At 45.8% G+C, this 144,179-nt stretch overlaps 5 protein-coding genes and 1 long non-coding RNA gene across 13 annotated transcripts in view; 4 read left to right on the top strand and 2 right to left on the bottom strand.

Annotated features, from left to right (window-relative positions):
- The window catches only part of trio (trio Rho guanine nucleotide exchange factor), a 299,147-nt gene extending 282,006 nt beyond the window's left edge, over positions 1-17,141 (top strand). For 2 of the 4 annotated variants that reach the window (XM_075677244.1, XM_075677243.1), the window contains exons 53-63: positions 1,215-1,593; positions 3,610-3,741; positions 3,826-3,978; positions 4,793-4,874; positions 6,938-6,989; positions 7,972-8,120; positions 9,192-9,333; positions 11,490-11,659; positions 16,337-16,556; positions 16,645-16,725; positions 16,795-17,141. In XM_075677244.1, coding sequence (XP_075533359.1) covers positions 1,215-1,593; positions 3,610-3,741; positions 3,826-3,978; positions 4,793-4,874; positions 6,938-6,989; positions 7,972-8,120; positions 9,192-9,333; positions 11,490-11,659; positions 16,337-16,556; positions 16,645-16,725; positions 16,795-16,824 — 1,590 coding nt within the window. In that variant the 3' untranslated portion in view covers positions 16,825-17,141. Of the gene's footprint in view, positions 1-1,214; positions 1,594-3,609; positions 3,742-3,825; positions 3,979-4,792; positions 4,875-6,937; positions 6,990-7,971; positions 8,125-9,191; positions 9,334-11,489; positions 11,660-16,336; positions 16,557-16,644; positions 16,726-16,794 lie in introns of those variants that run through there. The other 2 variants (XM_075677245.1, XM_075677246.1) reach the window with 2 other exon arrangements.
- A 3,372-nt stretch (positions 17,142-20,513) lies between these two features.
- On the top strand, positions 20,514-28,756 carry LOC142566098 (uncharacterized). Its single transcript, XM_075676868.1, has 3 exons — positions 20,514-20,890; positions 21,325-21,987; positions 27,264-28,756. Exons 1-2 carry the CDS (start codon positions 20,801-20,803, stop codon positions 21,982-21,984), a joined length of 750 nt encoding a protein of 249 aa, XP_075532983.1. The 5' UTR covers positions 20,514-20,800; the 3' UTR covers positions 21,985-21,987; positions 27,264-28,756.
- Positions 28,757-65,501: 36,745 nt separating this feature from the next.
- Positions 65,502-85,917, bottom strand: LOC142566281 (uncharacterized). Its single transcript, XR_012825008.1, has 3 exons — positions 85,820-85,917; positions 66,881-66,958; positions 65,502-66,103 (listed from the first exon to the last, which is right to left on the bottom strand). It is a non-coding gene; the product is annotated as an uncharacterized LOC142566281 (long non-coding RNA).
- Positions 71,159-74,762, top strand: LOC142566268 (uncharacterized). 2 transcript variants are annotated; one of them, XM_075677150.1, is made up of 2 exons: positions 71,159-71,380; positions 73,789-74,762. In XM_075677150.1, the coding sequence occupies exon 2, from the start codon at positions 73,861-73,863 to the stop codon at positions 74,074-74,076; it is 216 nt and encodes a 71-aa protein (XP_075533265.1). In that variant the 5' UTR covers positions 71,159-71,380; positions 73,789-73,860; the 3' UTR covers positions 74,077-74,762. The 2 variants fall into 2 exon arrangements, with proteins under 2 accessions (XP_075533265.1, XP_075533264.1); XM_075677149.1 differs by having other exon boundaries at positions 73,761-74,761.
- On the top strand, positions 79,667-143,229 carry LOC142566280 (uncharacterized). Of its 4 annotated transcripts, XM_075677166.1 has the most exons (3): positions 79,667-82,076; positions 86,849-87,041; positions 138,962-143,228. In XM_075677166.1, exons 2-3 carry the CDS (start codon positions 87,020-87,022, stop codon positions 139,384-139,386), a joined length of 447 nt encoding a protein of 148 aa, XP_075533281.1. In that variant the 5' UTR covers positions 79,667-82,076; positions 86,849-87,019; the 3' UTR covers positions 139,387-143,228. The 4 variants fall into 4 exon arrangements, with proteins under 4 accessions (XP_075533281.1, XP_075533283.1, XP_075533282.1 ...); XM_075677168.1 differs by lacking the exon at positions 86,849-87,041 and having other exon boundaries at positions 79,669-82,076; XM_075677167.1 differs by lacking the exons at positions 79,667-82,076; positions 86,849-87,041 and adding an exon at positions 85,839-86,206 and having other exon boundaries at positions 138,962-143,229.
- Positions 108,165-111,846, bottom strand: LOC142566358 (uncharacterized). The gene is made up of 2 exons (XM_075677301.1): positions 111,604-111,846; positions 108,165-108,945 (listed from the first exon to the last, which is right to left on the bottom strand). The coding sequence occupies exon 2, from the start codon at positions 108,943-108,945 to the stop codon at positions 108,523-108,525; it is 423 nt and encodes a 140-aa protein (XP_075533416.1). The 5' UTR covers positions 111,604-111,846; the 3' UTR covers positions 108,165-108,522.
- Positions 143,230-144,179: the final 950 nt, after the last annotated feature.

The raw sequence follows: 144,179 nt of genomic DNA, 5'->3' as shown, positions 1-144,179 counted from the left end.
AGGAGCGTTGAGCTACATAGAAGTGAAGAAGGAGAAGTGAAGCGAAGACATTGTGCACGAGCCATGTTTTGAGCAAAGAACATTTCAGCAAACATCAACGAAACGTTTCCTTCGCTTATAACCGATTCCCACATTTACGTGATATCCGCCGTTATTTTTTTAATTCGGAGGATTTGTCGCAAGGCACATGTAGTAAAAATATGAACAAAAGGGGCATGAAATACGTGGATGCGCAGCCCTGTGTGATGCAGGTGCCGCAGAAAAGAGTTTGTGCATTTGTGGTCCGTTATCGAACGGGTATAGTCCTCCAGAACATTAGACTTCAGTTTGGCCTCCCAGAGCATCTTGTGCCTTATATATCCTGACTACCGGGGCACTACCACAGAAGGCGATGGATGTACGGATGGTCTCGACTATTTTGGTTCCACGTCCTGTGTAAAATCGTGTTCCAGGACGAGGGAAGCGCCTCGTTCTTTGTTCATCTATGTGCCGAACGCAAATATTTCAGTACGCCGTTTGAATGCTGCACAAGGTTGTGCCCGGCGATTTCGGTCTCGTTTGGCAGACTTAGCGTGTTTGATCTCAGTACAGTCAGACGGACAAGACCGCGTGTCGTGGTATGCCTCTGCGCCCGCGTGACTGAAGTATTTGTGGCTATCGATACTCGCGGGGAGGTCAACCATCATGTACACTCGGTCGGCTGCATTTTGCTGCCGCGAAGAGTCGAGTCTGACATATGTAGCGTTTGTTGATGGCTTCGGCGTCAGACTGTTCTCCCGAATGGAAACACTAGTTCCTCAACGGCCAGCACGTGGCAGCATCGATGGCAGCGAGAGCGTATAGACTTTCGAAGTCGCTTCATATTCTATCTGCGCTTTCTGCTGTACGTCTCACGAGTTAAGTTCTTCATTCGAGTTTCAAAAAAGTAAAAGTCCGCGGCCTGACTGGCAAACAGTCAACGAAGAAATAGTGAGACCAAAATTCTTTAAAACGAAAAAAATAATGCCAAAAAGTGATAATAATATGGAAAAAGGAGGACCAAACATTGTGTGTGTGTTGCATAATGTATACATAGAAGCTAAGGTGCGCAATTCGGTGTACAAGTACCGACAGCGAACCATCACTGATACTCTTCCTACTCTGCTCCAGAGCGAGCTGGTTCGTTGAAACGGTCTCTTTTTTTTTTTTTTTTGCCGCTGTTTGTCTTGCCACAGCCGACGCCGGCGAGCGTGGTAGCGGCAGCACCAGGCAGCCGCGCCGTTCTGTGCTGCCAGCTCGACGTTCCTTCCCTCCCGTCGGCGGCCGGGGCGGTGTCGTGGCGGCTGCCGGACGGCAGCTGCGTCAGGGCCCGCGCCCCGGGAGACGGGGCGCCCGTGCTCTTCCGCATGGGAGCCTCCGTGGACGAGGGCGAGTCCGCGGCGTCGGGCCGCGAGCAGTCGCTGGCCGAGCGCTGCGTAGCGCGGCTGCACACCGACGGCTCGAGCAGCCTGGAAGTTGCCGAGTGCGAGCCCCTGGACGCCGGCCTGTACGTCTGCGACCGTGTCGTGGAGGGCGCCACCCGGCTTGCCGCCTCCGCGCGGCTCGTCGTCGCGGGTGCGTAGTGCGTGTTGTGTACCTGCCCCGAGCGAAACGCGTGTATATTTTGGCCAGTAGAAAACGGAACAGGAAAATTCGTATCAAACGCGAGAAATCAGAAGAGCGCGTGCCTTGTGTACCCCAAGCTATAAAACGCATCCTTGTGGAACATTTCAACTCATCTCTACGATGTATGAATCTTGACTGGGAAAAATGAAAAAAAAAAACGGAATTGGGATCTACTACAGAAACCTTCTAGAACTGCATTCTTGTTTGAATCAATTGTCATGAAAATTTTTCTGTTCCATCTGGAAAAAAAAAAAAGAACGAAGATAAGGCTGTGCGACGGTTCGGATACACACAACTCTATGTAACGTCGCCACTTGCTTGAAAGTCCCGGATTAATGTCCGACTATTTCTAAATGTATCTATCCAATTGTAGGGTTTTCGCACGGGGATAGCAGCACCTTCATATTGTTGACCCTTGTGCAAGTTTCCCGAGGTTTCGCTGCGTCTTACCACAGAAATCTCGAAGCTTCTCGCACCTCTGCGACGGAACATTCCACAAAGTGAACTCAAGCGCATAAAAAAAATAATAAAAAACCGCCATATATGGCAGCATTCGTTTCACTGGAACGGTACCTAATACATTATGGCGACACCTTTTATGAGACTAGAGGAATTGTCATATTGTATTAGGCAGCTTTTCTAATAAAATAATTCTGTCTGCTGCCATCTATTTCAGAGTGTTTTCCATGCACCCGGGTTAATTTCATGGTGTGGTATGTTCGTTTTAGTAAATAATCAGGTTGCTGTTACTTTTTAAAACACTCCTCCACCTCCTGAGGCTAGCACTAGTTTTTAGACACCAGCCCACAATGTTGCGGCGCAGTGCATACTGCCATTATGCTTGTTTTCCCAGAAAACCTTCTTGAAGCAATGTGGGATAAAACTAATCTAGAACACCAATGTATTTCATGGCACATCTTCTGCCGCGAATGACGAGGCTACCGAAACTCATGCTAGTTCGCAGGACTCCTACTAGGTAGACATACGTTGAGAACACGTACCTTAATGTAAGGAATTAAATTTTATTCGTGAAATTTGTCAAATAAGTATTTTATTGGCAATGACCGCCCAAATTTTGATGTCCGGCACTGCTGTGAACATCTATCAGCAAGATTATTACTTTATTTCGAGCAAAACGCCTGTCATAAAATGTTTTCTAGTTTCCTTGGAGTTAAATATTTGTTTGTTTGTATGTTTGTTTGTTTTTCATGGTCTTTTCTGGCGCAGCCGATAGTGTGGTACCTCCGGGTAGCGTAGTTTCCTTGCTTGCTCCTCAAATAACAGCACCAGACCCCTACAGGTGGTACTGACCATGAAGTTTACAGGAAAACGAGCTTCTTCGTTGCGTTTTGCAAACATTCTGTCACGCGCGGTCGTCGACTTGCTTATACCGTGCGCGAAGGAAGCCATGGCGCTGACATCAGGATCGTGAAGGCCTTGACTGCAAAAGAAGGTAGAAGAAAAATAACCCACGCGTGTAATCTTCTCTCTTTCCCTTTCTTTTCTTAAATTCTTTTTTAAATGTCGACTCGTCCAGAAGTATACTAAGCAACGATTTCTTGCCATGGTAAGACAAAAAAAGAAAAGCAGTTGCCGGCAGGCAGGTCTCGCACTCGTAAAATTCTTATCCGCTGCGCATGTGGGTGAGTCAGCCGAGGCCCCGTCAGACGGTAAGTCTCCGCGGATTCCTTGGGTGTCTCTGATTTGCTCAATTATTTGTTAAGCCGTGTTACGCCACCGCTACAAATGGCACCTTCGCTGATTTGCTAGCTGTTCTCGCCTTTGACAGAGGAAGAATAGGGAGATGGAACAACACATGCCTGCCTCTTCCTTGTTATCCAAGTTGGCTTTTAATTATGAAGGAAAAGAGAGAGACAGTTGGTCTTCGCTCTACATATTGCACCCGCAAATCGTCACGTGGTCAAAAAAACTCTCCCTTCAGCAAGGCGAACGACTTTCTTCCAGGCAAGCCGAACGAACCAGGGCGACCGGAGTTGTTAAACGCCCAGGGGACCAAGCTGCAATTAAAATGGGAACCAGCTCAAGCAACAGACGACTGCCCAATGACTGGATACGTGGTTGAAAAAACTATCAAAGGTATGACGTCTCTCCGCTCTGGACGGGGCCCTCTCTCTTTTGTGTTGGTCGCTGTGAAATGAACTTAGCTGCTCTTTCACTCAGGTTTGAATTCTTGGGAGCCCGCCGGACCAGCGACCACCTTCTGTACGCAGGTGATCGACTGCGATCCAGGCTGTTACACGTTCCGCGTCGTCAGCCATTCGGAGCTTGGAACGAGCAACCCGGGCCCACTTTCTGACGCAATTACGGTCACAGGTGCATGCGCTTGTTTTCACCATACAAAAAGCGTATTGAAAAAAAGAAAGCAAGTGTTTACGGCGCACTAAATACTTGGGCGGTTCCTTATTAGAACATCAACCCCTTGAAACACCGTATATGTTGCCGTTATGCCTGTCTGAAGATGTCGCGGGAACGCTCAGCGCGAAACGAGTACATTGTTCTCCCCTCGACTGCCGATACACTCAGCTCCTAAACACTGTAGACCTTGTCGTTTTTATCGGCGCTGGCGCAACACGCACGCTTTTGCGGCATCGCCGTTGTGCCGCGGAGTCAACTCGTAACGCAACGATTTAGGTCAATCTGCCTTTTGTCCCGAACGCCACGTAGTAGATTATCCCCTTACTTGTACGTGATCGCGCACGACTTTGCCATCTCCGTGGATGCGCAAAGCTCCGGAAGCATCCACGGTGCGGATCTGTGCCGAACTTGCCGAATGAAGCAGCTATTTCCGAGGAAGTAGAGTCCCCTTGTCGAAACGTTGGCTCCGTGCTGAGGCTTCTCTTGTTCGGTCATTGTTGATCAATTCCTCTGTATCTTCCTTGACCCCATTTGTCCTGTTTGCATGCTTAAACGTGGCAGAAGGAAAGACATCAAGATACATGGGCATAAACGCTATCGCACTTAAAACGTTGAAAAATAAAATTTATGGATTTTAGCCAAATACGCACGATCGGTAGCGCTGTGCAAGCAACCATTTGCCTATACTCCTTGTATGAACGGTACGCTTGGTGCCCGTTCGCGTGTGCAGTAAACAGTTCGATAAAATTGACGCTCGTGTATATCGACGCAGGTGACACAGCGAAATCCCAGTCAGGTGTGGTCGAATGGAAAAAGAACTTTTCCGGATACGTCGAAGTGAGGGAGTGTGGAAGGCAAGTTTTTATTTTAGTTCTGAGTACTATGTGGTAATGTTTTGTCAGATCTCTTCAGCGGAAGCCTTTTCTTTATTTGCTAGGCGAAGGAGGTCGGGAGTTTTCTGGGGCAACCAACTTAAAATAATGATCTAAAAGGGATCACAGACTGTTCGCGCACGCGTCAGTTACGCCTGTATTTTTGGTCGATTATCCTTAATTAAAGGCGTAAATTACGGATTACAGTTCGTGAAGTAGTCGATGCCGGCGTGTATAGTTACTTCTGTCGCTGCGGAAGATAATCAGTGCGCAACATCCTTCTGCAGTTCTTTTTTTACAAACTGACTAAAGCACTAAGACAGCACACGACACTGACGCTGAATGCTTGCTCACTTTTAGTCTCTCTATTATGTTTCCGCACTGTTCTTTCTTTATAGTGAACAAGGTATCAGTCCGCCAAGCTCGTAGCGTCTCCACAATACGCTCATTAGAGTCGCCTCAATTAATGTTTAGGAGGTTGAGCCAGTGAACGCTAGAAACAGTTTGTTGTACCCGGTCGAATGTACAGTCGAAGCTCGTTCAGCAGGTGACGCGCGTGGTGCAGTGTAAGATTCCCGAAGTTGAAATGAGCGGATTTCAGGATCAATTGGCATCACCTCGCCTTGCCCTTTCTTTGCATCAATCATCCACCTTGATATGATAAGCATTGTATACATCCACCGCGGTGGATGTATAGATCCACCGCGGATATATACAATGGATTAGTGACTATGGCGTTGCACTGCTAAGCACGAGGTCGCGGTTTGGCAATGCGGCCGCGTTTCGATGGGGGCCAAAATGCAAGAAACGCTTGTGTACCGTGCGTTCACTGTATAAATTTTTACGCCCTTAAGGGTATTTTCTTGTCGCACTGTGACACCCTTACCTTTAGGGCCTTACAAAAATTTTTAGAGGACGACAGCGGAGCTCTGACGAGACGTGCGATGACAAAAGACGTAGTTGAAAACTATGTAATCATTCTGGCTGCCTTGGGCGCATATAAATATCCGACAGGAGAGTTTCCTATCTCTCCCTGTGAGTGAGTGAGTGAGTAAAGACTTTATTTGAAAACAAGGTATTGACGGATGACCTTGTTGTTAAGCAGCCACGAGCCCCTGGGCCCGGGCGGCTTCTTCAGCTCTCTCGATGACCTTGGCCTGCAGGTCAGGGTCGGAGCTGAGCAACACGGTCTCCCACTGCTCAGTACTACTTATTTCGTGATTTGTGTGATTTCCGGCTGGGCACGACCACATAATATGGAATAGATCCGCTTTTTGCTTACAATGCTTACATGTATTAGGGTATTGGTCCGGGTAGTAGTAGTGATTGGCTTCGGGGTTGGGGTAGGTGTTCGTCTGAAGTCGTCTCCAAGCTACTTCTTGTCGCTTGTTAAGCGATTTGTGTGCTGGCGGGTACACTGCCCTGGCTAACCTGTAGTGCTGAGTTATTTCCTGGTAACTGACCATGCGATGCCCCCCTGACCCTAGCGTGAGCCGTCCGGGTGCTCGGTTGGCGAGTCCTCGAGCGGCGGTGTGGGCGGCATCGTTGCCGGGTAGGGAGGAGTGTGCTGGTGCCCAAATGATCTGGATTGGTCGTGTGTGTGTATTCTCTTGTCGGATATTTCTGTGCGCCCAAGGCTGTCAGAATGATTACACAGTTTTCAACTGCGTCTTTTGTCATCGCACGTCTCGTCAGAGCTCCGCTGTTGTCCTCTATAATTTTTTTAAGGCCCTAACCGTAAGGGTGTTACAGTGCGACAAGAAAAGACCCTTAAGGGTGTAAATATTTTTTGGAGTGTTGGGTGCAAGAAACCCAGGTGGTCAAAATTAATCCGGAGTCCGCCACTACGGCGTGCCTCATACTGAGATCGTGCATGGTTTTGGCACGTAAGATACCAGAATTTTTGTTTTCTTTAATAAGCACTGTTTCTCGGCCTTGTATGCTGTCAGTCTATATGTCAGTCGGCACGTTATTTCTCGCGTTTGCTGACGGACCCCCATTATTCGTTGAGTTATTAGCTTACAGTTTGTTACGTGCTCTTTCAGGGGACGATTTTCCGTCGTGAAGAAGTGCATCAACAACGTAACAGGTGAAAGGGTAAGCACTTTCCTCTTTTTATTACTTTTAGAAAAGCATCTTTTAGCACGTTGTTTCGCAAGCTGGCAGCTTAGGAGACAGTTTGTATAGTGTGCATGGGTGTCAGTTTGTAACTTGTCTGGTGTGAAAACCCTCCCTTTTCTCTCGTGTTGTCCATATTAGTCTCACATTCCGATTCAGCTGGTGATCCTGCAGCAGCCGATATGCATGGAGAAAAGGAGCTCGAAAACTAGAGAACTTTGGACAAACTCCACTCTTATATATTCTGTTGAAACGGCATATCGACGCGCCGCTTGTTTAAAAGTTCTCTTACATAGATTGTCGCGTGCGAGTTGTGTCTGAATTTTTTGTTTTGTTTAGATTGTGCACAGTCCACTTATGACCTTACACTTTCTGTCCGGTAATGTCTGCGGACTTTCTGCAAACCACCCGCTCGGAAGTCTGTGGACTACGAATAGACCAAACGAAGCAGAATTGCTATATATTATATAGAAAGTATTTAAACTTCACATAGGCAAAATGATAAGCCTGTAATAAGTCGATGTTTTTTTTAAATGTATAATAGTAACGTGGGGGGGGGGGGTGACGGCACAATACTCTTCGTCTTCCAATCCATTGTAACTATCGTCCCCATCACTAAAGAGCTTTTGGCCTCGCGCCTTTGCTGCAGGCGCGCGGCCTCCGCATTCCTGCGACGCGTCGCTTTTCCCCCTGCTAACGTGCGAAAACCTGAGCGATGCTGAGCCTATACTTCTCGAAGTAAAACATCCGCACAGACCTGTTAGGCGTCGCTGGAATGCGTTAACATTGTGTAACTGCTGCGGAACACGGTGATGTTTATGTTGCCCGCAGCTTATCTTCAAGTTGGCAGTTGCTCATAAACCTATAGAAAACCCATCAGTGGAGAAACAAAAGCTGCAAGAGCGCTAATTCGTTGTCTTGTTTGCGTGACCTGCACTTGGTTGCCTTCCTCTGTCCGCAGGTAGCAGCCAAGGTTATCGGTTTCCAGCAGCAGTCACGTGCCACAGTGGAGCACGAGTGCCGTATGTTGGCTAGCCTCCAGCACGACGGCATTGTTGAGCTGCTCGAATGCTACCGCACGCCGAGCAGCCACATCCTAGTGTTCCCATTGTGCGTAAGCTTTGGCGCTTGTATTTTTGGCAGTGCACGAGAGCTTTCTCTCGCAAGTAACGCAAAAGGTCTGTACTCCCTGCTGACATTCGCATTGCACGAGCGTAGAGTTATTCTGAAGCTTCGCAGTTCAAAATTAGGATTCATTCCGCAAGTGCATCATTAAAAAAAGAAAAAGAAAAACGTTTGGGAGTGCTATAAAAAACATACCATTCGTCGTAGAAGTCTTCTTCTTCTTCTTATTATTATTATTAGACGCAAGCAAACCGACCTTGATTCATTCACTTAGTGGCACGTACCTTTGGATATTGTGATAAAGGGGTACTCATTATCAGAAATATATATATATGCATATGCACAAAGCTGATAAAGTTGGATGGTTGTGGTTAAAAGGATAGAGTTGGCGTTACCGCGGTAACTGTCCGCCTATGATGCGGAAAGAATGTCGATCGTCTCCTTGGCGCGTTTCGTGCGGCTTTGTTCTACAACAGTGAAAACGAGAATAGCGGGACTTAAAAAAACCCTGTAGTTTTTTTATGCACTTCAAAGAGAGAACGAGAGAAGGCTATTTATTAGAAGGCATATATTTTTGCGATGCTACTCCGTGAAAAAGAAGAAATGGAGATTAAAAATTAATATGAAATACATGGCCTGCACTGATCATAATATTTACAGGTGAGGCAATGGGGAATACAGGTTTTTCTATATCATAAAGTGAACTTTCCTTATAGCTTTCAGAGAAGTATTCTCTGAATACCTTTGTAAGTATTCGAACAATAAATCCAAGACCCGCCGGTATTGAAGGGGCAAGCATAGGACCTGAGATGCTAGGCAACGTTAGCGGGGCGTGACAAATCATGCCATGCAGGTTCAAAAACATGTGTGGATAATCGTTTCAGCGTTCACGGGAGATGGCTGTAAGCAAAGTTCTAGTGCACAAACTTTCAGTACGACGTGCCGGTTTTACTTGACTTTGCTGACGTGCGAAGACATGCGTGTCTACTGATTTGTTTTTCTTTGTCGCCGAGATCGCGAATTACAAGCGTTAAGGTTTGTATTGGTCTTTTGCAGCATCGAAGGGCTCCGGCTCTTCGATCACGTCTGCGTGCAGTGGAGCTTCTACAGCGAGCACACGGCGTCGCATTACTTGGCTCAGTTGCTCAGCGCTCTTGATTACATTCACCTCTGTGGCATTGCGCACCTTGATGTAAAGGTTAGTGAAAACAAAGTGCATATTTGCTCCATTCTCTCTGTGCATTAACTTTTAGCTAATTATCGGGGGCAATAAATAATCGCGGAATTTTAGTTTTCGAGGAGTATGTGATGAGCAGCGTACCACTGGTCATACGTGTCTGTTCTGAATCCTTACGCATTTCGCCTTTAATTGCTCCGAGCTGAGCTCATTCCACGCGACGTTTCATTTCATGGAAGCAACAGAAAAAGGCCACAAAACATCCGAGTAGTTGTCAATGGACTAAGTGAAGGAAGTGTCAAAATTCTACAACACAAGTCATTGAAGCTTTTCCTTATCGACGTAAGCTACACTTTGGTCTATATATACACGCTCCTCCGTTGGAAATTAACATTGTGTACCTTATATTGCCAGTAACCTGCCGGAACCGTGGAACTTCACCACCCTGTCACATTCAACTCTGCCTTAGCAAGCCACGCCACTTGTCCGAAATGTATTGCACAAAGCGCGCAGGGTGGAAAGGATTCCTAATTGTGCAAAATGCTGTGGCATTCTTCTGCTGAGGACGAGGTCGCAGCTTCAATTTCTGTTTGCGACAGTCGCATTCTAACGGGTGCGGAACGCAAAAGCGCTCGTGGGCTGTCCTTAATTGGTGCACATCAAAGAAATCCAGACGGTCGAAATTAACCCGGAGGCTTTCTGTTTCACGCATTTTCGCACCTCCTCTCCCGACCTAAACAAAAGGAACGCTGGCGTATAAGAGAGCTATGAAAGATTTTTTTTTTACAAAAAAAAAAAGAAAAAAGTGGAGAACGTGTTTTACCCAGTCTTCATGCAGCGGCGCAGGTATGCTCCGGAGGGCCTACCTGTGAACTCCTATACGAAGATTTGACCACATCCGGAAGCAATAAAGCCACGTAGGTGGCGCTGACGCTCCTGCGATGCTATACTGTACTATCCTATATGGGATACGACCGAGAGACTGGGGTGTTCTCCATCACACACGAGGAGATTTTCGCCACCGGGTCCCCAGTGTCGCCCTTTTCCCGTTCCCTAAACCCATCTTTCTTTCCCCAGTTAGAGCCGTCATATGCAAAATAAAATGCTTTATTCATTCGTTTATTTACAGAAAGGTGTAGACGGTGGTACACAGGAGGTATTCAGAGACCTGGCTTGGGAAGAATTGGGGATAATAGTTAATGGAGAATACCTTAGTAACTTGCGATTCGCTGATGATATTGCATTGCTCAGTAACTCAGGGGACCAACTGCAATGCATGCTCACTGACCTGGAGAGGCAAAGCAGAAGGGTGGGTCTAAAAATTAATCTTTAGAAAACTAAAGTAATGTTTAACAGTCTCGGAAGAGAACAGCACTTTATGATAGGTAGCGAGGCACTGGAAGTGGTAAGGGGATACATCTACTTAGGGCAGGTAGTGACCGCGGATCCGGATCATGAGACTGAAATAATCAGAAGAATAAGAATGGGCTGGGGTGCGTTTGGCAGGCATTCTCAGATCATGAACAGCAGGTTGCCATTATCCCTCAAGAGAAAAGTGTATAATAGCTGTGTCTTACCAGTACTCACCTACGGGGCAGAAACCTGGAGGCTTACGAAAAGGGTTCTACTCAAATTGAGGACGACGCAACGAGCTATGGAAAGAAGAATGATAGGTGTAACGTTAAGGGATAAGAAAAGAGCAGATTGGGTGAGGGAACAAACGCGAGTTAATGACATCTTAGTTGAAATCAAGAAAAAGAAATGGGCATGGGCAGGACATGTAAGAAGGAGGGAAGATAAGCGATGGTCATTAAGGGTTACGGACTGGATTCCAAGGGAAGGGAAACGTAGCAGGGGGCGGCAGAAAGTTAGGTGGGCGGATGAGATTAAGAAGTTTGCAGGGACAACATGGCCACAATTAGTACATGACCGGGGTGTTTGGAGAAGTATGGGAGAGGCCTTTGCCCTGCAGTGGGCGTGACCAAGCTGATGATGATGCTGATGATGTAGACGGCGAGCTAAACTAGCTCCGGAGCTTGCTGCGCTGCAAAATTCACACAGGATTTAAGTGCAGGAGAGGGGGAACAAATTCGGCCTTGTATACATATAGCGTCAGCTGGAGATGCCTGTAAGTTTATGCGAGTCCCGTTTACCGGTCTGTTTTCTCTCCTTTACAGCCAGAGAATATGCTCGTGGAAGAATGCAGCGACAGGTTGAAGCTGATTGACTTCGGTAACGCTCGTAGAGTGTTCGGAGCCGAGTGCAAAATGTCCGTAATCGGCACGGCAGAGTTCACGGCGCCCGAGGTGCTCAAAAACTACCCTCTCAGCACCCGCGCCGACCTCTGGTGAGATTCTTACTCATTGGAATTGGGAATGAACGTGTTCTTAGCGTCCTTCCAGGTTTCGTGCTCTCTGAAATTCGCCAGTCTGCATATTTATTCGTGGTAGCTGTCACCGTAGAAATTCACACGCGGACAAAAAAAGAAAGAAGAACGACTAGAACGTATATGAGAGCGCTGCAAAAACACGAAATTATACTTTAATTGTACCAAAGTTTGGAATTTTTTCAGGCTTGTTTCTTTTTGCTTTCTTTTTTCAGTTTTCGTTGCGTACACTAAACATTTTCACACCCTTAAAGGTGCTGGTTTGCTGGTTTGTTCCATTGCATACCACAGCGAGCTCGTACTTCACCTGCGATTAAAAAAAGCTGTTGTTGAAAACTGGTTATTAGTCCTGACCACCTGGTGCGCTCACCTAGATGTCTCACACGAAGGTTTGACAGTGACAGCTTTAAGGTTTAGTTCAGGTATTTTTCGTGTCATCCTTCGCAGCTATCATTATGCTTACTTGCCTCAAAGTCGCATACTTTGGCCGGTCATCATACGGGTGTTTTGTTTTAATGTTAACAGAATTTTTCTTATATCGCCAGTGGTACATAGCACAAACCTACTTAATAATCTGGCTTGTCCGAATAGGAGCAGAATACCGAGACTAAAAATAATGATGCGAAATTGTATAATTAACAAAAATGCCCCAATCAATTTTTAAGATTAATTACTTTAGGGCACATATTGCAATACGCAAATTGAGGCCAGTGATTTCACAAGGCACGTTCAAATGGGACGAATTTTGTAACTAACACTAGTTTTGAGATAAGCGATGTCAAAACTGCGGTAGAAATAATGCACTGTTGTTCCACTTAGGTTTTTAATAAAACTGCTTTTTATATACTGTAGAACAAAAGTTATTGGAACACCACTGCAATTCGTGGCAAACTTTGGGAACGTATACCTCGAAAGTGGTGTCATCCTCAGAATTCACTCCAAATGGACATGTTATCCGAAGTCATCAGCTACAATTCATAAATTGCAATATGTGTCGTAATGTAATTAGTTTAAAGGTTAATTAGGACATCTTCGCTAATTAGCCAAGTATTCATTTTCAGTTTTCGCTGAAATAATATCAGCCAGAACAATCTAGCTCAAGGAGGAGAATTGTGCTACAAGCCACTGGTGATTTTTAAAAATCCTGCTGGTGCAAATTAAAGAAGAAAAAAAAACGTATGTATGCGTGTATGTATCTGGGAAAAAAATAGCTAATAAGTGAATTCGAAAATTTAGCCAATTAATCTGTACTTAGTTATATAGGCCTCATTGTTGTATAACCTATCGTTCTTCACATGGGTTCATTTCGCTCTCTAGAATAGGACAAGTTTTGCAGGGTAGGGGGCACCGAGCCCCTTCGTAACGTTTTCGGTGCACCGCCCCTTCCGATGCCCCTCCCTTTTCCGGACTTCTCGCCTGTGGATGCCTTCAGGACACGGAAGTCGATCGACCCTTTTCGCGACGATCCCGTGGGCGCCGCCATGTTTCATTACGTGGTCACGCGTCCACTGCTTGCCTCCGTTGCCTCCGTATTTACACTGGATGTACATGACGCCGGTGCGGCTCAGAAAAGTTTTGTTTCAGCGTGCATCGTAGATGGTGACTGGGTGGACGACACGATGCTTGGGTCCCAGCTTCAGAGGACATGTGTGCGTTTTCGGAGCTCATTACGTCTTGTGCAAACGGCACGCGCAGCGTATACGGTGCTTGTACTAGAAGCGGGGCTAGAGATGTATTCGAAACTGTCCAAACCTAATTACGCTTATGAATTAAATCAGGATCGATGTGTTTTGCTCTTCGTTCATAATTTGGCAAACACTTTGAAGCAGGGGCTTGTCATGTTTCTGACGCGGTGAAGTTTCTTCGTGCGGTCACTATCTGATTGATTGTTTATTTTCTGCCTGATCGCTCGCGGGTAGGCTCAGTCGCGATAGATTTGTTCTTGCTGCGCACAAGAACTTGGAACGTAGGTGTGCCTAAGTAACGCTTTTGTACAAATACTAGCTTGCATGCACTAGATCGCGCGAAACTTATTCTCGAACGGAAACAAGCTGTGGGTCGCGGGGTCGAATCACGGCCCCGGCGGCCGCATTTCTATGCGGGTGAAATGCGACAATTCCCGTGTACCGTGCATTGGTTGCACCTTAAAGAAGCCCAGGTGGTCAAAATTAATCCGGAGTCACTCACTACGGCGTGCCTCATAATCAAATTGTGGTTGTGACACGTAAAGCCACACAAAGTAATTTTAATTTTTAACAAATATTAATTGGTGCAAGATCAAACATTGGTGTCAGTTTAGTTCAAGCGCAAACGATTGTGAATGCCGACAAATCATCCGGCCGTGCTTTATGAATTTTTCGTGTTGCAAAGCAGAAATTATTTTGACTGATCTTATGGCACCGTGTTTTCGAGTATTGTACTACGTTATACAATTATACAAACCAGCACATAGCTTACTGCTTTCTTAGAGGATTTACTGCATTATATAACCCGTCCTCCATCAACCCCCGCCCTCCCCATTCTGATGATATACCTGCTGTCCCAACTAAATATCAACAAGAATTAAAAAAAAAAAATAACGGAGGGCCTTACGCGCACGGGACACATGTTGATGAACGTTGTTCATGCTATGCACGAGTATTTTTTTAAATTGTGAACAGTTAATTATCTGATTAGAATAATTAGCTAAATATGAATTCATTTAACCGATACGTTGTCAATGCAATGTTGCGGAGGATATTGAGAATAGGGCGACAACAGTGTTTGCAACAACCTATAGGTCTTGCGACGAGTGTCTCATTTCAGGAATCGCCAGCCGTTTGTGCGCAGGTGCGAGTGCAAGAGGGGAGAGAGAAAATCTGGGGGCTTTTGCTCATTGAATGCCTGACTTTGCCCAGGTACTACGAAGGAGACGTTTCTTTGCTCGTTTTGTACGCGCTTGTCCCCAGGCGTGCCGGCATTGCGGTTTGAGGTCGTGTGTGTCTGTGTTTGTTGGTCATGCAGAAGTACACGGGTGTATTCGCATTTCGCCCACATTGAAATGCGGCCGCCGTGGTCAGGATTCGATCCCGCGATCTCGTGCCCAGTAGCCCAACACCATAGCCACTAAGCAATCATGGCGGCTGCGTTAGAACAAAAGACAGCAGAAGACAGGTTGCTTTAGGTAATTTCTCGGCATCCTCTTCAACTTTTGCATTGACAACTTATCGATTAAGTAGCTTAATAAGTGTTAGCTAATTAGCCTAATTACATAATTATTTGTACACAATGAAAAATACTCATGACTAGCACGAACCGACGTCCGTAGAGCGCCGTTCGCAAAAAGCCTTCCTGTTTTTTTTTATTTTTTTATTTTTTTATTTTTTTATTTTTTTGCCTAGGACAGTCTGTATACATGTGTATATACCGCGTGTTTCCGCGAATACTTTAGGTACTATTCAAAAATAGCCGTTTTCAAATAAAAGGACGTTCCCTTTGGAGGCTTCCTTCGCGCTGCGGCTGTTGCACCGCGCTGGCTGCTCGCTGCCATGGGTGGCGTAAGCAGAGCGTCGCCTCAAGGGCCGCGGCTTTGCGCTGGCTGTAGCCTCCAAGTTTACCTTTCGCGCGCTCTGATGGCCGAAACTCGACTGGCCGCAGTTCTGCGGGTAATCGCATTTTTCCAGATCCAAAAGTTCATATGGCTTGTACGGAAAGCCCGCTTCAATTTACCAAAAAACTGTAATGAGCCGGCTGAAACTCAAAGTTTAAAAGTTACTTAATGGATGTCTGTTGATCAGCGACGAGCTACCCTGTACCACACCCCGTGGTCGCCACCACTGGAGGCATGCCTCCGAAGGAGCCGCCCTTTTGTTTCAAAGCGGCTATTCTTAAATATTGTTTAAGATGCCGTAGAAACACCCTGCATACATACACGTAATTTTTGAAAAATATAAAAGCGCTTGCTGAAACACCCGGCATATTAAAGCACCAACATAAATTAGCAGGGAGCTGCTTGCTGAAGCTTCATTTATTTGGTACTACGTTATATTTGGGAATGGCGGGTCTAATCAAACACAGCGATTTCTCTGTTCGTTCTCGTGCGTGTTCGTTTGTGCCGCTTCAAAATAGCAGCTCAAAAGGAATTGCTGCAGAGCCTTCGATCATAAGCATTGTATTACCGGCTCCGTGCTTGTGAAGGGTGCCCAGAAGTGATGCACTCGAGTGCATCAGTTACTTCAGTACTTTTCATTCCTTTTCTGTTTGCTCTCGCGGTCGCTCGTGCGTTTGTTCCCTTGCTGACTTTCTTTATTTCTAGCTCATCTTTGCTTGCTTGCTTGCTTCACGAAAACTCGTGCTGAGCAGCGTGATTTGTTGGCTGAACGAAAATCGTTGCTTCGTCATCACCAGCAGGCGGCTAGATACTGACGTACTGCTGAGCGCAGTCGGAGTGTCAGAACTCTGCAGATCTGCTTGAAAAGCATTGTGCTTGAATTCGTAGGGCTTACTGATTTGGTGCAATTGACAGAAAATGCATCCTAAAGGGATTCCAAGTGCATTATGTATTCTCCGGAAAGTGTATATATATATATGTGTGTGTGTTTTGGCTGAACTTAGCCGAGTTATTATTCTGGTAACCATTAACCGCTGCGCCTTTTACAGGAGCGCAGGCGTCCTACTATACGTGTTTTTGGTTGGCCTCTCGCCTTTCCTGGGTGTCACTGAGAATGAAACATGTGCGAACATTGAAGCTGCAGCGTATGCCATCCCTACTTCAGCTTCCGTCTCTGAACATTCACTTGATCTTATATCCAAGCTGCTGGCTGCGAACCCACAGAAGCGTCTCTCTGCCAGTAAAGCTCTTGCACATTGCTGGATAAAGGCAAGTGACCCAGAGCACAGTTTCTTTCACATATCTTCCTGAACTTCATGGACATTTGCATTCCTTCCTTTACTGTTATATTGTGTAGGAGGCACCAAGAACTCAGAACTTAAGCTCTTCTGCTCTGAGAGACTTTGTGAAGCGAAGAGATGAACTGGTAGGCTATAAAGTGAGTACGAAAGGCCTATATATGAAGACAAATGCATGAATACGCAATTTTTTTTTTGTTTTTTGATAGGGGCTGACAACTGGACTGGCACCATCGTGACAAAAGTTGGATTCAAGGACAGTCATCGACTAGTGTATATATGGGCACCTGCCGCAGAAGATTTTTAATTTTTAAGATGGCCAAGTGGAGAGACACAGTCAAAAAGACTGGGAGATGGCCAATTCCATTTATATTGTGTAAAATAAAGACTGTACTTGAAGAATGTAAAGAAACTTTCAACGCAACATACTATGGCTTGAGTTGCAATTCCATGACCTTGTGCCCGATAACATGGCTAGTTGGTGCAGTTTATTGCAACCTATCAGCTTTCATGTCTCAAACTGTGCATGTGTAATAAATCATTTTCATCTTTCTTATTTATGGGATTGAGCCACACTCCCCAACGTTTGGAAACTGGTCTCCACAACGTTAAATATTCATAACTGTTGTCGAAATTACATGTCTCGAACTCCCATGCCTCTTAACGTAGTTTTAAAAAGTTGCATATATATATATATCATAGTAAGCCAACAAAAAATGACACCAATGAGGAAATTACGTGTACTTACGAATTGAATTAAAGAAATAATAAATTAATGGAAATGAAAGTGGATGAAAAAACAACTTGCCTTAGGTGGGGAACGATCCCACGTCTTCGCATTACGCATGCGATGCTCTATCAATTGATCTACAGCGGCGCCGTTTTCCCATACACTTTCTTGGGTATTTATGTTTTACTACTAGAACCAACCCTGGGAGTGTTAGTCAGCGCCACCACTCACAAACCTTGGTGGCGTATGTGCAACAGCGGTCAAGTAGCATGTGTGGGTTTATTGACCAGTTGACTTCACCTAAAAAGATCACGTGCTCGTGGCGCCTGCGGCAGAAAGGAGCACACTTACGAAAAAAGCAAAAGAAAAAAAAGCATATTTACTTGCTAACATTTCGGCAGTGGCATCGGCTTTCGTCAGAGTAAATCGAGATACAGAAATCGTGAGCCATTCCACTCTTTGAAGGTGGATGACCAGCGAAGCTGTTTACTATATATATATATATATATATATATATATATATATATATATATATATATATATATATATATATATATATATATATATATATATGTATGTATGTATGTATGTATGTATGTATGTATGTATGTATGTATGTATGTATGTATGTATATCCTCTGCAGTACGAGAAGGATGAGCCATTGCATTCCTTGTTTGCTTAGGGGTTATGAACCATTGTTGGTGATGATAGTTTTTGTTGACGCAGAGCAAAAATGCACTGAAGTTTAGCCATAAACAACTTCGGTGTAAAAGTGCAGCCGCTTTTATGGGCACCCACACGCGGGCCATATGAAGAATACAAGGTGGTGCAAATGCGAGGAAAGATAATAATAGTGTGAAAGATGTACGCGTAAATCTAAGTGTGCCTGGACCGCACACATGAAAAAAAACTGAAGTCACAGGGCAAACTACCACATTCGCCACACATTTAGCGATGCTTGCAAATGAAGTAATAGCAACGAGATAGCAAATGCTCCATGACCAGAATTTGTTAGAGTAAGTGCAATAACACGCTGCTGTAAAACAAACAATGCCATAAGCAAGACACAATCATCATATCAATCATCATCATAGACAAGGACATGTGATACTTTCCCTGCGCTCTCGTTAATACCAGTCCGTACAATGCTGAATTAATCAATTAGGAAAGATCCCCGTACTTCTCGATCATGGTGTGATTTGAAACCTGATTGTATGATTGTTGCTTTAATATTGTCAAATGTTTGACCCGGCAGTGTCGAACGGGTTTAGACAACGGAAGATGTCAAGCTGCTAGGTGTCACTTGTGGTTGTTAAACAGGATGCGAAAGGATGCTACGTTCATGATGATGATGATGATGATGATGATAGGATGTTACAGTCTGACCGATGCACTACTGCATATGACACACTGAACACTCAAGTAAGTAGCCTAGATAACGTTAGTCCTGTCACAAGTAAAATCGTTATTGATTTAGACAGAAAAATTGTATGCCATGCTTATGGCAGTCTTTGATGCGTCATACGCGCACAAACTTTACAACGCGGTTATGGTAACCGGCAGGAGCAGAGGCTTTATATAGTCTTAGACGAGGTTACCATCTCGCGTACGTTCCGGGAGCGACGATAGACCACTCTTGGCGATTCTGCGAAACTGTTCTTAAGGCGGTCGCTTGGTGTCAATATGATACTCTAAGAAATTCTTCTTATGCATCATCAGTGCTTAAAGTCAAGGGTGGTCCGAGGAGGCCCGGCCAGATTATTATTAATAATATTATTATTATTATTATTATTATTATTATTATTATTATTATTATTATTATTATTATTATTATTATTATTATTATTATTATTATTATTATTATTATTATTATTATTGTCATCTCCTTTGAAAATTGGCGGGGACAAAACATCACCTAGCCTGCTTGAGTTACTGAGGTATTCTGTCAAGGATTTTGCTTCTAGCATTATTGTATACATCTCTAATTTTCTCTTCCTACCTTGTACCGCTGTCTATGCCTGTTATGCATCTGGTCGTATCAGTCTCTTCCCAGCTTCTTTCCTACCAATACTCTAAGCGTCTCTTGCTTATCTCGACGGCTGACCGGTTGATACTTCCGTCTACTTTAAATCCAAGCGCTTCTGGAAGTTGCACGTTACGTAGTGGTCTCGCTGGGTGGATCCCTTCGCATTACATTAGGATGTGCTGAGGGGTCTCCGGAATTTTGCTGCAGCATACACGTGCCTCATTTAACTGCGAATATTTGCTCCGGTATATTTTCGTCCTTAGGCAAACAACTCGAGCCTCATATAGCAAGGCACTTCCCTTCGTGTTAACATACAAAATTTCCCTTCTAATTAATTCTCATTCTTGTAAATCTCCATGGTCCTTTCCGTTCTTTGCATCCAATTCGCTGTCCCTGTTTCTCTCACTTTCTTCTGATTACTCGTGGTTGTCTATCTACACTTTCAATTACCCTGTACTTGGTTGCCAACTTTCTTGACTTCTTCCTCTATTCTGTGTCTTCGCTTTTTAGGTACAGATACTACTGCACTTTAGGCGCCCATTTATTTTGATCCATGTTCCTGAGTCTTTCTTCAAAACTAATTTTGCTCTGCGCTTCTCTGTCTTCAAACAAGGCACAACCCATTTCCCCTTGCACTACCTCATTTGTGATTTTGCCATGGGCTCCTAAAGCCAACCGGCCCACCGATATTTGGTTAACTTCCAACCCCGACAGTATATCCGATTTTAGGGACAGAATGGCGCTTGCGAACGTCAGCGCTGACACCATGACTCCTTTCCAGATTCCACGCACCACCTCACATATATTGTGGCGCCAAAGTACCCTGTGTTTCATTTTTTAATTATTTGAGTGCTGCACAATCAATGAGACATATATAACATACATAGTTTGTCCACTGTGTCACTTGTGGCATCGCTCAGTGGTTTGAACGGTCTTGAAATTGGCGCCATCTGCGCTTGGCTAGTTGAGCCAGTAGCTTGGCCTTTGACATGGCTTGACTGAATACTGTTGGCTTTTCCCAATCTACATATCATAAGATAATTTTTGAAAGTTAACAAATAATAAACGAATATATATAATATACATTACTTAGAAAATAAAGTTATCTTTGTAAATGTTTTTAACATTACAGATAAATTCACAAGTTAAACAAAGGACGGAAACTTCCGCTGTTTTTCTCTGCTTCCGTACGCGTTTAAACTAAAGTCATTCAACTGCGGCCAGTTTTTCCCATGTTCGTACCATTTTAATGCAATTCTTTTACTCGATTAATGCATGAACAAGTATGGACAGTGCTTGACTATTTGTGACTTCGATCTGGATGGGCCACGGCAAGAACTAATTGTCCTACGTCGACTTGAGTAGCTGTCGATTACGACGTTCGGAGCGTCCTGTGCTGGGCGCGAGCTCGTAGCGCTAACGTAGTCCTTTGGTTGGTTCATTTCGCTACTTGCTTCTATGGATGAAAGTAGGCGAGATCGAACTCTCTGGTGCGGCGGTCTCGAACCCAAGGTAACAGAAGAGCTTCTGCGTGAGCTGTTTGTTCAGGTATGTACACTGGGCAAGGTTCTGACTGGTGTTGTAGAGTTCGCGGGGCGCTTCTTTAGTTGCTGGGTGTACGCCGAACAAACCTTGTCGCGCCTGCGGTGCTTGTGCTGAGTCAGCCATGGCGGATAATACCTTTCTCGCGCCTTACGGCGCTCGACCTTCAATGTAACATCGCTGATTCTTCCGGAGGAGCAGTAGAAGCCGTAGTAGAGACCGTGCCTGCTCTCCTGGAGAGGTATCTTCGTTCGTGCCAGGCTTTTCGTATGCTGATCTCTGTGACCTTTTGAAAGCATTTCTAATGATCCGCTTTGAGTTAAATAAATGTCCTTCTGCGAAAACGTGCAAAAACGAGTAGGCGTGAGCCACGGCGTTACACTGATGTGCGTTAATATATAATTGCACATGCTCATTGTACTTCTTTTTGTGCTTGTTAGGCAGGGCCCGTGGAAGACGTAAAAATTCCAAAGGATAACAATGGACGGACCAAGAACTTCGCTTTCGTCACATTTGTTCATCCGGAATCAGTCGGATACACCCTAGCGCTCATGGATGGCATTTCGCTCTACGGCCGGCGGATTAGATTGGAGCGGAGGCCACATGCAGCTGTCGATGACACATACGTGAACATGATGAAAACTTACTACGACTACATGGATTCCGTCAGAGCGAGTGCAAACACGTTTAACCATCCTGTCGGCATGGGGAGCTCATCTTGCACACTTCAGCCCCAAAGACCACCGAGAGTTCTGATGCCTATGGACGGGCCAATGTCATTTGCTTCTGATCGTTCATTCGGGCCTGAATGTGTCCCATTTCACCGCGAGTACAGCCGATGCGCTCAAGCCTACCCGCCTGCCAACGAGTCCAAACAATACGATCGCTACTATGGTCAAGATCGCTACGATCGGCAAGATCGCCAAGGTCGGCCACCTGGCCTCTACACAAGATTTAGAGAATTTCGCAGTGACAAAAATGACACAGACATGCACAGCAAGTACCGCGGACAAAATGGATACGACAGAAGATATGAGGAGCCGAGACACAGAAGGCTTGAAGATCGAGGTGACTATCTCACGAAGAGACGCCGTTACTGACAGGTGAGTAATGGTTACCCATGGTTTTTGGGCAGACGTAAAGGTCAGATTGGTAAGGGCATCATCCGTACATTGCACTGTGTCTTTTCAAAATTTTCTAAGGTAGAGTACTGCCGAGGGTGCTGTCAAAATAATAAATGCAAGATGCTGCCGTGCTCTACTGTTAGTACTAGTACAAAAACTATTGTACAAAATATGGAGGTTTGCTTTTCAGTGACCACTCACCAGTGGCAGTAGCCTCAGTCAGTCCCCGCACAACTGCTAATCACTGAACACTTAACTCAAGTGAGCAATTGCCGTTTGCAACTAATTGGTTTGAACTTTCATTGGTTCGTACTCGGTTGCCACCTGAATGGACAATGTGCCTGTAATGAGTCGCTACTGAAAGAGCATGCCTCCGCAACCTTGGATTTGCTCATAGAGTAAATGCATTGCAAAGTAAATGCATCATCACACTTTGTTACGATTGTCGACTACCTTAGCCACTTGAGACACATTGTATGAGAAGCAAAGAAATACAGCACTGCGTCTTGTACAGTCAATATTGAATTGTTTACTGCGTGGCATGAACCTTCTGTTACATACACTGGCATTAAGCTGAATCCCATTGCGGGATTGGCCCATTGTTGATTGGCTGGTTGTTATTCTCAATCTCTATATGAACTGTTCCTGGTTAGCTACTTTGATTCATATAGATAGTGTCCTTTGTTTTTGGGTAAAACCCAATAATTCCAGATTTTTGCACCCTGAACATGTTAAATGAAAATCGTATTAAACCTGATTTCTCCCTGAAGCTTCACCGTTTCTTAATAGGTAGGAATAAATGACCTCATTACAAAACCAGTGAACACTGCTCAACGTGTGTGAGCAAGTGGTCAAGATATATTGTATTAATATTATTTGTCTATGATTATCATATGCCTCCTTTTCATTGAACACTCAAGCAAAAACTAGCATATGTAATATGTTCAGAGCATGCTGGTTTTGCTGAACGAAAGCTTATTGCCCGTTTTGTATCCGCATTTAGTATGTGGATGCAACTGGTGCATTGCAGTGTAAGTAAGGCCTGCCAGTGAGAGCTTGTATAAATAATTAGGTAACATAACTTGCAAACAGCTCCCTTTGTCATTAGTGTTCAAATGAAATGTTTGTGTCCAAAAGGGGGCCATTGCCTGTGTTAATTGTTTGTGAAAGTTTGCAAAAAAACCCCTGAATCTTGGGCTGTCAGACAAAAAGTCCTGATTTCTTCTAAATTTTCCTCTTTAAAAATAACATACAATTTTGCCCCTCGAATACCAAAACGAAGGACCCTACATATAAACTGATAACACATGATCTTTAATCGTATTCCTGAAACGTAACAGTTCTTGAATGTGCTATTTGCTTGAACCCTTTACATTTCACAAACGTGGGTTTCTTTTGTTTAGATTTGCAAGTGTTCCTTTAGCAGCTTGACTTTTTATAAACTATATTTCAAGTTTACGGCCAAAGGCCTGTTGTAGCGTTTGGTTCATGGTAAGGTGTGATATGCTGTTGATATGTATTGCATATAATTTTTATTTGTTGGAGAGTGTTAGTTTCCCTAGTTATTTAGGAAGGCATTTTGTGCATGTATACAAAGAAAAATGTTAAAATACACTGATAACGCAGTGAAAAAAATAGGTAAGCAATGCAACAAAAATCGGTCAGCATGTTATGCTGATCAGTAGCTACTTAGGTCAGATTGAGGAGAATTGGAGAATGCTTGTTTTTGCAATTGGTAGAAACTCATTCAGTCATTGGTCAGCACGTGAGAAAGAAATAAAACTTTATTGTTGCTTTGCGGTGGTTGATGAGCAGGAGGCCTCAGGCCAGGTCTCCCCTCTTAGCCTACAGTGGATCTGATGTATGCTGCCAAATGCTCTTGGTCCTGAGGGGTGGTGGCCACAGTCAGCCACCCAGGGTTGGGGGATAGGGATAGGGACGTGAGCTCTGGGAGTGGAGGATATGGAGAATGACAGATGACTATATTTAGAATGCACGATTTACAAAACATTCAATAAATAGGTGTGCCATGTCTGTTCTGGATATGCTGGCTCGTTAGCACTCAAATTTCATGCAAAGGTAACATTTCACAGCGGATGCATTTAAATACCACATTACGGTGCATCACGTGCCTGTTTCATTTAGAATAAATGCCAAGCATTAAAGTGTCTAGTTTGCAGGAATGGAATGGTGATGCTGTCTGTTATTATTTGACCAATGCCATAGTCTATGAGCAAACCAAGGTGTGTGAATTGTTTTGCCATTATGATGACAGTCTGTTTGATTCCTGCAAATTCCACACTTCTCATTTGTCATCGCCCTAATGACACAAACTTGTTTATTCTGTATGAAACGGGCAAATAATGCTCTCAAACGGGGTATTAAAATATAATCACCATGAAATGCCACCACTCAGCAAAATTTAAGTGTGAACTATTAAGACGGGAGGTTAGTCAGAAGTGTTACGTACACTTGGTGCTCCTATTTTGTCAGTGTTCACTATAAATGAGAAGCACTACTGAGCTGAGCCCACAGTACAGTTTCAAAGAATGCAATCATAAGTGATATCATAGCTCAACTTGTAATACGGGGTTTACTGCACTATAAACACACGGTCAACAGAAGTAGAAGTGGACAGGGCGCGATTACACAAGATGAACTTCCACCAACTAGCCCAACTTGCCGCTCATTGCTCAAGTATTTGCAGGTTTCGGGTGATGTGCTGGGCTCCATTGCTTTCATGTGTAGAATTATTCAATATGAACAGATTGGTGCAGTTATGTGGCTTAAGAAGTACTAGCACAAAATTTTTTTTTTACTTTTCTTGCTGTACTAGCTAATCCATAATCGCAGTATGAGGCTTCTGTGGCTTGTGACCACTGTAACAGGTTGACTGACATGTGCATCAGCAGTTTATGATACCACATAAGTACTACTTCCAATTTTTGTGGCTTGTAGAGTAACCCTTATAAGTACACCCTACGCCAAGAAGCCATGCTCCATTTGGCGCACATTTCGAATTTGCTGCATTAAAAGAAGGGAAAATCCATTTTTTTTACTTGTTTGAGGAATTGAGACATCATACCGTGATTAAAGAGACACTAAAGAGAAAACAATTATAGCTGGATTAGTAAATAGACCTTCTACAACACCAAAAGTACCACTCTTACTGTGAGAGGAGACTTGGTAAGCCAGAAGAGATGCAAAAAGAAAAGACAGGTGGCGATGCTGCCTTCAAGTTCACGCACCAGCTCACTGTGATGATATGGATTTTGACAGTGTCTGCTTGGGCCTAGTTAATTTCTTATTGGTAAAGATGGACTACATTGTATTCGAAGGGAGCCAAAAACAGAGCTTAGCAAGTTTTGAGAACTTTTACTGAACCACAAATGCCCCAATGTGAGAAAATACTTTGAAATTCATGAAGTCACTGTCATACTGGTGCTGTGGTTTCAGTGTAAAAAAAAAAAAAGGAACATTAAGCTTAGTTTTCTTTTCTAAGCGTTTACTTAGAACTGTAAAATTAATGAAAATAGTCTTTTTAAAGAATACCTAATGGTATAGACGGACTTAACGTTTCTCTTTAGTGACCCTTTAGGAATTGGGTGGCATCTAGTGAAGCAAGAAAAGGGGAATATACAAAATTTTTTTGTGTCGGTACTCCTCTAAAGGGAATATGTTGAGTGTAATTACAGATCCTTCCAGATCAACACAAATTCTTCTAAGTTGGTATTTCCTAATGTCCTGTGTGGCAATGAGCTTTAGGCCAAACCAGTTCTGTGGAAGCTTGTAAGGTGGAGGAACTTCTATGAATGGAAAGCATTGTCACCCACCTGAAAGTGGCACGAAGCTACAAAGGAAGCCCTACAGGTTTCTCAGAAAGAAAGCTTTGAAGCCGGCACCACCGTCTTTCCAGGGCAGTCGCTGTAAAATCTGAGCTAACCAGGATGCTAGCCTATTGTAGGGCAAAGCAGAGTTAATCGATAACTCGAAACGTTGCCGCACTGAATATTGGAAATCAGTTCTGCAGAAGTCTGCAATTTGAAGGAAGCTTTATGAATGAACTTTATGTAATGATTGGCCATGTGCAGTATTTTACACAAGGGTTTACACACAGCTGTACCAAATTTCTGCTTGCACAGCCAAGTATGCATTCATCGTGTGTGTCAAACACATACGAAAAAAGAGTAAGTTGTGAACAATGTAAGCATTAAACTAAGAAATATGCACCACCATGTTACATGCAAATACAATAAAAGGGCACTATAGGCTTGATGGCATTTTATGTGAATACCGGTCTCTCCTTACCACTGCATAGTGCCACCATTGGGCCACAAACCTTTAATTTTGCATGGTGTGCTGCTTTTTTATTTGTTTGCGTGTTCTGTTTCTTAGTCTAAGGCTACGTTCACACTTGGGAAACCGCAAGCGGACGGAAAAGGCAAAGCGGCCGGATAATCCTGTTCGTGCATCTACAAAACGTTCACATTTGTTTCGCCACTGCAGCGGAAACCACTTCCGCTTTCGCCCACATCTCTCCAGTTTGCGTACGTTCGTCCGCGTGGTGGCACTGTTCATCACACTATTTCAAGACATACGTTCATTCATTGACCCATCAGTTACTAAAAGCTACCATTTTGCGCAACTGCGCGTGTCGTTTTTAACTTTCGTCTACCATGGAAGATAAACAAGACATATTTTCGATAGCTTTACCTAGTTGCTTTTCCTAAAAATACACAATGAGCAACGGGAAATGTTAAATTTTACGACCGGATGTTTACATGCGATTGCAGCTTCTGGTAAAGCGGAACGTCTTTACGCTTCGCCTGGGCGAAGAAATCGGTCCGAGACCGATTTTTTCGCTGCCTGGTTATCCGCCCGTTTCTCCACCTAGGCGGGCAAATTTTGTGAAGTTTTTTTCGCTTCTGCCTGCTTCGAGACCAAGTGTGAACGCAGCCTAACAGTGTGGCCTTTATTTCCATGCTTGAGCTGCATGTTAACAATCCCAAGTAAGCAGTCAACCCTTGTTCATTTAATGCTTCTGCCGAGCTTGTATTTGTGTAAGCACTTCTTGGGTATTGCTTGTAGTTGAAAAAAAAAAAAAAAGATTGGCTCTTAGTCACATAAACCTCTGTGTGAAAGCTAGAATATTGGGGAAGGATGGATTAACAACTAGGTGGTCATGCTTATTTCAGATTTTGACTCGCTTATTTTGTTTTGATAATCTCACGTGGTTGTTCTTGTTTACCTTCCAGTGCATCTTGCTAAAGCACCGCTACCACCCCTCCTGGCTATGTGCGTAATTGGTTATTCCATTTTGCTCTCATTATTCATACAAGAACATTTAATCATATTTGTGCCACAGGTACTGCATTAACAATGTACTTAAAAATTTCATGGTTTGCTCATCAGATTCGCAGCGTCTGTTTCACCACTTGTTTTATCACACACATGGCACACACAGCATTTGTAATGTTGAAATGTTAACAGGCTTTTGTACGGGCAGTGAATGCCATTCTAGAAAGTACTTGGGCAGTATTTCGCTCACCTTTAGTTCACTGTGGTATTTGTTTGCTGTTGACTAGTAGAGATTTGCATGTAGTTAAAAAATCAATTTTTGTGCAACATATATGAGACAATGATATTACTGCCTGTGGTTTTTATTGTCCACAGCTGGTACCGACACCGTTTATTTTATGTGCTTGAAGTACATACAGTCTGAGGCACAGGCATTGTCAGGTTATTTATGAAGCTGCAGCATCTTTCATGTTCTCCGTTAAACTTTTGTGGGGCTTTTCATTTAGTTTGATATTGTACAGATGTTTTGTGACAAGCGCTGAAATTTTTAAGGGAATCTTTATGGCAATCTGATTGCCTTGCGCACGTTAATTGGCTTGTAAAGTTTGTATTGTGTAGCTTCTTATTTAAGGCTCACAAAACTAAGGCTAGTTCCCCTAAGTCCGCCCTTATTGTTCTAACCCCCTTGGAATCTTTAGGAAGTGTACACTGTAAATAGCTGTTATGAAATTGTACCTGTGCAAGGCTCGTGATGTATATGCAATTGTAATGCATTTCACACAAGTGTAGTGCATGCCATTGCAGCTGTCTTACATGCAGAGAGGTGGGACTCTCTCAGAGAGTAGTCCTTCTGGGTGAGGAAATATGCTCTTGTACAAACCATTTCATCTTTTGAGACCTGACGCCAGTCATCTTATCACTGCATAATTTTTTTTTTGTTATATGCAATACAGAGAGTTCTGATGGATTTCAATTTCATTCGTACAAAATGTGACATCATCACTTTTTACTTGGGCATTCATTGGTTTGATGTACATTTGGAGGTGGCAAAATGTCACCACAACTTGTCACTAATTTTCAAATGTCATGATGTGTCATGGAAAAAAAAAAAAAGAAACTAAAGGTACCTGAGCACACTGCTGCATATATTCTTTTTCTTTTGTAGTTGCTCATCATCAGATCTCACTTTTATTTTTGGAAACATGACTGGTAAGCTCAAATTACATCCTTGTGCCAACTGTTATGGTTTTATTTGAAAGATGACTATCTTTATTTTGAAAATTATGTGCAGTGTTTTGGCAACTTGACTTTCGGAAGGCACTCATGAAAAGTAGTTATTTGTACTAACTGGTTTGCTGGGTTAATGCAGCCTTATTTCAGGCACGAGGATGAGGGTTTTTTGTTTGTGGAACACAGAGGTCTTAATAAAGATGTCAGCTCTACTCCTTCACTGTCACTTTCAGTTGTGCATTTGCTTTGTTAAAACAGCTTCTACTTCTGGGAGTCCTCACAGCGTCAGTTGTGACATTGTGGGAATTTTCGTGGCACATGCAGTAGATGTAATGCAGGAAAAAGAAAAGTCATGTGACGAGTTTCATGCTGTTATAACCATTAAATTTGTAGAACAGCATTTGCAGCTTGTGCTTAAGTGTGGTAATAATTTTCTAGTGAACTGCTTTTTATTCATGGTTGTGGTAGCCTTTCGGGTCTGACCATTTCCATAATCACTAATGCAGGAAATGTTGAAAACTGTACCGCGTTCCTCAGCATTTTTCCAGAAATGCAGCACTCGAGCAGGTCATAATATGAACATAAGCTATGCACAATGCCACTAACATTGATAAGCGCTTCCATCTAGTGTCGAAAACTGCAACTAGAATTGGGCTGCTGGATACACTTATCATTGATTCACACTGTGAGAAATTTTTCCTCATCATGGCTACATTTGCTAGTGGTAGAGAAAGAGTTAAATTACTTTAATCCTTTGTTATATTTATTTGAAGATCAGTGGTCATCTCTACGAAATGAATTGTAGCCTGTGTTGAATATTGCGAGCTCTGCATTAGGAAGTGTGACATGCATATGAAACATGCATATGAAACATGAGGCTACTTTTGTCTTGCCCGCCGTGGTTGCCCAGTGGCTATGGTGTTGGGCTGCTGAGCACAAGGTCGTGGGATCGAATCCCGACCACGGCGGCCGCATTTCGATGGAGGCAAAATGCGACAACACCTGTGTACTTCGATTTAGGTGCACGTTAAAGAACCCCAGGTGGTCAAAATTTCTAGAGTCCTCCACTACAGCATGCCTCATTATCAGAAAGTGGTTTTGGCACGTAAAAGCCCCATAATTTATATATTTATACTTATATCTTAGCAATCTTCACCATTGTCTTCCTTGCAGAATAAAAAGCAAGAGTTGAAGGCTGTCAACTCAACAGAGTTGCTGTAGTTACTGTTGGGTCACATGACGTTAATTTATGTACGGTCTCTGTCAAAGATTCCAGGTCACAGTGCACACTATTGATGTTGCTGTGTAATTGTGCTGTGTTGTCCCTACCCTCTGTTCTTGGAGTGTAGAGTGCGAGTCCTCCACACCCTTCAAGAGCTTTGGAGCTCTGGACATGCAGATACAGTATCCACTAAATCTCCCAGAGCAAACTTTTGTCAGCTCTGGAACTGTACACTCAATTTTGTCAGTGCTGAAGTCCCAGCATGTCACAAGGGCTGGGGAGGGATGGTAGTGCCCTGCCTCTGGATCCGCTAGTGCTGTGACACTTTTTCTGGGTTGGGATCACTGTGTCAGTCAATGGATGCAGTCACATTGGGTATATGGTAGCTAATAACAGGGTGACACACTTGATTACATTTTACACTAATGCTAGTTCTGAAAATTCTTGCAGGTGGCCGTTCATTAAAGATTGCCCTGTAACTGCTAGAATACAATGCAGCTGTTCATATAGAGGTACCAGGGCTTATTAATTTGGCCGACTGGGCAGTTGTTTGCAAGGTTTCAGCAACTGCCACGCAAGTGGAAGAATTAAAGAGATCTGTACACTGACGTACAGAAAATAGATGTTTCACATGCCAGTCCTGTGCAGTTATGAGAAGAGTTCAGGCTTTAAAAGTTTGGCAATGAACTTTGCTGGCAGTGCAGGCCTAGTAAAACATGTTGAGCTAGTTGGTGCTTTGTGTTAAGAGAAAAAACCAGCCAAAACACTTATTACACCTGTCTTGAATGTTTCCTGTGTGCGTCTTTCTATGGCTGATTTTTTCTTAATACAGTGAAGACCTGTGTAATCTAATATTTTCCAATCCTTGCCACTGCTGTAGGCAGGACACTGGGCTTGTCCACAACATGATGATGTTAGTTTCGCATGCAGAGAGAATCCAGAAGCTGTGTAATAAATCTTTAACAGCCATTCGATGTAGAATAGGTCCTTGTGGGGACTGCAGTGGTTGAATTGTGTAAAATAGGCTTTCACTTAATTGTGCATGCTCAATCGCATTCTCTTCGTATTCCTTTTTCAAAACCGAAATGTGAAGCTCATCGGCAATGTAATTGTATCGCATGGCCACATCATCGCTGGGTTAATGTGTCTGTTTGAGCCGAGACGGACAAATTTATTTACAGAAAGTTGGAAAGGCTGGCCTAGTCTATGGTTTGTTTTGATCTGCTACTCTACACTGTGGAAGGGGAAAAAAATGAGTGATGATGAACACTGCATTGCGATATCTCTAAAGCCAAGTGTCTAGCCCAGTGGCTTGTAAAAAGGCTAAAGCTGCCCTCATAATCACGGCTGCGCCATTTGTGTCAGACCAAGAACTCAATACAAAGTCATCACTTTGTAGTTGACTAATGACAGACTATGTTCAAAACAAGAAGAAAAAACCAAAATGAACCAAATAAGTAGCCACTGCATGGGAACTATGCTTAGAAAAATTTTTAAAGGCATATGTTGTCTCCTCACTTTATTTATTTATTCATTCATTCATTCATTCATTCATTCATTCATTCATTCATTCATTCATTCATTCATTCACATATACTGCAGCCACGGAGTAAGACATTTAGGAGGTGAAACTTCCGTCAGCGCGAGCGAGCACGGGCGACCAGATAAGGTCACAATTGTTGTATGCGCTGACGGGGCCGTATACAGTGGCGGCACCATGCGGCGCGTCGTAGAAGCCGCAGCGAAAAAAAAAAAAAAATGCAGTGCCCGGGCAGCCTGCTCCGGCGCGCTGTCAACGGCAGTAATTTCTTTCCAGGCCGCCAGGCGCCGCCAGCACGATAACGGCTCCGCGGGCTTGTGACCTTTTCTGGTCGCCGCAAACAGCGAAGTTTCCTCTCCTAAATGTTTCTTGCTCCGTGACTGCAACCCAATATAGAGCTATAGCAGGAGTGGGAACATTATACATTACTATACATTACACATTAAAAACACACATAAACACAAAAAAATGAATGATCAAAAAGAATCACTTTACATGCTAGCGAAGTGCTTGCCAGTGGTAGCTATGAAATCTTTTAGTGATAGTGAACGAATGTTACCGTGTTGATAACTCCAAAGCTATATTGTACATTGAAAAAAACTGTACTTGAATGTGTTGGTACAAGCATAAATAGGTGTTATGTTCAAGGCGTGGGAGCTGTGGGTACCGTATATGTCTGATATATATATCATAAGAAGCCAACAAACACTGACACCAAGGACAACATAGGGGAAATTACTTGTGCTTAATAAATAAAGAAATGATAAATTAATGAAAATGAAAGTGGATGAAAAAAAAAAACTTGCCGCAGGCGGGGAAGGATCCCACACGATTAACAATTATGACATATGTCATGTCTGACAATCCTTGTTTGCAGTATTTCTGGTTTAATTCTCTAAGCCTAAAGTATCTGCTCATTTGGTAACCATATTATGTACACTCTTTTGCAAAAAAGTAAGGACCATCCAAGTGTTGCTGGGATTGGCAAACTGGTCTTTAACATTTTTATAGATAGGCTGTTCATCTTAAATGTTGCATTTCTTATAATGCTTTCCAAATGTATACTGTAGCACCCGGTAGGACCTGAAATGTGATGCCAGCAATTGGAACACGCATTTATTACAGAAATATGTAATGCAACAAAAAATGCTTATAATTACATGAGATTGAACAGAGTATGGAAGCATGTAGCATAAGGATTAAAAGCTAATCAAATTCGTACATGCTCATGGTAGTTTATTATGCAGCACTCGTAGTTAGGATGAAGGATGAAAGAAGAGACATTGGATATGTGCTGTCCTGTATCGTGTATGGTTCCTTTTCTCTGTCTTAATTATTTATTAGTGCTGCATGGGACTACTACTATAAGCATTGTAGTTGTATAAAAAACAACATGCGCTACCTGCTGGTACCATTACAGTAGTACTGGCTTTTAAAATTTTAATGTCTTTTAAAGTCTGGCTTTAATGTCTTATGTGTACTGTAGTACCTGTGATTTTCAAACATGAATTGGTACACACTGGTGGAAAACCATTTAAGAAATTGCTTTGGCAGCACTGTCATAACTGCAAGCTAGTAAGTAGTGGAGGCACTTTTAGTAACATGATGCGGTTTTGCTACAGCAGTTGCCACCAGTTTTCAAGCGCTGAGTGTCCTGGGCATAAAACGTACTCAAATGTAGGTGCCCGCCTCACGCATTAAAATGTGGCAGTGGGCTGTGCAGCAAGTGATGAAACATGGTCTCTTCTCATTCAGTTTCGAGTGCCTCCTTTTTTTCTTCTCTAAGCCCATGGTGCTTGGAGAATAGTGTCTGTACATTAAAATCTTAGAGAATATTAGAGAGTGGCTGCAAAATAATGCACAGTGTCTGCACAGCGAAATGGTTGGACTGTCTTCTGGGGAGTGCTGGGTTCCCATACCAACCAATCTCGTGCTACTGCATTTCATAATGATTCCATCTCTTATCGTATCTTGCCACACTCCCATCACTGGAATGACTGTGGTGGTTCTCTAGCTCCATACTGCCATTAAAACGATGGCTACTTCCAACAAAAGGCCACAAAGTATGGGCTGAACATGGCAAATAAGCTCTGCAGAAATCTGCAAGGTGATGGAAATTTCATGAAAGGGTAAAATTGGCATGACTGTGACTAATGTGAAGCTACAAAAGGAAACCCGTACGGGTTTCTCAGAATGAAAGCTTCGAAGTTTAAAGAAGAATTTGTCCTGGTTTAGGCGATGGAACTTGGGACCATATTCAGTGTCCCTGTGCTTTGAGTTGTCGATCAATTCGGCCTCACCCTGCAGCCTGCTAGCCACCTGGCTAGCTCAGATGGCAGAGCAACCGCCCTGGAGAAATGTTCGTTTGGGTTTGATCTCCGGCCAGGATTAATTCTTTTTCGACTTCGAAGCTTTCTGAGAAACTTGCATGGGTTTCCTTTGTAGCTTCGTGGTACAGCCCAGATGGATGCCAGTGTTGTTACCCTTTCATAAAAGTAGGAAATGGTGATATCTTGTCTTCCTCAGCTTCTGCAACTCATGCAGAGATCGTACTCATTGTCTTACCTTGTGCAGGTCCCCTTCTGTCACAAGCAAAACTGCTCACTGATTTCTTACTTTTTCTTTTCTCGCGATGCTTTCACGCATCACCAAGGTTCAGGTATGCAACTTAGTGCTTTTAGTATTTTTTTCCTTTCATCATTTCATTTCTTAGGTCACATACACAGTTTGGGCATTATGACTCTATAGAAGTCAAAGAAGCTCTTATGAAAAAACATTACTTTTGAAGTTCAGTTCAAGTCTATTTAAATAAAAGTAGCCATGTGAAGAATGATTGCTTGTGCAGCAGCAGAGGTGAAAGTTGTGTGTCAGATTCCAAAAATGTGTCCCGATGTGCAGATGCATTGCTAATCAGTGGCTTAGTTCTAACTACAGTAGAAGTTTATTTTTTTTTTTTACATCACTCGGGACCATACAAAATGTTCACTACAGCAGTAATTTTACTGGGGTTTAAAGGGCGACACCCTGAACTCTTCATAGAGCCAACAAAACTATTTACTGTATTTACTCGAATTCGACGAATAGTTTTCAGTTGGCTTGCATTTCAGGAAAGTTTTATTTTCGACGTTCCTAATTTGGCGGATTGGCACAGAATCGAGGCTGGCTTAAATTTGAACAAATTCAGTATTATCACGTTAGTCGACGGCTAACAATCCAAGGAGGGAAAAAAGAATTAGGAAGGACGAACTTCGTTGCCCTTCGATTTGCATCAGCACTTTTACAGAAACTGCCATGCGATACTCTAAAAACAGTTTCACCCTTTAGGGGGTATATTTGCCGCACAACGATAATCGTCATCTGTCTTGCCCGCATTTCCTTTCTTTAATGCCGCGAGCGCGGTACTTCCAAGTCTCTAACGGCATGCGCGTTTTCAGCATAACAGAGCATTCTCGACAGGAAAGTAGCTAGCGCAAGGTTTTCAAGAAAGGAAACGCAAGCAAGACGGATGATTATTGTGTGGCAAATATAAGCCCCAAAGGGTGCAACTTTTTTCAAAGTAGTTTCACGAAGATTCAACAGAAATCGGAAAGCATGTCGGCTTGCTCAGGCCGCCGCTGTTAGTTGCAACGGATATCTTGCACTCTAAAAACAGTTGCACCCTTTGGGGTGTATATTTGCCACATCACGATAATCGTCATCTGTCTTGCCCGCATTTCCTTTCTTGAAAATGCTGCGCTCGTTACTTTCCTGTCGGGAATGCTATGTCATGCTGATAACGCGCATGCCGTTCGTTACTGGAAAGTATCTGGCTAGCCGCGTTAAAGTAAGGAAATGTGGACAAGACAGATGACGATTATTGTGTGGCAAATATGCACCCCAAAGGGTGCAACTGTTTTTAGAGTGAGTAATCGTCATCTGTCTTGCCCGCATTTCTTTAACGCTGCGAGTCCGGCCGGTACTTCCAAGTCACGAACGGCATGCGCGTTATCAGCATGACAGAGCATTCTCGACAGGAAAGTAACGAGCGCAGCGTTTTCAAGAAAAGAAATGCGGGCAAGACAGATGACGATTATTGTTGTGTGGCAAATATACACCCCAAAGGGTGTAAACGTTTTTTAGAGTGTAGGCTTTTGCAGATTACTACTTGTGTTTACTTTTTGCGCACTCGCGCGCCGTTGTTGCAGCGAGGCCCAGCTGCAATGGGCGTTGGTTGCGCTTCTGAGAGCGAGGCCACGGGTTCGATTCCCGGCAGCGGTAGCCGCATTCTGATGGGGGGCGAAATGCATAAAACGTCCGTGTGCCGTGCTTTACAGCTGGTCAAAATTAATTCTGTCTCCTCCACTGCGGTGTCGCTCTAACCCACTACGCAATTTTCGGACGTTAAAGCCATAATTTAATTTGTGTACCCTCGTCCATTTTACCGCACGTGTGTTCGGCTTCAGCTCTCTGGACAGAAAAAAAAAAAAACGCTACTGACGAGTAAGTCTGTGAATAAACTTTATTCAATCGGCGATGCGCGCAATGTTTCCTTGTTCTTGTTCCCTTGTGAAATGGCGCAACCCACTCTAGGGGATCGGCCTTGAATCGGGCGGTGAAGGAACTGTTAGCATAATCAATTATCTGTATATTTTTTGAACTTTGTGAATATTACAAGCATTTAGAAGAATTCTAACATGCATTTCGTTTGTCTCACGCAGAAAAAAACAGTGGGCTTCACAAACGTTCCTGTGGCTGTAGCCCAGTACGGTAGCCCCAAAGAGAACAGTTGCAGGAAGAGTCAAATTCAAGCGAAGCTTTTAGGAAGGTTCTAAAAATCTTTTCCGTTGAGTAATGAAACGTCGGCATCTCCAAAAGAAATGTTCCAGAGATTCATTCTCATTGCATAAAAGGCACAAGGACGATATAGCCAGACCGGACCTGTGTATGTAAAAGTTCAGTGGGGGTACTCGGCACCGTAGTCTTGTAATCGTTACTTCAGTTTTTCTAGAGGAGCACCATTTGTTGTTCCAAGGAAAACTTAAATGCGGACTTAGATGCGGGAAATCAGATGTTGCAAATGGTGATGGCGCGAACTTATTTGTAATGGTACATTTTTTGAATCGCGCCGCAGTGATGAAAGCTGACGAAGGTAAAATGGGGATTATAGGACCATCGTGGGATGCTACTGTCAGTGTATCTGCATATTCGTTTAAGGCTAGACCTTTGTGGCCTGGCACCCACACTATAGGAACGAGACGTGTCTTGGGAGAAGAGAATAGAAAGTTCGTAATGAATCTGGCAATTGGGGTATGGTTGGTGAAGAACAGACAGACAGGCAATCGGTTAAGATTATGGCTAATGACAGAGATGGTCGTAATTTGCGTAAAACTATAGACAGTTGCCAATAATTCCGCCTGGAAGGCGTGAAGTCAGGTAGCCGAATCGAAAAAGACTAGATGTGGTCATAGGCGGAAAGTTTCAATGTCTCTTGGGGGGGGGGGCAACCAGCTTTCGTAACCCCACCATATATATATATATATATATATATATTATATATTCACTGAAGTGAGGACCTTATATGAGAATTTACAATACTTCATAGTAGGAGAAACTTCAATTTCACAGCCCGAGTTCTCTCCCAACCCCAAGAATCTGGCGTCTCTCGGTGGTGTAATCTTCCTTGGTGTAATTGTCGTATGCTTCGCTGTCACTAATACTGCTTCGCCTTTCCGGCGAAACTGCAGCCTCTCTCCGTTTCTTTTTCTTTTTCTGTGAGTTCGAGTATAAGTCCTGCTGCGCATGGCTGCTCTTGATTCTGATTTCGAGTGAATCCGGCTTGTCCTCATTTCGGTTACTGAGTGAATTATACAGGGTGCCTCCAACTATCATGCTCCAAGACTTAAAAAGCAGTTGCGTTGCTCGTAGAAAACCTAGTGTATATTGTTTCCCGTACAGTGGAGTAGCCGCCAGTAATTATTTCGTTCCTATAATTTAATTGAAATTAATGATCTAATTCGAGAAGTGCTATCAAATTGTCAATGAGGCATCTGTAGGCACCTCCAGGCACCCCCAAATGACCTGTAACTGCTGTGTTTTCAGCGCCGTACTGATTTCGTACATTTTTTTTTCCCCGACTGGCAAACGAACCTCACGAAATATGAAAAATACGACGTAACTGCGCTCCCACCCGCATCATAAAGCAGCACCCTCAAATAAGCTTATTGAAGGCAACTGCATTGCCTGTCGCAAACCCGAAGAGAGCGCATCCCCATTGATATGGTACGGAAGGAGCCCCAACAGCAGGTTTCGCGGCTTTGCAGCTATTCCTTCCTATCTACGTCAAACTTATCCGTTTCTCAAGGCCGACTGATCCTATTGATAATAAAAGCTTATTGATAACGCGGCCGAAGCGCCACTCTGACCAAGGACGAAACACGGAAAGCTATGTAATAGGCATAGCATGTTTCAAAATCCCGGCTTTGATCGCTTAGCATCGACAGAGTGCGCGCGCATCTATATTTCGCGCCAGAAACTTGCTTCGGACCGAAGCCAAATTAAAGTGACGGTTTTATTTTTTATGAGAGTGTATACGTGCTGCAAAAACAGGGTCGTGGGAAAAAATAGAAGCGAAATAAACAGACTGGGAACTGACCCATGTGTAGAGAGGAAAAATCAATGCGTTCAAGAAAGTAAATATAGCACTTCTAAATGAGACTAATTGGCAATCGGGATGCCTGCACAAAAAACAAACAAAAATACATCAGATTTCAGTGTGCCCTTATTATCTATGAATTCGTAAGCACCGTTGAACACCAGCTGCCGCCTAGAGGACATGTTAGAATACGTCTCCTTCTGCAGCTACGCTGTACTGACTGAGTCCGCTTTGTCACATATTTAGTGGCTCTTTTGATGACCGACGCTGGAATTCGACGGCAGACATCCGTTATCCTTGCCTTGAACTAATCTGACTTCTGTCTCAATCATGTAAGCACGATCTTTCTCATAACCTCAAAGAAATCAAGTGGAAAGAGGTCAGGTGACCGAGCCGGCCAATTTACAGGTCCGTGCCTTCCAATCTGTTGTGCATGAAAAGTCGCATCTAGCCAGTTTGGTGCTCGGCTGCTGCTGTGTGCTGGTGTCCCGCCTTGCTGGTACCACAGAAGTGGAAGAAGTGATAGCGGGACTTCGCTGAGAAATTCATCCACCACTCCAAGGATTTCGTCCACCTAATGCTGTCCAGTCAGCGTGCTATCGAAGAAGATGGGAACGATCACAGCACCGGCATAAATTTAGAGAAAGGCATGGCGACTTTGACAAAACAAAACGTACGTTTAAACATTTGCACTGACGTTGTCAATTCGCTTTTGTGGTCATAGGTTTTGTGGCAAAAAAAAAAAAGAGAAAGAACCATCCGTGCACTTTATCTACGCTAAGACAACAGCTATCACATCTTGTTTCCAACTAACTCCAAACGCGACGTGTTACTTCGGCTGAGGCATGGCAGAGAAGGCACTAGCTCGATCACGATGTTTTACAGCGAAGCTGTATATGGATAGCCGATTCGTCCGTCCGTCCGTCTGTCGCCTGTTCGCCGAAAACTCCTCCGGCGCAACCCCATGCGAATGCACGAAAAAGCGAAGAGACGCAATTGGCTGCGCCAGTAGTGACGTCGTTGCTCTCCGTCGCAGCTGAGCGGGCGCGCAGCAGTTTTTCTCCGGCTCCGACGCGGGTAGGCGACGCGTCATATGGACTCCTGAGGAGCAGGCAGCTTTCGATCAGCAACGCCGCGAACAGAACCGGGAACGAGCTCGTCTACGCCGTCCCGATGATGCAGCCCGGGCACAAGAACAGGCTCGTGCAGGCGAGCGCGAGCAGCAACTGCGTACCGAGGATCCGGCCGCCTACGAAGCCGTCGTTTAATGAACCATCGGGATTAACCCAGTGATAAACACCGGGGCTGCACGTTTCAGCTTCGGTGGTTAACCATCTGCACGGAGTGCTTGGGCGCTGGTTTTTTTCTTCATTTCGTTCTGGCTAACTCAGAAGGAGGCTTTATCATGCGTGTGGGAGTGCAGTCACGTGGTATTCGCCATATTTCGCAGGGTTTATTCAACAGTCCGAAAAAATTAGTACATAATTAGTACGTCGCTGACTGAAAAGTACGCCGTAGTTAAATGTCCCTTGGCTGTGCCTACAAGTACCTCATTGATATTTTGATAATTGTGATAGTACGTCTCGAGTTAGATAATTAATTACGATTACCTAATTAAATCTCATGAAAGAAAAAATTACTGGCAGCTACTCCACTTATTGGAAACAATGTGCACTAGGTTTTTTTCCGAGTAACGCACTGTTTTTTTTTTATTAAATATTGGTGCATGATAGTTAATTGGGACACCCTGTATATATTTATGACCTCTGCATGCAAGTGACGATGTCTCCATCCCTAATAAATGTTGTAAATTATTAGAAGTGCTTTTTTCAATGAGTCGTTAGCTTTGCTTACTGGAAATAGAAGCGAGAGGGAGACACATATCATTCACGTGCATTTCACACGCCGTTGATAAAAAGAATCTAGCGAAGGGGTAACTAAAGTCTACAGGTTTTTTTTTTTCAGGGTCAAAAATGCACGCAAATCATCTTAAAGCGAGGTGAACATACGGCAACATATTCATTCTCTAGGCATAAGCTATCCATAGCTTTAGAAATAATTGTTAATTGGCTACCTCCTTCTTTTTAAAAATATAATAAACATTTTCCTGTGTATATATGCATAAATATATTGTGTATGTGCATGGTGTTTACAGTGGGAATTTAAAACAATGTTGAAGTGAGAAAATACGGATGAGGCAGCCGCCGCTGGTAGTTCTAATGTGCTTGTTCTCCTATTGTCAGGATTTGCAGAAATAAAGCAAATTATGAATTAAAATCCGTGCACATCCGCGCCAACAATGATGCAGTAAGCTATTAGCCACAATAAAATTTAAGTGAGAAGGTCGAGGCAAGTCAAAAGAAACCTCAAATGATGTGGCTGACAAAACTGGCAATGAGACGTTAGGTAGAGGGGGGGTAGGCTTCGGCATCGCTCAGCCCCCCCCCCCTCTCTCGGAAAAGTCCGGAGGGGGCTCGGGCCCCGGAGCCCCCCCCCCCCCACCCGTAGTCGTCGCCTATGTATGGATGTGGTGATACAATGCCCACACCTGCCTTTTCTTCACAGACAGAAGCATCAATTGCTACATTGTATCCAGCTGTGCAAGGTCGTCTTCCAGAATACTATTAGATATTGATAGAGATGATGTTTAGCATTACTTGGAAAAAATGTCATCAAATTCAATTTTAGCAGCTGGAACCGAGGAATTTAGTAAGACCACCTCGCATAGGTGAACGTTTAACGGATCCAATAGTTTTTGAGCGAAAACAACTTGAGGGCAGCGTGAGCGATTCCCCTGATAGTTAAAAAATGAGGCCGGTTCATTAACGAAAACATATTGTGATCTCCTGTGTGGTGATGCATATATCTTTACAAAAGTTTGTACTGTTAGGATATGAAATCGCATGAGAAGAGAAGGCAGGCGTGCTTTTTGATATACCGTTTGCGACAAATTTAGGAAGCCCAAGACATAAACGTAACGCCTCTCGTTCTAACAGAATCAGAGGCCGAATTTTGTATGCAGATCCGCCAGAAAACAAAACGCAGCCAAGCTCTATTATCGGGCGAACATACATGCGCCGGGTCATAATGAAAACATGCCGACGCAGCCCTGATAGATTGCTGCTGAGTCTGCGCAGCATTCCTACTGCGCGTGCTCCCTTTGAGGCAACATGTTCCATATGTGGACTCCAATTGAGCTTTTCGGTGTACATCACTTCCAAATATTTAAGTGAACTCACCAGTGGGATACTGTCTTGTCGATAAAGAACCGAAGTTTGCACAGGAACACTTTGAGGGAGAACTAGGACGGCGCTTTTTCTGATATTAAGAGAGAGAGGTTAATTCTATCAAGCCACATTTCTATGCGGTTCATATAAGACTGTAGAGTTTGATGCAAAGCATGTAAGTCTACTGATGCAGCAAAAAATGCAATGTCGTCGGCGTATATAAGTACACATGCACATGCTGTTGCAAAGATACAGTACTCAGTAAACAGCAACGGCGATAGGACTGATCCCTGTGGTAGACCTCTTGACCGTTGATAAGTTGATGAAGACAATCTGCGTAGAGAGCAGTAAAACTCCCTGCCGCTTAAAAATTCATAAACCCACGTGACAAAATATTTTGGCAGACCAGCAATCTGAGGCGCGTTTATTAGGCTTACGTGTTCTACGCTGTCACACGCCTTAGTTATATCCAAAAAGGGCTAAAGCTGCATATTTTTTCTGACGTCGAGCTAGTTGTATACGACTTTCTAGGTCGACATGGGCGCACCAAATCGAGCACCCACGTCTGAAGCCAATTTGGTATGGGCTCAAATTCATGTTCTCTATCAGCCAATGAGCTATGCGGTCGTGGATTCTTTCGACGAGTTTTACTAGATTAGATGTAAGAGATATTGGTCTAATGTTTTCTAATTCGTAACCAGCACCTTGCTTTTTTAATAATGTGATATTTTTTGCAAGTCTCCATTCCGGGGGAATCCACGAATTTTTAATCGAATGGTTTACCACGGTAAGTAATGCGTGTTATGATATCTTAAATAAAATTTTTATTATTGCCGTAGTAATGTCATCGTGGCCTGGCGCTGAATTAGGCAGCTTGCTTTGTACATTTTCCAGCTCCTAAATCGTAACTTTTTCGAAGTCTTCACCAGGAGTAAGCGGCATAGCGTGATCAGGCAAAATCGACTTAAAGCGACATTCTAGACCTTTAGCAGTATCTTCCAGTAATTTGGCCAATTCTCAGGGTGTTGGAACCACAGAGTCTACGCTTATTTGTGCCGGAAGGACCTTTTTATTTCTCAGAGAGCGAAACAGTGCTTTCTTGTTGCTTGCTGAAAGAAATTCGAAGTGCTCACAATCAAAGTTGTATTTCGCACTTGCAACTGTTCTTTTAAATGTTGCTGCCGCGAACTTATAGTATCTCCAATTGCTAGGGCACTGGTTATGAAGTAGTTTTTGTAACGCTGCTTTTCTTGTCCTGTAATGGCGTGAGCACTCTGCGTTCCACCAAGGTTTAGAAGACCCGCTTTTAGTGCAGTGCACAGTGAATTGAGATTTTTTTACGGAATATTTTAAAACCGACAATAAATTTATGGCTTTTTCTTCTTCATTATGCAATGGCTGATTCGATAAAACCATGTGTAAGACCTTCTTGAATGTGTTGAAATTAACAAAAGTATTGTAATGCTTAGTGATTTGAGTCAATGGGCGTACGAGCTCAAAAAGAATAGGAAGATTGTCACTGCTTGTGCCCGAGTTTATAGCAGACCAAGTGGAGGTGGACAAATTAGTACTAGCGAAGGTGAGATCTATTGCGGAAAGTGACTTACTACAAGTAAATGTGGCTTTTCGTGCGTTAATGCATGATAAATCATTGTTAGCAGCCCAATCCCACAAACGTTTACCACTCGAATCGCTCTTGTACCCCCCCCCCCCCCCCCCCACGAAGTCTCCGGAAAAAAATTATTTCTTTTCTGCAGGACGTAATTACTGTATCTAGGACACTAGTTTTCAGAATACCTCCGTGGAAATAAACATTAACTAAAGTGAGTATGATGTGACCTGGAATAGAGATGTCTATAGCTAGAATTTTGCTTTCTAAAGTGATAAGCTGGTAAGCCATTTTAGCCCGGCGCGCAATTTTTGAAGAGATGAAGATAGCTAAGCCACCACCACGAGAGGGGCGGTCCAGGCTAAATGTACGGTAATTTTTTAGATGAAATGCATTTTCTGCTGATAACCAGGTTTTTTGCAATGCTATGATATCAAGTGAGTGTTGGCTACAGCGGTAATATAAGTCAATAGCAGCGGAATAAATGGAACGACAATTCCACTGTAATACTTTCAGCGTACATATGCTGTGCTAAGACCGGCAGCAGAAACGGCCTTGTCGAAAATGCTATCCTTCGGAAAATATTTTTTAGGAATATCCTCCTTCTGGCACTTTTTAGTCTTCGTGCTGTGTGTCGATGTAGAACCTTGCACGACAGGAGATGCGCGCCTTTTAAGAGCGCGGGAGTCAATCTCCATGCCCTTTTCTTGCGAGCCACAATCTGAGCTCCAGTCTGATTCCTGTTCTGCATGATACACAGGAGAGGTCTTGTTAGGTCGATGTTTAAGGGGCCTGGGTTGGATGTTTCTGCATCATTCGCATTTGAAGGCACTGGAAGTTTAGAGGCCATGGTGTGGAGGGGAACCACCTGAAGGAGTTGAGTCATTTGGGTGGTAACCATTTGCGCTAATGACTCCGATAGGCTCACAAATACGTTTTCCATTGCCTTCTGCGTTGGCCTCTCTACTGCCGAAGCTATGTCATCAGGAAGTGATGAGTCAGCTGCATGAGGTAGTCGATTGGCTGCACCGGCATACCCGTGACATCGCTCCGCAATGATAAAAGGGGCTTCCCATCTTGAGCATCCCTTTTGTTCAATTATTTCTAAAATTTATAATTCCTATGCTCTCGCAGAGCAGTTAATATGGTCAGCTGAGTGAGAACCACTGCAGAGACAACACCGTTCTTCCTGTGATGAACCACCTTTTAATTCATGATTTTCTCCCCATTTAAACGACGCCGAGGAACTGATCGGCATCCCTTAATGCCCGTAGCGCCAACACCTGATATGCTGAAGGGGGCGAGGAGATAGCGATTCAACCTGGTAAATGAGTGGCCACGCCTTGATCTCTGTCGGACGAGTTGTTCCAGCGAAGGTAACAATGACTGATTCTGTGGGCATCTTCTTGCTCTCCAATAAGCGAGAGCAACGAAATACCGCCGATACAGCTCCGGCGACAGAAAACATGTCTAAAATTTCTGAACGGGAAAGTCTCGAGTCGACCCCACGAAACTAGTAACACAAGCTAAGTGAGCAGAAATGAAGGAGCTCACTGGATGTGAAGCAAACGCTGTACATTTGAGCAGGTCTGCGATACAGGCCTGGTCTGGTGAACAGCAGAGAATGCCTCCGCGACCAAACTGCCGTACTTCGGTGATCAGGGTAGTGGAGTGTCGCCTTCTGTAGTTCTTCCTGAGCGAATTTGGGGTTTTTCATTCGAATTGACTCCCCGTTGGCCGGTACCAGGGCCACAGGAACGTTGGTCAGTCCGCTGCGGAAGAGAAGCTCAATCGGATAATCATGAGGTGCAAGAGAAGCCGACCAGGCAGTGCTTTCCTGGTCGGGAGAAGAAACAGACATCAGTTTGGTTTGCCTAAATTAATCACTGCCCGATATCCAAACGCTCCTTGAGAGGGTACACCAAGATACCAGGAAGGGGCCTCTCCAGTGAAACGGCTCGCAGGGTCGCACGGCGAGGAACCGTCGAAGAACCAGGTAGTCCGAGCGAGGTCCCTTTCACGCTCCTGCCAGAGCTATCGTCTTCTCTCACCTTTGCCGCTCATTCTGCAGGATTCTGCTTCGCCGTTTCCGATATCCTTGCCACGTTTGCGAATGACAATGAATGCAAGCAGTAAACGTTACATGTAGTTAAATACCCAAATCCAGCCTATACATGCACTGTAATGCACGATCATATCGTCGGCGTGTATGGTATGCAGGAGCACTGTGGGCATGTGTTCGATTGGTTGCGACACCAACTTTTAATTGTTCAGCGCATCGTGTGGGATGATCAAATATAGGGGTTACGAGGGAGACGAGTGTGAGCATCGCCTCCTTCTGACGACGGCTTTTTAACGCTCAATTGCATGACCTCGACAAATTCTCATCGAACCGTGTTGTTGGGATGAAATGTGCCTGTTTGCATGGCTTGTGTAAGCGCTGGTGGGCGTACTGCGTAAACCGCCTGGGAAATCGCTTGGCAACGCGGTCGTCATCGGGCGGGTCGGGTCGGGTCGGCAGTCAAGCAAAACCAGATGCTGGGTTACTAGGCGCAGCTGCAGGTACCACGTCCGCCAGAAACGTGTTCATGTAAACGTGGTTGGGCGGGTAGTTGGCATTGTAGTCAACTTGTATTTCTGGAAACAGCCATTTTCTTTACCACATGGATATGAATGTGCTGGCCTGACATCCCAACCCGACCAGCACACGTTGACAGGTGCGGCGCCAGGATTTTTTATTAAGGAGGGGGGGGGGGGGCGTTGCTGTACAGTGCAAGACGGCACTGTATCACATGGCACTCCATGGTGCTAGGAGGTGGGTGGGACTAACTATTTAGGGGAGAGGGGCACGCCCCCTAGCTTTCGAAGCCAGCCGTGCACGTCGCACTCATATCTATATATCTATATATACGAGTACTTAAAGTCGACGCAACAAACAGCTTCGCTCTGCTTCGTTGCCTTCTCCCGCGCTCTAGTACACTGCACCCCCGCTACAGCTGCTATCACGTGCGCCTCGTGATGCATAACTTCTTGCGTGCTTTGTACATTTGCAATAAATCGCGGCTGCTTTAGGAGCAGCCTAGCCGGCGATACTCGCGTGTGCCCTTTACGATGCAGTTAATGTACTGCCTGTGTATGAAAAATGCTTCCAGTGCATTGCATTTCAAAATGCATTGCGGCGCCTGCTGAAGCGCCGTCCTGCGAGGCTCTGCGTCTGACGAGCAACGGTTGCTCGTTACAGATGTAGAATGTTCGCATTCATTTTCACGACGCCTGAATCTCATAAGAAGGGAAGACCGATGACTCGGTGCTTGAGCTAAACGAATGTATTGAAACTTAAATGCGAGACTTCGATTGCTCCCCTGCCACTTTCCTTTCTTTTTCTTCTTCTTTCTTTTTACTGTTTTTTTGTTTTGTTTTCAGAGCAACCGAAATTCCAATGCTAATAATGGAACAGAGCTCAGAATTCCTGATCACTCCATATATTCGATGCTTTGTATGACAGGTTTTTTCTTACCAGGGGTTTTTGTATATCGGTTTTCTAAGGCTGTAACTGACGCCAGGGTGTGTTTAATGACGCACATGCAAATATGGTGCACGGCAGCCGGTGGTTTTATTTACTCGCTGAGTAATGGCTGCTCGTCCCCTAGCAACACGGGCGGTGCACTGATTTTGGCCTGCCATACGCGTCATTGGTAGCCACATGCGTCATAGATAGCCACATGCGTCACAGGTAGCCATATGCAGCTGTATCGTCATATAACGTCGTATGCGTATTACAGCAACGCGTTAAAAAAGACACAAGGACAAGAAGAAAAAAAAAGAAGACGGGCGTTGGTGATTCTTAGGGATGTCGCACCAACTAGCCCAGTAGCTATCTCGATTGCTCCTCTTTGGATGTTTTCGTAAGCTGAAACTACTTTTAAAAAATACGCGATGCAATTTAACTACGGTGCTTTCAAACGGATGAGACAGAAGCACCAAAGTCGTTTTTTTTTTCACCTAGCCCCCTAGAGCGTAAAACATTTATTTTTAGCGCCTGGGTTGCCAGACGGCATAATGTCGGAATGAAATTAAACAAACATTGAGGTCCTGTTTCATGCAGATACAGCTTTCAATAGTTTTCCATTGCCTTAAAGAACCCCTTACCAGGTCTGGCCATTTTTAGCTGACAAGCGCAGTGCATGCAACGCGCGCTAACGATCGCGTCTGCTAAGTATTACGTCCCTACGCGCCGCGGAAAGAGCTTAACTTTCAAACCGAACGCCGCTTGCCCTTCTCGCGGGCGCCGCGCTCCCAGCCGAAGAGTCGACGTGCACTACGTGCACGGCAGTGTTGTGACGTCACTCACAGTGACACATCACTTCCAGAATTATTCAGGGCAACATCAGTTATTTGCTTTATCTGTTGCTTCAATAGCCGAATAAAGTTTAGAGAAATAATAAAACTTACGAACCGAGTGTCTGCGTGTCCTTGTTTTACTTCGTACAGTAGCAAGAGATATACTTCTGTTTCGTCTGCCTGTTCCAGTAGCGCGCGCAGAGAACAAAACTATGTAATTTTCTGTCGTGTTCCAGCGCCGTGATTATGCTTTTTCATCCTCTCGCGTCTGCCTCAGTGCTCGTAATTGTGGCATTGACTTATACCGCCAATCAGGTGTTCTCGCGCAGAGCGCGCAAAATTCTCCGCTGCGCGAAGCGAGACAATCGCAACAGCTCGCGCGCGGGACCGTCACCGGAAGTGCGCGAGAGAGCTAAAAAAAAGAAGGAGGCGGGGCCCGTAACGTATTCGTCACGCGATCCTCCGGCTCCGGTATGGGAGAACGCAGGGAAGGAATTTTGCTTGCGTAGGCTAGACGGGGCGAGTGGAGAGTGTGTCTATGTTGGCGGTGACGCTCGCCTCCTGAAATCATAGGTTCACGACACTTCAAATATTTCTTTCTAGGCTATTAATGAACTAATTAAAAAAATCTTGTGATATAACGCTCCTTAGAGGGCACGTAACAACTTACAGCGTATTTATTACAAAGACGGCGCCGAATAAAACAACACACGAAGAAGGGACACGAGACAGCACATAGGCGCTGCTCGTGTCCCTTCTTCATGTGTTGCTTTATTCGGCGTCGTCTTTGTAATCATGCTTAACCAACTAGCCCACCAACACATGCTCAGTTACAGCGTACGACCAAAATTTGCTATGTGGCCTGATGAAGGGCCCTTTAATGTGGCAAATGATGGCGCTTCTCTCCTGGTGCTTTCGCCATGTCCTCACGTGTTTCCCGGATCACGGCTGGGCTGGATGGGAGGCGAACGCGCCCGTCTCACCTCAAGTTCGGCCGTGCCCGGATTCAGTCTGCAGTAGCCTGGATATGTCCTTGCGGTGCATGTACCGAAAACAGCGGTGGATACTGGGCAGCGTAAAGGGGGATGGCAGGTGGTGAGTGGGCGGGGCCCCGGCTCTGGATCCGACAGAGGGGCCGAATGACTGCACATTGTTCAAGTTTCCTTTATTGTGTGTTGGCATGTTAATTCATTCATTTAGTACCAGAAGAACGTAAGCGTGTTCAAAATTAAATTGTGGGGTTTAACATCCCGTAACTGCATAGTGAATGAAATGAAATGAATTGACGCTGCAGTAGAGGACTCACACCTAGGTTGCTTTAACGTCCACAAAAATCACGGCACACAAATACTTATGCATTTAGCTCCCGTAGAGGTGCAGATGCTGCAGCCGGCAGTCGAATCCGCGACCTCACCCGCCGTGGTTACTCAGTGGCTATGGTGTTGGGCTGCTGAGCACGAGGTCGCGGGATCGAATCCCGGCCACGGCGGCCGCATTTCGATGGGGGCGAAATGCGAAAACACCCGTGTACTTAGGTTTAGGTGCACGTTAAAGAACCCCAGGTAGTCAAAATTTCCGGAGTCCTCCACTACGGCGTGCCTCATAATCAGAAAGTGGTTTTGGCACGTAAAACCCCATAATTGAATTTTGTTTCACATTGAGTATGAAGAGGCTCTGTTGCTTGCGCCTTGCAGACGGGATGATCTCCAGGAAAATGTGGGCTGCTGTATCAATGCCTGTGTGATGCTGTATAACCGGAATGTTTCGCTTAACTAGTGTGTTACTTGAGGCCTGCGGTTATCATCGCAAACAGCGGTGTATCCCGCGTATCCCGACAGCTTAGCCGCTTCTCCGGTCTCTTGTAATGCGATAACATCGGGGGAAGTATGTGGTGCGAGAGAGGTAATGTATTGCTCTAAGTGGGGGTGCTCGTTTTCGCTGGAAGCCCCGGCAGTTCCACTGCCAAATGCAGTAGGTAACACGTTCTGAATTACTCGCAGCCATCTTTGTCGGGACGCAAGTACGGCTTCTTTAGGGGACCTGCTCTGGGACGGAGTAGGGTGTTTTCCAATTCTGTCAAACGGGTATTGTGATTTTGAGCCAGAGTCGCGACCATGTCTTGAAGCACTTTGCGCGTTTCGTCCATGTTTTCCTGTCGCTGTTGTTCTCTTGCCGCAAAGGCTTGCTCAATTCTTGGCAGCAGCAGCGTTTCTAGTTTCGCAGTAAGGAGGTTGTCTATTGCGCGTTCGAGAGCCTTTGCAATAGAGGCGTCGAGCAATGTGGCAAGCTTACCGTCTAACGCTTCGTTGAGGTTGCGTTCTATCCGCTGTTGCAGCGCAGTGAGGGCCTCACAGTTGACATTTCCTTCTGAAGTGTATGCTGGTGTTGCCGCTTTTGAGATTGGTTCGAGAGCTCTGCGTTTGTGCGGGGTTGTTTGGTGGCTGGTTTGCGGGCAATCTATTGCAGGGACAGGAAGGATGTCTGCATTTGATGTTAAGTGTTTGGGTTGTGTGTCTGCAAGTTGTGATTTGAGCTTAGCGTTTTCTGTCTTGAGGTCATGTATCTCAGCACGTAAGGATCGGAGCTCCTGCATGAAGCTGTGCATGGTAGCGTCACTAACTGTGTTGACTGGGGTTGCTATAGGTTGTGTGGTGTGACCTGTGTGGGAGACAATGCTGGCCCAGCTTACCTTGGGGGGTGCGTCTTGCACTTTAACTGTGGTCGTTCTAAGGCTGCTGCGGTGGTGTTGAATCCGGTTCGCTCCGGGAGTGACTGCGTCCTTGTGACTGACTGCGACCTCGGGAGCGGCTGCGTCCATGAGACCGACTGCGTCCTCGTAAGTTGCTGCGTTCGGGAACCTGTGGTTGTGGTGTCGACTTCGGTGTTGGCAGAGCTGAGTCTCCATTTGCAGAAGTCGATAGCCCCGTCTCCTGGTCCGCTCCTTGCTGTCCCAGTCGTAGGCGTTCCCATCGTCGTTGGAGTATAGGAGGTTTGGTGTCTGGAAGCGGCGATGGCAGGACTTATCACCAGTCGGGTGGTCTTTGCCGCAGAGCGCGCAGCAAGGGTGACAGGGGTGATCAGCCGACGGATTGACTGTGTCACAGCTCTTGTATTTCTTCTGGGCTGGAGTGGGGCATACATCAGCCCTGTGGCCGACGGTCCCGCAGATGTCGCAGACCTCGATGCGTTTCTTATGTAGATAGCATTTGTATTCTGCTCCGCGGTAGTAGACATGGTACGGTACTTGCTTTCCATCGAATACGATGAGCACTGAATTAGTATTGCCCATGCGTCGGGCCTGCAGAATCGTAGGGTTCTTGTTGTAAACGAGACTGTTGGTAATGTCCTCTTCCGTGTCATATGAAGGGATGTTATGTATGACTCCTTTGGCTGTGTCCTCTGGCGGTGTGACGTATGCTGTGGCAGCGTAGCGGACTGCTCCGATGGGGAGACTGCGGATGCGGCAGTATTTTTCGGCGTTAGACATGATTGGAGTGCTAACTACAATGACGTTATTATCCGTGCATGAGCGGTAAATGTCGTCTTCTGCTTCTTTGGTTGTAATGCCCGTGATCTGTAGTATTGAGTCGCGTATCTGGGCGTCTCCTAGTTTGGACACGTTGAAACCGTCTCTTGGGCGTATGACGATCTTGATATCGTTCTACGGAAGTTGTGGCTGCCATTGTGTGCGTGGGCGTAGTGCGGACAGCTGGGTACTCTCGGTGCGTGCGCTTGCTGTTGCACGGAGGGATCCGTGTATGAGTAGGGATGATGCCTGCGTAGTCTGTCGTTGCTTACGGTGGCTGACAAGCCACCCTGCTTCAACGGTAACTTCTTCGGGGGCTATTTCCGTGCCTTCAACCTCTACTACCTCCATAATGAGGGGAGCGGCTGCGCTTACTTGATCTCACGGGGATGCGAGTCGTTGGGCGAAGTCCTCGGGAGCCGGGTCTGCGACAGCGATGCCGCGCACCTTCGTAGCTGCGGCGCACCTGTTTCTCGGCCAGACGGAGCAGCTGAAGATCTTATTAGGGTTAGCAATATTGGGTTCGTAGAAACCCTTGTCCTGGGTCCCTGGCGTCGGGACTGGTCTTGATCGGTAGCTGACCACTTCCGGAAACTGGTTCCGACGTTAGTTTGAGTCCAGCGGTGATGGCTTGGCCACAAGAGTTTGAAATATACGGAGCCCATACGAGGCGCGTGCACTCTGTCAGCGTCGTCGTCGTACGTCGTCCAAGTAATCCACAGCTTCAGTACACAGAAGTCAGTTGCACTTAATTGTGCAAAGATTATATTGACATGTCTTTCCGCTTCTTTTTACAGGTAATGAGCAACAACAAACAAAATCTGCGATATGTAATCAACAAGGATAAAAAAGCTAGTAGATTTTGCAATGTTTCTCCTCGTCAGGACAGAGACACTCCAGTGTTTATTTTTCGAGCACATGTTAGCACCGTTGTCTGTCCCTTCCTTACGGTCTGTTCATCGCGCTGTTTTTTTTTTTTTTTTGCTCATGTCTCATCTCTACTTTTCTCTTTATATCGCTTCGCATTACAGCTCTTTCAGCACTTACTCCCACCCGTTGCCGTCCTTCTTACCCATATATTTAGTTTTCAGCATGAAATGCTTTTAGCTCCTGTTGTCGGCGACCTTCAAGTGACATTGAGCCAAAAGCCAGAGCCGTTATCCAGGCACTCAAACAAGAACATCCGGGCAAATTGCGAGAACAAAACGAGATCAGCCGGGCAACCAGTCAAGACCGCATTACATACGCTAGTTACTTCCCAAACAAATAAAAAAAATGCTTCCGGGTTCTGGCCAATGTTTGTTCATAAGATCACTCAAGCTGTGACTTCTAGTACGCTGAAGTTTTATTTGTCATTTCCAATAACGATATTCAAAAGGCATATACAGAGCACTGTGTACTTGATTGTCATCTTTTTGCGCTGAGTGCTCTTTTCAACGCCAGCGGTCCGCGAGTTCCGCGGCGCGTCCTGAGCGCCGGCAGCGTCCAAGCCGGCAGCATCCGGCGAACCATTTGGCCATTTGGCTGGCCATTTGGCCGAGATGATACTTGCAATGAGGTTCTGTCTGTGACGGGAAACTATTGCGTCCATATGGACCAGTGCACAGTATGGCGTGGTGCGGTGTGATGTGATGGGGTGTGCCGTTGCGAACATGGACTACACCCATTTTAAGATTGCGGCTAGGATCATCTCCAACCAATCCGCTTTACCGGTAGCTATTTCATTCTTACATCTACTCTCGATTACGGGAGAGCCAGCATGTTTTTTAATGCGTAAGCATTTCTATGTCTCCGCAACGAGGAAAACCGTCCATTTGTCCGTCAATCACGTAAGATGAATTGCTATAAAGAAATTAATGTCTAACATAAAATGAACTCGGCGGTTTTACGTGCCAAAACTAAGGTTTGATGGTGAGGCACGCCGTTGTGGTAAAACAAAATGAATTCGAAAGGAAAAAAGAAAGTCGCAATTTCGCCCGAAAGGCGAAGCATAGATGGCGATAGCAAATGAGTGGACAGCTATAATGTAAGGATAGCAGTTTTATCGGCCGTATAAACTTGTAAGCATAGGCATACTACAACGAGCATGGTGTCACGCGCGCTCAAGCAAACATGAACACATCTCACTTGATGACCGCGGAAACTTGCTGTTAAAACGCTGCCGTGAGGGAACGTGGCAGCAGCAGCGAGCGAATTGAACTTCGTGCTGCCGCTCGCATAAACGCGAACTAAGCCACGAAGAGACAGCGCAGCGCGGACACGGTGTCTGTGGCAGATGGCTTTCAAGATACAGCGGCCTGGCCGGGCGCGCGCCGGCGCCCGGGCCGCCGACGAGTCGATGAATTGATATGGTGTGATGAGGGGTTATATGGGTCTCATTACCGTTGATAATGGTTCGACGCGGATGGAAAAGGTGCTAAATATCGATAAGGGTTTATAATGATCGGAGCAATTCTGATGTTGTTGATGAGGACCGATAAAAGTTTTAAGAGTCGGATCATGTCCGATAAGGTCAATAAGTACAGGTAAGGGTGGATAAGGATCGCATAGGTTGCGATAAGGTTGATAACGACCGATAAGAGTTGCTAAACGGTGGATCGAGTCCAATAAGGTTGATAACGACCTATAAAGGTTGTGGGGATGCGCTACTCTCACGCGTCCTCTGATATGTTGTTTTCCCTCACGGCTCGCGTGGCCTGGCGCCCGCGGCGGTCGGAGTGGTTGAGGCGCAGTACGAGAGATGGCGCGAGTGTTGCGCTGCTAACGCCGCCGACAGGAAAAACTTGGGCGCCGAAAGACAAGGCGCTTTCGCTTTGGTTCGAGATCATCAAGCGGCGCGGACGTCCCGCGCGGGCGCCGATCCATGCTTCTGCGAGACCGCCTCGCGTGGCCTGCCTTCGAACGCGCCACCGTTCGCGTGACCGTACGCGCGAACGACCAGGCGTTGGGACCCAGCATGCATGGGGTGAACATATTCGCTTGTTATCTGGTCGCGGTGAGTCGGACTTCCTAGATTTGTCGCGCGCCCATCGGCATGTTTTGGGGAAAGCAACTCGGCTAGCAGGCATTGATCTGTGAAAGGTGCAATAAATGCCCTTGTTATTGTTTGCACTACTGTATTGTCGTTCCTTTGTCCCAAGAGTACGGAGGAGAACGCCACAGGGTTGATAAGAGTATATACTGGTTGGATCAAGTTTGATAAGATTGATAATGACACCGGGCTGCGTGGAGTTGAGCAAGTGTCACAATGCTACGCATACTTCGACAACTACAGTGGAGCTTCTGCGTGACTTTTTAGAAGTCCCTCATAGTAAATATATTTCTACAAAATTTATACTCCTCGGTCTTATTTTTATTTTTCGCTGCTTTCTTTATCGCTTCAGGCAGCTGAAGAAAAATTCTTTTTGCAGGAACTCATTCTGCTGAGACCCTCCGCCACAGAAAGTACTCCGCGCCTCTTCCTCACAAAGAACGGTGCTAATCTTTATACGCCCTTTTCGCACACATATTTCACTCAGTCCTAGAAAGCGCCCGCCACAACGCTTTCTGGGCGTATGCCCCCCGAGCACAGTATAAGCTTTCACTTTATCAGTTGTAACCCGTGTAACATACGGTTGCTCTCTTTGGTGAGCTTTCTGCACTTCGGGAGTCCCTTATATATAACCTACTCCTTAAAGAGCGGCTTGGCGTCAATATATTCCTCGATAGTATCTAGGTACTGCTTGTATCGTCTTGCCAGCAGTATCGGTGCTTATTGCCTTCTGGCTGATGAAGCCCTCGTCTCGTATTACGTAACTGAACCAAAAGTCTTCCGTGAGCCTTGAATCCCCCTCGTCTCGTATTACGTAACTGAACCAAAAGTCTTCCGTGAGCCTTGAATCCAATGTTCACAACTTCGTTCCTTGGATGCAGTTGTCTCAAACTTCATCCTTCCTTGTCGTCGCTCCACATCTATCTCTGCATCCACATTTCAGCCGCTTGGATATTCTGAATGTTACCGTCCTTCATTGGAGACCGTTTTGTTTCTATACAGTAGCTTGTTGTAACATAGCTTTGCAAGTTTGACGTTCGGTATTGTCAAAGGACCCTTGAAAACACACTTCCAGTTTTTCCACCCTGTCTGAATTCTCGTGGCGCTGTTACGTTTCACCTACGACGCGCGGTATAGCCGGCGCGGATGCAACGGACGCTGGGGCTTCGTTCAAAGCGGCAGACATTTTGGCCCGTTCGGCGCCGCCGCTACGCCTCCCCGCCAAGCGCGTCCAGGCATGTTCCAATGCCACGTGTCTTCGTGTGCGTGTGTGTGTGTGTGTGCATGTTGGTGCCCACGCTTGTCGAAGCGCGGCAGCCGGGGAGAGGAGCTCCCCCAACTGTGAAGCGAGGAGGTCTGACTGGCGCCGGCCCGGCGGATGCGTCACTTACGCGTCCCAACGTTCCCGAGCGGCGCCGGCCCGGTGGATGCGCCACCTTCTCATCCCAACGTGCCCGAGCGGCGCCGGCCCGGCGAATGCGCCACCTACTCATCCCAACGTGCCCGAGCGGCACAGTCACGTGCGCGTCTATAGAGGCGTTCCTTCTTGCCCTCAACTGCGAGAGTATAAAAGCAGCTGCCCCCGGACGCCAAGGGAGAGGCTCCGATTTCTTCTGTTGATTAACGTGCACTCCCGTCTCTCTACTTCGGTCGACCTGACCGCCCACTCTTTGCGATGCTTGAATAAACAAGTTGTTCTGTTACCAGTCGACTCATGCTTTGCCGGGACCTTCGAATGCTTCCAGTTGTGCCCCAGGCCGCCAGGCCAACGCTACCCTTGGGGCTTACGACCCAGGTGCAACAACGGGTGTCAGCGCCGAGGTTCCCAACAACTGTCTGCCAGCGGTGAGATCGCGACAACGGAGGCCAGCAGCGAAGATATGCAGTTGACTGTATGCTGAGCAGCTCAACGACCATCCGGGAGCAGTGCAACGAGCCCTGTGTGATGACTGGTTGCCTGCAGCGGAACGACTGCGCTGAATTCTTGGCTGCGAGGTTTGGTGAGTGCGGGACTTTCTTCTTCTGAGTTTTTGCCAGGCTTTTGTTAAGGTCAGAAACAGAGCTGGTAATTGTGGTTGTCGTTGCTGCCGGGTTAGTTTGCGGCAAGACAATAATAGGCAGTAGAGAAAGCAGCATTCAGAGCAGCCATGGATTTGAAGTCGTTGCGCAAACCGAAATTGCTGGAGCTTCCAAGAGAGTTGGGTCTGGATGTCTCAGACAAACTCAGAAAACCAGAACTGCTAAGGGCTATTCTTGAGTTAGAAGCTGAGGATGACGAGCTGTCGGAATGCCTTGAGACCATTGAGGAGAGGGAGACGGCAAAAAGACAGGAGAGCGAACTTAAAGAACAAAAAGAGCGAGAGCAACAAGAGAAAAAAGAAGAGCGCGACCGTCAACACGCGTTGGAAATGAAGCGTCTCGAGATTGAGATGGAACGCGCTCGTAATGGAAGTCAGGCACACGGTGCAGGAGAACGAGTATTGTTCAAAATGACTGATCTGATGCGGCCGTTTAAGCTTGGAGAGGACATTGGTTTGTTCCTGGTTAACTTTGAGCGAACGTGCGAGAAGCAGGGGTTCTCTCGGGAAACGTGGCCACAGCGCTTGCTCACTTTGTTACCCGGCGAGGCGGCCGGCGTAGTCGCTCGCTTGAATAGAGAGGAGGCAGAGGATTTCGACAAATTGAAATCGAGTCTGCTAAAAAAGTACAGGCTGTCAGCGGAGGCGTTCCGTCGGAAGTTTCGGGAAAATGAGAAAGGCAGAAGTGAGTCATATACAGAGTTTGCGCACAGGCTTATGTCAAACATGCAGGACTGGCTCAAAGAAGAGAAAGCGTTTGGTGACCACGAGAAAGTTCTGCAGTGTTTCGGGCTGGAACAGTTTTATAGTCGGTTACCTGAGAACGTGCGGTACTGGGTCTTGGATAGGCCAGACGTTAGTACGGTGGCTAGAGCCGCTGAGCTAGCCGAGGAGTTTGTGACGCGTCGGGCTCGCGGAGCTAAGGACGGTCAAAAGGGTGAATTTGGCTCGAAGTTTGAGAGGCCAAAGTTCACACCCATGAGAGCAAAGGGGAACACACGTAGTGCGGATGCGAGTGAAAGCAGTCCGACAGAACGTAAGGAGACGGCGGCAGCCGAAGCCGAACGCAGAAAGCGGTTCGAGACGAGGCAAGCGCGCGTGTGTTATACGTGCCAGAAGCCGGGTCACTTTTCGGCGCAGTGTCCGGAAACAAAAACAAAAGTTGTGTTTTTGTCAATATGCAGCACTGACGAGAACATGAAGCTTCTCGAGCCTTACATGCGAGACCTCCTCGTGAACGGGAAAGAGTGCCGAGTGCTTCGCGATTCCGCAGCTACGATGGATGTAGTTCACCCCTCCTACGTAGAACCCGATATGTTCACGGGCGAGTGCGCCTGGATCAAGCAAGCCGTGGAAGCTCATAGCGTGTGTCTGCCCGTAGCAAAAGTGCTTATTGAAGGACCTTTCGGAGCACTTGAGACGGAGGCCGCAGTGTCATCTATGCTGCCCCCCCAGTACCGGTACCTATTTTCGAACAGGTCCGATCACCTCCTGCGCGAGAAGGGGCTTTTGTTTGGTGAGGCTAGCGTTCAGGCCTTAACCAGATCGAAGGTTCGGGAGCTCGCTGCAAAGGCGGTAGTTGCGGGGCCGACGTTGTCGAACAATCAAAAAGGGTCAGAGGCGCAGCAAGCTGATATTCAGAGCACGCCCGAACTGAATAAAATTGAGTCTGTAGCGTTAAAGGCACCAGATACTGGAGAGGAAATTCCCGATGCGGGAAAGTTAGAAGAGCTATCTGCAGATTTGCTCATCGCGCCTACGTCAGACGGACTTAATAGGTTGCTAAAAGTCAGCCGGTCGGCTTTGATAGCCGAGCAAAAGAAGGATGGCAGCCTAGAAAACATACGCTGCATTGTCAAGGAAGGTATCGCCAAGAAAAATGCTCGCTTTGTGGAAATAGGTGGGGTCCTGTACCGGAAGTATCTAGACCGCAGGGTAGTGGAGTTAGATCAGCTGATCGTGCCTCAATGCTATCGTCAGGATCTGTTGCGCTTGTCGCACGGGGGTTCGTGGTCCGGACACCTAGGAGTTAAGAAAACTAAGGACCGTCTCTTGCAAGAGTACTATTGGCCAGGGTGTTTTCGGGACGCAGACCATTTCGTGAGGACATATGACACCTGTCAGCGGGTAGGCAAACCAGGGGACAAATCAAGGGCGCCGTTGAGATTGGTACCTATCATTACGGAGCCTTTTAGACGGCTCGTTATTGATACAGTGGGACCTCTGCCGGTAACAGCCACGGGGTACAGACACATTTTGACTGTGATCTGCCCAGCGACAAAGTTCCCCGAAGCAGTGCCGCTTAAAGAACTCAGCTCAGTTGAAATACTCAATGCACTACTGTCCATATTTGCGCGAGTTGGTTTTCCTGCGGAAATCCAATCAGATCAGGGCACAGTGTTTACTAGCGCTTTGACGACAACTTTTCTCGAAAGGTGTGGGGTAAAGCTGTTACACAGCTCAGTGTACCACCCACAGTCGAATTCCGTTGAGAAGCTCCACTCCGTCATGAAGCGCGTGTTGAGAGCATTGTGTTTTGAACATCAAACTGACTGGGAGCTGTGTCTGCCTGGGGTGATGTTTGCATTACGGACCGCGCCGCATGCGGCTACGGGGTTTTCGCCAGCTGAGCTGGTGTACGGTCGCTCGCTTCGGTCTCCGCTTCGCATGCTTCGAGAATCGTGGGAAGGCAGGGGCGACGACCCAGTCGTGGTGGAGTACGTGCTTAGGCTCCTCGAACGCTTAAGAAGGGCACAGGAGTTGTCAGGTGAAGCAATGGCAAAGGCCCAGCAGAGGGCCAAGGTTTATTATGATCGGACAGCCAGGGCCCGTCGTTTCGAGGTGGGCGATGAGGTCATGATATTGCGCACATCGCTAAAAAACAAACTCGACGTGCAGTGGGAGGGCCCAGCACGGATTGTTCAGAAACTGTCGGACGTTAACTACGTGGTGAGTCTGCCAGGAAAGCGGAAAGCACAGCAAGTTTACCACTGTAATCTGCTCAAACCTTATAGACAAAGGGAAGCAGTGGTGTGCATGATGGTAAACGTTCCTGAAGAGCTTCCGGTCGAGCTTCCGGGACTAGGCTCAGTGACGAACAGGAAAGACACCGATCAAGTCATTAGTGATTTAATCAGTAGAGCATCGCTGTCGCCTGAGCAGAAAACCGAACTACACCAGCTCTTACAAGAGTTTCAAGGTCTGTTCTCTGAGAGGCCTGGTAGGACTTCTGTCCTTACTCATGACATAGAACTTACCTCCCCAGAGCCAGTACGATCCAAGGCGTACCGGGTGTCACCCCGCCAGAGCGATATTATGGAGGCTGAGGTAAAGAAAATGCTACAGCTCGGTGTTATTGAGGCGGGTGAGAGTGATTATACCTCCCCTTTGATTTTAGTTGAGGTACCGGGCAAGGAACCTCGTCCTTGCGTCGACTACCGCAGGCTTAATTCCATCACTAAGGATCAAATTTATCCGATCCCTAACACCGAGGAGCGCCTTGAGAAAGTTAGTAGCGCTCAGTTTATTTCCACCCTAGATCTTGTCAGGGGTTATTGGCAGGTTCCACTTACAGAAGAGGCTAGTAGGTATGCGGCGTTCATTTCACCAATGGGAACATTCCGTCCTAAAGTTTTGAGTTTTGGTTTGAAGAACGCGCCATACTGCTTTTCAAGCCTCATGGATAAAGTGTTGCGGGGACAGCAAGAATTCGCTTTACCGTATCTAGACGACGTAGCGATATTCTCCGCATCCTGGTCTGAGCATATGGCCCACTTGCGGGCAGTGCTAACCCGCCTGCGCGAAGCGGGCTTGACAGTCAAGGCTTCTAAGTGCCAGTTAGCACAGGCCGAGGTTGTCTACCTCGGTCACGTGATTGGTCAGGGTCGTCGCCGCCCCTCTGAAATAAAGGTGGCCGCTGTGCGAGACTTCCCGCAACCGCGCACGAAGACCGATATTCGGTCGTTCTTAGGTGTCGCCGGCTACTATCAGAGGTACATCCCCAGGTACTCTGATATCGCGGCTCCCCTGACGGATGCTCTAAGAAAGACAGAGCCGCAAACAGTCGTCTGGGACGAGACAAAGGAAAGAGCTTTTAGCGCCCTAAAGAGTGCCCTAACAAGCCAGCCTGTGCTACGATCGCCAGACTATACAAAAGGGTTCGTTGTTCAGTGCGATGCTAGTGAGCGAGGCATGGGCGTTGTACTGTGCCAACGGGAAAATGGAGAAGTGGAACACCCCGTCCTGTATGCTAGTCGTAAGCTGACCTGTCGTGAGCAGGCGTATAGCGCCACCGAGAAAGAGTGTGCGTGTCTCGTGTGGGCCGTTCAGAAATTGTCATGCTATCTAGCCGGCTCGAGGTTTATCATTGAGACGGATCACTGCCCTCTCCAATGGCTGCAGACCATCTCTCCCAAAAATGGCCGCCTCCTGCGCTGGAGCCTCGCTTTGCAACAATATTCCTTTGAGGTGCGTTACAAAAAGGGGAGTCTCAACGGTAACGCCGATGGCTTAAGTCGAAGCCCCTAACGTAGGAATCAGCCTCAAAATTGTTTGTTACTGATGTTTTTCTTCCTGAGGCAGGATTTTTAACATATTGCTTTTGTTTAGTGTTTCAAAGTGATGACATGCTTTCTAGTGCCATTTTCCAATTTGTGGACGCGTTCTGAGTGCTGCTAGACTACTGTAAGGAACTAGGCAGTGGTATAAAAGGGGAAAGAGCCTGGCAGGGCTTAGTGAGGGTTGTGCCGTGCTTGCTGACTGAGCGGTTGAGTTTCGGCGTAGTTCTAACGCTTGCCGGGAACGAGAACAAAAATGTGAACTCTCCCGAAGTCACTTTGCAGTGTCCTGTGTGAACCTGAACGAGAGAACGAGGCCTTCTCTGTGCGCTGCGCTCAAGAAACGTCAAGGCCGACTTCGGTTATGAGCATCATCGAGCGACATCCCTCCGGACAGCGGATGCAGTCCCCTGTCCATCGGGATCTCCTTCCCCCGGCGGGGCGGTCTGTTACGTTTCGCCTACGACGCGCGGTATAGCCGGCGCGGATGCAACGGACGCTGGGGCTTCGTTCAAAGCGGCAGACATTTTGGCCCGTTCGGCGCCGCCGCTACGCCTCCCCGCCAAGCGCGTCCAGGCATGTTCCAATGCCACGTGTCTTCGTGTGCGTGTGTGTGTGTGTGTGCATGTTGGTGCCCACGCTTGTCGAAGCGCGGCAGCCGGGGAGAGGAGCTCCCCCAACTGTGAAGCGAGGAGGTCTGACTGGCGCCGGCCCGGCGGATGCGTCACTTACGCGTCCCAACGTTCCCGAGCGGCGCCGGCCCGGTGGATGCGCCACCTTCTCATCCCAACGTGCCCGAGCGGCGCCGGCCCGGCGAATGCGCCACCTACTCATCCCAACGTGCCCGAGCGGCACAGTCACGTGCGCGTCTATAGAGGCGTTCCTTCTTGCCCTCAACTGCGAGAGTATAAAAGCAGCTGCCCCCGGACGCCAAGGGAGAGGCTCCGATTTCTTCTGTTGATTAACGTGCACTCCCGTCTCTCTACTTCGGTCGACCTGACCGCCCACTCTTTGCGATGCTTGAATAAACAAGTTGTTCTGTTACCAGTCGACTCATGCTTTGCCGGGACCTTCGAATGCTTCCAGTTGTGCCCCAGGCCGCCAGGCCAACGCTACCCTTGGGGCTTACGACCCAGGTGCAACAACGGGTGTCAGCGCCGAGGTTCCCAACAGCGCGTAACTTGAGCTTTCACATGAATTAATTGCGGCGTCGTTAGGCTGTGTGTTCTGTCTTGCTTTTGCTGATCCTCAATTTCTTGAATTTGGTTTTACGATTCTGCTTCAACACATTATTTCGGCGTAGCACATAAACCAATGCCATCTGAGCAAATGATGCTCTAAGGTACATCTCCCGTACGGGGCTCCGTCAAAATATCGATCTGAAGAGGAGGAAGAGGAAGGAAGAGGAGAAGAGGGAGAGGGTTTAGTGCTGATCCTTGGTCCCACTTGTCTGTGATGTACACAAGAAGCTTTGAGGAGCTTTATTGAAGAGGGTTAACAACTTTGCATTAGGACCCGACTCAACAACATCGGGATAGGACAAATGTAGGCGAAAAACGAAGCGATGTCATTACCTATCAGCTATCTTTTATTGCGCACGAAGAAAAAGAGAAGTGAAGCAAGAAGCATGCAGCCAGAAATATGCACGATAACGACAGAACTCGGGCACCTCCCATGCACGTGGCGCACATGGGAGTTCTTTAGCGTACAGCGGTGCTCAAGGCGCATTCACACGGTATTGAACGGGCGATCAATGCAAAAAATCCTCAACGAATTTGCGTGCGGTCTGGTGTCGGTAAATTCTTAATATGTTAATCGTTGCAAACAAGAGTTCCCAGCCGCATTTCGACCAATGGGATGCTATCAAGACACCATTTGGAAGTGTGAGCTGTTACCTAAGACTGCCCTTGATGCACTAGCCTGTTTGGCTAATGTTGTAACGTCCGTAAGAGGGGGGAATGCTGTAAACAGCACACTTACGACAGAAAAAGAAATCCTTTCGCGTTTCGTTTCACGTCTGGAAACCGCCTCGGTTGACTAACAGAGGCTTTACAAGCAAGCTTGCTGCGGGCAGGAAAAATAAATAAAATAAAAGAATAAAACGAACTCCGGCTTATTCTGAAGACTTTTATGCGGTACGTGTGATACCTATAGTGACTCGCAAGGCCTGATTCAAAGACGACGGCTTGTCGCGACAACGGAGCCGTCCTCCAGTCTCGTTTTCTTTTCTTTCCTTTTGGTTCTTGCACGTTTCTCCATTTCCAGTCTGACAGCCGACTCGCAGCGACAGCCGATAGCAGCACTTCCAGAAATCCCTCCTTCTGCTGTTTGTGCGAGAATTAGGCTTGCCGCATACAATGCGTCGAGAAAATTCGGAAGAGAAGCCCAAGGAATAATTTTGCAGTGCCACACTTGAGACGTTTCTAATGTCATGAGTTGTACAAGAGTGTATAGGCTTTTTTAGGGTGTGACGGGGGGAGGGGATGCACATCGCCAATGCACTTGGTCATTATAAAAGTAGAAAAAAAAGTATTCCCTAAGAGCAGCTCTAAGTTCTATAGCAAACAGCGCGAATAACGGGACACAGAAGAGACACACGACACAAGCCTTTTTTCTGTGTCGCGTTATTCGCGCAGTTTGCTAAAGAACGTGTTCGTACCAACAAGCGCGGCTAGCCATTATTCTGAAGCTCTAAGTTGTAGATAACGTAGTGTAATTTCCACTTATTCTTTAAAGGGCCCCTCACAAGGCCACCTAGCAAATTTTGGTTATACGCTGGGAGTTGTTACGTGCATCGCAATAATTTTTCAAAGTGGTTCATTAATAGCCGGTACAGAAATATTTCAGTGCCGCGAACCGACGATTTCAGGAGGTGAGCGTCACCGCCAACATAAATACTCTCTCCGCTTACCCCGTCGAGCCTCCGTAAGCGAAATTCCTTCCCTGCGTTCTCCCATACCGGAGCCAGAGGATCGCGTGACGAATACATCACGAAACTCGCCCTTTTTTTTTTTTTTTGGTCTCTCGCGTTTTTGTTGAATGGCGCACTTCCGGTAACGATCTCGCGCGCGAGCTGTTGCGTTTGTTTCTCTTCGCGCAGCGGACGATTTTGTGCGCTCTGCACGAGAACACCTGATTAGCGGTATAAGTCATTGCCACAATCACGAGCTCTGAGGCAGACGCGAGAGGATGAAAGAGCATGATCACGGCCGTTACAACACGATAGGAAATTACGTAGTTTCGTTCTCTGCGCGCGCGACTGCGAGACGTGGAAACAGTGCAGGCAGACGAAACAGAAGTATATATTTCTTGCTACGGTACGAAGTAAAACAAAGACACGCAGACATTCGGTCCGTATGTTTTATTATTTCTCTAAACTTTAATTCGTCTATTGAAGCAACAGATTAAACATATAAGTGATATTGCCTTGAAAAGTCGATGCTTCGCCCGAAAGGCGAAGCATCGTTAGTACACACAAAGTAAGCATAGTAGTTTTAGGAGCCGTGTAAACTTGTAAACATTCGCTTACTAACTGAATGAACAAGCATGGTGTCACGCGTGCACAAGCAAACATGAACACATCTCACTCAATGACCGCGCACACTCACCGTCAAAACACTGAGCGAGAAAGCGCAGCAGTAGCAGCGAACGAATTGAACTTCGTGGTGCATGTAGCTTCAACGCGAACTACCCGCCGTGGTTGCTCAGTGGCTATGGTGTTGGGCTGCTGAGCACGAGGTCGCGGGATCGAATCCCGGCCACGGCGGCCGCATTTCGATGGGGGCGAAATGCGAAAACACCCGTGTGCTTAGATTTAGGTGCACGTTAAAGAACCCCAGGTGGTCAAAATTTCCGGAGTCCTCCACTACGGCGTGCCTCATAATCAGAAAGTGGTTTTGGCACGTAAAACCCCAAATTTTATTTTATTTTATTTCAACGCGAACTAAGCGACGAGAACACAGCGCACACGAAGCTATCAGCACTCGACTCACTCTCCCCAATGCATCGCACATCGCTTTCAAGATAGAGCGCGCGCGACCTCGCCGTAAGCAGACGCCGCCGGAGTAGAACGTTCTCTCTCCTCCCGGTGCCATACGCGCGACTGAAAACGGCACACTTCCCCCCGGCTCTCCTCCCTGGCGCACGCGAGATCGCACTCTGTCCAATGCCTCGCAGATTACTTTCAAGAAAGGGGGCGCGCGGCCGCGTCATAAGCAGCCGCCGCTGGGGTAGAACGCCCCCGTCTCCTTTCCCTCCCCACGGTGCCTTGCACGCGATGGAAGACTACGCGTTTCCTCCCAGCTTTCCTTCCTTGCACGGGCGAGATTGAGCCACAATCATATGCGCACCCTAGCACGCTTTCACTCGCACATAAACACGGCGCGCGGCGCCGATGTTATCGCCCTTGAACTTTATAGTGAACATCACGGTGACGGCGGAAATGCGCCTGGAGTGTCCATGTAATTGCTATCGCAATAATTTTCGAAGTCACGTGTCACTATGAGCAACGTCACAGCACAATCATGTACGTAGGCGCACTTGCGCGATATATACGTCGGCTCTCCGACTGGGAGTGCGGCGCCTGCGAGTAGAAGGGCAAACGACGTTTGGTTTGAAATTTAAGCTCTTTGCGTCTCGCGTAGCAATAATACTTTGCAGGCACGATCGCTAGCGCGCATTGTATGTACTGCGCTTGTGAGTTCGGAATGGCCAGACATGGTGAGGGGCCGCTCGCAAGGAACTTTACATGTATTCGCGGGCTTCTTTCACGCTCGGAATAACACTTCTATGTAGCTTATTATAATATAAAAATTGTAATACTCGAGGAGTGTAATAATTAATATAAGAATAATTGTTTAATTAGGCGGAATGAAAAAATAATTTATCTTCAAGCGACGGCAAGAACATTACCTTGGTTCTGTCCAGCTATGTGGCATTCGTATATTTTTAAAGTTTGGCTAAAGTTAGCTGGGACGCAAAGTCCCTGGAGCGGCCAGTCGCGCGGAAATTTTACGTCCATTTGCGGGATTCTTTCACGCTCGGAAAAATACTTTTATGTGGCACGTATTGAGCAACAGAAAGCTGTATCGGGAGTTTTTCATGTCGCTCTACAATTTTCTCACTGACACTTTTAATCTAATTATAATATTTGAGAAGTTGATTAATTATTAAGGACTGTTCACATTATCAGGTGGAATGTAAAAAATAATCTGAATATCTCCCAGCGACGGCAAATGACATTACGTTGGTTCTGTCCAGCGACGTGGCATTCGCATACTTTTAAACTCTGGCTAAAGTTAGCTGGGACACCCTGTATACTTGTCTACTTTGGAAACGTTTTCTTAAGAACAAATGTGGATCTGCACTTGCAATACGTAATCATGTACTGCATATATTTCAGGCATTAATCATGCAATACATCTATATTCTGTAACATTGCTGAGGGAGGTACATAGTCGTGCAGATAAAGAGTAGAAATAACGACCTTCGCTTACTGTGGCAAGAAAACACTGAGCAGTGCGATATTCGCAAAGCAACAACGTCACCTTGAGAATGGCACAAATAAATTTCGTCCCGAGACTGGCAGTTATCCGCTCGCAGTCACCATATCACAGAGACCAGGCGATGTTGGTGAATATGTGGAACTGTATTTAGTGTGAGAGCAACATGTGGATTGCACTTTTTTTCATCTCTACATATCACCATAACCCTGTGTCGCACCTTCTTCACCGCCGTAGCTTGGTATCGGCTCCTCACAAAGCGGCTCCTCACAAGTGGTGGGGGTGCTACGTATCCATTGTAATATCTGTCGGGAGAAGTTGAACGGGAGACTTCAGGAGAGGAGAGGAATACGCGCAATTCAGGAACGAACTTGACACTTGAACACTCCTCTTAATCGGACATCTATAAGAACTGATTTAGGGCCCATTCGTTAAATATGCAGTCAGCTAGGTACATTGATTCTAAGTAGCCGTGTACAACTATTGGTAACTTTTTTTTTTTTTTGAAAAGGTCGCCAGGTTGCGGCCCAAAACAGTCCATCTTTAGCGAAATGTCGTCAAGTTATAATGATGATGAATTTCTCAGAAAATTTTTTCTTTTTCATGTTTTAGTTGTTTCAAGGTCGCTTCCTCATTGTTTTTTACGCTATATAAATTTAAATTACCTTAAAATGTAACAAAAATAATCATCTCATGTGGTTACAGGGCATTAAACACTCATTTTACGAGGAACAAGGCATACCATTCAGCAGGCAGAAATCCTTCTTGTTATAAGTATACAACTGAATGTGAAGCGAATAGATGTCGAGGTCAATGAATTTAGTTCCTGCGCAAACTGGGGGCGGGGGGGGGGGGGGCTGACAGTACAGCTGGCATGTTTCGTTTCTTGCAAGCAACGTTTGACGAAAAAATGGCAGCCGTCTTCTCAGAGCTGCTGTAACAACACCCGCATGAGATTCATTTTCATTTTCATTAGGATAACATTGATCTTGCGATAAAAAAATATATGCACATGCTACGCGAATGTGCTTGACAGAGACAGCATGGGCATCAAAGTGCCACTGACATCCGACTGGTCTTACCAGGGATTAACGGGTCCTTGGCATTACTGGTCCATCGCGTCCACGAGATCTTCCACTGCCGAATGTGAAGCACGTGCGCTAAATTCGGGAAAAGACAACAAGAGGGGCGTCGGTGAAGCCTGTTGCGAAGTCGAGACGGGGTCCTGAATGAAAGACGCCCATTCTGCTGTTAAGCGAACACCATGCGTGAACCTTCTGGAAGATGTGCATTTTTAGAGGTGTTTGGATCAAATCTCGAAAGCGCACACATTGAATACATATGCCAAGAAATTTCTTCGCAGGCGTACACAGCTGGTTTTTCCAAGCACTAGAATAGCGATTCTAGACGATAGGGACCGGCGGAGAACGCTGAAACTGGAGGAGCCTAAGAGAAGAGACTCGGGTAAGAAACAAGCCAACAAGACATTGTCAAAGGTCGCTTGAGTGACACTTGAGCGATGAATCCTTCACACAGGTCACGTAAGGGATCTCTGTGAGCGCTCCATCGTCAGTTAACGGGACTCTAAAGAGAAACATAATTTTAGTTGTATCAATAAATCACGGCTGCGCAACGCCAAAAAAGTATCGAACTAAATAGGTATATTCGAGAAAGACGACGTCCGAATATCAAATTTAACATGGAATATTTTCTGATTTTTCAAAACAGCATTGAGGGGGGGGGGATATAATGTTTGCGCGCAGTCGGTTTGTTGAATAATATTAGGCTTATACACGTTATTTTACACATGCGTCTATACCTTCACAACTAGTAGTCAGGACAACTGAAGAGCCTATAAATGAGAAACTGTTGTCAGTTATCTGGGGCCCCACAGCAAATGTATTAATGAAACATGAGAGCAGCGCGCCACCAGATGCACATTCAGTGTTGTGTTCACTGAAGGTGAGAAGTGCGATACTATAGCACTGCACATTGTTTCAAAGGGATGCAAAAAAATGGTGGGACGCGCCATAAATAATACATCGAAACAAACTCAGATATAAGCTGCCAAAATTCGAGTCATTCTTACCCAACAGCTGGAGTTTATTAGGCAGAAGCTACCTGCCCCGTGCGTTCACTCGGAAATCGGTGCCCTCGTGCTACAACGGCTGCTTTCCTGCAGCAGAATCATTACGAACAGTCCTCATCGCCTTCGTTCTCTCTCCCTCGAGCCTCCAACAAGTACACTGTAAGTTCAGCGCGAAGCTAGCAGACAAGAAGGACAGGAGTACAAACAGTATTGTTATACTTCACATATTCGAAAGGATATTCGACAACTTCGAATAGACAGTTATCGAATGGAATAGCAAGAGCTACGTATTTTCGATTCGCATTCGAAATTTCAGACTATGCGCACGCCCCTACAAGAAAGTCACTCCTACCGTGAGAGGAAGCTTGGTAAGCCAGAAAGGACGCAAGACGGGTCGCCTTGAAGTTCCCGCGGCACCAGTTCGCCGTGACGTCATGTATGTTCACAGCGGCTGCTTGGACCTAGTTAATATTTATTTATCGGCAAATACGAACGACTTTTTCTTCTACAAGAGCCAAACACTCAAATCGGCAATCAGAGTGGCGATTTGGGCGACTTGGTTGTACATTGCGACATAGTTATTGCGCTGACAGACCCGGGCACAGGAAAGGGGGGGGGGGGGGTACAGGACACACGGAACGTTATACGCTATTTCAACTAATTTATTTCAAGAAAAAAACTATTCCCTAATATACAAGACATGGTATGCGCAATTTCAGTGCGCACAATGCTGGAGGTAATATATTTTTTGTTGTTGTTGAAAGTAGCGCTTCGTATATATAGGGGGTGTTTCAGCGAACACTTACAAAATTTTAAAGGTTGCCTGTGGCAGGTAGCTCAGTTCTAGTTTATGAGCTGGTCTACGCGAAGCGGCGGACACTACTTGTACAAAAAACTGAAACGCAAAATTGACTAATTAACAAGAATTCATTAATTAACCTTTAGCTAATTATCTTATGACCCATATTGCAATTTACAAATTCAAGCAGTGGACTTCGCTATTCGGATCCACTTGGAACGAATTCTCAGGACGACACCAGTTTCGAGATATAAATTCCCGAACTTTACAGAGAAATGCATTGGCGTTCTACTTAATTTGTTAACAAAACGTCGTTTCATGCACTGAAGCGCACAAGTAACTGGAATTCTCCGCAAAGTTCGGGAATTTGTATCTCGAAACTGGTGTCGTCCTGAAAATTCGTTCCAGGACGACACCAGTTCCAGACGACACGTGGGCAGTGCCGGGCACGAACTCCACGGCTAGAATTTGTAAACTGCAATATGGTCCGTAATGTAATTAGTTAAAATCTGCATTAGTGAATTTTTATTAATTAGTTGATTTCGCATATCAGTTTTTTGTGCAAGTATTGTCTGCCGTTTCGAGTAAACCAGCCCATGAACTAGAATTTTGATATCTGCCACAAGCAACTTATAATGATTTTTGAAAGTGTTCGCTGAAGCAACACACACACACACACTTATATATATATATATATATATATATATATATATATATATATATATATATATATATATATATATATATATATATATATATATATCGACAGCACAAGAAAGTACATATGTACTTGTTTGTGTGAACCCAGAAGAATAGAAGAGTGGCTTGCGCCGCTTCAACTTTTCGAAAAAAAAAAAGAAAACCTCACCCGCACGAGGCCCGATGACTGCTTATATGGTACCATCGGGGCTACCTATGCAGCCTCGCCATGTATCTGTATCGTTTACTCTCTCTTCGCACCTCAGTACTTCACCTTGTTCTAAGTAAATCGTTCAAGTTTTAGAACGCGACTTCGTCATTCCTGCCCGGGGCGCTGGTCTCCTGGTGGCCATCGTACGTCAAGCTAGGACCACTACCCTTTAGGCAACGGCGAACGGCAAGCTATACACGAGGAACGAGAATTCGGCGCCGTAACAGGTGAAACGGCTGCAAGGCTCCCGAGCTGAGACGCTGAAGGCGCAGCTTTGTCTTTCCTGGCTTCTCTGTCGTTTTGCACTCAGTCAAGCTACTCGCCGCTCGTATCTCTGCGATAAACGCTTGTAGAAAGCGTGAAATCTGCGCTGTTCCCTGATGGCCCTGAGCGCGCGATGAGCGGGCTGTAAAATAGGCTAATCTGAAGCCCGCTATTCTTGGTTCGAGTAAATAAGATGGAGATAAGGTTAGGTAAGCATGATCGGGTCACGGTTCTTAGAAAAATAAATCAGTGCAAAATGACGCATACGCAGGGAAAAGAGAAATGTAATTAACTAGGATGGAACAAACCTTACTTGCGCAAGTCCTCAGTTTTTCCTGCATCTACGCTTCTTAGTTTCTAGTGCATGCGTCGTCTTTTGCGCTGATTTCTTTTTCTGGAACTGAATATTAGTTCTTTTAAACATATATCTTAATTATTCTTTTCCCTGAAAACATTCTTTTTTATTTTGTAATCACGATATGTGACTGTATGGCTAAATTATTACTTGATAACGGTAACCATATGCGGTAACACTAAGTTAAGATAGGTAAATTTTTTTTTCCATTTCAAGTTTATTTTTCATGATTATAAGGATGCATGGAGCAGCCACCTAAAAGCCACTGCACTGTACAGCTTGATGGTGGCAACTGCCCCCTTCTTTGGCCGCATTAAAAAGTGTTTTACGTGGAACATACTTAATCCAGAACAAAAAAGAAAACACACACACACACACACACACACACACACACACACACACACACACACACACACACACACACACACACACACACACACACACACACACACACACACACACATATATATATATATATATATATATATATATATTGTCGCAGCCCAGTAGGAGACGGGAAAGCCGCTGTCGAGTACGTGTAAAAGCACTTTATAAGAGCAGGCAACGCGATGTCGTTGTCGTCTCTGTTTTTCTACACACGCTCTTCTTCAACGTCGTTTTCATCGCCTAGCACATACCCGCGGCGACCATATAGGATGTGGCAATATATATATATATATATATATATATATATATATATATATATATATATATATATATATATATATATATATATATATATGTGTGTGTGTGTGTGTGTGTGTGTGTGTGTGTGTGTGTGTGTGTGTGTGTGTGTGAATGCGCATATTTGGTCGAAAAATTGGATCAGTATTATTTATGGAAGGAAAAACTGTCTGTCAAAATTTTTTCCTATCACGTGGGCAGTGCAGGGCACGCACCCTCTTTCATTCGGTCCGATAGCATGGGGTCCTTTGTGCAGGTCCGGCTACGAGGATTGATAACGTGACGACTGGGACAAAGGGATCCTGCTTGCGGCCTCAGCGGGAAACCCCGTACGAAGGCTCTCGGAAACGCCTGTCGGGGGCGTCGGTTATCTCGTTTTCAGCCGACCGTAAAGTACGCTACGCGAGGACATTCTGCCGACACGCCGCGAAAAGAACTGGTCGCCCCTCGGCAGTCGCCCGTGTGCTGGGATTCTAACCAGGTAAGCATTCCGCCAGTGCTTAGAGCTCCCCTGTTTCTGGCGCAGGCTGAGGCCGCCGCCAAACGAAGGTTCTTCTGTGTGCGCCTCAATCGGGTGCGAAGCCAGCCAGCCTCCACTTGTCCCATGTGTGTGGAATGGCTGTTGGGAGAGACTGTGTCCTAAGCACAGCAGTGGCGGACAAGTGGCCTCCCCATGCCCATGTTCCGCCGCCCACGTATACTTAGTGCTTGCAACAATCCCGCTATGTATAATCTCCAAAAGAACAGTCGCCTGGAACTATAGAGTACATACCGTTGACGGATCTCACTTTCTGTTCTTCGCTGATGTCAATTTGTTTAGCAGTGTTAATGCTGTTATGTTGTTCCTGCAATCTCGCACCGTTGATGGTGTGTGAGCCACTATGAACAAGGGATCGTCACTCACATTCTGATGGCATAATGGGTGCGCAGTGGTCGGATGAAGTACTGAATCACAGTTGTCAGGGTTTCTTCGCTTATGTGCGCACGCGATTCGTATCGGTTGTGATGCGTGGATAGGCGATCGCACCAGCAGCGATATGGCGGCGAAACTTCCAAATCGCAGGCGGGCGCGTGAGCCTGTGTTCATTCTCCGTATGCGCGCTGCGACGAAGAAACACGGTGGTTCGTGTTATACAGTCGCAACTGTCATAGTGATTCTGAGAAGTTACGTAAGGACAGGTACTCAGGAACCTATTTTGTTGATTAAGACCCCTCCCCCTTCCCGACCCCTGGAAAAGTCTCCAAGGTCTAGCGCACTGTATTTAGCGTAATTAAAGTGGCAGAAAGGGGAACGTTGTGGCTTTTCTTGAACAACGTATGCTGTTCACTTCTCTTTACAATCTTAGCTCCCTCTTGCACAGTTAAGACCAGGACGAAAGGCAAAAATAATGTCCTTCCTTATTATCAAGTTATCGGATACAAATAGACTGGTGCTGACGCGTATGTGAATGTCTTCCAGCCGTGTAGTCCTCTCCCATTACCGCGTTGACCGAGTGCGCATCTGATGCAGCCTTTCGCACTCATTTCCTTCTCTCGACATTGTTTCCAGAGCGCGCAATGTCCGCGTTATTAGCATCAATTGGTTCAGCGCTATAAATATCTATTTAAAAAAGTCATAACGATGATGGCGTTATAGAGCGGCCGCACGCTGTTTTTGTGCCAGCCAGCTATACAGGATGTCTGTCGGAATAAACCTTGATCTGCTCATATCGATATTGTAGTAATGCTCGAGTACCAGCCATATCGGTCATGCGGGCTATTTCATGTTAGATAACAACAATCAACAGAATGCATAGATATAGGGAAACCTCAACGCAACAAAAGGAATTCCGCTCGCGTTTCAACATAGCAGGTTATGTTGCAATTAGCTGATGACTGTGATGACGCTCGCCTAAGCGCAACGGCAGTCAGTGGGACGTGGTGCATAAGTTCCTTATATAAACGTTTCAATTTCTGTGGTATTAATCGTTGTTTAGTGTTAAAGTGTAAGGCATGTACTGAGACTTGCCCAATGTTCCTCAGCGGGACCCTGTCTGGAGAATTCATATGGGCCATGAAATGAGGTTTGAAGGAACGATAAAGGTGTAGGAACGGTCTCACCCAAGGAAAATTTACCATCCACATGACTCTTTAAGAATGTTTACCAACCTACACAGAGAACCAGCGCGAAAAAGCAAATTTTGCATTTCAGTGGTCAATTCGTTCACTCATTTGGTTTCCCCGGCCGATTGGTTGTTTCAAGCCTCCTGGCTTTTTGAGTTTCTCAGTAATTCGACTCCATGTTAACCACGATAGCCCGTCAGTTAGCTACATTGGCAGGAAAGGCAAGGCGAGTGCCCTGGTCAGCTGGGAATTCAGAGTTGGAAATTTGTGCGAATTAAGAAGTTTCATTTTTGATGAGGGCAGTCTGCTCCTCTGTACATGATTCTGCTTCCTTCAGCTCGATAGCAAACTTTACTTGCCTAATTTAAAGCGACGAACCTGTTCATATCCGACGCGATCATTTCGGACAGCTGGGACCATGCACATTATTCTTCGGCGCTTGACCAGCTAAACAAAGAAGGTACGTATTCTCGAGCAGCGTTATCACGGCGAAAAGGTAAGGGAGCTGACAATTGGAGGAGAGGGATGAGGCGAGGAAGGATGTTTGACCATGCGCACGGGCACTTGCGTCTCTCAAGTGCTTACTTCAGGCAGCGTCAGCTTTTGTTCGTTTCTTTCTTCTTTTTTTCATCGAGTCTACATCTGAGAACAACGCGGACAAGCTAAGGCGGGAAAGTGAGAACATTTCTCGAGCGATATGTCCGCTAGATTTTCTTTCATTAGCCATTTAAAACATCCTCGTGCCACTCGTTGTGCAGAAAAAACAACCCCATGGACTCGACGCAGGTCGACAGCGGGGAGGGCGCGCTGGAAGAGCGTCCTCGCAGCGCCGTGCTTCTGGGCTGTTCTGCGGCGTCGATGGTGACCACCGCAGCCGGCCTGTTCGCCGGCATCTTCCTCCACCCGGCGCTGCTGCTGCTGCTTGTTTTTGGAAACGTCACCAGCGTGGCACTGGCCATGCGCTTTGGCTACCGGACTCACGAACCGTCGGCGGACGAGACCAAGGCCACCGTCGGCAGGGCGGTCGTACCAGTCATCCATATCCACCCGCCCAAGATGGTCACCGAACTCTAGCGCAGCCGCCGGACCGTGGAACGCCGGTGAACGTTGTGTTTGGGCCTAACATTCGGACTGCGCTGAGAACACGTGTAGGCAGTGTGCCCACTTTTCGATTACGTGACGAGTGTGAGCAACTTCGCCGCGCGAAGTTGCCTGCACTGCGAACACGCGTATACACGCTAGCGACTGCACGCGTGTCGTCACTTGAATTTCATTTGTGCGGAAGAACACTTTGCAAAACATAGTGCGCGATAGTATAAATACTGCGTCGGCGCGCTGGCGTTAGTCGTTCGCGAAGTCGGTTTGCTGTAACCCAGAAGAATCAGGGGAAAAGGCACTATGCTTTATTGATTCTACATTAGGAAGCTAATGCCATCGGACAAGAGGGCCTTCTGAGAGCAGTTTATTCCTCATCATCTTGCACACTGAAAAAAAAAGAAGGAAGAAATAGCTGCTACAATATTGTGCGTGCGGCATGTGCTAGACTAAAGTTTTAATTCTTTGCGTGTTTAGTTTAAACAGGGGTCAGTTTGTGTATACTGCTACCGTGGAAAAAAGAAAGGAAAACACAATGATGCTGGATCAGTCTTTCAGCGTGACAAATTACGTTTCATGCGTCTGTTTTCTCCTTTTAATGCATAACCATGCCGATGTTTGGTGTGCACTATTCGACCGACTATCCAGGAAAATGAATATAAAAAAGAACAAGAAACAATATATATATATATATATATATATATATATATATATATATATATATATATATATATATATATATATATATATATATATATATATATATATACGAGGGTTGACCCAGAAGTAAGGTTCCCATCAATTTTAGCAATAGACAATATTGTTTATTCTCATATAAATTTACATCATTGGAAAGATGAAACCTTGCTCTATTTTTATACATAAAGTCCATCGCTTTCCACGCATGTTTATAGGCGGTGCTCCAATTTCTGTATACCAGTGTCGTAGAACAACGCCGCCAACGCGTTGAGGAAGCGTTTCACCTCTTCTTTGACTTCATCGTCGCTCCGGAAGCGTTGGCCACTCAAACGTTCCTCTAACTTGGGGAACAAGTGATAATCACTAGCTGCGAGGTCTGCACTGTACGGTGGGTGGGGCATGACAGTCCACCCAAAGTCTGTCAACAGTTCCTGGGTTTGACTAGAGACGTGAGGTCGGGCGTTGCGGTGAAGCAGCGTAACACCGGCTGCGCGTCGTCCCCGCCGGCGGTTCTGGATAGCTCGCTTGAGTTTTCTTAGTGTTGGACAATAACTGTCTGAGTTTATTGCTGTCCCGCGTTCCATGAAATCGATCAGCAATATCCCCTTACGATGCCAAAATACACTGGGCATGACTTTGCCAGGAAAAGGAGTTTGACCTACTTTGCGACTGGTGACTGGGTGACGCCACTGTTTGGATTTTTTGCTTCGTTTCTGGAGTGAAATGAAACACCCACGTCTCCAGTAACAGTGGAGTCCAACAATCCTTCCTTCTTGACACTCTTTAAGAAACTGACGAGTGCAGTCAAGGCGTTCCTCCTTGTGGTCTGATGTCAATAGCCGCGGTACCCATCGAGCACAACAATTGTGATGCCCCAATTTTTCAGTCAAAGCTCTTTCCACTGCTACCTGAAGGCATCAATGTTGCCGGATTCGAGACCCTCGTTATGGAATGAACGAAAAGAAAGGGCGTTAACGGAGGGGCCCGATTTTTTTTATTAAGCATATCATAAAAATCCAACAAATATCGACACCAAGGACAACATAGGGGAAATTACTTGTGCGTAATAAATGAAATAAAGCAACGATAAATTAATGGAAATGTATATATATATATATATATATATATATATATATATATATATATATATATATATATATATATATATATATCCATTAAGAATAAAATGAAAATAAATAGTCAGTTCAATTCTTTTCCTAATGGTTCTTGCCGCTTCTGCTAGGAGATCTGCGAAAGCATTCAGGAAGGAAAATATTATCGAAATGAAAGTTCACTATCCTCTGCAAGCGGTTTGTTTGCCATGTAGGTCCGATCCATTTAATATTTGGTTGGAATACAATTGCAAAAAGTCAATAAACTAATAGCAATCAATCTGTTTTATTAATTAATTATCGAGAAGCGCGCGCGCACATAATGTTCGTACTTGGGCCCATAGTCAAGAGGATATTTGCCGCTCAAGAAGAAGAAAAGTCATCAGTTCAAACAGCTGTGCCGCATGGAGAAACGAACTGAACAAAATTTAAAGTTATCTCGAAGCAATCTCAAAACGCCCTAATTACAGCGTACCCTAATCGATTTACCGCAAGATAAGTGGATGTGTCGAGCGCCTGTCAACCGCAGTAAATACGGGCCAGAAGAAACACGCGCAGCGACTCTTGCAGCCGCATGTGTAACATCGCGCAACCAGGGGTAGACAAAACACGATGACACTCGAGTAGTACGCAGCGTCAGGCAAATGCAACGCGGCGCCTGCTACAATTCGCGGATGCAGCAGCACGAGCGTCGACATTGTGTGGATTTTGCAAACAACACCGTGTTGCAAGTGTAATGCCAAACCCGACACGAGTGGCAGCTTGCTTCGGCGTGGTGTTCCTGTCGGAGCGCCCCATTGGACCACTGCACAGCGTTAGCCATAATGTCACCGTCAACACCCTATACACGCACGCGGGAACCACTCTGGGGACACGGGCGGCAGCGGTGGCTGTTTACACAACGAGCGGCAGCGCTTCTGTTTACGACCTCGAAGTCCTGTGAGTGCACGGCATGTCTGCCGAGCTGGAACGATTTCGGTGGAGTTTACATCGCGAAGGGGGGGGGGGGGAGAGAGAGAGAGAGAGAGAGAGAGAGAGAGAGACGCTTTTATGTGCCGTGCCTTGACCGCGGGGAACTTACTTGAAAGAGAGAAGTGGCTTGTGGGAAAGGAAAGGTTGGCGCTATCTTCTGCAGCGGGGACAGCCATGTATAAGTACAAAAGGCCTCGTAAAATTATATATATATATATATATATATATATATATATATATATATATATAACGAAGGCAGAGATGTTAACCAGTCAAGAATCCGGTTGGCTACCCGACGCTGGGGCAAGGAAGAAGGGGAATAGAAAGAAAGGAGAGAGAGAGATGGAGGTAGAGAGACGGTCACGCGGACTGCATGCACGGCCGCCTTTGACTCGTGAAAGGAGATATGCTTAAGCAAACCCAAGAGGAGGGTCTGGGGAGACCGAATTCGCAACGCGCTGAGTGCGCATCTTGCAATAAACCAGCTGCATTGATCACCAGTCTCCTCTCATCAGCGGTCTACCAGAGCTGGTTTTCTAAGTCGCAGTCTAGACTCGTGATAGCGGCTCCGAACTTCACTTTTATATATGTACACGGTATTTGTAATCACAATCATCACAGCGTTGTTTTTAACCGAACTTTCCACGCGTCTATGTGCAAACCTTCAGTTTGCTTTCCGCTTGCGAAGCACACGCGCGCCAAGTACAGGCTTTTAAAGAGCAATCCTTCCTCTGTTTGCCGTTTTTTCTCCAAAAGCGGTGCGTGCGGGCGCGTTTCGGTGCCGCTTTCTTTTCCCTCCGCTTGCGCGCGGCGAACGAGGCGGTTGACCTGGTTGCCGGATAATTCACTCCGAAAAAGCATATATATCTAAATATACGGGCGGCTGTGCGCCTTGAATGCGCAGCTTATGACGACATCGCTCGTAGCCTTCGGACTTTGGCAGCGCGCCCGATGAGCGCTGCTGGCATTGACGATGGATTCTCGAGACTCGGACGCCGCAGCGAGAATAAGCAGGCCCTTTTAGTGGTGGCACTGCTTTAAGGACCGCTGTGCAGTGCGGAAGTCGGCAGCCGCCCTTATAGCTGGCGGTGCGAGTTAGTATTTCTTTCTGAGAGCGGGCGCCGGAACCATTGCGTTTCTTTGCAAACGAGACAAAGGAACTGCCTACGCTGCAGCGTCTAATAGTGAGTGCTTCACTTTTTTTTTAATCTCATATTGAACTGCGGCCCGAGCCGACATGGTTATAACGAACAGGCTTATGCATGCGCTAAAAATTGTTCAATGTATCAAGTAATTCGAAATACCCACACGCGCCTATAACAAACTTAAACGAACCCTTGTGATGCGTTCTTTATGTACGAATTTCTTATCTCAGCTGGGACTAAGAAGCAAGCAGGGACCTGTTGATTGAAAACAAAACGGCACGTGCAGTAGACAGCAGTTTTTGCCTGTGCCTTCGACTGTTTCTTAGCCTCATTAAGAATGGCGTTCTCGGGGTGCGAGATTGTGTGGACATGCTTCACTCGATAAAATAATAAATGCCAAAGAACAATAAAAATAACTCCTCTGAACAGTGCGTTCGCGACATGCAAACGTATTTATGGTGTTTGCAGCGGACGCTCAGAGTTCGATATATTCAATGTCCAGCTCACTAGTAGGGAGTTTTATTGCGTGAGTTTCGGCCAGGTGGTTTCGCATGTACAGTATACAGAATGATTCGCTTTTAGCGGTTTCGTTATGTCGGGGTTTGACTGTATAGGAATCGAAGCCGGAGCCGCGTGGCCCCCAGTCCGCACACCATTCCGCACGACGTATAGAGGTGCACCGTCTTTACAACTGTGCTCAAGAAGTTTGTCAAAGAAGCTGTGACAGTAGAAGATTCTCTGTGCGAAAAGAGGCAGACTGTATGCACTCGCTGGCCGTGAAGCTTAGCATATCTCTGCGAGAGCCGCTGACGTCACAACAGGCACGCAATTTGTGACGTCCTTGCCTCCATTGTTTTGCGCAGAACGTACGACCTTCGTTTGCGATATTCTTTGCTACTGCATACGCTGTCTTTCTCTAACGTATGTACGCCAACAGAGTTTCTGAGGGATAATAAGCTAGTCTAGTCTTAGTTAATGAAGTTAACGCCTGGCATGGTCAGAAATTATAGAGAAATTACGAATATATTTTTCTATCGCGAGCTTGTGTGGCAGAGCAACAAATAACTTCGTCTTGGCTAGGGCTTTTAATGTAGTTCCCTGACTATGCGACCTCATCATGCCAATCAATCTTCTAAAAAGTGTGACGAATAAATGAAATAAAATTTACATTAAAAATATAATAAGACGAATTTCCAGAAACATTAAGCTCACATGTTAAGGTAAATATACCGGTAGCAAGTATTTATTCTCCGCTAGCGATCTCCGACTATCAGGGAAATAATAACAGGGCGACCCACCCTCCTGTCTCAGACGATTCAGAGACTGTACTGGTAACGCCAAGATCCTCGCCTGCGTCATAGCCACGTTTTATTGTTCCCAATGCACGCAGCGTTGTTAAGAAGACTGTTGATCTGGAATTCCTGCTGCTTTCACAAACATAGTATTGATAATAGAAATGGGGCTTCACTATGATGTACATACTGACGTAATAATTGTCCCTGGATGTAAAATGTCTAGTAAGGACCGTGATTCACGTGGTGGATTTGAATATGCCGCGTCGGAGTTGGGCCCGAGCTAAAGCTTCCTCTTAAGAGGAAGCTTTAGCTCGGGCCCAACTCGACGCGGCCTGTTCAAATACATGTAAAACGCAAAAACATTTTTCTAAGATAACTCCTCGACCGATTTTAATGAAGTTTGTTGCATTTGAGAGAGAAAGTTAAATTCTAGTGACTGTTGCAAGCGGAATTTCAATTTCAGGCCTGAATTTTGTTAAAACGATATTCAAGTATTCCACAGTTTGAAAAAATAGAAGCACAAAGTTTACAAATTCATAGCTCTGCATCAAGAACAGATATCGCAGTTCTGTAAATGGCATCCATTAGATCATTGAAAGCGGACAAGTTCGATATGTCATTTTACATCTTGCGTGAATTTGTTACATTGTTTACAAGGGATCTGCAAAAGCTGTATTTCCATGGTATTAAATTTTTTAAGATTCATGTGTAACATATCAATTTTGTCCGCTTTGGATGTACTATTAGATGCATTTCAGAGAATTGTATCATAATTTTTTGTTGATGAGTTAGAGAGTTGTAAACTTGATAGTTTCGTTTTTTGAAAATTTTCGATTTTTGCCAAACTTCAATAAAAAATTGACGACCTAACTCGAAAATCCGAAACCCACAGTCACCAGATTTTATGCTTCTCTTTTAAATGCAACAAACCCCGTCAAATTTGGTGCAGTGGTTGCCGAGAAAAACGAATTCTCCTTTTACATGTGTTTAGATAGGAGCACCCGAGCTAAAGCTTCCTCTTAAAGAGCGGGCGGGCCATGTATAGAGATAAGCGTCAAGGCACAGAACGATGACACGCGCCGCAGTGTCGCGTTACCACAGCCTCGTGTCGCCAGAAGCGTCGCAGCCTGCCGCCGTTGAAACACTCGCAAGGCTTCTGCGCAGCCATGTAATTGACATTGCGCTTGCCCACGTGCGCTACACGCCGTGTCGGGCGATACATGCACGGTTGTCGAGTAAGGACGATCATGACCAGATAGCGATTGTTGCGAGGCTCGAAGAGATATGCCAGCGACAGGCCTTTCATTTGGACCCTGGTGGTTGCACTTTCATCCGCTTATTTTTGGTTTCGAGCGTAAAATGAGTCGAGATTAATCGGGCGACAGCGGCTAACTGCATCGTGCTTTGTAATATAGGCACTTGTGGATTTGATCGAGTTTCTATTCCAGTCAGAAACTCAACTGACCTAGACGTCTACAAGAGAGAACACGAAGATAGAAACGAAGGCCTGCTTAAAGAACTTAGTTAGCACAATAAAGCTGAATAATTATCCTATTACTGTGCATGGTGATCTTTTTATGTTCTTCACTTTCGTTAAAGTAGCCCTGTCGAAGCTCATGACGCCCAACTGCAGGGATCTCGTAAGTAAACAATGAGGACTTTGTCCCTGCATTTTATTGAGACAAGGCGTCCTGGCGTGCTGGTGTCGTCGAGTCTGGCTGCTCACGAGAGCACGTTCAGCCTTTGGCACTCTTTTCTCGCGTGGCCGTCTTGGGCTTTGCCAGCGACACCGCGACTGAAGGCGGCGCTACTACACCGACTTAGCGAAAAAAAAAGAATACGACAAATCCTTCGAATTTATTGATGCCTTCATAGTGCTTCACGTCGCAAAGCGCCGCTGTCGGGCTATGAGAGACGCCGAAGTGGATGACTCCGTATTAACTCTGACTACCTCGAGTCCTTCAATGTGCACAGAGCTATACGAGTACTTTTGCATTCTATTTCCCTACGCAATGTGGTCGAGGTGGCCGGGAATTAAACCCACGACCTCAGCGTCAGAAAAGCATGGTCACCGAACTACCGCGGCGAGAAAAAAAAATAAATGTGCGAGAGGGAGCGTGGGACAAACAATTTCGTTCAGTTTTTCGACGACGGTCTCGAACTTTCTCATTTAAACACAAAATGAAAATTTAGTAATTATTTTTTTTTAGATCGAATACAATATGTCCAGAAATGGCTGTTTCCGAGTGCAGTGAAGAACCTTGTTTAAACGAAGACTGCTATTTAGTGAGCTTCCATGTACATCGCGTCTGTAAGGCATCGCTCCGCTGGAGACGCCGACGTTTAAACAATAGCAATAACAACAAAAGAAAATCTCTTCGATGCTCTGAACCAGGATTGAGCCCTTCCATGGCTTTAGCAGCTGGTGTTGCGGTTGCAGCAGACGGAGCTTGCTGGGAGATGATGATCTGAGTGCATGAATAGCAGATGCGTAAATGCTACTGGTGCTCGTTTTGATTGAGCAGCCGCCATCGGCAGCTGTGAATGTTCCACGAAAGCACGTGTCAACGTCTTCATGAGGAATTCACGGTGAAAATCTGGGCATTAATACGTCGAACGAGGCAGACGAGCTCCCAACCGAAGTACTGCGTGCGCTTTGAGTGCAGGAAAAGAAGAGCGAATTCATGGGTTGCATAGCGAATGCACAGCGAATGCCCGTGCGTCTAGCGGAATTTACGGATGATCAACCACTACTGGTGAGCCTTACAGACACGCTAGAAATACTCGTGCATTAATCTGACTGTACTTATGTGCTTGTAACACGCGCTATGTGTAAAGTTAGAAGCCTTTCATTCGAGACTGGCAATGTGCAGTGTGACTACGCGTGGACCGTGGAGACGTAGGTCTGCAGCCATTGCGTGTTTACATGTGCGCGTCCAGCGTGCATGTTCTCTAAGACAGTTTCTTTTCCGTGGTGGTAATGCAGTAGTAAATGTCCGTATGCATGTGTGGACGACGTACAGATGGATCTGTCCTTGCACTTTAGTGTTCGCGCTGTGCCGAACACGCGATATGTGATCGTAAGGTTCTGCGTTAGCCACAATCATTTCAATTTTGTTGCCGCATTGTGTTTCAAGCCCATCAGGAAAAGCACCGTGCGTCGTTATAAACAAATGAAGTGGTCCTAGCGAGTCGCAATCTTTGTGATACGATGAAACATGAAACGGTGTGAGACTCACTCCGCAGCAGAAAAAATTACTTTCTTAGGCACTGCTACCATATACTGCATACACTTCAACTGCGTATAAGTGCATGATTGTGGCTAAATGTTTGCGCGATTAGACTTATCCGTGCCGAAAGTATCATTTTATTATGTGGTTCTGATTCCATACAAATAAATTATTTTGTCTCGCGAATGAATTGAGGCGCCGTAGTACTTTGATTCACTGTTACAAGTTTGAGTAGACTATATATGAAATGAAGATAATGTGTCACATGGCCGGTCACTTCATACAGGACGTTAGAACATTGATTTGCCGGTGGCTCTAAATATACGTGCTTCAGTGTGACGTCCTTAGCTTGACGGAAGGTAGCGGCCATTATTTGCTTAAAAAAAAGAAACAACATAATATCTTGGCCCTTAAAGTAATTTGAAATGTTTCACATCACAGTTGTGCACGCGTAATCAGGTCAATACAGCTTCGTACTTGAATGGGATTTTCTTACTGTTACTGCGATAAGAAATGACGGCGTGTGAAGCAACACGACGATCATACTAACGCACTGTCACTTATAGCTTGTTCGCTGAAATTCTTTTAGACGATCTTGACTTGAAAAAAAAAAAAGCAATGCGTACAAGCGCGTACCAGCGGTGAAGTATTACTATTCACATTAACAGTGAACACATTAACAGTCTTTCTTGTTTCTTTAGAACCAGTGCAAGAATAGCAGGAAATGCTGCATTAGTTGAATTTCGCAACAGGAATGCCATCTGATTCGGCAGAACGCGAGCGGAACACGCCCAAATACACCAATCAAGTGCCGAAGCAGACTGTGTGGCTGAGTGCCGGTCCCCCTTTGAATGGGCAATGGCGCTTCTTTCGCGCAAAGTCGGAACGTTTTGCGCGTATCGAGCAAAAATATGTCGCTGCATATTATCAGTTCACCGGAATCGGCACATTTTGTCAGCAAACAATCGGCTGAAATCGCCAGACAGTGAAGCGCCCCCGCTTACATTTCAATACGTGCCGCCGATCGACCACCTATCCACACTAATGCGACGGCGGTGCTGCCACCTGTAGCTCGATCTCGGGATGATGTGACATAACAGATACGAAATCGTTAAACGTAGCTTTAGGTACGTGTCGTAGTTATCTGTGCACACGCCAGTCACCGCCATTCTTCCCCGACAAGCATCATACATCGCCTTCGTTCTCGTGACCTCTTGCACTGCGCATCCGCCCGATTTGTTGTTTGCATTTCGGCATAACCTTGAACAGTGCAGTGCATAAACGTAAAAATTGCATGAGATTAAAGTTGTGATCTTTGGTGCAGATTAACATAAAACATTGCATGATACTTCACGTTGAATAGGGTGAAATCCTGTGCCGTTATCTGTAAAGCATGTAATTAACCGCCTCACTAAAGCTTCGCTTCGCATAGGTGCCAACGTGTGCGTTGGGACGCGCGTAATATTTTTTTTTCTTCTTTCGGTTCTTTTTCTTTTGCCCCTTTGTTTTCCCGATATTTCTTACATTTCTTACAGGCCTGTATTTATTACTGTTGACCGAGGTAGTTGGCTTTTTGGTGACCCCCACGTTCGTGTAACTTAACAAACGGGGAGAAGAAAGTGCGTTCGCAGCAGTGACAAACGTTTTTATATAGACTCCAGACATGCAGTGGCAAGAGGTACACATTGCGTCAGACGTATGGTTTTATTGATAGTCATCTGAGAGTTGTTCTGAACAAGAATGTAATGGCCGTCATAGACCGTGGTCGGTATTGTGGAACTACAATTGAGGCAAGTGCCTGCGCTTCAGTAACTTTTGGTAAATGGTTAACTAGGTGTGTCAAATTTAGCACTGTATGTGACTGAACTATGCGGGAAGGCTATTGGCCGATCTTTCTTTCCTTCTTTCTTTCTTTCTTTCTTTCTTTAGAGAGGTGGTGTGAGAAAATGAAGTATTTGGCAACAAAGCGTCGTGATAGCTGAAACCTTCAGTAAACATACTTGAGTAAAAACAATTCTTTCTTTTTTTGACGTCAGTCGTTGTTTTCACATTCTTCATCTGGTTCATCTCCTATTGTTTCTCTCTTGCGTTTTGGCTTGCGTCGTGTAAGCAGCAGGATTGTTGTAAGAAATGTTCGTTTGCTGACATATTTCACAGAAAGAAATGATTCGGCACTGCTTCTTCCGTCCGTGTTTGCTGTCGACGTTCAAAAGGTTATTCACAGCACCTTGACGAACTATTCGATTGGTCAAGGTTAGGTTTAATTTTATATTACTCTGGGTGAGTCTTGTAAAGCTATTAGTTAGTGACATCGTCAGACTAAACTATGCTGGTAAATGTTACAATAAACAAATCACGTGTCAAGCTGCTGAAAGTTTCTAGGGCAGCGGTCAATGAACATTCGTCGCAAAATTAACTGAACACGAAAAAAACGAATCAATGTCGTTTCACTTAAGTTATAAGATTAGTTAAAGCAGTCACGTTTTACGTATGCGGTCACCGCATGTTGTTTGTTGGACAGCATTCTCGAGGAACAACGCTTTATGTGTTTTGTCGCAGCCTCACATTGCATGCTCTACGTTTAGTTCCTTTGGTACTAATAAATGTTATTTCTCTCTCCCCACGACTTACCGCGTGTCCGCGTGCAGGCACGCATGTTCCAACTCTGGCGATGCCGTGCGATGCCCCCAAATACAGGGTTGTTATTTTGGCAGCACACTACTTTCTAGTGAGACTGGATCAGTTATTACGCACACAACTCTATGCCAATGTGTTTCTTCCCAACATCTCGAATCCTACGCGGTATTTGTTGAACGGAGATGAAAACAAGAAGAAAAAGATAACCCTGCTAAGTCTCGGCGCGCCGGGCAGGCAGCTCAGTCACGCACCCCTTTGCAACCGCGACTCCTTCAGGTCGTCAAACTCTGTGCCCTCTCTTTCTCCCATCAGGGCTGGCAAAAAAAAAAATTAAAAAAAAAAACGAAAACACGCCAGACAACTCGCTCAGTACGCTGCCTGGAGTCAACGGTCATGAGTCAGGGCATCAGTTCCACCGATCACCGCCGGTGGCAGTCTCGTTCGGGGGGAGATGCGCTAAAGACGCGAGACCCCTTTCGCCTCGCGAGCAAGGGAAGTCGCGCAGGCCTCAAACGCTCGCTTTCTTACTTCTCGGCAGCTGGCGGAGGACGCAACATGTTGTCCACTCGCGTCGCGGAAATATATGGCCCGGCGTCGACCGAATGTAAAGCACCCTTGCGTGAAATACATACGAGAACAGTGAAGGCGTCGCCGATAAGGCCGGCCTTGTTCTGATGGGAGCTTCGGAGAGCACGCGCCGGGGCCGTGTGGCGCAGACGGGAGTCCTTGGGGGCCCAAACAAGTGGGCGGTGTCGGCGGAACACTCGTGCGCGCGTTGCCCGTTCGCGAGCACGCGGACTCCGTGGACGCGCGTGCGCGCCGCGAGAGGTTTCTGTTTCTAGTGCCGCACGAAAGCGCCCCTCTCAGGCCGAACCGAACGTGATGTCACCGCCGCTCGTGTGAAGCGCCGCTCAAGGGGCAGGCGTTTACACCTGCACCGCGTCATCCAGCCGTCACTTTTGCTTTTTCTTCCCCCCCCCCCTGCATTTCTTCGGCATTTTGAACGCTTCACATGTTCGGTGAGTTTCTTTCTGCTCGTTCTGCTCCCTACCGCAAGGTTTCGGTAGATTGGAGTCCGTGCATTGTGTTATCATCCCCTTGCCCCTCCTCGCGCTTGAGATGGATGCACGCAGGCGCGAGCATTGTTGCCTCCGTGCCGGTGGAGGCGGTGTCTTCCCATCTGCACTTCCGTGTTCGGCGGTCCATGCTGCAAACGCGGCGGGTACGGGATAAGGGACGGCGCCTTGTCAGTACTAGAAGGGGTAATACAGATAGGGCTTTATTTATACTAAAACCCTCACGTTCCAGATGAAGTCAAAACAAGGAGGACTTTGGAGAGGCACTGCAAGAGTGATAAGTTGGGCTAGTCTTTGATACTAAACACTGTACCATCAAAAAAGAAAAGAAAAAAAGAAACAGGACATGGACGTCTGGTTTTCTGCACAAGCTTTCTTTCCGACGTAACAGTGTTAAGTCTCAAGACTGTCGCTCCACGCACGGGATGCGACAGGTGAAGTAAAAGGGACAGCGCGTCTGAGTCGGAAATCAGCGCTCCCCCATTTCCGTTTTCGGCTCCAGCATGTCAAGGATCCGCAGTCGACGCGGCGCAATGTTTTCCATTTTCTTTTTTTTTTTTGCCAGCTTTCTTTTTTTTTTTTCAGCTATGTGCGGAACTCTTTTATCGCGCATTGTGCGGCAAAGGCGAGCCACCGAACGTGGAAGCCAGCAGCGGGCGCCCAGCGCGAGCTATTAGTCATGCATTGTGAGAAAAGGAGCTGCGTCGCGCCGGCGCTGCTCAGAGCGAGGTGCGTCGCCTCAAACTGCGCGCCGCGATGAACGACGTCGCCCATTCACGTACGTACTCGCTTTCTCCTGATCTGGCATACGAGGCTCGTGGGTGTTGGCAACAACGTCGATCGCGCAATCATACGGTTCAGCCAACGACCCTCATGCAAATTCAAAATCACAGCATTTACATTCTTCTTTCTTTTCGCGCACGGTGTTGTCCGTTGAAGATTGTGCGACGTTGAAAACTCGTGAAATACGCCTCTTCTGTGCACCCCTGACTTCTATTTCTTTTATATGTTGGTGTGCAAGCTGTGCGCGTGTTTTATGTGTAGCTGATCCAATTACTGGGGGGGTGGGAGCGTTGAAGCTTTTGACACGTCGTTTTTCAATGTAAACAGGTCTGTTTTTCTGGAATCCCTTTTTGAAGCAACAGTGCTTTCGGAGCAGTGGCCGCTGCTTTGCCCTGCGTAAAAAAAACAGCAACATAATATTAGAAAATATGCGCGCAGCACTGCATTTTCTAGGTAGCGTTTGTGTTTAACGCCGGATATGTCGCGAGAGAAGTCATCTGCAAATTAGTGGGTAGAAAGTGCGTATGTATGTATGTATGTATGTATGTATGTATGTATGTATGTATGTATGTATGTATGTATGTATGTATGTATGTATGTATGTATGTATGTATGTGTGTGTGTGTGTGTGTGTGTGTGTGTGTGTGTGTGTGTGTGTGTGTGTGTGTGTGTGTGTGTGTGTGTGTGTATGTGTGTGTATGTATATGTGTATGTATGTATGTATGTATGTATGTATGTATGTATGTATGTATGTATGTATGTATGTATGTTGTATGTATGTATGTATGTATGTATGTATGTGTGTATGTATGTATGTATGTATGTATGTGCGTGTGTGCATGGGACATGATAACAACAGGTTACAGAACGTTTGAAAAAGCTGTCAATAAAATTTATGACAAATAAGCAAATATGACAAATAAGCACGCTTAGAAATGTCCTTGCGCCTAATTTTAAGTATAAATAAATTTCCTTCGAACCTTCGGCGATGCAGATTATTGTTCCAGAGGCGACGTTCTAACTCACCGTAGCAGTGCCAGGCTTGTTTTAAATCGCCAGCGCAAATATGTGGCGGCGTAATGGGAACGATGTGAGCATTATAATAGTAACAGCACGGCGTTCGTGTTGTCCACTTCTCTACTCTTGTGTCCTGTCTGCACGCCTCATCTCTTACACGCAAAAGTTGCAGCGACTTGTTCCCTTACTTAAATGGAGCGCGTGCCTCGCTCTATACTGTTTCCACGGTACCAAGCCGCAATCGATGAACGAACGCTTTATTATACGACGTCGGCAGCAGCGCAAGTTGCGGCTGTTCAAGGTAAAATCAATTAAATTCTCAAGCAGTTGCCCCGTATTGTGATAGAGGGTTGTTTAACTCGCTAAAGTAGCTAAAACGACAAGGAGCCGGCCCATCTCGCGCCGGTGGGGGAACGTAAGTATATCGGCCCATGCCGCCACTTGTTTCATGTCGTTTTATTTATTTTCACCTTAAAGGCCCGGAGGCAATTACTTAAGGGAGGGCTTTAATCCTTACGACAATGTCAGAACAAAGGAACAGTACAGCCAAAAGAAACAGCAAAAACAAACGAAAGGTCACGTTCATTATCGCGAAAGATTTTATCTTGCACCGCTAACTCTATTATTGAGCATCCGGTCTTTTATCACCGGATGCCCAATAATGGCAGAGTTAGAACAAAGTGTGCGCCAAATATGGCTCTCTTATCCATTTCAGCTGTTTTGACGCGTGTCGGTGGTGGGTAACCTTGGGGAAACATAGTACCTACCCTGATATCTCAGTGTAATGGGGAACAAACAAATGAACTGAACTGAAGTTCATACATCCCCTCCCCCCCAAAAAAAAATATAACAAAAGCAGTGTGCTGGAACGTCGAACTGCTTTCTGCGAGTAGTCATATTATTATTATTATTATTATTATTATTATTATTATTATTATTATTATTTTGAAAGGGGGCAGAGATAATTTAGTGGGGCTTTGCTATGCCGTATATGGCGGGTCTGTACCGGTTGCTACCACGTTGTCATTTTCAGTAAGGTCTGTTGCCGCGTAGCTGCTTGTGAACGGTCGTGAAGAGGGTGGGCCATGATTTCGTCTCTGTTTTCGGAGCAATACGGACGCGACTTTGGTACGCACCACGGGTGCACTCTTGAGTTCGTGCAGTGGGAAGTAAATTAAATCGCTGCTTTCGGATAATTCGGCGCGCATTCTCAAGTACTGCGACGTCTTCCCACAGACGTTACAGTCAGCGAACATAGCCTTGAAAACGTATGAACGGAACGCTACTCACACGTCCTGGGACCTGCCCTTCCCAGTTTTCTGTATACTATTAAGCAAGCGGGTTACATCTATATAAGGACCAACAATATTCTTGTTGTATATAAACGATATTGTCAACATCCCCTGACCACTGACATTGTCCTCTACGAAGATGATACAAATGTTTTTTTTCACATCTAATAATCTTTTGTCTCTCACTCGTACTGTTAAGTTATGGCTTCAAAATTTGTCCTGCTAGTTAGATGCAAATAAACTCTTATTGAATGTTAGGAAAACCAAATGCATTGTCTTCTCATCCGTTAATAAACCAGTTCACCTTGATAGCTCTATAACGTTGAAATCATGTCCATTAGAGCAGACTTCGGAATACAAGTTTTTAGGGGTACTATTTCATGAAAATCTTCGATGGACAAGTCACGTGAATTTTATAAAAGGTATCATTGCTAAATCAATTGGAATGCTAAATAGATTTCGGAAGTTGTTGCCAATAAGATTAAAACGGCAACTTTATTTCAGTACAGTACATTCCCGTATACAATATTGTCTACTAGTTTGGGGGGTTACATCAAAGTATAATTTGGAACGACTGCACATAAGGCAGAAGAAAAGTATACGATTCGTTCAAAATATATCTAGTCGTGATCATGCATTCCCATACTTTGCCGAGAACCGGATACTTCATATATAAATGTTGTATGAAGAGCTTTTGTTGGAATTGATTTTTCTCGAATTAAAATCAAATCGTGAGCTGTTCTTCATACATATACGGAGCCACCATATTTTCTCAGAAAAGAACTTCATAAAGATTAAAACGAGAACTAGATACGGTATGCAATTATTAAAATGGCAACTTCCAAACCTTCTGAATTGTTATCCACTGTTTTTAGATACAAAGAAAAGTTCTTCTTCTTTGCTTGCTTTCAGAAAACTAACTAAAATGTATTTCCTCCAACAGTTATAATTTTGGTGTACATTTGCTTTGTTCTCTTCAGTCCAAGTTCAGTCAATTGGCCTTAATAGTTATGTGTCATGTTGATGATGAATGTGTTGACGACTAATTCTGTCATTCTTCCTTATGTTACTTTATCGTGTGTGATACTCTGTACGTGCATTTTAATTTGTATGTGTTGGATATTTTGCAGTGTGTTTTGAAGTATGTTGCGCTCATGTTGTCTACTGCGCATGCTGTCTGGTGTCAAAGGCCTAGTCATGTGGCTTTTAGTGCCGCCTTTTGCCTTGGCACCAAGACAAACCGCTCTTGAGCGTTGTTTTGTCAATAAACGCTTTGTCAACAGACAAACAAACAAATGCGGCGCCATGTACCAATGGACTACATGGGATACTATTGTGGAATTTTATACCTCTCTCTTTATTTGTATCCTGTTTCTAATCTATTTTCCCTACCCCAGTGAATGGCAGCAAATCGAAAGCTATCAACTGGTTAGCCTCTGTCTCTCTCTCTCTCTCTCTCTCTCTCTCTCTCTCTCCTGCACGTTAATCTTAATCAGGGCTAGGTTTCTTTTCGTTCCGCTGTGAGCGAAAAGTTTCCAAGCCCGCGATAACTAGACTAGTGCGTCCTACAAGGTACTTCTGCCATTTTCGTTTGTTTTAAATAACCCGCCGTGGTTGCTCAGTGGCTATGGTGTTGGGCTGCTGAGCACGAGGTCGCGGGATCGAATCCCGGCCACGGCGGTCGCATTTCGATGGGGGCGAAATGCGAAAACACCCGTGTGCTTAGATTTAGGTGCACGTTAAAGAACCCCACGTGGTCAAAATTTCCGGAGTCCTCCACTACGGCGTGCCTCATAATCAGAAAGTGGTTTTGGCACGTAAAACCCCAAATATTATTATTTGTTTTAAATAACTGCACCGCCAACTCAGCGCACAGCTAATGTCAGCTGGCATTGTTTTCGTTTGATTGTGACGTGGTTGTAAAACGAGAATCTACACACGTGCGCTCGCACGCACAGCTAAACGTACATCGCCACAGGCACTTCTACATACAATGCTCGGTCAACATAGATGTTGAGCAAGTACGGGCCAGTATGTATTTAAGGTGAGAGGTGAGAGAAGTAATGGTTTTACGAGAGGCCCAGTTTGACGATTACGATCAAAAGACCGGTATTTCCACAAGCATAAGATTCGCCGTTGGTGTAGGGCTCATACTGGCTCTCACTAGAGTGCATCAAGAATGGCTTCTCTGGGCGACATTATCATAATCACCCTTCACGACAAGGAAAAGCGTCGCTAAGTAATGCTTCATCGATTTTGATTGCTGAACGGACGGCATAAAGATATATATGTATGGTCTAGTGGACATGTCGTAAGCAAGTATAGCGTAATGATAAAAGTTGCAGTGTTCGGAGTACCATTTTGGGCATGTGGTTATTCTCTCCACGACTTTACTGACGCAGCTGGTGTGTGCGGTGACTAGTTCACATAGAATGTGTGTGTCAACAGAGCGTCTCCAGTCGTGAAAAACGGTGCAGTCACGCTGCTGGGTTGGTTGCAGTAATCGAGGAGTAGCCGCCGTGACCTTGGCTGCGTAAGATAAGCTTACTACGTCACTCTGTAAGAACCTGGCGATGACGAAAACCAGCTAGTAGTCGGTAGCCAGAGCCTCTTTAAAGGGACACTAAAGTGAAAAATGATTTCTTCTGCATCAGTAAATTACCGTTCTACAACACCAAAAACACCACTCTTACAACGATAAGACGTTTGGTAAACCAGAAAAAGCGCAAGGACGAAATACGTGTGGCGACGCCTACTTAAGTTCCCGCACCTGGGGGCTGTGACGTCTTGGATTTTGATGGGATCTTCTAAAGCCTACTAATTATATATAGCGGTACAGATTGACTACATTGTTTTCTAAAGGAACCAAATATTAAACATGCCAAGTTTCGCGAACCTTTATTTAGCCAACGCGGCCCAAATGCGAAAACATACTTTGGCATCCCTGACGTCACGCTGACGTACCGGCGCTGGGGTTACGGCGCGAAATTCAAATACTGATACTTGGACCTTCATTTTCTCATCTAATAAACTATTGTTTTGAAATGACTGCCTGCAGGGTTCTCAAGCAATGCTTCATTAGTCTAAACTGATTTATTGTTTCGCTTTAGTGTCCCTTTAAGCTTTTCCGCTGCTAAATTAACATCTGAATTTGGATTTAGTGTGACGTGGACGTTGTGCACGGCCGGGTACTCGTTCATGAAAAATGCCTGGCCAGCAGCCTATCACGCAAAAATCCTCAGCGATGACAACCTCTAATGGTTGCGGAAAATAGGGCATGGGGAAAATAATGGGGAGAATGCGAAAATAAGGGCATGGGTTACTTTATTGTGTAGAGAGGAGAAGACTTTGTAGACATGGGACAATCGGTTGCGAGGTTCAAGCGGTTGGCAGAAGCTCTTCTACCGGTGTCCTTCAGGGCCGTCCATGTGACGTTTGATTTTCATTTAACTGGATGCCCTGAATCTAGGAATAATTTTCACCACTTTTGCGTTTAATTCTTACATAGGCGTCTGTCATAGTTCAAGTATTGCACGCAGGCAGTCAAGTTCACTCAGTCAGTCAGCATTTTACACGGACAACAGTTGCCTCTCTGATAGAGATAAACGTAAATACCTCGGCAAGAAGTGTGTGAGCGCCCGTCGAGTTAACTTCGACTTTTTAAGGCAAAAGCCTTAAGTGGCTCGTGGCAATGGTATCATACCCGAAAAAAGCGGCGTCTAGTCCAGTGAGGCAAAAAATGTCATCATCAGGAATGGCTGATACCCCCGTAAGCAGGCAAAAATGCAATGACAGAATGTGAATGAAAAAACGAAAGAAAGAACGAAGGAAAGAACGAAAGAAGGAATGAAAGAAAGACCGAAAGACCCTTTAGGTAGTGCATTAGGTGCTCGCATGTGTCGTTGAGGAGGTCGACCTACAGCGCCTTACGTTCACTTTACACTGCGGCTCATTGTCTTGCAAGAAGTCTGACCCCTCCAATCATATAACTTAACTCATTACCAAGTGTGTAGCAGGCTTTCGCCTTCACGTGTTACAGGAGTGTGACGTGCTGCCGAATTTTTTATTCTGTTCCTTCGGCTTATAGTTTTTCTAGATCATGATTTCCTGTGCTTCCCGGATCGGCATTCACTTGCACATATGTGCCCGCCGTGGTAGCTTAGTAGCTATGGCGTTGCGCTGCTGAGCTCGAGGTCGCGGTTTCGATTCCGACCGTGACGGCTGCATTTAGATGGAAGCGAAATGAAAACACGCTCGTGTACTTGGAGTTAGGTGCACGTTAAAGAATCCCAGATGTTAAAATTTAATCCGGAGTCCCTCATTTCGACGTGCCTCACAATCAGAGCTGGATTTCGGCACGTAAAACCTCAGAATTCAATTGTACATGTGTGATGCTTCAAAGAAGAAAGGAAAGTGGTTGTAAACAAGTGCTTGTCCTTTCATCCTTCTCGCTGCTGTTCTTCTTCCAGTTGCGAGATGAACGGGATCCGACTCGCCCAACCACAATGGTGTCGAAGTGTTCAAATACACAATTTCTACGTCTACACTTGAACGCACGCGTTTTGACTGTTCTCAGTTCAGAAACTTATTAAATTCTCGCATAAACGAAAAAAAAAATCACTTCACGTGTATAGAACAACCGTTGACTTTCCTGGTTTTCTGGCGGTGTTCTCAAGGAGCAAGATCGCACTCACATATCGCTCATTTCGTAGAGTACAAAAAATATTAGCGAAGAAAGGACGAAAACAAAAGTGAGTGCCAGGACGGGCTGGATCTCTTGTCATATTTTTCTCAATTCCTTTGTGTACTGAATCAAAACATGCCGGCAGACCGCTCCCCCCTCCCCCCCCCCCCCGCCCTTCCCTATTACAAGGTAACTCTTTAAAGTGATCTGGACCGCGTGAAACCGGCTGCACTGTAGTACGTTTCCAGATAAAGCTGCTGGCCGCATCCGTTGACAACAGGGAACAACAAAGGAACAGGAAAGATAGGGGAGAAGAAGAAAGGCAATTTATGCACTGCCGCAGTTTTTGAAGCCTACTGGCGTGGCTTACCGTCTGTGGTTGTGCTGTGCTTGATGCAGTGTAAAGCAGTGCTCACTCTCTCCCTTCTTATGCGCTTCCCCCTTTGTCGTCCCCCCACCTTCTTTCGGGCAGTAAGACCGAAGTGTTTCGTGGTTCACTGCCTCTACTCACTTATACTAATATTGCGCGTTTATATATGCCTACATATGGCAGGGGAAAGGCGCTCTGACCTCCATAATGCGCACCATTAGGGTACTTATGCAGATTCGCTGGCAATTAAAGGAAGGGCGGATGTGCATCATTAAGCCAGAGAGTCAAAAAAGAATCCATCTGAACACGAGCCATTACGTTTCTGGTTGTCTTGTGCACCTATGCCCGGCCCTTAGGAAAAAAAAAAGAAGATTGTTCGCGCGTCTCCAATAACTACTTAACTGAACGTATATAGCGCGCTTCGTTGCGCAGCATTGTTAACCTTCTCTATACGGACATGCTAGGCAGGTGCACTGGCTGCGGTGTTCTGCTTCCGAGTCCGAGACCTTGGGTTCGGACGCCAGTATTCCGAAGGGGGTGCAATACAATAACGGATGTCTGTCATAGTTCGAATGTTGCAGGCAGTCAGTCGGTCATTCAGTCACTCACTCACTAAATTACTCAGTCACTTAGTCAGGCAACATTTTCCGCGGACAACAGTTGCCACGTTCAAAGGTTGCAAGCTATGCGCTGACTAGCTTGAGCATGATGACAGTTACATGACCTACCGTTCACGGCAGCTGAGACCTTGGAAAATATCTCAACACCGACCGTTACATGACTTTATATGGCATTACAGTTGCTTCTTTGGTCTATATTCGGTTTCTCAAGCTGGCGGTGTTACTGAACTGCTTGAGTGTGTGTGTATGGGGGGGGGGGATAAGGTATTAGTTACATTATAAAATAAGTTGTTGGGTTTTACTGACGGAAAGGCAGGGAGGTCGCCCTGAGCTAGTGTGTTCTAGCCTGCTACTCTACACAGGGAAAAGAGAAGCTTAACTTCCCGAAGCTGCATGGTAGGCTTTGAGGGACGCCTTAGTGGAGGGCTCCAGATTATTTATTTACCGCATGACATTCTTCATTGTGTATTTAATGGACGGTGCACGAGCTTTCTTGCATTTCGTCACCCATAGAAATGCGGCCGTCGTGGCCGAAAACCGCGACCTCGTGCTCAGCAGTGCGGCGCCATAGCCACTCGGCCATCGCGGCGCGTATAGTTAGATTATCATAACTTAGAATTTGTACAATGATAACTTTATAGATAAATTACGAATATATTACGGTTAACTTGATAAAGTGTAAGCGGTTCGAACTGAGCTTATGAACTCAGAGCTCGGCTGACCTGCAATACACTCAATGCATTTTTTTTAATGACCGCCAAGCCACGCAGTTATTCTATCAACGCGATCAAAGAAGGGAACCACGCTGCCGTACTAGAAGCCGAAACTCCCTTCGATATTTTGGAGGGTAGAGAGAAATAGTGCACGTACAGTGCATTCGCTTAGTTAGTGTCATGTAATTGAGTTGGTGGTGTTAACACTTATTGTATGTGCAGATTGCTTGACGTATGTACCCTGCCTATTCATGTCTGTTCAGAATGCAAGTGTCTTTTTATACATGTTTTAGAAGCTTATGTACGAAAATACGAATGTGCAATCCACATTGCTTTGTAGTGGCGATCACAGCGTTGCGTCGAACGCACTCTGTTTCACGCCCGGGGGGCAAGGCTGTAACGAAAGCAGGCGGAAAGAGAAAGAGCGATCTGCATTGCTTTGTAATGGAGATCACAGCGTTGCGTCGAATGTACTCCTTGTTTCACGCCAGGGGGGCAATGCTGTGACGAAAACAGGCGGAAAGAGGGAGTGGTACAGAGAGGGAAGGGAGCGGACAACGTGAGGCGGCGACGAGCCCGGCATCACGCGCCTCCTACTTCAAAACGGCTGCCCGTGGCTTCCCCGTCTGGCGGCCCGGGGCCACGGGCCGCCAGACTCCTACGTAAGAGAAAACGATAATGAGGAAATAGAAAGTGTATGCTCCGTTGCATTGGGCACGTGGTAATTGGAACACACAGCCAAGTCTAACTGTGCCGTTGAGCAAGGTAAATATTGGGGATGGTGAACTTTCTGGGGACGGGAATATTGCTTGAAAAGGGGAGTATGGTGAAGAGACAAGCTAGAAATAGTAGTTTGCGTTGTTTTTGATGGCCTTCCGGTGCACGTCTCGGGGTCATAATTTTGGGAAGTTACCGCAAGCAAAACACGAGACTTGAAGAAAGGGGCAAGAGAAGCGGCACTGACAACTGATGATTTAATGAAATGAACGCGCCGAGCTTATATATATCAGACAGACGTGTGCACCCTAAAAGCAACGTAAAAACCGATAAAAACACAGAGCGACTTTAAACGTGCGTGCGATACAAGTACTAAAATAAATGCTGACAGACTACTGAGGTACCAAACACGTGTGTATCACATGGAAAGAAACAAAAGTTCTGTCTGAGAAACCGCAACTGAGGGCGAGCTAACGCAATCACTATCCTTAAAGCGTCGCATGGCCACTGCCTCTACAATCTCTCTTTCTAGCTGGCCATTTTTTTCTGCCGATAATCTCAGTCTTTGAAAACAAAGGAGAGCAGCCCAAGCAATTACGGCAATGAATAGCGAAGTTCGACCCTCCAGCAGCTCCCAGGGAACGTTCATGCTGACGCAAGCGAATGTTAATGTACCTACCGGTTTGCCCAATATAGTATCTGCCGCACTTTAGCGTAATCTTATATACGACACGTGTCGTTTAGAAGCGTAGACAATTTTTTTAATAATACTAAAACTTTCACCAGACGACGACCTTGCAGAAGTGGCCGCGGCTCTCGAGATTTTGTCAGTCTTTTCCAATTGTTTTAGCCAGTTGAACTTTATCCACGTGCTTCAGCATAATGGGTCAATCCAATTTTTACCACTGACCATACTTGCTGGGCCTTCGAGCCCAGGTTCAAAAAAGCATTGCTGCCTTTCGATTCATCTCATTCAAAGCTTATAAAGCGGGGTATAGCATCATCATATTTTAGATAAGCGCTTTTAAAATCATGTCACCACATAGTTTTCTAGTTTTCAACTTCAAGTGGGGCGTTTGGAAAAGGAAGGTTTTCCGAACTTTCTTTTGCTTTCGGTTGTCGAATCATTGCATTGCTTGTCAAGCTTCGGAAAAAGGGCAAGGAACCACCAATTTCTTATGAACAGGCTAGTAGGAAGAATTTTACAGTACTTCTCTACATACATAACGTTTCCATGCATTATCTTAAATATATTTCTGGTAAATATGGGGTCGATGTTGTTCGTTCAGCACATCGTAAACTTTGGAAGTTGTGCAGCATGGTGGAAAGGCGAACCACAGGCTCAGCCTCCTGTGAAAGCAAGCATGTAAATTCGCGCGTGCCTTGTACGACACGTGTCTTATATAAGATTCCACTAAAGTGCGGCAGATACTACATTGTACAAACCGGTAGGTGCATTAACATTCACTTGCGTGAGCATGAACGTTCCCTGGGGGCTGCTGGAGGGTCGAACTTCGCTATTCATTGTCGTAGTTGCTTGGGCTGCTTTCCTTTGTTTTCGAAAACTGTGATTATCGTCAGAAAAAATGGCCAGCTCGAAAGAGAGATTGGGGCCATGCGACGCCTTAAGAATGGTGATTGCGTTAGCTCGCCGTCAGTTGCTGTTCCTCAGAAATAACTTCTGTTTCTTTCCATGTGATACACACGTGTTTGCTGCTTCAGTAGTCTGTCATCGTTTATCTCAGTATTTGTATCGCACCCCTGTTTAAGGTCGCTCTGTGTTTTTATTGGTTATTACGTTGCTTTTCGGGTGCACACATGTGTCTGATCTATATAAGCTTGGCGTTGCATTTCATTAAATCATCAGTCGTCAGTGCCACTTCGTGTTGTCCCTTTGTTCAAGTCTCGTGTTTTGCTTGCGGTAACTTCCCAAAATTATGAGCCACTAACTGGCCTACACCCACACTCTGCTATGCCTCGGTCATGTTCAGTGTCCGAAAGGGCCCACCTGGCTTGAGCCGCGGTTAAAAATTTTAACGCATGCCGTCACGTGGTCTATATTCAATAGGACAGTGACATGGAAGTCGTGGTGACGTAGCAGATTCTTTTAAAGCTTGGCAACCATCGGCATGCAGTCGACTGGACTGCCATGTGTTGCAAGACGAGAAACTGTATACGTTATCAATGACGCGAACGAGTGACAATTGCAAAAGTGATCGTGTTTTCTGTAAATTTCTTTATTATGCGTCGTCATGGGCAGATTTATCTTAACCTTACGTTCATTGCATCCCGGCAATGAAAATTTATTGATTGTCGATGTGGGGAAGTCGAGGTAGGTGAACGGAGGGTGATTAAATAACCAACATAGAAAACAGCGTATATGCGAGTTGGCATGTTGGTAATCCATACAGAATAGAACAACAGAAGATGAGGAGGGAAGAGACAAGATGTAGCGTTAACTTACAAGATTTTATAGCAATGCCATGCGGAAATCAGGGAGCAATACATAAAAAGCTTGGGAACGCGCGGTTCTTTCGTGACTTCTGATTGTCAGATTTTCTTTCTCTTCTGAAACTTTTTTGTTTGTTTTCATTTGCTGCGTGTGCTTTGTTTTGAGCCAGGTTGCTGGCTGCCGCGCACACGCAAGCTGCTCTACCTTGAATGTATATTCGCACCGCATTGCCAATGAAATCTTGGAAGTCAGCGCTTCGCCTTGTCGCGTCCTTCCTCGTCTTTTTGTCTGCGCTGTTCTATTCAGAAGATAGCGCACACGCACGCACGCAGACTTATCAAGTTATTATGAAGGAATATTGGAGAGATATAGCCTTCAAATATAGAGTAGAATACTGAATAATTTGTCATTTCTACACAAAGTGAAATATAATTTTTAGGCGGAGTCAGTCTGGTAAGAAGACTTTGCTTACATTATCGGACACAGGTATGTAATGCCGTTCACAACTGGACGTCCTATCAAGTGAGTTCTTTCAGTTATCTGGTGCAACAGTAGAACTGCAAGAGGAGCGTGGAGTTTTCGCGAACAGAAGACGGGCAGTTGTAGGCGAGACGTGAAAAAATGTACAAAACGTTTCAAGCCTTATTCTCAGTCGAAACCACTGCTTCACAAAGAAGACAGACAGACAGACGGACAGACGGACAGACAGACAGACGGACGGACAGACAGACGGACAGACAGACGGACAGACGGACAGACAGACGGACAGACGGACAGACAGACGGACAGACAGACAGACAGACGGACAGACGGACAGACAGACGGACAGACAGACAGACAGACAGACAGACAGACAGACAGACAGACAGACAGACAGACAGACAGACGGACGGACGGACGGACGGACAGACAGACAGACAGACAGACAGACAGACAGACAGACAGACAGACAGACAGACAGACAGACAGACGGACGGACGGACGGACGGACGGACGGACGGACGGACGGACGGACGGACGGACGGACAGACAGACAGACAGACAGACAGACAGACAGACAGACAGACAGACAGACAGACAGACAGACAGACAGACAGACGGACGGACGGACGGACGGACGGACGGACGGACGGACGGACGGACGGACGGACGGACGGACAGACAGACAGACAGACAGACAGACAGACAGACAGACAGACAGACAGACAGACAGACGGACGGACGGACGGACGGACGGACGGACGGACGGACGGACGGACGGACGGACAGACGGACAGACAGACAGACAGACAGACAGACAGACAGACAGACAGACAGACAGACAGACAGACAGACAGACAGACAGACAGACAGACAGACAGACAGACAGACAGACAGACAGACAGACAGACAGACGGACGGACGGACGGACGGACGGACGGACGGACGGACGGACGGACGGACGGACAGACAGACAGACGCACAGACAGACAGACAGACAGACGCACAGACAGACAGACGCACAGACGCACAGACAGACGCACGGACGCACAGACAGACGCACAGACGCACAGACAGACGCACAGACGCACAGACAGACGCACAGACGCACAGACAGACGCACAGACGCACAGACAGACGCACAGACGCACAGACAGACAGACGCACAGACAGACGCACAGACGCACAGACAGACAGACGCACAGACAGACGCACAGACGCACAGACAGACAGACGCACAGACAGACGCACAGACGCACAGACAGACAGACGCACAGACAGACAGACAGACGGAGAGAGAGAGAGAACTATATTTAGGTCCTGAAGCGGTAGAGCAGCGGGCCGCTCCCACGTCAGGACGGGTAGGCCGAGCCACGCCGCCGCGTCGTGGGCCCTCTCGACGGCCCTGAGCTGATGCATAAGGTCTGAGCTCCTGAGCATGGAGCTCCATTCCTCTTCGGTCGAGCGTTGAGGACCCTGTAATGAGGGGCACTACCAGAGCATGTGAGCTAACGTACAAGCGGCGCCACAATCTGGGCAGGTTGAATCAAGAATACGAAAAGAAATATTAAGTGCGACACGAGGGAGCTGAAGGAGACGCATTACACCACGCTTTACACCCTAAATGCATGACGAATATTTGACTATAGGGCAGATAAAATAGAAAAGGTTCAAAACCTGGCGGCCCAATTCGTCAGCAATAATTACAAACCACTTACCATTATCTCAGAAATAAAGGCCACGACGATGAGAAACGCTACAAACTAGAAGACGCAGACTTAGCCAGTATATCGAAGTTAGAAGACGCAAGCTTTTTGCCCAGTATATAATATAATGAAGCTGGTATTCATAAAACGGAGTATCATTTGGAGCCAACGAGTGATTTACACGCAGAAAGCGCAAGTGCATCGTTTTCGACTAAGAAATTCTGCAACGTAGTTATGACTTATCAGTCAGCCTCTGGAGCAGCTTTGCATAGCTTAGCAAGAAATAGAAACTAAATTTTTACAAGAAAACCGCTACATGTGATAGCTAGCTCGCAATTCTAGCTCTTGGGCATCGCATTCTCTTCGGAGAGAGGGAGAAATTAACTTTTTTCACCAAATCCTTCGTCTGGTGTCCGGAGCTGCTTTTATTTTGAATAGCAGGATTTAGGATTTTGGTTATTGGAGTGTTTCGCCATATGAAACATAAGCATAGGAACGCAGTCGGATCGGCGCTTTTGTTCACAACAGTTTCACTTATAGGCGGAAATGCTATAGCAGGGTTCTGCTGTGTTTTTTATTTTTTTTTTATTTCACAATAACCCTAAAGGTCCTCTAGGGAGGGTAATACATAGGGTAAATGTTATATCGGCGAGGCAAACAGTGCGTAAATGTAAATACAATAGAAAAACAAAACTGGGACAAAGTTAATTACAGTGCATCAATGTATAAACGCACACACACACAAAAAAATAAAAAATTAAGATAGCAGTACAGCAACTCTAAATGATTTGTACAAACTATGACAACGTCGTGGAGGCTTTGGTTATCGGCGCATTAAAAAAATATCAGTTTACAAATCAGAGAGTGAAACGTGATATATTAGGTATGCATGGTACTGCGTAGAGCGTCTGTAAAATTCGAGGCACTTGTTTTCGTGACAATGTGCGATAGCAGATTATTCCACTCTTTCGCAGTGCGAGGTATAAATGACTGACCAAATGCGAGGGAATGACACATGATGCATTTGACTTTTCAAGAATGATCCCGACGCGGATAAATGGCTGAGGGTTCACACATGAACTCGTTATGAAGAGATACGTGATAGTAAAGCTTATGGAATAGTGTTAAAAACGAGATATATTACGGCGAAGGGACAAGGCTTCAAGCTCGGCGCGATTTTTTAATGCTGTTACACTCGTTTCTCGTGAATAATCTGAAAAGATGAAGCGTACAGCACGGTTCTGCAGGGCTTCTAAGTCAGTTATTAGGTATGTCTGGTGGGGATCCCATATGGCTGACGCGTACTCTATTTTAGGGCGTATTAGTGTTGTGTATGCCAATTTGCGTAAGTGTACGGGAGCAGGTTTGAGGTTATGTTTAAGGAAACCAAGCGAACGGTTTGCAGAAGCGAGGATGTGGTTAATGTGATTATTCCACGTCAAGTTAGGGGTTAGGTGTACGCCAAGATATTTGTAGCTGGAAACTTGTTCAACAAGGCTGTCGTTTAATATTTAAGATGTTGATGTTCGGGGTGCCTGATTAGTAAAAGACATGAATTTAGTTTTCGCAAGATTTACAGGCATTAGCCAAGTTGAACACCATACGTTTATTGCGTTTAGGTCAGATTGAAGAATGTCATGATCACAGTTAGAGTGAATATTACGATATATGACGCAATCATCAGCAAATAGTCTGATATTGGATTTGATGCAGTCTGGTACATCATTAATATAAATTAGAAAAAGTAGGGGCCCAAGCACACTTCCCTGTGTTACACCAGATGTTACGGGGACTAGAGATGAGTTGTGATTGTTAACCGATGTAAATTGCATCCTGTTAGAAAGAAAGTATTTTATCCATGTGACAACAGTAGAGTCAATGTTCAGCTGGGTGTAATGATTGTTAACCGATGTAAATTGCATCCTGTTAGAAAGAAAGTATTTTATCCATGTGACAACAGTAGAGTCAATGTTCAGCTGTGTAAGTTTGTGAATAAGTCGACGATGCTTTTGAATAATCTAGGAATACGGCATCTACTTGAACTCCGGTGTCTATTGATGAATGTATGTCGTGAATAAAGCCAGCGAGCTGAGTGTCACATGAATAGCCTCTGCGAAAACCGTGCTGTTGCTTAAATATGAGGTTATGTTCTTCAAGGTGGTTAATGACCTGGGAGTGTATAATATGTTCGACTAATTTACGTATGTTACTTGTTAAAGAAATTGGTCGATAGTTAAGCGGTGAAGAACGATCCCCAGACTTGAACTAATTTACGTATGTTACTTGTTAAAGAAATTGGTCGATAGTTAAGCGGTGAAGAACGATCCCCAGACTTGAAGAATGGCACTACCTTAGTCGCCTTCCAATCGTCACGGATAACGCCTGTTGATAGCGATTGTGAAAATAAGGCGGACAGTGTTTGGAAGATGCTTGGGGCTGTATTTTTTAGAATTGTTTTATTTAAGCCGGTATTATCAGCGGAAGATGAAATCTTAAGATTAGTAAGGAGATAATAAATTCCATAATCGGTAATTATTATTTCCGGCGTAAACAAATCAGTGCGAGTCATGGCGGCTAACGGTTCTAAACATTCGCGCGTGAATACCGATGAAAATGTTTCGTTCAGTAGTTGGGAACAATCAGTGTCAGTTATTGCTGCGCCGTCATGATCAGTAAGGACGATGTCAGGATTATGCTTGGGATTAATGACACACCAAAAGCTCCGAGGGTTAGTTGTTAACATCGATGACAGGTCCCGTTTATAGAATTGTCTGCGCGTGGCTTTGAGTAATCTTTGGTATTCTTTGTCACATGCTTTGTACCGACGCCAGGATTCAGATGATCTATTTCTGTCAGCTTGCTTGAATAACCTTTTTTTCTTGTTATTTAGGCGACGAAGGTTCAGCGAAAACCAAGGAGCAGTGTTATCGGATTTTATGGAAATGATCGAGATGGTATTTATTTATGAGATTAGTGAGTGCATTTTTAAGTAGTAACCAGTTTTCTTCTAATGTCCGGGACAAGTAATCTCTAAGAAAGTCGACAGAAAAAAGCGATAGTTCATTGTTAATACGATCAAAGTTAGCTCTTTTGTAACACCTAATCTGCTTGCAGATAATTTGCCTTTTGATAGGTGAAGGAACGAAGCGACCAGTTAAAACATCATGATCGGATAGACCACTAATATGAGTTATTTCAGAACATATATCTGGATTGTTCGTTAGGATCAAATCAAGAATATTAGAAGAGTGCGCAGAACATCGTGTCGGGCTTGAAATTAACTGGGTTAGGCTGAAATCGAGACAACACTGGAGTAACGCATGGGACTCTGACTGTGCGCTGATTGTGTGGACCATGCTATGTCTGGGAAATTAAAATCCCCAAAAATGATTACATTAGAATGTGGAAACCGATGAGTAAGTTCGATAAAAATGTGATGAAATTCTGCTGTGAATCCATGAGTGAGGTCCAACAATTACGTTACTTGATCTGAATTTAAAACAAGTTACTACGCATTCAAGGAAAGTGCTAATAACCACGGGCACTACAATATACTGTCTCTTTATTGAAAGGAGGACACCACCAACTCGGCGATTTTTCCTATCGCAACGAAAGATATTAAAATCAGTTTCACAAACGAATATGTTTTCATTAGGAGTAGCATCGTTGAACCAATTGGTTTCAGTTGATGCTATTACTGTTGCCGATTTTGAGTCGATTAGTGACGATAGTGCGACATTTTTAGAAATAACGCTTCTAATGTTAGTGTATAAAAAGCAGCAATCGGCCTCAGTACTAATCGTACAATTTGTTAATGTTTGTGGTGTTTGTGGAAGCTTAGGTGAAGCTGAAAGGTTGGCGCCATGTTAAACTGGAATCACAACCGGGGAAACGAGCTTCGCACAATTTGCTTGAGTGTCCCATGCGTACACTTCCTTGTTAATATTTCGTTTGTTAAAGATAAGGCTTACACGGTCTTTATTTTTTCTTTATGGTTTTGAGAACTGCCATAGTTTACGTCTTCTATCGCGAACCGCCTCGGAGTAATCGCGAAAAATGCCAAAGTTAGTATCTTTCAGCTTGTGGCCATTACTAAGCACTGTTTCGATTTCTTTTTCATTGAAAAACTTCACAATAATTGGTCGAGTGCGTTGGTTTGAAGATCGTCCAAGGTGATGCGCACGTGCGATTGAAGCTGTTGATACTCCTAGTTGGTCTTTGCAGAATTTGCTATTTGCTATTTGAATTTGCTATTGAATTTACTATTTGCTCGGACGTTTCCCAGTCTTCTGAATCACCCGCATCTTGTATGCCATAAAAGAGAAGATTAGAGCGCCTCGAGCGGTTTTCCAAATCGTCTATTTTGTCGTGCATCATCGATATATCATGCTCGCTGCTGCTGCAAGACTGAGGCGGCACTCCTGATGCAAATTTTGATTCTAAATCTTGGATTTGATTTTGCATTTTTTGCTAGATTAACGTCTTGGCTTGAGATTGGTCTCTCTGAGGAAAGTGACTCAAGTTTACCTCCAACGTCGTGTACGCGTTTCGTTAGTAATTCAAGATCATTTTTAGTCCAATGTGTAGGTGTAACACTTTGTTCACTGATTCTAACAAGTTAGAATTACTCACTTCCAAGCGTTGTACGGCATTGAATACCATGTCAAGTTTTTCTTCTTGCGCTTTCGTCATTGGACCCGGATTCACTTCAATGTCTCCGCCTAGCAATAACAGGCGCCAAATATGCAGTGCTGTACGCGCAAACCGCTTGATACCGCTGGACATATCAGGGGAGCCCGACACCGCAATGAGACAAGGATTGTTGCTACGGTAACATGAAGCTTGAAGGTAACTAACCTGTACGAGTGCAAACTGTGAGCACAACATTCCAACTGCGGTGCCGGTGGTGGATTCTGCTGTGTTGTTACATAAAGATGGGGCTAATAGATTCAAAACTTCAAGGAATAACTAGCAGGTAGGCATAACTAGCCTGCGTAACGATTGCTTAAAAAAAACTGTGTCCAGGAAAATTCCGCCGAGTATCGCATATTCCTTTGTTATGTATTAGTACCGGCCATGGTCGCGTCGTAGCTTTGAAGCTATCCAGCTGAAACGTTTTACGCGGTCACGAACGAGAAGTCAATAGGTGTATGTATTATCAGAGTCTGGTATTATGTACCGACAGCACAAAATGGCCTGCGCCTGCGTGTACGTTTTTGAAGTCCCGCGCAATGTTCTTTGAATTGAATTGAATTCTGGGGTTTTACGTTGAAAAACCACCATTTGATTATGAGGCATGTCGTAGTGGGGGACTTTGGATTAATTTTGACCACCAAGCTGGAGACTTGGCCAACAGTGGTTGAACATCGTCTGTCAACTATCAGATGTATCCAACTCGGCTTTGAAGCTTCGAGACTCAAGGTTGAATAGTTGTCAACTGTCTTATATCATGAAAGGTTCTTGAAATGGAATAAATTCCGTAGATTGTCGTTTCTGCATATAGATTATGACCTCCAGATTAATTTTGAACACTGGGGGTTCGCTCTTTATGTGCGCTCAAGGCACGTTACACAAGCGCTTTTGCATTTCGCACCTACTGAAACGTTTCAGCGTTTAGGTTCAACTGATATTGCCACGCTCAGTGTGTCGGAACGGAACGAAAACAAAAACGAAAAATAGCGATATTTCCTACCGGAACGGTAACGTAACCGAAACGTTGTTTACTATATTGTTTCGGAGTGAAATAGAAATATTTGTGATCGCTTTTCGATTCAATCCACTCAATTTCGATTTTCGATTCAATCCGGAACAACCGACATCATGCAACCTCAAAATTGGCTTGTATCTCAGGTGTCTCTATAAGAACGCATCTCGGGCAGGGACCGTGCGAGCGATAACCGGTCGAGCGCCCCACTAATCTAAGCCTGCCGCTCGGTGCATAGCAGATTGGCATCGTAGCAAAACCCAGGGCTTGCGCGCTGAAGAGCGTATCGTTTCGTTTTCTGCCGATACAACGTTTTGTAATGGAATTTTTATGGTACGTTTATGTTCGCTTAAGTTCGTTTTATCGGAACAGCGGCCTCGCATTTCGGTGAGTACGCTCGATCACGTGCTGCTTCTGGGATCATGCTCAGTGCCTTGACTCGCGGCACTGAGGATCATCTCAGAATTCATAAGTCACGTAATGAGAAAAATAAATACTATGTTTTGGTCCTTATCTTGCTTCGAAAACTTTTGCATGCGAAGCGAAACCATTATGAACGGGTATGGATCAATTTTTTTTCCTTGCACCGGGGCAGAACGGGAACGCCACGTTTTTCAGTGGAACGAAACTAAAACCAGAAAAAAGAAAACGCAGTGGCCTTCCACTCTGCGAAAAAGGATGACCAGCGAAGCTATGTGGGCCCCTCAATGGAGAACTGTATGTACCTCCGCCGCGGGTCGGCCCGGCATTGCACTATCTTCGGGATCGGCCCACGTATGGGGAGTACTTAAGGCCTCCTCCACCTCCGCTGCGGGTAGGCTCGGCATTGCACTGTCTTCTGGATCTTATTCTACACGCGGACACGATAGTGGGAAAGTAGCCCTTAACAGCTTCGCTGTGAAACATCTTCCGGCTGCCTGGGGCCCATGCTTGCCCTGTGCGATGAATGCCGACACGCACAGATATGCACTCGTCCTTCACCTCGCATATATTCGGTGAACGTATACGTTGAGCAGTTTGCACGGCGTCTGCAGTAGACAACCGCGCCGGCGCACATGTTTATAAAGTTATCGCTTCAGCAGTGCACATGTCAGCACACTTTGACTTTGGAGTGAAAGGGAGGCCAAGAAAGGGTGCTTGCACTTCGTTATTTAACCTTATGGAGCCCAGTTTTGTAAAGCCAACGAACAGAAAGCGCCGTCGGCGATGGTTGTAGCGAGAGCTGTCGATGGGGAAAGCTTGCGAAAAATTACCGGATGACCTCGAGGGAAGTACCAGAACGATTCTGACTTCAGAATATTAGGCAGAAATAGAACTGAGGTGTGTGGTCACCGAGAGAAATTCAGGAAAACTTAGCGATAGGTACAGGATGTCTCGGAGTGGCTTTATTTACATCATAAATAGGTATTTACAGGGTGTCGACTTTATACAGAACGATGGTATGACATGGATCACAGCATAGCAAACGGTGTGCCTCCCGAGAAACATGGGCAGGAGTACGTGCGTGTCGGCGCCACGCAGGGTACGGCAACTGGAGTTCACCTGGGGCGACAGACTCGGCCGCCACGCACCACGCAAGCACCGAGGCGCGCCCCCTTGGCGCTGGAAGTTCGGCTGCACCACTACGAGATTGCGTCATTCTACTGGCGAGTAGTTCAGTTCGCGGCAACAGCGCCCCTAAAGAGTCGCCAAATTCACGGGCCAGCGTGCCACCTGGCGCACTACATGACGGCGATGACTGGCGGCGGCGCCTGGAAGGCTGGCACAATGGGCGCGCAGTAGGCCGCGCAGTTCGTCGTCGGCCGCACGTGGACAGCGGCGGGCTGCGGCCGCACGCTCTTCGCCACCGGGATGCTCTTGTAGTCGGGCTGCGGTTTGGACACCAGCACGGTGCAGCGGAATTCCCCGGGCATGGCGTAGCGGATCACTGGTGGCCCGATGAAGCCGCTCTTGGCCCGCTTCGGGTAGACGAGCACGTGGCAAAGGCCGAACAGTGGCAAGATGAGCAGCGGCAGGAAGGCGGGGTGCACCGCCACCGTCAGATAGGTGCCCATCACAGCCAGGGTGGTCAGGACGCCGGCGCCCAGGACGGCCCAGGTGGACACGGCGGCCTCGCTCTTCTCGCTCGCCATGAGGAACGGCATCTGGAAGGAGGCAACGAAACGACCGGACTCAGTTGCAGTCGGCTGCCTCGCGAAAACGGCGCAGCCCCTCTTCATGCTGGCCGCCGCAGCAGCCAGAGAGGCCTGTGTGTGCACGGGCGCGGCTTCCGGGGGCCGTACTTATAGCAGATGCGTCGCTCTATACTGTTTGCCTCGTCACGCAGGGTTTGAAGGCGAAGGCAAGAAAAACAAGCACAGCGACAGAGGGGGGATCACGTGACCGTGATGGTCCTCGAGGCACCTGTTAGCGAATCGCCTATCGATTGTTATCGTGACCAAGTACCAAGTTTTCAGGAACAGCTCATGATAGCAGCAGGTTTTTTTTTTATTGTCGCAATTTCATCAAAAGGTACAAGCCGCCAGTTCCGCTTGAGAATAATATTTAAGGATTCCTCAGTAGATGCATTGAAGGCAACAAAAAGCGCAGCGGAAGAGGGAAGATGCGCACAAGAGAAGCAAATTAGATATGAGAGTGGGTTCAGGCAGGTCTTGTCCTGTTTTGCTATTCTTGTGTGTTCAGAATGTTGCGCATGTTCTGTATATTAACCATGCGCTTTCGATCAGAACAGCCCGCGAAACTTCGTGGTATTTATGTGTTCAATGCACCAGCTCACTTTGCATCGGTGCAAAAGGTGGTTAAAGCAAAGATATTTTACCCAACTGCTTTATCCGATTTTTTAGAATATCACGCTACAAAAAAAAAAAAGGAGGGGGGGAGTTTCCATCTTTGCAAGCCTTAAAAGTCGAAAAATGAATAATTTCAGGGGCTTTTGTCGTGCCAAAACCAAAGCATCATTATAAGGGACGCCGTAGCGGGGGACTCCGGATTAATTTTGACCACCCGGGGTTCTTCAACGTGCATCCTATATGCATGGTACACGAGCGTTTTCGCATTTCGCCTCCATCGAAATGCGGCCGCCGCTGCCGGGATTCGATCCCGCGACTTCGTGCTTAACAGCATAACGCCAAAAGAAGTCGAAGCATTAGACTGCAGTTTACAGAAGTAGTGACCGTTAGGGCAGCGCGGATGCGCTCTTATAATGCACTAGCGGTAGCCATATAAATAGAAGCCGTGGTTCATTAATAACCTAATTTAATTAATTGCGCTTTCTTATACGTAGACCATCACGGTAACAGGGTTAAGAGGCTAGGACGTGCTGCCATCGTCAGCTCGGCGCTCGAAAAACAGTGCGAGGCCGTACGTCTCATAGAGAACAATGGTTCGGTTATACTTTTTGTAGAACGGACACCAAATATCGTCTATAAAATGCTCGTCGCTCATTCTTATAGGACAAGTGAATGGTTACGTCGTAAAATATGTTGTCTGGGTCTTTTGTGATATGCACCATGGAGAACGCAGTTACGAAATGAAAGAAAAACAGAAAAAGAGAACACTCAGCGGCAATAGCCGCAAGTATACATGAAGCGAAAATTCGGGCGTATGTGCTGGATTTTGAACCTTTCGATGGTCTAGCAAAGATTTTCGATACACGATTCGACAGCGAACCAACATTTGTCATGAGTTAAGGAATGTCTCCGTATCGGTTTGCGCAGATAAACGGTTGGTCGTAATAATTATCTAATTTGATCACTTTGAAATATTCGGAATTCGCAAGGGGAAAAAAATGTTTGTTGCCCACGCACTAGCGAATGATTTCTCACTGGGTACTTTGTGTCGACATGAACAAAGACCACATAAACAATAGATGCCAACACAACGAGGGCATTCGCGAGCACTTCGCACAGAAGGTGAAACGCGGTCACTTTATGTTGCATCAGCCGATTCGCCTTATCCAGCAAAGCTGCCCAGCTTGAATTGAATTCCGGGGTTTTACGTGACGAAACCACGATTTGATTATGAGGCACGCCCGTAGTGGGGGACTCCGGTTTAATTTAGACCATCAGGGGATCTTCGACGTGTCCACAGTGCACAGCACACGGGTGTTCTTGCATTTCGCCTCCACCGAAATGCGGCCGCCGCGGTCGGGATTCGATCCCGCGACCTCGTGCTTAGCAGCACAACACCATAGCCGCTAAGCCACCGCGGCGGGGCTTCGTATGACAGAGTTCAGTGTTACAGACAAAGTCGCATAAGCAAAATAGAACCGTGCGATTATTAACCTGTGCTCGTTAAGCAAGATCAATACGACGCCAGACCGGGTTGCATGTACTCGCCGTGGCCAAACATGACCACGTAAATCGCGAGTCGTTGTGTGCTAACAAAGAGCAGTGCAACAAGTTGTCAATGTACGTGTGTGCATGATCGCTCTGTCAAGCCGCAGAAGTGCTACTGCGAGAGAACAAATATACGCGTAATAATATTCTCTACGGTAGCGATCTGAAACGAATCGCTGGAAAGGTGCAAGCCCAGCAGCATTGATCCGCTGCATATACCGTAAGAAAATCCTGTGTCAGAACGTATGCGCTCGTTACGAACTAGCGATCATAATTTTAGCACGTGACGACACAAGTTCCAGCAGCTCGCAGCTTACGGCCGACGCGCCACGGGACGAACACAAACGACGGAGAGGAAGACGGCCAGCACTCTGCCTCTCCGTCTTTCTTCGGCATAAGTTACGAACGTATTTCGAACAAGTCTATTTTCCCTGTTAAATGCACAACGAGAGAGTAGCCACTGACCTCGGAGGTGGCGGCGGGGCCCTTCGTCACCGGCGGTGGTTGCAAAACAGGAGCATGCGTGCGCGATTGTCGGTCTCCCAGCGTGCGTCTGCCTCGTGGCGCCGGCCGCCGGGCTATATACGCGGCGGCGCCGGCCGCGTCGCGGCGAGCGCATGGTGCAGGGCGCACCAGAGTGAGCCGGTGATAGCACGCCAGTTCCAACTAGACCCCGTAAGCGCGGCAAGGGAGGTTGCCTTAAAGGGCGCCCTCCCTCTTCGCAGCGCCGAAGGAGATAGCCGCGGAAATCTTCACGCGGGACCGGACCGCGCCGGCAACCCTTGCGAGAACAATCTACGCTTCGAGCGCCAGCCGGCGACGTGCCGCGGCTCTGGCATCGCTAACGAGGAAACAAGCGTCGCGTATCAATGTTGATAAAACTGCACGTCGCGAACATCCAAAAGCGGGGCAGCGCTTTTATGCCAAGTTGCTAGCATTCAAGGAGCGGCTACTCCGAGAGGAACAATGAGAACACAATTCGAGCAAATTTGTCGGAAGACTGAATGTGATAAAACCGGTCATAACTCGATGTCTGACCTCACTGCTAGATGCCAGCCTGCCTCCTCACTGCAGACAGCTCACGGCCTTCCGTCTGAGGGCTGAAGATATGGCAGGCTGACGAAATTGCGTCCGAAGGAAGAGGTGCTGAGACATTTGCACAAGTGATCGCGTAACGATATGCCGCGGAGTGATTCAAGCTAACTGCTTGCGAAGTGATTGTGATGGGTTCAGCACAGGAGTCAGCACGTGCAATTTGTACGCCGCGTAAATGCGAGCACGCTTGAGTGGTCGCTGGTTGGAGATATAGTATGAAATTATGAATTAGTATAAACGTAACTAATTGCTTGACATAACCCAGGACTAATTTCATCTGTCCACCCGGTACGCCTACCAAATGGGCCGGTTCTGAGGTATTGTATTGCAAGGTGTGCGGTCACTACGCGGGCCTTGAGATACAAAAGATGGTTATTCCATTGTAGCACTCATTACTCACGCGACCTGTCTTTTCGAAGGCTCAGGTAGTAATGAACATGCGTACCTTTTCAGGCTTATAGCCATATCCCATAAAAGGCTTAGAAACTCCTGATCCAGGGGTCACACTTATCAGCATTTCGCTTTGTTCCTGCCTTTATGGGTCGGCAAATGGGGTCCTCGAGTACTTGATCGACACTTTATCAGCTGGAGTTTCTTCACACCGCCTTTAGCAATGTGTCTGGGTTAGAAAATGCAACTATTTTGTTTCCTGAAAAGCTTTGTTTCCGCGATCTTTACTACAGACATTTTCAACAACAAAGACTTATCTCAAGCATCCTCCAAACATGGCAGATGACCAGACTTTACTACAAGAAAGATAAGGCGGTTGGTATCAGTCGGGCGATTAGTATTCGAGCCAGCTCACCAGACTGCGCATCCTCTCTTTGAGCGGCGCCGGTTCGTAACCGCACACGTCGTCATGGTGGTATCTTTGATTTGTAATTTTCTTTAGATCGTCATTTTCTCTCCAGTGGCGTGATTTGCTTTGTGCTTGTACGCACAATTTGTCACGGAGTTTGCAACAATATCCTTTCAAGTTTTAGGCCCCGAGCAACAAATAGAGTCGCACAAAATTGCATTTTCTGCGCCGCACAGACGACTAGCCGGGTATGGTGCGGAAGTGGGCCACGTCCCCTCTCACATATGGCTCGACAGTGCATTGAACAACTTGGGTTTTGCGTGTTTGCCACGACGAGCACAAGGGCTGTCATTGCCTCTGTCCCCGACGAGTAAGACATCAACTCTATCGAAATGAACCAGTCAGGAAACGACGTGTGAAACGAGCACTTTACATAATTTGCGGTAATTCAATACAAAGTGCAGCCTTTTCGAAAAGTACACAGTTCGCAGTGCACGTGACAAGGAATGTCGTCGGGCCGACTTTGAGGCTTCGACAGGACTACATGAGTTGCAAAGCTAAATTAAAAAAAAATTAAATTATGGGATTTTACGTGGAAAAAAACACGATCTGATTATGCAGCACGCCGTAGGGGGCGACTCCAGAAATTTGGACCACCTGGGGTTCTTGAACGTGAACCTAAATCTATAGGTACACGATGGTTTTTCTTTTCGCATTTCACCCCCAAAGAGTTGTAAAGCTCTAGAGCGAGAAAATAAATGACATTTCTATTCTTATGGTGCGATGGCGCGTCAGAACCGCTCCTCTGCAATGTCAGGTGACAGCTCGTGTGCGTTTGATCAAGACTTGTTGACTTTTGAGCTGCATTGTTGCTAGTGCGTTAACTAAGAAGCAGCGCTGGCCGTGCTATCGTCTTTCCATCGTGGTATTTGCTTTAACGCTGATTCGGCAAACTGTACCGAGTTTCTGATACGGTGGTGTACGCCTGCAGCACGAGGCTTGCTGGCCCAAGGCTTGTCTAGCCATTGCCTTCGTATCCGGTATTCGTATTCGTAACCTGAAGCCAGTGCGGTACGGCAAACAAAAACGAGCCGTCGCGAAGAGGCCCATTGCAAAAAAAAAAAAAGAAAAAGGAAGTGAAAAGCGTGGCAGTGTACACATCCGTCAAATGGCTCCAGTCGCACATGACACCAGCACAGTTCGTGTGGTGGGATATCGTACAACGAAGATGGGATTCGTTGGCTCTGGGCCCTTATCTTTCCTGCAGCCTGGTGCCAGTGGACGTCGGTTTACTTTTGCAAGTGTCCACTGTTTATTGTTTGCGGGTCTTGGTGGGTTCGAAACTAACATGAGGCCCCACAGTCGACGCTGTTGCTCATGGCCGTGAGCGCGATCGACGAGCTCACGTGTGTAAGCGTTGATCATAAGGAGATCACGTCGGTATCGTCGTCAGGCATTTTTTTTTTTAATGCGAAAGCATTATATGGTCCCATAAGGGAGAGATCCCGGCGTGGTAAAGCGACGGCACCAAAAATGGCCGACGGCGCAAAGACTAAAAACGCGTCAAGAAATGCAGGAATGACGTCGAACTCATCAGGGAGGTTCCTGTGATCAAAGTAAATTAATGGCTTCGAAAAGAAAATTTGGTACATTTCGGAACCGATCTCGGGCCTCCGCGGTGCGAGACGAGAGCGCCGCGGAGGCCCGAGATCGAAACGAATTCTCAGGATAATACTAGTTTCGACATATTATTTCCCGAACTTTGCGGAGAAATACACTGGCGTTCCTGTTACTTTTGTGCTTCAATGCATAAAACGGCGTTATGTTGGGAAAGTAAGTAGAACGACAATACATTATTACCGCAAGTTTGACGGTGCATATCTCGTAAATGGTGTCATCCGCGCAATTCTTTTCAAGTGGATATACCTTGCAGTCTCAGCCGCTAGAATTTGTAAATTGCGATATGTGCCATAAGGTAATTAGTTAAAAACTAAATTAGTGAATTGTTGCTAATGAGTCGATTATGTATTTCAATTTTTTGCGCAAGTAATGCCCGCCTCTTCGAGTAGAACAGCTCATGGGCTAGAATTGTGTTATCTGCCACAGGCAAATTAAAAAACAAAATTGAAAGTGTTCGCTGAAACAGCATGTATAGCTTGAAGGACTCTGGTTTGACCAATATTCAAGAGCCTAACATTTCAAAAGAATCCTTAATTGCTTTCAATAATTTTTTTACCTCGATCTTCACACGCGAGGATTACTCCACCATTCCCGCAATTGCAGGCGTTAACTAGAGGTATACGACGCCAATAAAGATTGATGCCTCCGACATCTCATCTCTGATTAAGAAGCTAAAGGTCTCTACCTCAGCCGGCGTTGATGGTAGTAATAATAAAATTTTAAAGCATGTAGTCACATATGCAGCCCCCATACTTTCACGCATTATTGGGCAGTCCGTATCAACAGGGGAACTACCATGTGACTGGAAATTCGGGAAAATCATTCCGATCTTTAAGTCTGGCGATAAGCGCAAGTAATTACCGACCCATATCATTAACAGGCATTACATGTAAACTACTAGAGCATGTCATAGCATCTAATATTGTGCAGCACTTAGAAGCTAACAATTTTTTTTTTCTATCCAAAGCAACACGGTTTTAGAAACGGACTTAAATTTCCTGCGAGATTGAACTTATCGAATTCACTAATGAGATATTCACATACCTAGGCAATGGATTCCAGATTGATAGCATCTTTATTGACTTTGCCAAAGCCTTTGATTGCGATTCCCACTCTAGATTGATAGCCAAACTATCATCATTACATTTAGACAGCCTTAAAATATCGTGGATAAGGAACTTTCTCGCATCCCGCAAACAACTTACGTTTGCTGACAAGCACTCATCTTCCTTGGCGGGTGTGGTGTACCTTAAGGTAGCGTGCTGGGTCCGCTATTGTTTCTCATCTATATCAATGATTTGCCGTCCGACATTACATCAACAATCAGATTATTTGCCGACGATTGCCTAATTTACCGCAAAATTAAGACACCCAACGCTATGAAAAGCTCCTCGCTCTTCGGAAATATCTAGATGAAATTAGAAGCTGGTGTACGCTATGGCAAATATCACTTAATACAGAAAAATGCAAATTAATGACCATCATCCGAAAGCAAACAAACTGTTTATTCGCTTACTAACAGCGCTTTCACAGTCACCCGCTTCTACAAATATCTCGGTATCCATACTACAACAAACTTGTCGTGGAAGGCGCGTATAAAACATGCTGTAGCAAAAGCACCTAGCACACTTGGTTACCTAAAACGAAACTTATGTGAAATCCGTTCAGCCACTCGTGAAATAGCGTACACAACTTCATTCGTCCACAGCTCGAATTCCCATGCGCCATCTGGTCGCCACATCAGGGATATTTGATCAATTCGCTCGAATTACTGTAGGCATTCCAGTGTTACTGCGATAAAGAAATCACTATCACTCCAATCTCTTGAATCACGAAGAAATGTAGTTCTGCTTTGCTTGCTGTACAAAATCGCTCAAAGTCAACACGCAACTACATCATCACTTTGCCGACCATGTCGCGCATCTCGCCTCTTGTATAACCCACATAGTTTCACTCGTGTGTTCGGCTGCACAAACGCATTTAATAAATCTGCGTTACTTTGGGCAATAGCAGCTTGAAACGAACTTCCAAGCCACATTGTTGAAACTAATAACCTGGAATACTTTAGAGAAACATTAAAAAAATGATTCCGTAGCGTAGTCATGCGCACATGTTGTTTCATTTGTTCCATGTGACTTAGCTGTCGTCATCCTTGTTTCTTGCCTGCTGGAGGAGTTGTGGTAGAACTTTAAGGTAATTGTACAACACTGCGAGGACAGCTTTATCCCTAAACGCGTAAACAAGACAAAGCACCGAAGCCCCTGGATAACCGGGAACGTAATTCACATGAAAAGAAAAACAAGAAGGCTGCGTAAAAGCAAATATACTCAGGTTTCGCGACTTCGAGCTGAGTTGAAGCAAGCCCTGCAGGATTCTAAAAAAAAATTCTTCAATGACACGCTTAGCCGCTTCCTCAGAACATCACCGCAAGGGTTCTGGCGGTACTTCAGTGATAGGAAGGAATAGGTACAGGAAATCAGGAAAGAAGGTCAGGTTCTGATAAATAAAAAGGATATTGTAGATACTTTAATCACTTCTTTCAGTCCGTAAGAGAAGTGGACGACACGTCCACTTCTGTTCGTGTTGTCCACTTCTCTTGTGTCCTGTCTGCACGCCTCACCTTTTTAACAGAAAACTTATCGTGGAGCAGGCATATAGCTAATATTTGTCCAAAGGCATGCGGGAGGTTATTTTTCCTGCGAAAAAAAAAATGAAGGGTGCTACATGCGATGTAAGACTAACCGCTTACAAAACTTTTGTAAGGCCACTTCTTGAGTACGCGTCAGAGGTATGGAGCCCTCACCAAACTTATTCAGAGGTACGCGGTGCACTTTATATGCTCCCGATATTGGAGGACTGATTCAGTCACAGAGATGCTCTGTTTTTCTAAACTGGACCTGCTAGAAAAGCGTAGAGAAAAAAAAATCGATTGAAATTATTATTCCAAATACTCCAAGGCCGAATAGCTATTAGGAAGGAAATATTGCATACTGGCACCTGGCAAACGGAGCTCCAGAACTAACCACAATCGATCTGGCCAAGCTTATGCCGCTCACACTGCTACGTTCAAGTACTCCTTCTTTCTCAACGTAATTGAAATGTGGAACAAGTTACCGATGTGTGTTGTGGGACATACTGATCCGTCTCAATTCAAACAAACTCTGGATGACTATGTGTGCTAGTGCGCCGCTTGATTCCGATGTATTCAGTGTTTGTGATTATTCCACATGTTTTTTTTATATTTATTCATAACCCTATCTGTAAGATTTTCGCAAGAGAGTTGACAGTATTGTTAAATAATAAATAAATAAATATGTATACATACGTTTGCAGTTCTTTGCCAAGAGTTTCAATGAGCCATGCGCGTTTCTGATCGCCCAGAGTAGTGGGTGTTCCTGGTTTGCTCGCTGTCAAACGGCGTCTTTTTTTCTTTTTTTTCAGTTGTTTGATTTGTTGTTAGTTACGTTCTCCTGTTTTCGCTATGTGTTGTTTTTCTTACCCCCTTCACGCAATGCTCCAGTTGGAGCCTGTGAGCTATGTTAATAAATAAATAAAGAGCATGTCTCTTTACTAGACCTACACCTGCCACGGTGTATGAGAGTATAAGGTCGCGAATAAAAATTCGCGATTTCGCTTCCTTCCCGCAAAAGCAGCATTCCTGGTAGGTTATGGTGAATTCCCGCGGCAGATTTGAAGCACTTCCGGCGCAACATTTTCACTTTTTTATTCTTTTTTTTTTCCGCAAGCCGTTTGAATGGCAGGTATACGGAGCACGGGCGCCAGGTTTCTCACTGGGTAGATCGCGAGCAAATCTTGAGCCAATATCAATCCTATGGAACAGCCCGACTGCTTTGCCGAAGTCGACAGGAACTCGGCATGGTGTAATTTCCTCGCCCATGAGATTTGCCTCTCCCAGTTCGTCTGGTGGGCCACAAAAGTCGTCGTTCGCGCAGTTGTGGACGACGCATTTGCACATAAATTTTACGAAACGCTGGCATTCGAGTGCGTTTCAGGGACGACGTCCACTTCCGATACACGTTTTTTTTTTTTTGTGCAATGACACGACACCGGCGTGTCGGACGCTCATCAGTGATGGTTATTCTTGCTGTACACGCCAAACATAGCACCATGCATAGCACCAAACACGAGAAAGAAGAGGACATCGTGGCCGTGCCGACAGTAAACGGTTAAAAAAAAAAAAAAGGCTGTCGGAACGCGAAGGAGGCTGGGTGTACGCGCCTCTTAACCTGTATTCGCTCTTGTTCCTTTCGTACATTCCAAGTTCTGGCGCCCTACGTCATAAATATAGGTGCTCGCTCGCGGACTTGGTCGACCGTTCCGAACCTGCTATTGTAATTAAAGCAACTTCGGATTGTCAAAATGGTTCGCACACTTTATACGGCCTGTCGTAATTACAGACTGTATATAGGTGTGGCACAATAACTCAAAGCTGGGCTGTAGTTGGCAGCTGTTAGTATTCGTACAATTTGCATTGCGCGGGAAACACGCAAACCAAGGAGAAGAATAGACACGAGCGCAAACACTGACAGCTATTAGAGAGACCACCGTGGCGGGACTTGACAAATTATAAGGTTAACGCGTGGACAAGAGTCCTGTGTTCATCATACCTTGCTGGTGAAGCAGCGCACTGACACGGACACAGTGAAGACAAACAGGAAAAGACGACACTCGCTGCCTGTTTGTCTTCACTGTGTCCGTGTCAGTGCGCTGCTTCACCAGCAAGGTATGATGATCACTCACCAACTAGCCCAACTTTCCACTTTAAGAGTCCTGTGTGCAAAAAAAATGCGCAGCAGAAGAACTGAATAGCTGTAATTTCGGGAGGAAAATTTCACTTTTACTATTACTCGAGCGTTAAGTCGCTCACTGCGCGTCGACGTGCTAAATATGCATTAGTCAACGGAATCGGTTAAGTCGGACCCAAGATATTCAAACTTTTTGAAAAAAAGACCCATAAACGTATGCAGTAGGCGCGATCATCGAGGACAACACATACCTGCACGCTGGAATAGCTGCGGAGACTTTCTCGTGCTACTATAGCCCACCTTCAGGAAAGCCGCGCACAGGACGCCGGCGGTGCCCGGAATCGCCGAAACCAGCCGCAGCTGCGCGCTCCTGGGCGTTGACGGTGGCAACGGTCGACAGTCCGTGCTTACTCGAGCGCGCTGTTTACAGCCGCGTTTGAATCTCCCGCGTTTTCATCAAGGATTGAAAGAGAAGAAGTTTAATACAAAATTTACTTCGCCGCTTTTTATTCAACATTTCTTTCGGCGCTCCAATCCGTGAAATATCTCATTTCGCAAAACAATATGCAAGATACAAAAGCTTAAAAATAAAAATAAAGCGAGTGTGCGGCGGACGATGCAAAATGCCGCTACATTTTCGACCAATTCTCTTCAGTGGGTATGCGCGCTTACTTGAGGTCAGCATCGTCGTCAGCATCAAAACGGGCTTGTTGGCTTCCATTTACACATGGCGCATACCTTCTGTTGGAGATTGGCCAAGGGTGAAATGGAATAGGAAAAAATACGCTTAGTTCTCACAAGAAAACAATGTAAACAACGGGAATGCGGCCGAATTGAGAATACTTTTAGTTTGTAAGTGATATTTGCTGTTGGCCAGCCGTCTTTGCTAATAATATGTCCAGCATAAGGATTGGCTGCAATTTTCTCTTACGAACAATCTGGTCTAAAAACTTTTTGTGAACGCTAAGCAAGTCAGACAAGATTTGGTCAATACGGGCCAGGTTGCGCTTTGTTTTTCTTGTAAATGACACGAGTCGGATCCATCCACATAGTTGGCCTAAGCTCATACGCCAGAACGCTTCACAATCAAGAATTTCTGTCTGTCGCAATTAACTAAGACGTTATGTGCCTAACGCTAATTATGGAGTAAAAGCGAAGCTTCCATTTTTAAGGACGACAGTATTCGTGCAACAGATGGCGACAGCGTTGTGCGCTTCCTCACACATGCTCATCCACACTTCGCTTAAACATGTAATGCTCTTAAATTTTTCTAAAAATTACATCCTCACATAACAGGCAGCTGAATTTTCCTCGGGTTAACTTTGACCGGAGGTCTAAATTGATTGGGACTCTCACTACGGTGTGGATGATAATCAGATTGGAATTTTGGCACATAAAACCCTAGAATTAATTTTTTTTCAAGATGAACATCGCATGTCGTCAGACAGTTATAACGATGAATTATCCTTATTGATTAAGCGTTGCTTTTCTGTTCGATGGAAGATCTCGGGCGTCTCTTATCCTTATCCTTCTTCGTATCATGGCACGATTTTAACCATGCCGCTATTAGCAGTTAAACGCGACTTTCACCGGTAAAACATTAAAAAAAAAGAATAACAGAAGCTTCATTGCGACTTTTTCTCGCGGTGACAATAAAAAACAATAACAATGCATGGGGACGTGGCAAACAAGGGCTTACTAGCTTCGGCGTTTTAGCTATTTTCACTGCCACAATATCGTCCAATTATCGCTCGTCATTTCAAGTTGCACAGATAAACAAATTTTCATTACGAAGAAGTTACAAAACTGTATGAAGGCATCGTTTTTTGTTAACTCACTGGTTAGTGGCAATCACTTGCTTGCATTGTTTTACTGCTGCGTTGTCGCTATACGGCGTTCGGCTGACAACAGAAATGTTTAATTTACTTTTTCCGTTCGCATAAAACACCGTAACTGCTGCCTTCGATTAACGTAACTGACAGATCTAGATGAAGGACTGATTCATACTCGACGACTCTTTTCAGTTAAACTCATTGTGTTATACCGATGTCACCAGGGTCATTATCTCAGTGGCCAGTCAGAGATATCGCCGTGAACTTCCCGCGCTCTCTCGTGCTCCCGAAAAGCCCCCACCGTTGAGTGTAGTGGTCTACCTTCCAGGGCAGGAACTCGGTGAGAGCTGTTTCGCAACTATACACGGTTGCAACTATCGCGCTACCCGATCGGGTCCCGATAAGTCTATAGCGACGACAGCGCTCAATGACCCATTGAGACTGAGAATGTTTGCAGCTGTAGCCGTCAATTCCACTTATGTTGCACGCGCCATTCTTGTATGGCGAGACAGAAACGCGACACTGAGTTTTTGCGCAGCATCTAGGTTTTCCGCGTCTTTGTTTTGGACTCATGACTCGCCGTGGAGGCGTAGTGGCCTTGGTATTGCGCTGCTAAGCCCGAGGTCGAGGGATAACATCCCCGCCGCGGTGGCCCCATTTCGGTGTGGGCGAAATGCAAAGTACGCCCGTGTTTGGATGCACGTGGATGTGGATGACCACATTCGAGTCTGATGTTATGGAACTTTGACTAGTTTGTCTATGCATGCAAGGAAAAGAAAACGTGATTTTAGGTGCTTTCTATATGTGTGATAGATTTACTTTAACAGAAGAGATACTATTGGAAACAGAGATATTAGGTGAACGAAAGACCCTGCTCACAATGCTCCAAACAATCGGTTTCTCTGTGTACAAGGCAGTCAGGCTCGTTGTGCGGGTTTTAGTTTGAGTGCAGTTTCGCAATCAATTTCGGCGAAAAAAGAAATAGTCAACTGATCGAAAGAAATAGTGCAAGAGCGGCACATACAGAAGGTCACGACACATAGGATATAAAGTATAAACAACAGGCCGTTTACGCTTGGAGGGATGTCGGCAAGCACTGTCACTTGTACCAAGGTTGCCGGTTACGTGCACGCCGGGCTCCGAAAGCCAGACAGTGCAAAGCACGCCGAACATCGAGCTATGGTCAAGCCAACAAGAACAAACAGTTGGCCAAACTTGTACGAGTGTTTAGTGGGGGCTGTTAACATGGGATTTTTCTCAGGAGTAAACGTCAGTTTGAAGTCGGCGCGTGTCCAGTCGTTTTCTCGTCTCTGTTTTTCGTCTGGCGTGCGCTGTTACGACAACCATGAGCAGCAAGAAAGTTCGTATAGATCGAATCAATGATTTGCATTTTGGTCACTGCGCTAGATTTATCGCAGTACTTTCTCAGGACGTTGCGGACGGAAAAAAATCTTCTTAAATGCGTCGTAAAACCTAACCACTGACAAAAGTTGCAACGAAAGTCGGCATGAAATAATGTTCATTAAAGTGTTAACTAATGCAGTGAACCAAGGTTCACTGCAGTGATTTAGAGCAAGGTTCCTTGCTCCACGCAAGGCTGGCGGAGAGCAGTATCATACCGTTAAACGCAATGTCATGGGATCTAAATAGCGCGAAGCTTGTTTGAGTTAGGGGGGGGGGGGGGGGGCAGCGGTAGCTATTGACAAACGCATGGTGTCGTCGCCTGTAGCTGTTACTTCTCTGTGTCATAACAACGAAGGCGATGTATGACATGCTTGTCGAGGGAAGAATGCTGACGGGAGGGCACACAGAAGTACGATACATATGTCTAAATACATTTAAGGCTTCTATGCCCTTTGTGTGACAGTGGCACGTACCCATTGGGGGTATTTGTCATGACTCCATGGGCACATACGCAATGGCACATACCCATGCAGTGACCCAAGAATGGTTAGCCCAAAAATAAGAAATTGAAGAAATCAAATGAGCTGTTGAATATCATGTACTATTCCATTAAGATGTCTGTGTGCTTTAGAGGTTCCCATGAGCCGACATTATGTATGCACAGGTCGTCGTGTTGTGTTTGATTATGCAGAAGCGAGGTGCGCTTAATGGCGCTACTTCGTCGCTCAATATTCAGTGCTATATAATTTATTTACTTACGTACTTATTTACTTATTTACACCCCCACCCCCACACGCACACTTCGGTGTTCGGGGAGGGGGGGGGGCACAGGCAAAAAAGCTAAAAAAGTTTCGCTTTAATTATAAGAAATAAAAACACAATGTAGCAACCCAAACTGCTAGAGGCAGCGCAAGTAGCACACATGCGATGGTATAGAGACCTGCTTTGCAGCTCGGCACTCACCTTGCGCTTCAGGCATCAGTCCTTGGGCTGTGCATGTTGACACGTTTTATAAGCGCCTGTTCGGGAGGCTTTTGTTTCGCTTTGTTTGGTTTAGGGCTGCGAGGTCTCCCGTGCTCCAGAATATAAACAATGCGCTTCGACGTTGGTGTATTTGTTTTCGGAACCAGACTCATCCGGTTGTCGACTGCCAGAAGTGAGCCGGACAACTCATGATAAAGCATCTGGGAAGCTGGCGCCGCCAGAAGAGGGTGAGGGAAGCGCAGTGGCGGGATCGCGCCAAAGAGCAAAACAGGGCGTCTTCACGAGAAAGGCGGAGGCCGCAGATTACACGCGCGGAGCTGCAGTGATAGCGGCGATGACTTTTTTTTTTTTTGCCAACCCCTGTGACCGCTTGCGAACACCGCTCACAGGCATGCGATATATTTGTGCAACGCTGCGTTATTAAACAATTGTTTTATTTCCCAACAGCTCCGATGCATGCGCAGAGTACTTCGAGCTGATACAGTTGTTTACGACGCGCTCACACTGCCCGGTCGACAAGTCTAGCATTTCTATCTTCCGCATGGCGCAAGTTTGCTTCGTTGTGCCTTTAAGAAGAAAAAAAAAGTCACGATTGCATTTTTTAAATATTTAATATGTTGGTTATTTTGCAGGCCGTTAACTGGCTGGACTGACAAATATTCATCTGTACATATGTCATGTGATATAATACGTGTCACCATACGGGTCATGACGTTCTTTTTTTTTTGTTATTGCTGTTTCAATTTTGTTTGCTTTATGTGCTCGCGCTGTGTACGTTATTTTGCGCGAGCGTTACATCGCTTTTTACGTTACCGTGAATTGCACTTTTCATTCCTTTCCCGATAACTCTTTGTATTGATTTAGCGTTTTTATTTTTTACACTGTTTTGCAAGCATGTGATCATTACGAACATTTCTAGCTCTCACATATCTGTTTTCTCTTGTCATTTGTTCAATGACGCCCCCCTTACTGAATGCTCCCCTTGGGGCCTGTAAGATACATTGAAATAAATAAATAAATAAATAAATAAATAAATAAATAAATAAATAAATAAATAAATTGTCTTGCGCCTAGACTGAAACACGGCCTAAATGATTCTACAGTTATGTATTACGCATCGTAGTAGTACGCATGTAGTACGCAACCAGGAATCGAATCCGAGGCCTCGGGCTCAGCAGCATGCAGAAGGCCGTAGATACTGAGTTGAGTGTGCAGGGCGCCGACTTCAACTATACCCCTTTGCCCTGACAGTTTAGTGAGGTGGGTGTACGGGATGGGGCAGGGACGCGTAGGACAGCCTCCAGACTCTACATGTCAAGTAATGTTGGTTAATAACGGAAACTCTGGCACGTATACGACGCTCTCCACGTGCAAACGATTTCTATCTTGAGTAGCGCTCCATGAGCGCGCAATCTACGAATGACTTCGCCTGCCCAGTGGCATCGAAGGAAGGGGCGAGGGAAAGAGGGCAGCCTTTGGCACGGTTGTCTATTCCGACCGACCAGGAGACTGAAGTGGGTGGCAAGTGTCTGTTGCACTCCCGCTGGACGTCCTCCTATCCAAACAACACTCACAACGCACCCCTGCGATTGCAGACGAGGTGCATGCCCTCGCGTGCCCACGAACGGCGGCGAGTATGTGCCAGGGCCATGGAAGGTGTTGGTGTCACCCTACGTTCGTACGTCGCATATTCTAGGAGGGGCATAATTATCGTGCAGAGTCGTTCTCTTTGCGCTCGCACTTCAAGATACATTTTGGGTGCCGTGCCTGCCTGCAGGCCATGCCAGCGAGGACATTCATTAGGCGTAACTGAAATCCCCACACTTGTACGCGCGTCAGCACTGATATTGGCCTATGTCGGCTGGCTTCCCGGAAAGTCAACGGCATGTAGCGTGGTCGCTTTGCTCCTCAGAGGAAAAAACTCGCGGTTGCAGCCACCTTTGACTTACAAGTGGCTCGCAGCCCAGCGGCAACGAAGTATTAAGCGAGGAGCAACTGACGGCGCTACGTAAAACCTGCACGCATAAGACGAGAATAGTAAGCCTATATTGCGCATTCAAGCCGTTTTCTGCATTGTCGTTCAGCACATTTGCAATGTATCCAACTAAGCCAGAAACAAATTCTTTTAAGACATTGCACTTCCCTGGGCCATCATTCTCACTAGTTCTGCGCATCTGTGCATGCGCAATGGAGTCGCATTGTGACCGACGCCGCATCGGCGTGCTCTCCTGAATCGGATATGATATCTTACTGAACCCTGTAGCGAAGTTGTATTAGCTAATGAAAAGGTGAGTGTAGTACATAAAACCATCGTCGTTCCGTGATCAATTTTAACCCTGTCTGTAGCGATATATGCCCAACTGCGCAGAATATGTTGGTTGGGTTATTAGTCATCTTACGATACAAGTGAAGGGAAAACATGGGGAAGGCGGGAGATGGAAATTCAAGACGATGAGGAAAACGAGAACAAGGTCAAAGAAGGATCCAGCGTTTCGACAAGTGGACTTGTCTTGTGCTTTTTGCTACAATAAAAGTTAAGGAGTATATAAATAGCAATATTGTTACGTGGGAAAACGCAGACGCGACGATATGTACAAGTATATTTACAGATCGATACGCTGCACTAGGCCAAAAAGCAACAGCCCACGCTAGCCGTACCTCGTCGTCGTCGTCTTCGCACCACTGACCTCTTCGTCCTTGGACATCGGGAATACTGGTCCGTAGCAATATGTATTGCTAAAAAGATGAACAAGTGTGTGTCGTAAGAAAGCGAAGCAGAATTGTCCGTCTTGTTGTTGTTGTTGTTGTAGTACTAGTATAGTAGCAGTAGTAGTAGCAGCAGTAGTCGTAGCAGCAGTACGTTGTCTTTCTGTTGCCTAGTCCTTTTTCGCTTCTAGTAAAGAAGGAAGCTGAAATAGCATCCTTCCTTATGCTGGTAACATTCTTTAACTGGGGCAGCTGTGATGCATCCAATATGTAAAACCTGTTAGTAGTCACTTATTTCAAGTAGACTATACTTTCATGTCACATTTTCCACCCAAGACCCGGTAGTTTCTTTTTTGCCAATCACAAGACGGCTGATTAGATTTTGCGACATCTAATATTGCTTCGTTCTTTTCAACCGCCAATATTGGATAAAGGACACCACCATCATGGTGTGCACGCTTGCAAGTGAGAGGCGTCAATTTTAGAAGTCTAGCTTTTACGAGCGGCACGCGTATTGAATGAACATCGTTCTGCGTATATTTGAACGTAGGTGCGCAGGAAACAATCCAAGAAGATTGTCCAGCACGTTGACAAACAGGGCAGTCAACGGAACCATATATATTCGCTGCTGTGGCCTGTTTGCAGACACAATCTGATGTCTGAGAACAAAAGAGTGCACTTCTAAAGGGTAAAAAATGGACGCTACTACGACTGCAATAAAACCCCTGTTTTTTACGATAACACGGGACCGTTTTGACCCCTCACGGGAGCCTTTTTCACAAAGACGCTCATGTGGCTCGCTTAACCCTTTCAGTGTCGTTTTTTTTTTTTTTCGCATCATGTCTTTCTTTTTTTTTCTCGGATAATAGAAAGCTAACACAACGGTTTATTTTTGGTTGTACAGAAAAGAAAAATGACGTGGATAATGACAAATGCTCCCTTGATGTAGTTTTCACATTCGTATCTGTCAAAAGGAACAGGGCAGGATAGAAACGCCGAAACATACCGGTACGTCAAGGAACGGCGAAAGGGCTAAATAGGCCTGAACCTGCCGCGGTGGCTTAGCGGCTTTGGTGTTGCACTGGTAAGCACCAGGTTGCGGGATCAAATCCCGGCCGCGGTGGCCGCATTTCTAGGGGGGTGAAATGCAAAAAACGCTCGTATCCGGTGCACAAGGGGCACGTTAAAGAAACCCAGGGGGTCAAAATTAATCCGGAGTTCCCCACTAAAGCGTGACTCATAATCAGGTCGTGGTATTCGCACGCAAAACCTCAGAATTTAGTAAATAAAACTAGTAAGTAGGCCCGAATACAGCGAGCAGGCGGGCAGCAGAAGCAGATCAGTGGACATAAACCGGCGGAAGATTGTCATTACTCTTACTCAGCGCGTGCTGAGTAACCTGTATTAACAGCGACTCAAGATAAGCGCGCTGTGATAAGCCCTTTTCTCTGGTAATAATACATACCTTCCTCCAATCGATATCGTGCCTCTTTGATGCAACATGCTCAGATAAACCGCTATATTTCACATGTCGCTTCCTTATACGTCGTAGTCGTGCACTTTCAGCCGTCTTTTAATGTCGCTGGTTCCGCCGATGTACCCATAGTAGGCATACGAAATAATGTATACCACACCTGGGGATATCTAATGCGTAGCATTACATGGCCAGTCGGTCGCACTATTCCAGAAAAACCCATTTCCAAATACAGGGCGGGAATGCGCAGTTTAAGCTCCATGTCTGCGCGGTTGATAGCTGCCATTCAGAGTATAATGACAAGCGACCCGCGCGCGACAACAACAGTCGCGCGGGCACAAAACGTTCTATGATCCCTTCCGCTTTCGCCGTTCCCCATACGGCGTACGTAGAAAGGAGGCGTTAAACCTAGGCCAGAAATGCCTAAGCCTACGCCCCTGGTTAACACCCGACCAGTGCATGAGGACGGAAGGTTACTAAAGGGGACTCAAAACGAGAGAATGTGCAACTCGTGCACGAATTACGCATGCACGCGCAGCCGTTCCCCCCCCCCCCCCCCACTGCCTATTAAGGCATTAGCGCGTTGATTATGACGCGACGAACATTGTGCAAACAAATTAAGCGGAACCTCTCGGAACAGGAACTGTCGCTGAGCATGTGCTGGTGGGCTAGTTGGTTAAGCATGATTACAAAGACGGCGCCGAATAAAACAACACACGAAGAAAGGAGACACGAGACAAGCACGTAGGCGCACTAACAACTGAGTGTTTTATTTCTTGACATAGTAATACATAGCGTTCTTGACATAGCAGCTATATATTACTATGTCGAGGAACTGTCGAAGATATGCGTAGCATTATATGGCGGTCGGCGTGGTGCAGAATGTGTTCGGCAAAAAAAAAAAGAATATACGAACATGGCAGATGACGATAATCGTTGTGGAACAAGATACGCCCAAAGGGTTCAATGTTTTTTAAAGTGTGCATATCTATAACCGGCGCTGCAACTGCGCTTCTAGAAATTTCGCGTCTGACGTCAGTTTTAGAAGCGCAGCCAGACGAACCTCACGTGAGTCTGTCGGCCGACGTGCTGACTGCGCTGTTATCGGCCGCACCAGTCGCATCTAACTGGAACGCCGAACACAAACAAGTGATAGGGGCTGCAAAATGGCGTTAAACGACGCAAACGCCCATGGCAATGTGCCTGCTGTAGTATACTATAGACGTCTCGTGAACATTGCATTACGACTTTTATGTACTACATACGCAGAGTGGTCATTTTTAAGTCTTACGGAATTTTGAGAAATTGCCCCTGCAGATAGCATAATCGTATACGATTATGCTATCTGACTTTGAGGTGAATTATTCAGAGGCGGACATGCACGATGAATCAAAACACATCCGATGTGTTTCGATTCATCGTGCATACAGCTCATCAATACAATACAATACAGCTGTATTGTATGCACATCGTGCATACAATACAGCTGATGATCAGCTGTATTGAAAAATATTCACTAATTATCTTCTGAAAATTCATTTTAATTAGGTTGTTGCGCCTTGCCAACTCACCGGCTACAATTTGTAAATTGCAATAGGTGCCACAAAGGAACTAATTAGGAAGTTAACTAGTGTTTTTAATTAATTGGATATGTGTTTAGATTTCTCCTGCAAGTAATTTTTGTCTGTGTGGATATTCCAGCTCAAGTACTAGAGTTATTTTGCCCACCACAGGCGGCGTTTTTTTTTTTTTTTACAAATATGATCACCCGGTATGTACACAGGGTGTACCTTGAGCCAAGAATTCAAAAAATTAAAGGCTCGTCGGAAGCGAATTGAACCGAACGCATACTATTCGCACTGGCCTATAGTAACTCAGGCAAATATTTGTTTTACCCACATTCACTCATTAATGAAGTTTAATTGCCCAACTTTTTCATTATTAGCTGAGGACCGAAAGTATGATACGCAGATTTGTAGAGCACCTTCAGAAACCACCTATCGAGTTGTTTCTTGTACGATACGTCTCACGTAGTCCTTTGTTCCAGGTTACAAAGAAAGCCCGCGAAATATTTAAAAAAAGAAGACACGTGACGGAGCGCTTGCCCAGTGGTATCGTGCTGCTCTCAAGCGTGCGTTCGGTGAACAAGGTCGGCTCCCGTCGGATGACGGCGAAAATGCATGCTGCTGGCCGAGCGCGGCCGATGAGATAAAGAACGCCCTGCTGCTTCCCCGTCGCCAGTCACGATGCGAATAGTATGCGTACGGTTCAATTCGCTTCCGACGCGCCTTTAATTTTTAACATCTTCGCTCAAGTTACGTGAGACACTTTGAATACTTTGTTTAGCGCAAAAAGACAGACACAAGAAAGACGACAGGACAAGGCGCCTTGTCCTGTCGTCTTTCTTGTGTCTGTCTTTTTGCGCTAAACAAAGTACGTGAGACACCCTGTATAGTCTTTCTGACTTCGTGACTTTGACGGGCACAAGAGTTTTTTCGTCGTGAGTGTACCGTCGCTTCGTTCCGTAACGATGGAAGGGCAAGAGAGTCGATGAGACTGCGGTTCATCGGAATGAATGAATGAATGAATGAATGAATGAATGAATGAATGAATGAATGAATGAATGAATGAATGAATGAAGAACTTTATTTTCACAAAGGATTTATATCGGAGAAGCGGACGCGGTGTGGCTCAGTGAAAAACTGGGGATGAAAGGCTTCAAAATAAGTTCGTTTCCTTAGACGAGCGAAAAAGCTGCCTCGTGGATTTCCGTAGGACCTATTTTGAATGAATGACCTAAAAAAAAAGAGAAATATGTGTGGGGCGTCTCATTTTTATTTAACATTTAATTTTAAAGGTTATGCAGCTTTTAGAAAAATGGCTTGGGGAACATAGCATAATTCAACCACATGAGTTGGACTACATTGAAAGAAGATTGTTACTTGAACGGAAAATCGCAATTTACAAGTAGCTTTCCAATTAATGGCTTTGGGTGCACATCTCAATTACTGAATTTAAGTCGGCCAATTCTTAACGCGTGCACACTTATTCGGATTCCTGATACGGCACCGTTTCTAGATTTCCGTCCTGAAATCGGGGGCGCGGATATATAGGCCAGTGTGCGCGTGTTTCGTCGCACGAATTGTGGGCGAGCATCTCGAAACTGGTCCAAGGATTTTGAATAGACGGAGGTGACTTCATTAATAAGTACTGCGCTTGGATTCCGCAATCGCAACCTGTGCTCTAAAATAATTAAATAAAGATTAAGTCAGCTTTGTTATTAGATAATCAAATAGCGCGATTCGTCGAGCACTCGTGTAGTTAGTTCTCTTTATGGTAGTCCAACAGACGCGGCGGAACTGCGCCTTCTGCGGCAGGCTATTTTACACCGAAGCTCTCTCTGGCCAAGATCCCGGGTTTTCGTCGTGGCGTGACGTCGACAGAAAAGTATCATCATCAATGGATCATGCCCCCAAATGCAATGGCTCACAGTCCCGCAAGGCAGAGGCCGCAATCGCTCAGCAAGTGAAGCGAACAGTGGATACATTCTTTGGAATCACGTGTACAACATACATAACACTGAAGCATACGTTTCAATAAAGAACAAGCTCAAAACAAGCATCCGAACCACACAAACGATGATAAGGCGCTGCTGCGCCTACGCGCAATGCGAAGCGCGTAGCGCTTCTCGCATTCGTTTCCCGGTAAAGATTACTGTTGCGCAAGACGCCGCGGCGACGGCAGCTTGACTGTAGCATACGAAGCAGGGAGTGACGTAACTACACTTTCGCACGTAAAAGAAGAACCCGCCTAGCAACTTATTTGTTTTGTGACAGTGCTATAGGGGAAGGCCGCGTATAGTGAGGACTCCTGTAGAGCAGCGTGCATACCAGGCGCGGCGAATTTCTCTTCTCTCTGGTCCGCTCTTTGTAGGTGCACGCCGAAACGTCTTAAGCTAATAATTAAGTGCATGCGAATGTCGCCACGTGAATAATTTCAACCTCCGTCGAAATGGGTAATCGTTCTAGTTGCCGTTTACAGCTTCGCTGTCCAACCACCTTGACAGCATGTATTGGAGACCATTTTTTTTTATAAACCTTCGTAGCCTAGCCAAGAAAGAAAAACAGAGTACAGCCTCCCTCACAATGCCCGTATAGGTTCCGAATGCTACAGATTCTTACATTCTTACAGCTATCGTCTCTAAAATGCTACACCGATAACGCATGACTTTTAATCAGCCGTATCATAAGAAGCCAACAAACACTGACACCAAGGACAACATAGGGAAAATTACTTGCGCTTAATAAATCAAATAAAGAAACGATAAATTATAGGAAATTAAAGTGGATGTAAAAACAACTTGCCGCAGGTGGGAACCGAACCCACAAGCTTCGTATTTCGCGTGCGATGCTCTACCAATTGAGCTACCGCGGCACCGTTTTCCCATCCACTTTCTTGGGTATTTATGTGTCCTAGTAGAACCCTGGGAGTGTTAGCCAGCGCCACCACTCACAGACCTTGGCGGCGGACGTGGAACGTCCTTTTTGCCGCAGGCGTCACGAGAACGTGATCTTTTTGGGTGAAGGCAACTGGTCAATAAACCCACATATGCTACCTGAAGGCATCAATGTTGCCGGATTCGAGACCCTCGTTATGTAATAAACGAGAATAAAGGGGGTTAACCGAGGGGCCCGATTTGCCGTGTGACACAATTATAAATGCTACCAAACAGGGTTTTTACCTAAAATTAGCGACCGCGGCCGCCGTGAGTCATTCAAGATACTTTTTATTCATATGGCGTTCTAATGAGTGCCATATTTTGTGACGTTATTCTCCCTCTTGCGCATATTTGTTTCCTTTTCTAAGTGACAAGGACTAGCCGGTGCCACCACAGAGGCGCCAACCTCTCCCAGTATTCATTTCAATAATAAAAAAAGCCTACCTACACAAGCCGGCCAACTTACAAAATAGTGGGCAACACAAAGGCAAACGCGCTTGCATGTCCAGGGTGCACGGTCTTCTTGCAAGCACCTGCAGTGTGAAATATGCATAAAGCAGTTTCGTCAATCTCTCATCAAATGGATTTGGCTCAGTAAGAAAAAATGAAATTATGGGGTTTTACATGCCAAATACTCGTTCTGATTATGAGGCACGCCGTAGTGGGGGACTCCGGAAATTTTGACCACCTGGCACTCTTTAACGTACACCTAAATTTAAGTGCACGGGTGTTTTCGCCCCCATCGACGTGCGGCCACCGTAGCCGGGATTCAATCCCGCGACCTCGTGCAGCCCAAGACCATAGCCACTAAGCAACCATGCATGGCGGATGACTTAAATTGGCTCAGTTGCGTATGGCGCTTCGATCTCTTTTCTCTCATCCTAATTTGACAAACAGAGATAATAATAAATAAATACAGCAAGGTTATCGCTGTGTATGATCAAGGATATATTGTGTATTCTTTAGGTTTTGTTCTCCTTGGCGTGCTGACAGTATCGCCAATTGCTTGCAGTGTCCGCCCCATGGCGAGGGCGCTGTGAGGGATTCATTTTCTCAATCGTCATGTTTGTTTATGCCTTCTGCATGCTGTGCCACGAGCGTTTGTGCCTCCCGAGACGATGAGCTTCGCGTGCGACCTATCGTCGGCTTGTTTGTTTGCTGTCGTTCGCGTCGCACAAAAGGTTGCTGGCGTCCGTGTTTACAAGCACGTCCACAGGATGACGAGACGCTCTTGCAGTTGTCGGCCACAGGAACCATCGCCTGATTGCCGTTCACTTCAGGTCAAGAGGTGTCGGGATCTGAACATATGGAATTACGTGCGCCTCATTTATGGCGGCATTCTTACGATTTGCCGCGGCTCCCTTATCCGGCACTCGTCGCCTTTGGCCGTTTGGACGGAGCCCGTACCGGCGGCTATCGCTTATCGAGATGGCGAACGAAGGCGTCCTGGGCATGGGCAAGTTCGGGTTTCTGTTTGCCGAGCATTGTTCTTTTAGGCGCGAGGTGAGGTACGTGAAAGGAATGACGTATATAGGAGATGGAAAAGTGGCAATTGTTAATTTTTTTTTAAAACTACAGTTGCAAACACAGAGCGAAGAAGCCTTCCAATACACCACGCTGTAAAATCGTGACATACCTCCACTTCGCCGTAACAAATGTGTTTGAAAGGAGCCCATTTTAGACCAAAATAGCGTGATAGATGTAACGCCGGCACAGTCAAGCCCTTCCTTTTTCATAGATCGCACCACTCCCTGCGCTGTTTGGTGTCGGCCCTTGCCCAGAGTTTAGAGTTGCGAAGAGCATGGCTGTGCATCTTCATTTTATTCCTAAGCTGTTCGTGCGCTCCCCCAGGCGGTCGTTGATGCATCGTCCCGTTTGTATAACTTAAGACTTGTCACGGCTCAAAGAGATCTCGTATGCATGCCTCCACAGGGCACAAAGCGGCGAGCTTCTTTGGCACCCTCGCCGCTGGCTGCGGAGCGCGGGGAATTGGAGCGCACAATCGTGCCAACTCGGGAGCTTTCAGTACGTGAGGAATGACATAACCGCTAGCCACCATTCTTTAGGTTATACCTGACTCGGGTCACATTGGACAACGGCTTTGATTTTTCACCACTTTGATTTTTTTCCCCCATTGTGGACGCGTTACGTAACGGCTGTCAGTTTAGATTTTCAGCTTCTGCGGCAGGGACTCAGCTATTGGGAGAAGCCAATAAAAAAAAAAAAAAAACCTGCTGGCGCAAAAAGTGATGCACGACATTGATGCAGATAAGCTTTTTTTTTATCGTATCAACAGGCTTATAAAAGGCTTTCAAACAGCACATTAACAAAAGAAAACTTGGGGTGTGGCTAATGATGACGTGTCCAAAGTGGGCTCTAAAGTGGCCCGAGTAAATATTTGAAGGATATCACACTCCACATGAAATTTTGTCGATACGTGTGTTGGTAAAGTTCCACAAAAATATATATCGTTTCTAGTGTGAAAAAAAAATCAAGGGCGCAATCACAGTGCAATCACTACCTTGGCATTGACGTGTAGTTCATGCCACAGCACAGTGCACCCTGGACAACTCACATATTTCTTTTTGATGGGTCTTATTGCGCAAATATTGTTGATTCATTTACTTAATGACACATTCATCGCCCTGCGATCGTTAAACACTGGCAGCCATATGCCGCGTTGGGATTCACGGAAAACCGCAGATTCAGGCGAGCAGCATTTTATCACCTCCAAGACGGCGCTTGCTATTTCTACTTAAGATGCCATTTTTGTTGGCGTTGAATTTCTTAGCCCCCAGATAATAGTGGCGGCATGGCAAGTTCGCATTCACAGAAGGCATATTATACAGGGCGTCCCAACTAACTTTAGCCAGAGTTTAAAAATATGCCGATGTACTCTAGTACGACACGACCAAATGCGCGTCGCTGACTATTGTGTGGGGCAAGTCACACTATACTTTATATTCTGCTTAATTTCGTAATTAGTAAAGATGAATTAACCAACTTCCGAAGCAACGAAGCTACGCAAAAATATTCCAATCAGAAAGTTGTAGAGCGCTTTGCGAAACGTCCGACTAGACAGTTTCTAACTTTCTATCTTTTAGGCATTAGTGTTTTCCCGCTTACTGCAGATGCCCGCGAAATACAAAAAAATAATATCACGCGACATGTCCGCTTGCGCGCCGTGATTTCAGTGCTCCCAAACGATCCGCGTACAAACGAACACAGCATTTGGCCGGGTGTGCTGCCGCTGCGCCTGCTTATCGCTACCATGAGCCTCCGCGAGGGAAGCACATCGGTGGCGTAAATCGCACAGCAAACGCCTGCGTCCCTGCCCTGTCGCCTTTTAAACGACAGCGCACCCTTCTAGATGCTATGTTCGTTTGTACGGGAAATGCTTGGGAGCGCTGCAATCACGACGGGCAAGCGGGCATGTGACGTGGTACATTTTCTTTATTTCGCGGGCATCTGCATTAAGCGGGAAAACGCTAATACCTAATAGATAGAAAGTTAGCAATTGTCTAATCGGACGTTTTGCAAAGCGCTCTACAACTTTCCGATTGGAATTTTTTGCCAAACTTCGTTGCTTCAGAAGTTGGCTAATTAATCTTGACTAATTATGCAATTAAGCAGAATTAAAAAACAGTGTTACTTACTCCATACAAAAGTGAGCAACATGCACTTGGTCGTGTCGTACTAGCGTGCATCGGCATATTTTTAAACTCTGGCTAAAGTTAGCTGGGACACACTGTATATTGAGCAGTGTGAGCATAAACTGACGGGTGCCTGGAAAAATTATTTTAAAAAAGTGAGTCATGTAAGTGCCCTGCGTCGACATAAGTAAGCCCGTCCTGCTTTCGCCGTAGTGCCGCACTTCATTAACCGCGTCGATGGATTTGAAGACCACGAAGAGGGACGAAAACACAATGGAAGGCAGTAAGACCTTGTGTTTCCTGCCCATAAGCCTCACCACGAGACTTCGATAAGTACCAATGAACGCCAACTACTCGATACGTGTGTGTTATTTATTCACGCATGCTTGTATGACGGGCGCGCATTTCTTAGACTGACCATAATTTTTTTTAAAATTTGCCTGTAGTAGATAGCACAATACTAGTTTTTCAGCTGGATTACTCGAATAGGCGGACATTACTTGTGTCAGAAATCAGAATTTACAGTCGACTAGTGAACAAATTCTCACTAATTAAGTGTTCCCCTAATTACTTTACGGCATATATTGCAATTTACGAACCGTAGCCGGTGACCTCACAACGCGATACCATTTGGAACAAATTTAGAGGATAAGACCAGTTTCGAAATATCCATTCCCAAAGTGTGCGATGAACGGCATTGGCTTGCCAGTTATTTTTATGCTTCAGTGCATAAGAAGGCGTTTTGTTAAAAAAGGCAAGTGGAACAACGATGCATTTTTTAGCTCAAGTTTGAGGGTACGTATTTCTAAATTGATGTCATCCTCAGAATTTGGTCTATGTGCATGACCGGCAGCAATTCGTAAATGGCAACGTTTGCCGTATAGTAGTTAGTGACAACATAATTAGTGAAGTTTTGTAAATATGAGTTTCGATTTGTTCGGAAAGTGAACCCGCCTCGTCGAGCAATCCGCTTCAAGCATTATAATTAGTCTTCAGTCTAAAAAGAAAAAAAAAGAACAATAACAGCACACACTCACGCATACCTGGTAATTGGCCCGTTTCTTACGTTAACTGCCATTTTGGCAAAAGAATTTACTTAGCCATAGCGTGAGGCATGAGCTCAACGACAGACGTTAAATAGTTAAATCAAATCGTGAAAGCAAATCCTAATTGTTTTTCGATTTTCTTTTTCTTGAATACTGCTGCTCGGAATACAGAGAACCGTACTTATTTTTATAATATATCTAAATCGTTCCACCAGAGCCGCAAAATGAATGGGAAAGTTATCAATAAACTATGCACATATGCCCACGAACGGAATGACATATCCAATCAAAATGATATAGAAATTGTGCACCCAGCAGCCCGTGATGCAGTGAAAATGAAGTGCGTGTCAGTGACAAGTAACGATGACTTCAAGATTCTTTGCTTAATTTTCCTCGCTTGAAACAAGTTTACACGAAGAAAACTTCCCGTACAGAGCATCAACAAAATGTCCTTGAAATCACCATAAGAAATATCTTTGTTTGCGGTAATGAACAATTCACGATCAGAGAAAGCAAATTTCCTTGGTTTCGTATTTTTTGCCCAGGAGTGTTTTATGTTTACTGGCTCTAGAACATTTCCAACAGTTGGCTATTGCATCAAGAAAGTATGTGGCGCTGTTGCGGTGTTCGCAAAAGAATAATCAGTTAAAAAGACCGAGTATATAAATACTGCGGTTTCTTGTATTACTTGGTCGCCAAAAACAATGGAAAAATGAAGTAATAAAGTTCATTGAACGACATCAAGTGTTAGAAAGTAGTGGTTATACAATGTAGAAAAAAGAGCATAATTATTGACGCAAAAATTCATTTAAATGATTTTTTTTGCAACTCTAGCTTTCGCTGTTGACGGACAAATGCACAGGGTGTTAAAAAAGTCGACATTTTTTTTTTTTGCGGTGAAAATATGTTGAACGAAAGCTTTTCGCATCAAAGTAAACAACCATGATTTTCCTTGCTGCTTTCTTCTTTTTTTTAATCCCTGAGTTCAGACATAACACCTGGTACATTTGATGGGATTACTCAAATTTGTAACCTGTTTGTGTCTGTAGAAAATATGCACATTTTACAGCCGAACAAGTTGGTCAAAAGTGCCCTTCAACAACAACAACAACAACAACAACAACAACGACGACGACGACGACGACGACAACAACAATAATAATAATAATAATATTGTTAATGATAAATAAAAAGAAAAAAGTGCATATAAAGCTCAAGTGATACTGCTAGAATAATCACAGGGCAAGCGCTCTTGCGATCGCATTGGCGTAAGCAAGTGTCGCTCACAATTAAGTTCCTTTTTCTAAGCTCTTCGGGCTTGTTTAAGTGTTGTCATTGGTTTAAATTTAGCATGCTTGTACGACGGCGCTCAGCTGCAATAAAACGAGGTCGCTTTAACGAGAGTGAAAAAGAAAGAAATAAATAAAGGAAGAAATAAAGAAAGAAAGAAAAAAGGAAAGAAAGAACGGAAAAAAGGTATTTGATGCTGGGAATGAAAACTGATGAGGTGGCTAAGGGCTACTGCAAAGCTCTACGCTCTGTCTAAGCGTCTCGGTTCAGTGTAGCGGTAGCTACGGGCGGCATATAGCAACAACATGGACGGCAATCAGAAAGGCTCGTCCATAATACTCCCGTGCCTGACGCCAGCCGAACCGAACGGTCATTGAATGATTAGCGGCATACGATGGAGCGATCCCTGTGTCTCTCTTTCTTTCTTTCTTCTTCTTTTTTTTTCTGTTACGACCGGTGACTTTTGCTGCGCCGAGCGGAGTTGGTGAGACGAAGTAAAAGCTACTATGTGACCGCGCTCTTGGAGCAACCGACGTAGTGTCTGCTGCTAGCACTGATGTCGCCATATCGTGAGTTGTCTTTGGTGCTGCTCGCAGAATGCCGCTGCCTCCCGATGTCTGGCTGCCGGAACCCGGGGCTGCCGCGAGCCCTGTTGTACGGCTTCAACGCGCTCTGGTGTCTGCTGGTCGTGGCGTCCGTGGGCCTGGGATCGGCGTTGCACCAGGGCTACTACTTCATCAGCATCGCCTGCGTCGTGCTCATCGTGGCCACTTGCGGTGCCTACAACATCCACCGGACGTGCACCGAGCAGAACCGCCAGCAGCCGATGGACGTCACTTGCCGCGGCCCGCCGCCGTCCTACGAGGAGGCCATGATTGGACAGACCGACGAGCCGCCCGACTACGCGGAAGTGGTGCGCATGCTCCGACTGGCGAAGCAGCCGCTGCAGAGCAGCACCGCGGAGTCGCAGCACCTGCTCTCCTGCGAGCAGCACTCGCTCGCTGTCCAAGCCGAGAAGTAGCGGTGGGGAAGGTGAACTGCAGTGCCTGACTCGGTTGGTGTGCTCATGCGTGTGGCCCTCGACGGAGCTGGCTCCGTCCTCGAAAACACGCATTCGGCGGGCGATGACGAGCCGTGCGCAACGTTGACCGTTGAAAAAAATGGGGCTTCTCGGAAGCGGTGAGCCAACACAACGGACACCCGGAAGAGAAACGCGAAGGACAGAGGGCACCGAACGAATCCGTACACATTCTGTGTGCTCCATGTGTGTTTTTATTTGTTTCTTTACACTAATCGCGCAACGCTATCAAGCGCATTTCATGTGTTCGGTTCTTGCCCCACCCGCCCCCTTACTCCTCAACCCACCGCCCTCTCAAGTACACGGATTTCAGCGACATTTAAGTCTAAGGAAGAGTTTCACCCATCTTTCAGCCGCTCCCCTAATTTTAGGAGGTAAAATGCGCCAGTTTGCTTTCACGGGTGAAGTCAGCTGATCTTCTTCATTCAGAACGTAACGAACAGTTCATATACCCTCTAACTGAAGGGAAACACAAGGGTAGTGAACTTTACAGCTAGTATGCCAGCGACCGAATGTTGCATTTCCCTAACCCGTCTGAGACTGTCGTAAAAAGCCCGTCGCATACTTCCTCTCTCTTGCCTTTCCAAAACGGAGTAAAAGTACAAAACAGAGTCTTCGATGTTGCGTGTAAATATAGATATGTTGCGGATTCTCGAGTTATCGAGAAAGTGGCAGTAATATCCACTCGTCAATGTGAGATGGTCATGGTGCCAAAGGGCAGCTGTAAAGGTAATGCTCCTCGAGAGAAGTCTCTTGATTCTACAGCATTTGCACCGTACGAGTCGCAGTGCTCCATGTTTCACCGCTCAAAACAGCACGCCTAAAGTAGTGCAATAACAAGCACACATATTTTAGAGTCAGTGAATTTTGAGTACACCCTTGTATAGTGTGTTTGCTGCTCGCCAATGGCTTTCAATAGCACTTCAGTGTAGTCCGATAGTGAGTTTTTTGTGCCATGCAAATGGAGATGCTCTGTGATAGAAGTTAATCAGCGGTTCGTATTCAGTAGTGCGTAGCAATGTCTAATACATGCATGATGAGAGAGCCGGTCGGCAAAAATCTATTTTAAATATATATAAGAAACCCTATAAGAAGTAATGGACACCACGAGCTGGCATGTACAGCGCAGAATGTAACGGCTAATTCTACTCGTGCTCGAGGAATCAACCTTGCTGCTCTCAACAAACCGCCATCTCGCTTCTTCCGTTCCTTCCGAGGTCGCTCCCAAACAAACACGCAGAGCCAGAAAGTGAAATTTTCACGCATTCAGGCAAATGCACTTTTAGAAACGGAACTTTCTTTGGCCAATCGATAAAGCAGCGCTCAAAGCAACCGACCATTTGTTGGCGTTCCTGCTTCCGCCAATGACCATGGTCGTATTCGTGGCTGATGACGTGTGTAAAGAGAGAGAAAAAAGAGGGAGAGAGAAAGCGGGCCGGTATAGCGCGTGTTCTCGGACCACCAGGTAAATCACGCTTAGGCGGGATAATAGAAGCCAAGAAGTGGCATTGCGTGCCCTTGTGAGAACTATTTTTTTTTCTGTAGTTTACATTGCATCGCCTCGTTAGCACTCAAGTATACCTCATTTAGCCCATAGGCCCTGCATTTCCAGATAGGAACACAGAAAAAGAAAGAAAGACCAGTAATTTTTTAGGCCGGTGTGAAAGAACAGTATTTAACCAGCGCGAAGGTCTGACACCAATTCGTGTACCAGATTTTAAGCGCCCGTATAGGAAAAACATCCGCAGATTTCCGCGGAAACTATTGCTGTCTTCGGCTGGTCGTTTCTGAGCACTCTGGAGCGCTCTCGCGAGCGGCGTTGTCTTCGGCTGGTTGAAAGAGGGTGCGCGCCCTGCGTTCGGCTGGTTCTTCTCGAGTGCTCTCCTCTATCTTGGAGCGCTCTGAGGCGCTCCGAGCCCTGTCGTCGGAGCAGTAATCGAGATTGAAACGTCATCGCAGCGCCGCGTCGCTGCTGTTGGCGACGGCCCACCGTAACCTTGGCAACCTAGGCCACTGCATGCTGGCGTCTCGACGAACGTTCGTCCCGCCGGCACATCCGCCGGTTTTTCGGGCAGCGCCGGGAGCTTTGGATAGGCGAAACATCGGACGTTGGAAGTAGTCACGTGGTTTCGCATCAGCAATTTCCTCCTCCGAGAGCGAGTCGCACATTAGGCTTGCGCGCTTGTCCCATACCTTTGAGCTCGGGAAACGACCGATCTACCCGACTCTGCTTCGGGGCATACAGGCGACCAGTCGAAGATACCATATGTGTTCCTGATGGCGTTTCCGACTCATGCTTCTACCGAGTCCAGGGTCTGCTGCGTGGTCCGATTAACCTGGTCAGTTCTCAGAACCCAAAGAGGAAATTCGCGGCTATTTTCTTTGACAGATATCCAGGCAGTTGCAGTGTCTTTACCGCGACTTGCGGTTTCGGCTTCAGTAGCCGCTAGACAGTGAGCAGGTTCAGCGTCCCGCGCAGATGACGTGTTCTGTGCGACCACGCTTCGCGTTTTGTCATTTTGAAACGTTGCTTGCACCTCCACGGGTCGGTACTGCAGGCTGTTTTGCGTCTAACCGTGTAGGTGCCAGGGATGCTTTTGAAAAGTTCTCAAGTAAATTTGTAAATGATTGGCAGGATTATTTCGTGCGACTGCATGCTTGCCCGCTTTATCGTGAACTGCGATTTTGTAAAAGCTGGAGAATAACAAGGCATATTTCCGTATAATTGTTATCGAAGCGGAGTAGTTTGCGATTTCGCCGATTAGCTGTTATACGATGTGCCGTTACTGTTTAGTGAATGCACTGCTTGAGTGGATTGAAAATTTTCTGTTTCGAGCAAGACAGTTCTCAAGTGCCCACATGTTAAATTTGCATTAAGAGCGTCAGTAAAATATTCTCAAAGCCGTTAGAAAAAAAAACTTTAACATGTTGTTGTTTATTAAATGAGATCCTGGAAACATTTTGGCAACCCGACAAGCTGGCTCTCCCAAACATTAAAAAAATATGCCTCATCGGATAAAAAATGTTAAAATAAGTCATAAGCAAAGGTCTTTCACATGCATCTCATTTACAGAATCATCATTTCTCATGCATTTGCATATTCATGCTAGCTTTCAGAGTGCTGTGAGCGTTAATCACTCACGTCGTGCAGCTCATGAATGATATAACTAAGCAAAGCGAGCATTGCGCCACCTTTTCTTGCTCCATAGGTTACAATGCACGGAAGTTTTTGGCGAATTTTCAGTTACCTGAAGTAGATGAGCTGAATGTTCGTGTAAAAAGCTACAGCCATTGACAGCGAAGTCAGTCGGGCAATCGTATGCTTTATGTTTTATATATGTTTTGTTTATTCTTTTCCTTTTTTGAATAACTTATTCGGTTATTCAACTGCAATACTCTCTTGGTCAGTCCTGTATTGTAAATAAAAATAAAATAAAGGGTAACTCCATGAATGTGCCCCGCTTCTCAGTTCGTCTATGAATTATTTCAAGCGTCACAAACATATTACGTATGAACAATTGTCTCGCAAATGAAGAGAAATATTGTAGCTCACATTGTAGCCAACGGTTTTTACGTCCGTATTTTTCATCTAACAAGCAACTATGATAGCAACTTGAATAAATGTTCTAGTAAACACCAGAGTTTAATTTTAATTTTTAAGCTGCAGATCCTAAAGAACAGGAACCACAGGAAGGAAGTCGGCGGCATGGACCCGCCCACTTGTACCCCTTATTATGATCCCTTATTTCCCCTGCTTCAGACATATATGGGCAATCACTTCTGTATATCGATAAACAACAGAACGAACAAATAAACATTCAGCTCTCTATGGTGAATTAAATTGCCTTGTGAAGCTGTGTCCTCTGTATATATGACTCTGCACGTGCTTGGATGTTCCCAACATTGGGAACATCTATTTGTGTAGGTTCCAGATAGGCCTGTAGAAAAATTAGGCAGCAGAACTGTATACGTATATAGCTACCATTTAGGCATAGCGGACAACTTCTTGATTATATTGTTTGAATACAGCGTGCAGAGAGGAACTGCTATGGACTAATGTAATGGCGCAGTGAGGGTCCAATACCATTGAGAGAGTGGGCGATACTTGCGTCCCAAAAACAATTGCCTACCTGTTAGTTTTTTCGGTGAGAAACGTTGCACTGTAACATTTCTCCAACGAATTCGGAAGGGATTAAGCCGTTATCGTACCTGCGTCTGAAAGATTGTAGTTCTGGTGAAAGAGACTTCGATAGGCCCTGAAACGACGTCTTTTCTTTACATGAGGATGTGGTTAGGTGATGGCAGATGGAAGGGGCACAAGCTGCTTTTCGTTGCGAGATTAAAAGAAACCTGGCCACTATATTGTAGCGTACCACTGAGAAATCTTGGGACATGATGCGCAGTGATAAAAGAAAAGAGAAAGGGCAAATACAGGAAGGTTTGGCCCGGCCCGTTTTCTACCCTGTATGGGTGGAGTGGAAGGAGGTGTGCAAATGACGAGTCCAACAACAGTATTACACGCAACAGTGACTGTGTAACAGGTTCTCATGTAAGCTGCATAATTACATATAAATTTCACAAATAACGAGCGGTGGCACGTTAAATGTGGATATAAACTGCGGCTGTGCGAGTATGCGTGTGCACCATGCCTTGGCTGAGGATTCGCGGCGTATCTGAGAGGAGCAATGCTACTTTTTATTTTATTTTTATGCATGACGAAGGCATGCGTGCTTTTT

This window comes from Dermacentor variabilis, unplaced genomic scaffold, assembly GCF_050947875.1.
Source record: "Dermacentor variabilis isolate Ectoservices unplaced genomic scaffold, ASM5094787v1 scaffold_12, whole genome shotgun sequence".
NCBI lineage: Eukaryota > Metazoa > Arthropoda > Arachnida > Ixodida > Ixodidae > Dermacentor > Dermacentor variabilis.
This window is presented reverse-complemented; position numbering and strand designations above follow the sequence as displayed.

Bases quoted from the DNA above. Each gene is read 5' to 3' on its own strand.
- LOC142566280 (XM_075677166.1), top strand. From the start codon at position 87,020: ATGAACGACGTCGCCCATTCAC. The intron at 87,042-138,961 runs GTACGTACTCGC...TGCTGCTCGCAG, and splicing joins GAACGACGTCGCCCATTCAC to AATGCCGCTGCCTCCCGATG.
- LOC142566358 (XM_075677301.1), bottom strand. From the start codon at position 108,945: ATGCCGTTCCTCATGGCGAGCGAGAAGAGCGAGGCCGCCGTGTCCACC.
- LOC142566268 (XM_075677149.1), top strand. From the start codon at position 73,774: ATGGACTCGACGCAGGTCGACAGCGGGGAGGGCGCGCTGGAAGAGCGT.
- LOC142566098 (XM_075676868.1), top strand. From the start codon at position 20,801: ATGGATGAAAGTAGGCGAGATCGAACTCTCTGGTGCGGCGGTCTCGAA. The intron at 20,891-21,324 runs GTATGTACACTG...TGTGCTTGTTAG, and splicing joins TGCGTGAGCTGTTTGTTCAG to GCAGGGCCCGTGGAAGACGT.